At 39.1% G+C, this 144,179-nt stretch overlaps 1 protein-coding gene and 1 pseudogene across 1 annotated transcript; both read right to left on the bottom strand.

The window, feature by feature from the left end:
* Nucleotides 1-30,483: 30,483 nt before the first annotated feature.
* On the bottom strand, nucleotides 30,484-104,292 carry SLC22A15 (solute carrier family 22 member 15). Its single transcript, XM_069478925.1, has 12 exons — nucleotides 104,206-104,292; nucleotides 91,747-91,959; nucleotides 66,301-66,433; nucleotides 65,483-65,647; nucleotides 60,243-60,372; nucleotides 55,292-55,507; nucleotides 51,651-51,791; nucleotides 47,072-47,157; nucleotides 34,668-34,788; nucleotides 33,050-33,122; nucleotides 30,878-31,066; nucleotides 30,484-30,573 (listed from the first exon to the last, which is right to left on the bottom strand). The coding sequence occupies exons 1-12, from the start codon at nucleotides 104,290-104,292 to the stop codon at nucleotides 30,484-30,486; spliced, it is 1,644 nt and encodes a 547-aa protein (XP_069335026.1).
* Nucleotides 104,293-115,343: 11,051 nt separating this feature from the next.
* On the bottom strand, nucleotides 115,344-115,959 carry LOC138390094 (large ribosomal subunit protein eL29 pseudogene; annotated as a pseudogene).
* Between the last annotated feature and the right edge of the window lie 28,220 nt (nucleotides 115,960-144,179).

Raw genomic sequence — 144,179 nt, forward strand, 5'->3', positions numbered from 1 at the left:
GGGGAGATTACATAAAGCTCTGAATACAAGGCTAATGTAGGCAATAGAGAGCCTTTAATGGATTTTGGACAATAGACTGATATGTTAGTAATTGTTCTTTAAAGTGTTCACTTTGCAGCTATTTGTCTATGGAATTATCCATTCTACAACCTGTTAACCTTGAGGGCAGAGGTTGTGTCTGGTTCACTGTTGTCATGGGACTCAGGGCTGCTACTAGCCACATCAACCTCACTGTGCAAATAGAAAAAGGCAGTCCCTCTGGGTAAACCTAGCCCTGCAAGGCCAAGGCTTGGAAAGCCAACCACACATGTGTGAGGAACACCCTCCAGGAGGAAGTAACCTGCACAAGTGTCCATGGCTTGGTGGGCAGCACAGGCTAGGTTTCAGCCACACTCACCCCTCACTCAGGCATCCTGTGTAGTACACAACCTGCGTAACGTTAGGTGGAGGCCCTGGGGAAGCACAGATAGGGGGCTGGTTCAGAGGTGATCAGATTATGCACTGAACTAGGGTATGACGGTGGGATTGGAAAGGAGGGAAAAGGTCTAAGAGACACAATCTCCTGCCCTTTAACTGGAATGACTGCCATAAAGGATCCTGGGTACTGTCTACTGCAAGCATGGGTCTCTCTAACAAACCTCAGTTCAGTTAGTCAGTGATGCCTCTGCTAGAAAATTCTATTCCCAAAGTCTTGTCCCTAAGGCATTGGCTTCTCCACAGATTGTCCCTAGTTTCTTCCACTGCCAGCTAATGGTGTTTAAGCCTGAGAGCCAACGGTACTTATAAATAACTGTCCTCACGCTGTCATAGAAAGAAGCTGTGAAGGGTGCTGATTTTCTTTGGTAGTGGAAAGGAAATAGTGTGTGTGTTGGGGGGGGGGGGGAGATCTTAACTTTCTCATAGGCATCTGAGATACCCGAAGACCACTTATAGCAAGGTGAGGTTCATCTTAACTCTGAACTACTCAACGTCTACAGTCCCAGAAGCACTGGTTGCCCCATCTCTGTCTCTTTTATTGCCCTTCCTCCTCCACTGAACATCTCTTTGCTGGCTTCCTCCCGGCGTGGTCCTGAGTTTCATTTTCCCTTGCCTGCATACCCCACCTAGCGGTCCCACCCACTCCCATGACCAGGTGCCTCGGCTGCTATGACCACCCCCAGCCCACACCTCTCTTCCAAACATCACACCTGTAGCATCTTGACCATTTGGCATTTCCATTTAGATATCTCGAAGATTTCTCAAAATTAACATATCTAAAATCTAACTGATTAATTTTTTATTTTTATCATAAAAGTAATATATTCTCATAGTAACACATAAAACACTGAGACATAGAAAGAAAAGTTTAAAACTCTGCACCTCCACATACAATTTAGGTTTTGTTTGTGTTGTTTTATTTTACAGAAATGGGATAATACTATGTATACTTTCTTTGCATCTCACACCCTAAAAATATAGTGTGGAAATTCCCACCCCGCTGTGTTTATAGCTATAGGGTGAGTTCATTCTCTAAATAGCTCTATAATAGTCTGCAGTACGAGTGTGCCACAACTTACTCCACTTCTGATGGGCATTCTCTTCGAGTTTTCTGCCTGGAAACAGACAATGCTGCTATTCATCTATATATTTCAACCATCTAGAATAGCTTAAATAATGTAAGAATTATCTTTTCTTTACAGATTAGGTACAACTCAACTGCTAAAGCACTTGGGCCTGGTTCTTTTAAAATTAAAAATCTCTTAACTATTTTTGGACATCTTTAAGGCTGTTGATATGTTTAAATTTTCTATCTCTTCTAGGGTCCATGTTGGCAGTTTATATTTGACTCAAAAATCATCCCTCTCCTCTATGTTTTCAACTTTATTGCCATAGACTTTTATGCAATGTTCTTTTATGATTCTTTTCATCTCTTTCCTACCAAACTCTTGATCTTTCCCCTAAATCTGGTTTTCCTCCAGTTTTATGAAGATCGGGAAAAGGAACCACCATCATCCCCATTAAAGTCATCTTTGACTCCTTCTCATCCCTCACCTCCCATGTTCCATCTTCCATTCAATTCTGTCTGCCTCTAAACTAGCTCTTGGGTCCATCTATCCGTCCTCTTGACCACCACTGCCATTGCTTCTCGACATAGGTTTCATATCTTTTCTGAAATATTGCAATGCCTTCTAACTTCTCCCTCTACTGCCTCACTTGCCATTTCTATACTGGATCAGAGCAACCTTAAAATTTACATTGGATCATGTCACTCTCCTGCTGAAAACCTCTTAAATGGAATCGCATCTTTCCAAAGTCCTCTTTTATGCCTCTATGGCCCTGCACGACTTGATTCCTGCCTGCTTTTTAACTGTTATCTCCCACTACTATCTTCCTTCTACCCATGAAGTTTTAGCCCCAATGACTGTTTTTTTATTTCTCCAAAAGCACCAAGCTAGAATGGATGGTTTATTTAATAAATGGTGCTATAAAAACTGGCTCTCCATCTTGAAGAAATTTCAGTTAAAATCTCTGCCTCAACCATATTTTTAATGTAAACTAAATTTAAACATTTTTCATCTTGAAATAAATTGTCAGAGAATATATATATAATCTAGGGATGGGGAAGAACTTTTCAATCAAGAAATCCAGAAGCTACGTAAGGAAAGATAGGTATATCTGACAATATAAACATTAAAACTGATTATGTGAGGCCGGGCGCGGTGGCTCACGCCTGTAATCCTAGCACTCTGGGAGGCCGAGGTGGGCGGATCGTTTGAGCTCAGGAGTTCGAGACCAGCCTGAGCAAGAGCGAGACCCCATCTCTACTAAAAATAGAAAGAAATTATATGGACAGCTAAAAATATATATAAAAAAAATTAGCCGGGCATGGTGGTGCATGCCTGTAGTCTCAGCTACTCGGGAGGCTGAGACAGGAAGATCGCTTGAGCTCAGGAGTTTGAGGTTGCTGTGAGCTAGGCTGACGCCACGGCACTCACTCTAGCCTGGGCAACAGAGTGAGACTCTGTCTCAAAAAAAAAAAAAAAAAAAAAAAAAAAACCTGATTATGTGAACAGACGATACCATAAAAAATAAAAAGATAAATAATAGTTTGGGATAAAATATTTGCAAGGTAAATAAAGGATCACTATCTATCAAAAAGAACTCTTATAATGGAAAGGAAAAAATGAATATCACAATAAAAAATATAGGCAAAACATAATAAAAAAGGAGAATTTTTCTCTCTCATACACACATACGGGCATGCATACACACACACACACACACACCCCTCAAAATAACCAATAAAGTAGGAAAAATATTCACCATGTTTTCCCTTGTAATGTGGGAAAAACAAATTAGAGTAAAAAATTAAAGAAGTAATATCACTTCTGGCCTATCTGACGGGCAAATATTAAAAAGAGTGGAAAATCCTGCTATTGGCAAGAATGTAGGGGAAATGGTACCCCCGAAACATTGCTGGTATAAATGTGAATCATTGTTACCTTTTTGAAAAATAATCTGGCAATATCTGTTGAAATTTAAAATATAACGGCATATATTCTCATGGTAGTTATCTCAAGAAAAGGAAATTTTAGGTCATTTTTTTATACTTTCCTATGTAACAAAACCATGTTCTATAAGTACACATCACTTATAAAATCAGAAAAACTTTCTCATTACCTATTTTTGGACGCTAATTTTTCACATAAGGCTGTATTTTAGCACATGCGATGGTCTCTGCCAGAGCAGGGTTCCCCTCATCTTTTGCCTGGATAACTCTTCCTTAGCCTGAGGCCTCAGCCGACACGTCATCCCTCAGATTTCCTTTGGGTTGGAGCAGAACTTGTCCTCTCCATCACAGCCAATCCTATCACACTGTCTTCTGCTTTCAGAGCACTTGTCACAGTCTGAAATGATCTGCGTGGCTATAAGTCCCGTCCCCACCTCTCGAGTGGTGGCCACAGAGGTCAGGGACTGGGTCTGTGTGACTCACCAGTGAACTCCCAGTGCCTGGCCCAGTGCTGAGGACAAAGAGGTCTTAACAAAACCTTGGTAATTACTTGGATCATTTCTCTGTGTTTAATAACTTTTCACATGTTCTTACCTTGTGCTTCAATGAGACATATGCTCTCTGATACCTGGGACTGTGTCTTATACCGCTCAGTGGTCTCTTGAGTGCTTCAGATCCCTGGCTCACGAGACATGTTGATAACCCTTGGTTTCTCTAGTTTCCATTAGCTTTTCCCCTTACACCATGTCCCACCACTGCTATCACCTTCTCCTGCTACACCTGGAGAAAGCTAAACTGGGATAAAGGTCCTAGCACCCCCCACACCCAGGTTTCAGTTTTTTCGACTACGCTTTAGCCCTTGTGACTATACTTAGATGGTCATTAGTTCCCAAGTAAATGACGGCTCCTTTTTCGAGTGCTCACCCTCTCCTTCCCCCAATCATGAAGTTTACCGTCCCATCTTACTATGGACTGACTTATGTCCCCCAAATTCATGTGTTGAAGTTCTAACCTGCAGCACTTCAGAATGGGACTATATTTGGTGACAGAGCCTTTAAAGAGGTAATTAAGGTTAAATGAGGTCATAAGAGGAGTCCCTTAATCCAATAGGACTAGTGTCCCTGTAAGAAGAGGAAGAGACAACAGACACACGTGTGCACAGAGGAAAGACCACACAGCGAGAGGCTGCCATCTGCAAGCCAAGAAGGGAGGTCTCAGGAGAAACCAACCCTCATACCTTGCTCATGGATTTCTACCTGTAGAACCATCACAAAGTAAACTTCTGTTGTCTAAGCCATCCGGTCTATGGTTTTTGTTGTGGCAACCCAAGCAGACTAACACACCTCTGTTGAAGAACTCACTTGGGTTTCCCAGAGCTAGACAAAGACATCTTAGTGGCACTGCTCTCTGTCCCACTCCCTGCCACCAGCCAACCAACTTCCCCAAGCAAGGACAGCAACCTTTCAGCTGGTGTTTTCTGAAGGGGAAGCTTCTTGCTTTTTGGGGACATGTTTCTCTTACTCCTCCCACCTCCACTAGAAGTCGGGGACAGCTTTATTTTCCCTCTTTACCCAAGAGTTTTGATCCGAGGATCATAGGAAGCTGTTGCCTTCACCACCCCGATTCCCCCTTCATTGTGTTTCTTCAGGAGGCCCAGCAAGGGCTCTCCAGATAAGTCACCTGATGATCCGTCATGATAACATGGAGTTCCTGATTCACATATCCAAATCAGAGATCCACTGAAGTAAAAGCTCTTCTCTGAGCTTTTTCTCAGGACTTCGGGAAACTAAGAAAGCCCGCAAAGCCTACCTTGGGGATAATGCCCCATCCTTCCCCTGAGAAAGATAAAACCTCTCAGAGTCAATGTTGGAGGCCCCATCACCAAAAGGAACACTCAGACCCCACTTCTTGGTTTCACTACTCAGAAACCACAATATTTGTTCTTGAAACATGATTGAGGCAACCAAATGCCAAGGAAAACATGGCTTCTTATGATAAGTTTATGGGAGTTTATAATCTACAATCAATGTTGAGAAAATAAAATCTAGCCTTTTGGGCAGGAGCCCCTTCAATAAAAGTGATCAAGTCCAGCCTATTCAGACACAACAATGATTGGAAAGAATAGAGAAGAAATGAATGATGTTTGGTACCTAAACATCAGTTAGTTTTTATTATTAAACATTTCATAAAAATAACTGGTAGAACACAGTGCCGAATCACTGGTACTAATTGAAATAGCAGTTTTACATTATCATAAAAGCATTACAATTTTTCTTGCTACCGAGTCTCTGCTGCAGTACCTAAGGCTCCCTGGGGTCATGGGAAAATGGAGTAAAGACAGAGACAAGCCTGATTTGCAGACTGCAGGACGCTTTTACTGTCTTCACATTGCACTCCATTATCAAAAGGGGCAACATGACATTTCCAGCCCTATTCTAAGAAAAGCCATTAACAAAGGATATATAGATTACATTTCCTTCTTTCCATAATGCAATACCTATCACAGTCAGCTCCCAATTCATTCTCCCCTACCACCATGACAACCCTCATCAATCATAAACAGCCAGGACACTACCAACCAGAAGTAAAGAGTAATCCTTTATCCCCAACTTGTATGGCTTCATTGCAAATAATGACCTTGTTTCTTGGTGAATTCTTACCATATGACAACATTGAGTAGCCAATCATTAGCACTGGAGGATTCAAGAACTGCTGGGCTCTTGGTACCAAAGACTGCTTAGATTCCAGTTTCCTTTTTAATATCCAGTTAAGAGCAAGATTATGTACAACCTCAGCTCCCCACTTCAGTCTAACTAGGCCTCAGTCATTAAACAGAACTAAATGATCTAAGATAAAAAGCAATGTTGAATGTTGAATGGCACTGGGCTGCAAATTAATCATTCTAAGGCCATATCAGCAAGGAACTGAAAGAAATGGCAGACAGGTCAACCACATCTGCAACTCTTTGTGCCTTCGTTTGGGTGCACCGTATAGCTCACCATAACTCCATTTGATTAACTACTTCTAGAAATTTCCTCAACCAAATACCTTTTACAAATATTTCAGGTTAATTGAGATGATCCAGTTAAAGATATACCAAGCTGCGGCTGAAATTACTAGCTAATTATAGTAGCTTTTTTCCCCAAGCTGGGGACACAGTAATTATTCTTTATATAGTTTGTAACCCTGAATTGGATAAGAGCCAACTACTCCAAGAAAGAATCCTAGGTAAGGTAGAAAGAAGATTACATAAGTGACATATTTGTCTACCATTTGGGGGTTTACCAATAACTTGATTTTATTCTCTTAATAAGTATATTTTGCATTCTCTCCTTTAAAGCCTTAAGTCTCTCAGGATAGCTGTGTGCATTTAAGTTAAGCTGCAGAACACTGATAACACTTTTCTTTAAACTACCACCCTGAAGAGTTGAAAACTCATGAAACAAAAGGGGCCCATTTTAATGTTGCGAAAGACACAGACACAAAATTGCAGTACAGGGTGATAATAAGTACAACAGGGATAATAAGTACAAATAAAATCATGTTGCCATATTAACTAAAACTCTACTGAAGAAGAGACATATAGATTGAGTCTTGAAAGGTGGAAAGAATTCATGAGGAAGTTTAGGAAGGGAAAGGTGCTCCAGGAAGAGAAAATACGTTCAAAAGCATGGAGCGAGTGATACAGTAAGATGATAAAGACCTTCAAAAATTCTCTGATCCATAAAAGTAATGAGAAAATTGGCAAAAAATTGCCAGACTCAACTTTTCCAGAAGTCAGGATATTAACCAAAGACTTGCAAAATCTGAGAAGTATTTACTCAAGAAAAACAGTTGAATATTAGTAGTAAGAATGACCTCTGTGATGTTTACACTCGTCCCATATTTCACTCTCCAGTTCCACAGTAGCCTTGAAAATTAACAGCCCATACTCATGATGAAAACTAGCATCTTGGCAGTCACCAGAGGAAAAATAACAGAGCTGGAGTTCCTCTGAAGCCTCAAGCCCAGAGAATTATCATTATTTGACCTGGCTAGGGGTTTCTCTGGGAGATCTCATTTGCTGTCTGTATTTCATTGCTTCTGCAGTGCAAACAGCTGACTCATTTTTCCTCCAGTGCAAACAGCCTTTCCCCTGAGGACATTCATATAAACAGTTACAGATAATTGTTTAACTTCATGGCTACCTGGAGAGGTGAATAATAGTTAGAGAAAACCATACACTAACCAAAGAAAGAGTTAGATGTCCACAGGGGCTTCATAAAGCTCCTACATATTTTTGGGAATGTAGAAGACTATGCCTATATGTAGGGTTGTACACATGCCCAGAGCTGTACACATGCTCAGAAAAGACCCAAGAAGGCCCTAAGCTCTCATCTCTGCTGATTGAGATTCTGCACAAACGGAAAGTGAAGACTGAGGCAAAATTTTCAATTGTCTGGCGGTTTGTTGAAGGCATGTCCCCAAACATAACAGTCCTTGGCAAAGGCTGGGAAACTTATTGGTTCTTGGTGGTTAAGAAAATCTCTATCCAGTCATGAGCTGACCACTAAACTAAATGAACAAAGACTTCAGTGGCCACACACAACAAAGAACACATATTTTACAGAATTAGTTCAGAAAAGTCACTAAACAAATTACAACAATCATAACAAATAGCAACAACTACAAGGGAGAGAGGAATCTGATTTCCAGAGTTGCCACATTATATTATTTTAAATGTCCAGTTTTCAACAAAAAAATTATAAGACATGCAAAGAAACAAGAAAGGATAACCCATACACGGGGGGAAAAAATCAATAGAAATTGCCCCTGAGGAAGCCGAGACATTCAATTTATTAGACCAAAACTTTAAATCAGCTGTCTTAAATGTATTCAAAGAACTAAAGGAAACTATGTCTAAATAACAAAAGGGAAAATATGAGAACACTGTCTCACCAAATAGACATTATCAATAAAGAAATAAAATTTATGAAGAAGAACCAAATAGAAATTCTAGTGTTGAAATGTACAATAACTACAATAAAAAATTCACTAAGAAAATAAACACAGATCTGAACAGGAAGAAGAAAGAATCAGCAAACTTTATAACAGGTCAATTGAGATTATCCAGTCTGATAAATGGAAAGAAAAAAAGGATAAATAATTAACAGAGCTTCTGAGACCTGTGGGACACAACCAAGCATACTCTCTCAATGAGAGTCCCAGAATGAGAAGAGAGAGAAAAAAGGGGACAAAAGAATATTTGAAGAATTCCTAAATTTGATGAAAAACATGATCTACATATCCAAGAAGTTCAATGAACTCCAAGTAGGAGTTCAAAGAAATTCACACTTAGACACATCATAATTAAACTGTTAAAATACAAATAGAGAATCTTGAAAGCCTCAAGACAGGAGACTCATCACATACAAGGGATTTTCCATAAGGTTAACATGATTTCTCATCAGAAGCCATGGAGACAAGAGGCATTGGGATGACACATACAAAATGCTGAAAGAAAAACAAAGCAACCTGTTAACTAGAAATTCTATACTAAGCAATACTATCTTTCAAAAATGAAGAAACTAAAACATTCACAGGTAATCAAACACCAAGAAAATTTGTCACTAGAGCTCTCCTAGAAATACTAAAAGGAGTCCATCAAGCTAACATCAAAGAAGACTAGACAGTAGCTCAAATCCACATTTAAAAAAAGAGAGCATCAGTAAAGGTAACTATATGAGTAAATATAAAACAGAATATAAATGTATATTTTATTTCTATTTTTTTCCTCCTATTTGACTTAGACAACAGCTGTATAGAGCAATTATTATAAATCTATATTGATGGGCATATAAAGATGTAGTTTGTATGATAATGCCAGCATAAATGTGGAGTTAAAAAACATTTCTATATAGGAGCAAAGTTTTTGTATACTATTCAAGTTAAGTTGATATCAATCTGAATTGGATTGTTATGAGTTAGGATGTTAACTATAATCCCCAGGTCAATAAAATAAGTAAAAAATATACAGTAAAGGAAATGACAAAGACATTTAAATGGTGTAATAGGAAATATCTATTTAACACTAAAAAAGTCAGTTAATGGAAGAATAGAGGAACCAAAAAAAGAAATAAGACAGAAACCAAATAGCAAAATGGCAAATGTAAATCCTACCCTACTAATTACATTAAATGCAAATGGATTAAGCACTCCAATTAAGAGGCAGAGATTGACAGAACATATTTTTAAAACCATGAACCAACTCCATGCTGTTTACAAGAGACACACACTTTAGATTCAAACAAATAGGTTGAAAGTAATAGTATGGAAAAAGAAATAGTAACCAAAAGAGAGCTAAAATGGATATACTAAATCATGTAAAATATACTTTAAGATAAAAAATGTTACTATAGACAAAGATGGATATTTTAACATGATAAAAGTCAATTCATCAAGAAGTTATAACAATTATAAACATATATACATGTATGATAACAAAGAACCCATATACATGAAGCAAAAAGTGACAGAATTAAAGGGAGAAACAGAAAATTCAATAATAATAGTTGAAAACTCCAATATCCCACTTTCAATAATGGATAGAACCATTAGGCAGAAGGTCAATAAGGAAACTGAAGACTTGAACAACATTATAAACCACCTAGACTAACAAACATACATAGAACACTTTCCTAACTACAGCATTACATACTTTCTTCTCAAGTGCACATAGAACATTCTCTAGGAGAAACTATATGTCTGACTATATAACAAACCTTATATATTTAAAAGGATAGATATTATACAAATTATGCTTTGCAACGTTTAATAGAATGAAATTAGAAATATGTAACAGAAAGAAATTTGCAAAATTCATAAATATGTAAAAAGTAACACAATCTTAAATAATCAAAAATGAAATCACAAAAGAAATTACAAAATACTTTGAAATGAATGAAAATGAAAACACAACATATCAACACTTACGAGATACAGGTAAAGCAGTGTTTAGAGGAAAATGTATAGTGGTAAATGACTATATTAAAAACAATGACAGATATTAAAAACAATGACAGATATTAAATCAATAACTTTAAACTTCCATTTGCAAAAACTAGAAAAAGAAGATCAAACTAAATTTTAAAAAAGCAAAAGGAAGTAATAAAAATGAGTATTAAAATAAATAAAATAGAGAATAGAAAATTAATAAAGAAAACCAATGAAACCCAAAGTTGATTATTTGAAAAAGATCAACAAAATTGATAAACTTTTAGCTAGAATGACAAAGAAAAAAAGGAGAACATTCAAAATACTGAAATCAACAATGAAAGAGGGGGCATCACTACTGACCTTATAGAAATACAAAGCATTATTAGGGAATACTATGAACAATTGTGTGCCAAGAAATTAGATAATATAAATAGATTGGACTAACTTCTAGACAGATACAAACTGCCAAAACTGACTCAAGAAGAGATAAAAATTTGAATAGGCATTCAACAATTAAAGAGGTTAAAAATTAAAAAAAAAAACTTCCTATAAAGAAAAGCTCAGAATCAGATGGCTTCACAGGTGAATTCTACTAAATTATTAAAAAAAAAAATACTAATCATTCACAAGCTCCAAAAAATAAATAAATAAATAAATAAATAAATAAAAGAAGAAGAGGGAATATTCCCTAACTTATTTTATGAGACCTCTATTAACCTAATACCAAAACCAGACAAAGTCATCACAAGCAAAAATACTACAAACCAATATTCCTACGGATATGGATTCAGAAATCCTCAAAATACTATCAAACCAAATCTTGCAACATATAATACGAACTTACACCATGATCAAATGGGATTTATCCCAGGAATGTAAGCTTATTTTAACATATGAAAATCCATCAACGTAATATACCATATTAGTAGAATAAATGGTAAACCCATGTGATCATCTCACTAGATGCAGAAAAAGCATTTGACAAGATGCAACACCTTTTCATGATAAAAAATAATCAAAAAACTATGGATAGTTTGTTAGGCCATCTACGAAAAACCCACAGCTCATACATACCTGATGAAGAAAGACTGAAAGCTTTCTCTCTAAGATCAAGAAGACAAAGATGTTCACTCTCATCACTTTTATTCAACATAGTTCTGTAGGTTCTAGCCAGGATAATTAGTCAAGAAAGAGAAATAAAAGGCATCTATATCACAGGAAGCAATAACACTATCTCTATTTGGAGATGACATGATCTTGTATCTGGAAAATCATAAGGGATCCACACACACAAAAAACCTGTTAGTGCTAATGAATCAGTTCATCAAAGACAGTGGATACAAGATCAAGATCAATATACAAAAAATCAGTAAAGTCAGTTTTATTATTGTACACTAGCAAAACCAATTTGGAAATAAAATTAAGAAAATTCTATTTGTAGTATCATCAAAAAGAATAAAACAGGAATAAATTTACAAAAGAAGTGCAAGACTTGTACACTTAAAAACTATAAAACATCATTGACAGAAATTGAGACCTACATAAGTAGAAATACAGTCCATGTTCATGAAATGGAAGACTTACTTTTGTTAAGATGGCCATAATCCCCAAATTGATCTACAGATTTAGCACAATCTCTATAAAAATTCCTGCTCTCTTTTTTGGGGAAAAAATTGAAAATCTGATTCTGAAGTACAAAAGACAAAGACTACCCAAAGCAGTCTTGAAAACGAAGAACAAAGTTGAAGGATTCATGTATCTATGGCCAACTGATTTTCAACAAGATGTCAAGATAATTTAATGGGAAAAAAACAGTTCTTTTAAAAATTGTGCTTGGAATCTTAAGCAAAAAGAACAAATCTAGAAGCATCACATTACTAGACTTCAAACTATACTACAAGGCTATGGTAACCAAAAACAGTACGGGATTGGCTCAAAAATAGACATAGACCAATGGAATAGAACAGAGAACCCAGATATAAAACCATTCATATATAGCCAACTGATCTTTGACAAAGCAGACAACAATATACACTGGGGAAAATAAGCCCTATTCAATAAATGGTGTTGGGAAAATTGGATAGCCACATGCCAAAGAATGAAACAGGATCCATATCTCTCACCACTCACAGAAATTAATTCAAGATGGATAAAAGACTTAAATGTAAGGCATGTAATGATAAGAATTCTAGAAGAAAATGTAGAAAAAACTCTTCTAGATATTGGCCTAGGCAAAGAATTTATGACTAAAACCCCAGTGGCAATTACAACGTCAACAAAAATAAATGGGACTTGATTAAATTAAAAAGCTTCTGCACAGTAAAGGAAATAATCAACAGAGCAAATAGATAACCTACAGAATGGGAGAAAATATTTGCAAACTATACATCCGATAAAGGGCTAATAACCAGAATCTACAAAGAAAAAAAGCAAGAAAAAACCGAACAACCCCATTAAAAAGTGGACAAAAAACATAAACAGAAGCTTTTCAAAAGAAGATAGACAAATGGCCAATAAACACAGGAAAAAAATGCTCACTGTCACTAATCATCAGGGAAACGCAAATTAAAACCACAATGAGATATCACCTTACCCCATTTAGAATGGTATTTATCAAAAAGTCCAAAAACAATAGATGCTGGTGAGAATGCAGAGAGAAAGGAACGTTTATACACTGTTGGTGGGACTACAAATTAGTACACTCTCTATGGAAAACAGTGTGGAGATTCTCCAAAGAATTAAAAGTAGACCTAGGCTGGGTGCAGTGGCTCACGCCTGTAATCCTAGCACTCTGGGAGGCCGAGGCGGGAGGATTGCTCGAGGTCAGGAGTTTGAGACCAGCCTGAGCAAGAGCAAGACCCCATCTCTACTAAAAATAGAAAGAAATTAGCTGGACAACTAAAAATATATGGAAAAAAATTAGCCAGGCATGGTGGTGCATGCCTATAGTCTCAGCTACTAGGGAGGCTGAGTCAGGAGGATTGCTTGAGCCCAGGAGTTTGAGGTTGCTGTGAGCCAAGCTGACGCCATGGCACTCTAGCCTGGGCAAGAGTGAGACTCTGTCTCAAAAAAAAAAAAAAAAAGTAGACCTACCATTCAATCCAGCAATCTCACCACTGAGTATTTACCCAAAGGAAAAGAAGTCATTTTATCAAAAAGATACCTGTACTTGAATGTTTACTGCAGAACAATTTACAATTGCAAAGATGTGAAATCAATCCCAGGGCCCATCAATTCATGAGTGGATTAATAAAATGTGGGTATACCACGGAGTACTACTCAGCCATAAGGAAGGATGAATTAATGCCTTTTGCAACAATTTGGATGGAACTGGAGACCATTATCCTAAGTGAAGTACCTAAAGAATGGAAAAACAAACACCACTGTGCTCGCTATTAGATTAGAACTAACTGATGAGCACATATGTACACAGAGGGAAGTTTTAAAACTCAGTGGAAATCAAGCAGTGGAGAGGGGGAGCAGTGGACGGGTGAAAACCTACCTAATGGGTACAATGAACACTATTTGAAATTACTATATGATTCAGCAATTCCACTTCTGGTCATACACCCAAAAGAAATCAAAGCCGGTACTCAAACAGATATTTGTACACTCATGTTTATAGCAACATTATTCACAATAGCCAAAATGTGGAAGCAATTGTGTCTATGGACACAGGTGAATGAATAAACAAAATGTGATAAATACATACAATGGAATATTATGCAGCCTTAAAAAGGAAGGAAATTTTGACACATACTATGAGTGAAACTTGAAGATAATATACTAAGTGAAATAAACTAGTCACAAAAGGACAAATATAGTATGATTTCACTTGTATGAACTATTTAGAGTAGTCAAATTCAGTGTCAGAAAGCAGAATGGTGATTCCCAAGAGCTGTGGGGAGGGAGAATGGGGATTCAGTGTTTAATAAGTACAGAGTTTCAGTTTGGCAGCATGAAAAAGGTTCTGAAGATGGAGGGTGGTGATGGTTGTACAATAGTGTGATTGTATTTAATGCCACAGAACTGTGTACTTAAAAATGGTTAAAGTGATAAATTTTATGTTATGTATATTTTATCACAATAAAAAAATCCCACAATCCATACAGAAAAAGATAGAAAAGATATCATATAGCAAGAAAACATACAAGCCTGAAAATATAAGAGGACAGAAGCCCAAAATCCCAATCATGACAATAAAGGTCAGTGGGTTAAACTCCTCTATAGACTCTCAGATGGAACAAAATGATTTCAGTTTTCTGCTGTCCATAATAGAGATTATGAAGATGTATTAGTCAAGCAAGAATTTTTATGTACCATCACTAACATTAAGAATAACCACATAAAGCATAAATTACTAGAAGTACTATAAGAAGCTGGCAAGAACACAACAGTCATAGGAGGTTTTAACATATCCCTTTCAGTCCTTGACAGATCAAGTAGGCAAAAATTATTAAAATGGAGACATGGACAATCTTGTCAAGTGTTCACAAAAAAATGTGGAAAAATCATGGCAAAGAGAACCTTAAATATTCTAAGAAGAAATTGTATTTGCTATATCCTTTGACTAAAGAACAAAACAATACAAAAAATAATGATTATATGCAAAATAATTCCAACTACTTGACAATTTCAAAAAATAATTTAAAAACAACAATAGAGACATTCAAAGACATTTTGGCTGATCTAATCAAGCAAAAAAAGAAGAAAGCAATATACAAAACTGGAACCAAAAAGCTATAGTAACAGATATGGAGAGATAACTTTGCTAAACCTTATGCTAATCAATTTAAAATCAGAATAAAGTGGGTGATTTCCCAAAAGAAAATTAATTAGGAAAATTGACTTAAAAGAAGTAAGAATATTTAGATGGGAACCACTATGGAAGAAATTATAAAATTACTAAAGTATTGCCTCTCTGCTGGGCTCAGTTTACTGGTGATTCTTTTTTTTTTTTTTTTTTTTAAGAGACAGGGCATCATTCTATTGTCCAGGCTGGAATGCAGTGGCCCAATCAATCATAGCTCACTGTAACCTCAAACTCTTGGGCTCAACCAGTCCTCCCACCTCAGCCTCCTGAGTAGCTGGGACTGTAGGCACAGGCCATCACACTTGGCCAACTTTAAAAAAAATTCTTTTTGTAGAGACAAGGTCTCTCTATATTGCCCAGGTTGGTCTCAGAAGAGCCTCCCATCTTGGTCTCCCAAAGTGCTGGGATTACAGGCGTAAGCCACTACACTGGCCTGGTGATTTTAAATTTCCAGGGAATACACAGTTTCCATAAATTTTTTATAGAGCCCCAGGAGAAACAGTAAACACTCCTGAGCCCATACATCCAGACTTTACAGATGAAAACATGTCATTTTTGCTGTTTATCTTTTTTTTTTTTTAAAAAATATAATAGACAAAATGCTGTCCATAAAGTTGAAGTCTCCTTAGTAACTGCCCTGTTTCCTTCCACCCATTCCGGTTCTGCCTAAACAGTCATGATCATCCAAGAGCTCTGGATCCTTGAACCTGAAATAAAGGTGGCATTTTGAATTGGTGGGGACAAGATGAATGATGGAACAAGTAGTGGAAAGGAAAATGCTCAGCCATTCAGAAAAAAGTAGAGCCAGACCGCTGTAGCCTGCCAAACACCAAAATAAATTCCAAGTAAATTAAGAAGTTGAACATAAAAACAAATCATAAGAGGAACCAGAAGAAAAACGAGCTGAGCAGTTATTTGAACTTCTGTGTATGAGGAACATATGCTGAAGGTACTGAAAACTTTAACTAAATAAAAATTTCCAACTTCAAAATTAGAAAACACAATTTTACAATATAGAATGAGCAGGCAATCCAAAAAGGAAGAAATGCAAATGGTTAATAAACATAAAACTATTAAATCTCTAGTCACCAAAAACATGCAAATTAAACTCTAACAACATGATATCACTCTCTTTCACCCCTGCTTTCCCGTCCCCTGTCCCCCCATAATTTGATAATTTGGCAAAGATCGGAAAAAAAGTCACAATGTTTAGGAGCCTCTGGGGAATCTGGTCCTCATATGTTAAACAATGACTGTGTAAAGTGATATGAAGATTTTCATCAAAGCGTTAAGAATCATACCCATTGACTCAGTAAGTCTGCATTTAAAATCTATCTGAAGGAAACAAGGGAAGTATCCCAACTCTCTGTATGCCTCATTTATAGTGGGGAAAATTATATAAACTAAATAATAATTAGACATTGGCTAAATAAATTATAGCCACATAATGGAAGACTTGGCAGCCTTTAAAAATAAACAGAAAAAGAATAATTAATGTCAAAAAATGTTTGTGACATATTGATGAATGGAAAAAAAGCAGGTCCCAAAACATTACCCACACATGGAGAAAAGGTTAGGAGTAGTTATCTCCGGGTGGCAGGATTGCATTTAATTTTTCTTTTCCTTGTTAGCCTTTCATGTGTCATCCAATATTTTTTTTTTACAATCAACATACCATTATTTTTATAATCAGAAAAAAGAAGTAATATCAAACAGTAAAACTCAATATTCAGAGCAGAGGATGTCAAGATTGCTCAGGGAGAATATATAAAGTGAAAAGAAAAGCGGGTAAAGGATAGAACCCTTATGTGAACAACTAGATGTAACTGAGCCTGGTAATAATTTTTTGTCCTTAAAATAATGAGAGCTGTTCATCAAACTTAAGCGTGGTGTGTATAATGTGTAATTGAATTTGCGTTCTGTTCATTCACCTAAGGCTCCCGTGGGTTTCCATAGTTTAAACATAGATGACACTCTGGACAGATCACACTCTTTTCCTGAGCACACCTGCAGCCAGAAAGAATCCTCCAGGATCCTTCTCCAGAACACGGTGCAGCCAGCACTCCTGGTTTCCTCTTCTCAGTTCCCTTCTAGAGCTTTAGACTGAACACATACATGCACACACACACACACACACACACACACACACAGCCCCAGTTACCTATCGCCCACACTTACCCCTCCAACCTGATTCCAAAAAGGAACGAGCAGTCTGCTGTCCAGGCACAGATGAAGTAGTTTTCATACCATCCTTCCACTCCTCCCACAAAGAGGCTGCAGCCTCCTCCCCAATCCTGGGATTCTTCAGAAAAGTGGGAGGAGAATGTAGCTTACAGGCATTCCTCCATGCATGGGGAATGAAAGATTGTCAGGACAATAAAGAAGGGGAAGTAATCTTTAAAAAGTCCTATTTCCTCAGTTACATGATTATTTGGCAAATGAAATGGATCAAGTGAAAATGTTTTCTTGAAACATTTGTTATCTTTTTCTTTCTTTCTTTTTTTTTTTTTTTTGAGACGGAGTCTCACTCTGTTGCCCAGGGTAGAGTGTGTCAGCCTAGCTCACAGCAACCTCAAACTCCTGGGCTCAAGCAATCCTGCTGCCTCAGCCTCCCGAGTAGCCGGGACTACAGGCATGTGCCACCATGCTCGGCTAATTTTTTCTTTATATATTTTTAGTTGTCCAGCTAATTTCTTTCTATATTTTTTTAGTAGAGACAGGGTCTCGCTCTTGCTCAGGCTGGTTTCAAACTCCTGAGCTCAAACGATCCGCCTGCCTCGGCCTCCCAGAGTGCTAGGATTACAGGCGTGAGCCACCGCACCCAGCCAAAACATTTAGTTATCAATTTCATTTTTTGGAAAAAGTATAGAATCATGAGAGTTCACTTTTAAAAAAAAAAACCACTTTTAAATGTGTGCATTAAACCCTTGTTTTAAAATCTTGTACAGTTCCCAAGTGGTAAAATTTATTGAAGTCCTACTACATGGCAGTTGCAATTTTACATACATGTCAGTTATCATCACAAGGCTTATAATAAAGATGGTATTATTAATATTTCATGTTACAGATGAGGAAAATGAGAATGTCTCCCTGATTCTAAAACCATTATTTACATGATATTGAATATGAAGACTTCAGAGGGTACTTAAAATGTCTTTTGGGAATATTTGTACTACTTCAAAGCTAAAAATTATTAAGCATCAAATAAAGAAATGTAATGAGGAATGTGAAAGAAAAATGGTGGCAGTTGGAAAGGCCTGGTTGTTTGCTCTGGGCTTTGAAATGCGGCTGATCTGATGAGGGCCTACTGTGTGCCAAGAGGATAGGTTTATGTGTCCCTTTACTGACAGCAGCAAACTTCCTCTCCAGATAACAGGTTTTGGCCAGAGGCATAATTAAAACATAGGGTGAGGGATAGTTTAGAAGTGAAACTCTAGCAGAAATCTCAGTCTGAGGTCTCATTTCTCAAGAAATTCTTCCTGGAGAAGCAATCATCTGTTACTAGCTAGTTTCCCCAACTTGGATACCTGATGCTCTGATTCCACTGAGGCCTTTCACCCATTTAAGGTACTTCAAACCCCTCCTCCAATCCGTCCCTCTCCCTGCCCCTCATATCCCATGGAAAGGCTCACAGCTTGAGAAACTCAGCTCACTGATCCTTGTCAGCCCCAAGCCTGCTACAATGCCTGGCACACAGTAGGTCCACAGTGAACTTTTCTTGAATGTACTTGGTGGAATGGCAGGTTAATAGTTTTCCCAAAGCAAATGATGAGAGTGATCCCAAAGGCATCCTGGAGATGGAGAAGAGTTTTGTCATCTTCCCTGTGAGATCTTAATTTGATTCAGCCCATTAATGAGGAATCTGAATCTTGACAAGCTTCCCAATCAATTTATATTATTGACTGATGAATTAATTCCTCCACTGACTTAATTCTGAAGAAAAAAATCTTGATGTTTCTAAAAATCAAGGAGAATCCTTAACTAATTAGAATCCTTAAAATGGTCTGCCTCCAGAAGAAGACTAATCAAAATGTCTGAGCCTTGGCTTCGTAAGAATTCCACCAAAGTCTGTTCTTCTCAACTTCCCTTTCTTGTCCTGAAAACCAGGGAGGAGTAGGAGCCATTTCTAATAAGTCTTTGAAACAGAAATGGGCCCTCTTCTCTAGATGAACTTTTTCACAGGAGGCAGGGCAGAGGGGGTCATTAAGTGGGCCTTGACATGCAAGACCTCACACTGCCACTTACTAGCTGTGATCGTGAGGAAGTTATTTAATGTCTCTTAGTTTCATTGTTTTCATCAATTGAGTAGAGCTTATAAAACCAACTAATAGAGTTGTGAGAATCACATGACATAACCAAAGAATGTACTTAACATGGTGCCATGGAGCATGGCACTCAATGCATGGTAGTCATCATTGTCATCATCATCACCAGCATGAAACAGAGCCCAAGGGAAGATAAGCCCAAGGAAAAATAGTACCTGTTATCTCTTTTAATCCAGCATCTAGAATAGGATGTGACACACAGCAGTCACCAAAATATCTGATGAACATCTCTTGAATACTAAAAACTAATTGAAGAAATCTTTTGTGTACAGCTATCTAAGGATAAACTTGAAGCTATATGGGGTGGTTTGAAATGCTTAAAAGGAAATTGAAGATACACAAAGTCTAGGTTGTCACTCTATTTCTCATTTGGGTGTCACTTTATGACACCTTTGCTAACGAAACTTATTAGTGATGTTATTCCTCTGTTTAGCTCACTCTAACATTCCGTATAACCACAACACTAACTTTGCTCTATGATGAAATTTCTTTTCCAAAATTCTCTGCTGTTGCCCCAGGTCTTCAACTTTGTCATTCTTCTTATCAGCCAAATCCTTATCAAGCCTTTCCCTCTCCTGGTGGACTGGCCTGGGAAGATCATAAATTCTTTTACTGTGAAAGCATGTCTGCTATACATCTCTACTATAGTATCAGTAAACCAGTAACTACAAAATTCAACAGCTCAATGGCATCTGAATGCATTTTCTGGTCTTGAAGTCGTTTGGAACCTACTTACCAATTAATAAATGCCTTTTTCTGGGATGTAGCAGGATGGAGAAATAAATACAACCAGCCTGTCAAACTTTCCCCTTAGGCTTGTTGTTTTCAGGTATTTATTCATTCCCTGACAAAGCATTCCTCTGGCAAATCAAGGGCGACCTGCATTTTAGTGAACATATGAGAACCACCTTCCGAGTAAGCTAGCAAAGAGAAAAATCTAAACATTGATCAAACACCTGAAGATTTTTTTTTCTTCATGTGTTGATCCTCAAATACCTGGAACAAAACTGACATCATTTCTGAATTTTTATATGTTGTTTCCATTAGATGAATTATTTTAAGAGAACTGAATGCTACAACGACTATGCCAAAAATTCTTCCAGAGAATTCCTTCAGAGGGTAGACTGCCTCTTTATGGGGGCAGGGAGATATCTCAATTTTAAAACATCACCAAAGTCATTTATTCTATAGCTCAGTAGGCTGAACAGTACCTTGGTAATAGTCTGTAAGTATATGGACAAGATTGTTATTTAATTATCAATCCTTTGCTTAGTTCCATTTTCAAGGTAGATATCTTAAACCTTGTTAAAAGGGACCACTTCCCTCTTGAAGATATTCTAATCATTCAATAAATTAGAATCCATCACAAAGTTATAGTCTAACTATAACTTCACACAAAATGGTGAGATTAGGTAATGAGAAGGTTAAGGTGGAATGAGGGCCTTTTTAGTATCTATAAATTGCTTTCTCAGAGATAAATAATCCATAGATCTTTTCTCAAATTGATTTTAGGGAGTAATATCCCTTTTGAGTAAGTATATAGACCAGTTAAGCCAATGATTTGTCATTCTTCTGACAATGTGTCTGAGCATCCATTTGTTTAAAAATTTAAATAAATGTCTACCGTGTCCCAGATACTGTGCTAGTTCTTAAGGTTACTAAGATGAATAATGCAGTCCTTGTTTGCCTTCGAGCTCAATGTAACAATACAGCTCACATGCAGATTCCTGCATTCCTTCAAAAATATCTGAATGCTCACAACACACTGAGTTCAGTGCTATGGGCTGGAATGTAGTAGGAAAAAAGAAAGACATGTACCCTGTTTTCATAGAGCTTATGGCCTACTAGGGAACATATCATCATTTATTAAATAACACAATAAGACTTATGATGGAAAAGTATAGAATAATTTAAGAGAACATAACAATGGTCTATAAATAATAACAGAACTGATTTTAGTAAGACGCTTGCTGGAAACTGTTAAGATACAACAACAAACAAAACTCAAAACAAAGATTTATTAGGTTTCAATTCTTTTGTAAGCAGCTTATTCTTCCAAACGCTAAGCAACAATATGTCTTAGTGGGAGACTTCAGGCTTAGTCAATGGGTAGATAAGTCAAATGGGGCTGTTATCATGGTCTGGGTCTGGTTTCTCCAGGTTATGACTGAATTATTCCATAAAATTTACAATATACAGTGATGACTCGCCAGGTCCTGTCAACTGAGGATCCTTTAATGACACACACTTTGAGACACTTATGATAGACCGCATAATAGCCCCACAAAACTATCCACATTATCATCCCCAGACGCTGTGACTATTACCTTTTACTGAAAAAGAAGAATCCAGAAACCAGCCCTGCTGACATCTTTATTTTAGCCCCTTAAAATTCATTTTGTGGTCTGACCTCCAAAACTGTCATAGAATAAATTTGTCTTGTCCCAAGCCACTAAGTGTGTGGTAATTTGTTAAAGCAGCAATAGGGAACTAATATAACATTCTATTACTTATGTAAACTAAAATGGCCCTTGGGAATATTCTTTATGGAAAGTTGGTTTGACTGGCATTTCCTAACCACTAGTTTTTTTTGCTGCTATTCTTCCTGTAAAAGCAAAATACTCTTCATCCTCCTCTTCCTTGGTTATAGTACCCACATAGAGGGAATTATTATATAATGGAAAAATTACTTGTCATAAATAATTTAAGACTATCATTTGAAAGTAAACTGTCGCTCTGCCAATTTTCTTCCCTATATACTTCAGAATTAAGTTTTCCAATCTAACTATGCTGCATTAGAAGCAAGTATATTATAGATATAACAATACATTTTATTTATTTATTTTGAGACAAGAGTCTTGCTCTGTTGCCTGGGCTAGAGTGCTGTGGCATCAGCCTAGCTCACTGTAACCTTGAACTCCTGGGCTTCAGTGATACTCCTGCCTCAGCCTCCCGAGTAGCTGGGACGACAGGCATGCGCCACCATGCCCGGCTAATTTTTTTCTACTTATTCTTAGCTGTCCAGATCATTTCTTTCTATTTTTAGTAGAGACAGGGTCTTGCTCTTGCTCAGGCTGATCTTGAACTCCTGACCTTGAGCGATCCTCCCACCTTGGCCTCCCAGAGTGCTAGGATTACAGGCGTGAGCCACTGCACCCAGCCAACAATACATTTTAGATCACTGTTTCACTATTTTGTATTATCAAGGAAATGGAGGGGTTGGGGGAATGTGAGGCTTTAAAGTATTTGCTGATCATAGTCAATCTTTGTTTTCCTCAACGGATCATCAGTGTTGTGAGATGTAGTCCCTGACGTGGCCCTCAGGTTGTTGGCATTTCTTCAGTACCCACTGAAAGAATCGGAGAGGGTAAGGGGGGTTGCTTGGCAAATCACACTCAAGTTGCAGATGGTGAAAAACATGTTCTAGTCCTTCTTCTTTTACATTCACATACATATAACTTGATCCTGCCACGCAATTAAATGAATGCATGCCACCTGCGATAGCAAATAGGGAAGAAAATATCCTCTATATATGGTGAAATGCATCTATAAGAAAGTGGCTCTAGGAAGTAAATGAATCTGTTACATTATCACCACCAAGAACAGATTACCTTGAACGATTCTAAAACCCTCTATAACCCTAGTCGTGTGTCATGACAGATATTCACCAACTTTTAAGTGTCTCCCAGTGGTAATTATCTTTTGTTTCCTTCTCCGGATCCACTCCTCATGCTGTGCCGTTGCTCAGGAGGCCGACCTTAACAGACTCTATCAGTGGGCTTCCTTTCGCAAAATGCCTTCTCTTTCATGGCTTCTAGAAGCTCTGCCTACATATTAGTAAATCATTCATTTATTAAACACTCCTCCAAGTTGTGTGTGCTTTCACACTCATACACAATCATTTTATTCAATTTCTTGAAGTTATATTTTGAAGCAAAGTAATTCTATCAGAATTAATTCTGTTCAAAATCAATTGATCAGGGTCTGGATTGAAGTTGTTTTAATACTAATTTGGCTAAATCTGCCCTTGACATTTTTCAGTAAATATATATTTTTTTCTAAGCTTTATAACACAGAGCCCTAGAATCTTTGCTGAGAAGTTGTTTGAATGATTCCACAGATACAAAGCTCTCTTTCAAGAAAAATATAGACCTACATGTGGGCACATTTGTAGACTTTCTCCATAGGGAAGAGGGATAACTTTTCATCTGGTGGAAATAAGAGTGAAACTTCTGTATTTTTGCAACTGAATAATAGTCTTGGCTATAAAGTATGGCATAAAAAGCATCTGAATTTCTAATTAGCAAGTACTCCAATAGGTCACTCTAGAATTTAACCATGAAATGACTTTGGGCCGGGCGCGGTGGCTCACGCCTGTAATCCTAGCACTCTGGGAGGCCGAGGTGGGCGGATCGTTTGAGCTCAGGAGTTCGAGACCAGCCTGAGCAAGAGCGAGACCCCATCTCTACTACAAATAGAAAGAATTTATATGGACAGCTAAAAATATATAGAAAAAATTAGCCGGGCATGGTGGCACATGCCTGTAGTCCCAGCTACTCGGGAGGCTGAGACAGGAGGATTGCTTGAGCCCAGGAGTTTGAGGTTGCTGTGAGCTAGGCTGACGCCACGGCACTCACTCTAGCCTGGGCAACAGAGCGAGACTCTGTCTCAAAAAAAAAAAAAAAAAAAAAAAAAAAAAAAAAGAAATGACTTTGATCCAGCAAAAATTTGCCAACATTTTGCTCAACATTATTAGATCCACTTCAATATACAGAACTCCTGTTTTTATTCCATCCTATGCATATAAAATTACATAGATAAATTTCCCTACTGAAGGTATTTAACTTCATTATTTTGCTTCAACTAATAAAGCTGCAATGAACATCTTAGTACACATCTCTTGCATACATGTGCACCAGGCAAGTAGTAAGGCAAATATTAATACCAAGGCTAGTTTCACTTTTTCCAACTACATGCTTTGATCCACTCATGAATTGTGAAATCATTTTAGTGTCTTCATCAGTATTCTTTTTTTTTTAAAGTGAAAAAGAACAGAAAATATAATGCAGTGCAGATATTGAGGATCGGTATTGTTTTACGAGACCATTTCAGTTATGTGTGCGTGTGTGTATAGATGTGTATATTGTGTGTCACAGTGTAAAACATTTTTTTATAGGATATAGCAAAAATTTCTAAAAACACTGTCACGTGATACATGCATAGAATTTCTGAATCATACAATATACCCATTTTCAACCTCACTTCTAATGACAATCCAAGTGATGAATAAACTGAAGCTTCTATCAGGATGTCAGTAAATTCTTTTTTCTTCAGTTTCCATATTTGATATTCTGACTTTTTCCCCAATCTAATGCACCTTAAGTGATATCTTAATGTTTTAATTTCCACTTCCCTGGATCTTCCAGTGAGGTTGAACATCTTCTGATCTGTGAATTGCCTAATCATATTTTTGTAAACTTTACTATTACATTTCTTTCTGGTATTTGCAGCAATTCTTTACATATTCCGGGTATCAATCCTCATCGTTTACAGAAGTTGCAAATATTTTTTCCTAATCTATTGCTTTTCTTTTAATTTTGTGGTGTGTGCATACAGAAAGAAGTTTTAAATTTAGACAAAGCCAAATATGTTAACCTTTTTAAAAATAATTTGTGATTTTCAATTTTTGTCTGAGAAATCTATCTATACCCCAAAGTCATGAGAATATTCTCTTATATCACTTTTTAATAGTTTTAAAGTTTTGCTTTTTTTTTTTCACTTAGTTCATCAACCTAGTGGGAATTTATTTTTCTTATGGTGAGAAAAAAAAGACCTAATTTTATTTTCTTTGATATAAAATCCCAATCATTCCTATATCAATAATTGAATAGTATACTCTTTTCCCACTGATGTGTCATCATCTTTAACAAACGCCATATTGTTATACATGCTTGACTTTTTCTAGGATCTCTACTACGTTCTATTGATCTACTTGTCTTCTGTTGACCAATATTACAGCTTCATAAGTTTTCATATTTAGGGAGTCAAGTCCCTTCTCTTTGCTCTTCTTTTTCATAATTGTCTTGAGTATTTTTAAATCTTTGCTTTTCCGTATGAATACTAGACTTATTATTCCAGGTTCTATGTAAAAAGAAATCCTTTTTAATCCGTATTCCCTCTGAATGATATCTCTGGCTAACACTGCCTTAGAGAAGAAACCAAATGGCCCTATCACTGTGAATCTGAGCAGAAAAAAGCAGACCCATCAGAAGTGGCCTCCAACTCATGTCCACCTTCCAAATTCCATCTGTCTCTGATCAACTGAACTCAATTGCACCTAGAAGCCTAGCTTCAAGGGAGTTCAGGAAATGTATGTTTCAGCTTTAAAGCTTCTGTAGTACAAGAAGATAGAGTAGAACAGTGAATTTCAAACTATAGGTTGCAACCTATTAGTGAGTCATTAAATTGATTTAGTGGGTCACAAATGGCATTTTAAAAATTGAAAAAGAACAGAATATAAATTATCGGTGTGCCTATCAATAGGTATTATTTCATGAAAGTTATAGACATACACATATATAGTATGTCTATTTATATATGTTTTATAAATACTTTATAACTATGTATATATTTTTAAGGGAGAGGACAGAGAATGAATATATAAAAAACATTTCTTGCTGTGGGCTATGATCAAAAATGTCTGAAGGCCAAAGTACCAGGAAGGTAAACAGATGCTGTGTGCCAATTCACCATATCTGATAGCCTTTATTTTGTTAAAGATGATTCCTTTTATTCCTAGTCTGCTAATAGCTTTTATTTTGAAAATGTATTGAATTTTGTCAAATAATCTTCATGTATCTACTGAGGTAATAATCATAAGGTCTTTCTCCTGTGATGTACTACTTTGATAGATTTTCCACAAGACATCATTTTTGCATTTTTCTCTTTCAAAAGTATTTTTATAGTTATCTTTTGTACCCGTGACTCCTAACTTTGCTACAACCTCTGTTCCACATATTACCCATAATCTCTAGCAGGTTCTGTATTTGCCCAATTTGCCAAAGATGCTACCATATATTTTGAGATACTCTGTGACCATGAAAGAAAAGACCTATGCTTTGTAATCTTTTATTAAATTCACAAGAAGCTAAGATACCTGCATTTTATTAAAACAAATTCTAATCCTTTATAGATACGCTGCCAATTTAAGAACCAATGATCAAGAATTTATATGAAGGAGTAATTCCTAATGGAAAGCTGTATTTTAATTCTGATATAGTAGTGACAATTATTTCAATATGTATTTGTTAAGAATAAATATCATCTACTGAAAATATCTTCATCAGTTTGACTGCCATAAAAATAGCCATTTAAATTGCAGTCACTTAAGTAATGCCCCAGAAACTTTTGTTTTGTTCATTTTTTGTATTTTATATGCTCATTTTAAAATACTAAAGAATATCTGCATTGCTTGAAAGTAACTGAATGACCAGTATTGGCTTTTCAATGAGGTGGTAGTTTTAATTCATAAAATCAGAAGACTGCAACATGATTTCTTTCAACTTATCTGTGTGGTGTAAAGGTGCTAGACAAGCTGTTAACCAGACCATTAACCCTGTAAACTATGGATTTCTTATGTGTCTTACATTTTTCTTACTGTATTTAGGAGAAAAGAAATTTAATTTTGAATACAATAGAAAAAAAAACAGGATACTTTTTACAATCGTCTGTACAAATAAAATATGCATTACCTATGAATTAAAAGTTTTCCAATATAATCAATGCAAATATATACATGTGCACATTCTCTATAAACAACATTCTTCTGCAATTATCCAAAGGGAAAAAATCTGCCTTGATAAAGGCGTTATAAATAAAAAACAGTAATTATTAAAGTTTGCTAAAGAACCATCTAGAAAGAAAATTTAGTGACACATCTGACATTAGCAGCTGATGGCCAGCCCAGCCTTATTAAGCAACACATACTCAAACTGTAGGATCTCTCCCTCCTTTCTTCCAATCCATAGCTGAGAAAGGAGGAGACCCAGGGACAGAACTAATTGAATCCTCATCTATTTAACCAGAGGCAGAGGGAGCCCCGGTGCCAATAGAGCTGGACTCCCAACTGGTCTTCAGATGGAACAAAGCCATAACACAGGCTGTCTCTAGATGTTGGGTCCATGGGTGATACACTTTTAAATTTCTAGTTTCCAAATTTTCCATAATGGGGTATGTCACTCTTACAATACAAAGAAAGCTCCAATCAATCAAAAATTATATGTACATTAGTTTACTGCTTTATTTTAAATGCCCAACCATTTAAGAAGAACTCCCAAGTGTCTAAGTTCTTCTTCTTTTCCTATCCTCGGTCTCCATTTTCCAGAGAAAGAAAAACAGGACTCCACAATTTGGGGATCTGGGTCAGATTTGCCTGAGGTTTGCAAAAATGATACTGGGAGGAATTCCACAGTCTCCCTGAAACAGTAATATTTATTAGGTCCTTACTGTGTCTAAGTCAATGTGCTGGGCATGGCAGGGAGAAATAAACAGTAGTAGCGATAGGCCCTGTTCATGAAGAGCTCAATACATAATAAAGGGCATAAAGGACATAAAAATACTTTAATAAAAACAAAGGTATAGACTGATGTAGTACAAACTGAGAAGTCAATGTGGAAGAGAACAGGACAGTATTTAGAGCCAACTGGGGGTGGTGACTCCAAGATTTCCAGAAGCAGACATAGTGACATCTTCTCCCTACCTCTAAGACAATTTTTCTTTCTTTTTTTTTTTTTTTTGAGACAGAGTCTCGCTTTGTTGCCCGGGCTAGAGTGAGCATCAGCCTAGCTCACAGCAACCTCAAACTCCTGGGCTTAAGCAATCCTACTGCCTCAGCCTCCCGAGTAGCTGGGACGACAGGCATGCGCCACCATGCCCGGCTAATTTTTTCTGTATGTATTTTTTAGTTGGCCAGATAATTTCTTTCTATTTTTAGTAGAGACAGGGTCTGGCTCTTGCTCAGGCTGGTCTCGAACTCCTGACCTTGAGCGATCTACCTGCCTCGGCCTCCCAGAGTGCTAGGATTATAGGCATGAGCCACCGCACCCGACCCAATTTTTCTTTTTCTCCAAGAAATTAGCAGAAATGGAAATTCTGAAAACACAGACATTTTCCAAGTTGGAAAAGTGACCTAAAGCAATGTTGCCTAAGCTTGTCGCCTCCAGGTTTATACTCCTATTTGAGATGGTATTCAAGTTTCACAGCAAAACATATTTTCAGCACATGATTTTAGGAAACTAAGTTATGATTTTGATTCATTTTAAAGTTGGTAGCCCTTAATGAAAAACCAATATTTCCTATGAAATCACTGAGCCTTCCACTCTGACTAAACAGGTACAGGCTAATCTAGGACAAGAAGAGTTTAGGTTCTTAAATTTTGCCCAAGTCCCTTATTGCACAACACTGGAAGCAAAAAAAAATTGTGAAAGATAGATTTCTTTTCTCCCTTATTAAAAACTGCACCTTTTTTTCTTTACATCCACAGGTTCAACATGTCACTTTTTTTGTTGTTGTTGATTTGTTTTGAGACAGGATCTTGCTCTGTCACATCCAGGCTGGAGTGCAATGGCACGAACACAACTCACTGCAACCTCCGACTCCCAGGCTCAAGTGATCCTCCAGCCTCAGCCTCCCAAAGTGCTAGCGTTACAGTCATGAGCCACTGGGCCTGGCCACACATCACTTTTTAACTTCTCTCTATTTAAAGCTTTATTATGTCCTGTGCACGATCTTGAAGTACTAGAATCTCAGATGGAGAGTGTTCTGGAGGTGGATATACAGGGGAACTGAAGAAATCATACAATTAAGTATCAAAGGGAGCTAACAGGGAGCCACAGCTACACCTCTGCCTCTACGTTAATTGCTTTGGTACATCTGGTTTTTATTAATGAATTATCTGTTGGACTAAAGGTATAAGGAGCCCAAGTCAACCAATAGGCTGGGAACCAAGCTGAGGACGCTAATCAGCTGAGATAAAGCTGGAGGGCCTCGGGACACACAAATGACCTTGGGCACAAAGTTGAAATGCTGACGTCAATCTACGTCAGAAGGTTCCTGATAAGGAGCAACTGATGGGGCAAATGTCAAACATGGTACAAAGATTAAATCTTTTTTTTTTTTCTTTCTTTTGAGACAGGGTCTCACTCTGTCACTCAGGCTGGAGTGCAGTGGCCCGATGATAACTCGCTACAGCCTTGAACTCGTGGGCTCAAGTGATCCTCTAGCCTCAGCCTCTGAAGTAGCTGGGACCACAGGCGTGCACAACCGCACTCATCTAATTTTTAAATTTTTTTGTAGAGAAGAGGTCTTGCTACATTGCCCAGACTGATCTTGAACCCTGGGCCTCAAGTGATCCTCCCACCTCAGCATCCCAAAGTGCTCGGACTGCAGGCGTGAGCCACCACGCCCAGCTAAAGATTAAATCTTAAGGATCATTTATCTTATCTCACTAAAATGGTGAGAAATTTTACATTTCTGCCTTTAGGTAATGATGAAGGAAAAGCAACAGTGATCAAACCTCTAGAAACAAACCAGCCTACCACTCTGGAATGTGGATTTGAGTGACTCGGCCAGAGGTCATGATTCTGAGCTGCACTTGAATTTTGGACAAATTAGCTATTCTCTCAATGCAGTGATGTTGTCTCTCATGAAATCTCTTCTCCAACTTCCCTTGGTGCCTGAAAAAAATCAGTCCACGCTATTCATCTATGTATGTTCAAACCAAGCCTGTCTTTCTACAACCCTCTTAAGATTCAGTGGAAGAACCTGCCTTAGCTAGAGGCATAAAAGACAATCTTTGCTTCCAAGGAGGAATCTGGGGCTCTTCACTTGATCATCTGAGTCTCTTCATCTGCATCGTAAAATTCTTCCTCTTCTTCACTCTCGCTCCCTAAAGTGCTTTCCTTGTCCGCACACTGAAACAGGAAAGGAGAAAAGGGCAGTGGAATGATGTCATGACACTTCTAAAGTGAAAATTACTGTCTAGCTATTCAACTGGCAAATGTATTTTTATGACACCTCTTCCTCCAAGAAATGGCCCCTAAAGTGTTCTAAGAAAGCGAATGAATCATCGATCATGTCTCTTTCTCTGAAATCATCTGCTGTTAGATTCCACCTTTGTCTTCCCGTTTTATTCAGGTCTATGTGCTGAACAGTCTTTTTTTTTCAACAACTGTCATCATCCGAGTGGTATAATGATGAAGAAAAATAACCGCGTACCTGTGGAGGATCCAAGGTCTGTAGAGATAAGGCTTCCTCCCCCAGCCTGCGATATGAATACACCTGAAGGTCAGAGAACGTCTCCAGCAACGGACTGTGAAGGGTTTCTGGCAATAACAAACTCAGGAGGCCTGAGGTCAGGCCGGTGGCCCCGAAGACAACGAAGGGCAAAGACCACTGCACGTATTTCTGTGGGGGCAGGGAGTGGAACGAAAACACACACAAACTGAGGCTAGTTTCCTCAGCAGGTGACACCAGCAGTCTCATGACCCAGGGTCATGTTTACCATCCAGTTCAGGCCTCCCGCTAGACTACACCCCAAACCACCTTTCCTCATAGATAATTACCCTGGAACCTTAGGATGACTCCTCAAGCATGTAGAGGAGAGTAATAAAAGCCAGCCCTGGTCTGTGGGTCAGAAGCACCAGGGGGGACGAGGCCGTGCTGACCTGAGCCAGACAGGCTGAGTGGCCGGAGCCGACAGGAGTCTGGTGTTCAGCTTCCACTCCAGCAGAGCAGCTTAGGACACCAAGATCCCCACATGCTCTTCCCATAAGAGACACCCCAAAATATTTGCTGATGATGAACTTTAAAGTTCTCAACCCAGGAACTGGCCAAACCATCCCATATACCTTAACACCCCGTAACTGAGAGGTCCAGGGATGAAAGATACAAAAGTTTGCTTGGGGGGGGGAACCCTACCACATACCCATGGTTTCTAAACGACATAAACTTAACATGGTAACGGGCTGGTGACACAGGTAATTGTTTTAACAATCCAAAAGATTTTATCAGAAAAACTGAAATATTTCAATACAAACAGGTTCAAAGATAACACAGTAGACCACTGTTTGCAGGATGCTGCTTTGGGGCCTTTCAGAACTGATCGATATTCTAGATTTCCTGCACAGGAGGTGGTAAGCTTTATGATCTTCTGGTTTGGGTTTCCAAATTCAATGGGTGGATCCACTACTAATTAGGATTTCCTCTCAATTTTTCCTGATTTTTCAAAGTGAAGAGATAATGGAGAAGTAGGAGGGAAAGGGCGAGGGGCAGTAGGGAGAGGAGGAAGGAGAATCATCTCTAGCCCCGCACATGCAAACACACGTCCAGCACCATGGGTGTGTTGTTGAAGCAAGGGGAACACACACTTTCCCCCTTCTGAACTTAGCAGCAATCAACAGAAACACAGTGCTGGGTATTTTAATGCTCTAGGATAGCCATCCAAAGTTGGATCGCTTTAACTATAAACACCTACATTTTGCAGAATGAAACATGGAGTTAACATGACTCCTTCATAAGAAGGGTCTTGGGACCTAAAGTTAAGGACAAGACGTGGAGAGATACTCAGAACAAGAAAATGTATTGCAACTCAGAAAATGAAAAGGCTACAATAGCACTTCTGAGACATCTCTTACTAAAAAGTGGTGAGTTAAGTTTTCTAAGCAATGAATGAACAGTTGTCTACAGAACAGGTCCACAAGCCCCATACCAGATCTAGTCACCTTTCAACAGTCTTGGCTGGAAAAGTCACAAATCAGACCAAGGAGAAATTTGCATAGAGTCCCCCTGGGTTTTTCAGAGTATTTTAAGGCTGGAAGGATTTAGTATTATCCCCCTTTGTTTTGACCATGAAACTTAGAAACTGCCAAAAACATATTAACAGACACACTGCTAGGCATATTTTGCCTTTAAATTTCTTTTCCAAGTGATGTGTGCCTTTGGGGAACGTATTTAACCTCTTTCGGTAGCATTTCTCGTTTTTCACACGGGGTAACAACAATGCCTAACCCTTATGGTTATTGTGAGGATTATATGCAATGATATACATAAAGTGCTTAACATAGAGCCCAGCACACAGCAGAGGCTTAATAAATATTTACTAATTGGCTAACTTATTAATGGAGACAGCAACAAGGCATGCTGGCATTAGCTGACGCTCCAGTGAATCCAGATGAACAACAAAGACCAAGATCAGACCCATCAAGGACAAAATGCATCCTTGGTAAGAGCACATCTGCCCTGATGGAATAGTATCTAAAAAGTACACGGTTCACATCTGTGTCACCTGATCTTAAATGACATCTGTTCATTATCTCTTTCTACTCAAAAGCTCAAACATTTCCAAAGCAGAGAATCGAGAAAAACATTAAGTAGGAGGTACAAACCAACCAGTGAAGGGATGAAGGGCGCAATGATCCCACCAACTCGGGAGAACATGGAACAAGTTCCAAGCCCAACATTCCTGAAAGGCACAAGTAAAAAAAGAAAGAAAGAAAGAAAGAAAAATCGGTAAGTTCTAAAGGGGCATTGACAGACCCTGGGAGTAGGGTAGTGGGCCTAGAATAGTATATCATAAAGTAAAAGCACAGGATCCTCTAGCAGTGCTGCATACTAGAACTTTCTGTGATGCTGGAAATATTCTGTAATTACATGGTCCAAGATGGAAGCCACTAGACATATGCAACTACTAGTCCTTGCAATGTGGCCAGTAAGAATGAAGAACTGAAATTTTAATTTATTTAATTCTAATTAATTACAATTTAAATTTAAATAGCCACATGAGGCTAGTAACTACCATATTGCAGCAGTGTAGCTATAGAGGATGATGCAGAAATGAGCATTTGAATATTTTTTATCAAATGTTCTCATACATATTTGTGTCTTGGGTTTCCTATCAGTGAATATAGCCATAGAGAGCCAGGGTTTATGTCTGAAAAGTCTGCCCATTTATTTAAAGTCAACTTATTAACTATTAAAGGGTCAGACATATAAAAAGGAATTGACTAAGCATATAGTGTCAGAAAACCAAGAATGATCACCTTCATGGGGAATGTAGGCTCAAAGAGGTGGGAGGTGGAGAGAGAGAACGGTAACGGTTTTAGGTAGGGTGACTGTAAATAACTCTGTTATCCCAGCTGAACTTGTTAATAACACCCACATTTGCTCTCAAAAGTGTCCCAGTTTGGACAAAATCATGATCCTAGTTTTACAGCAGTAGTCAGAGAAGTGCTTAGGAGGATCAATTAGGAAATGACCAGCCAACTACAGACAATCTGATCTCTTACTGGGGAAAGGGAATTTAAATTAACAGGCAAAGATCCATGAGCCTTCTTGCATGGATAAGGGAAGGAAAAGGATCTACTTGGGATGATCCTCAAACAGACTGGACAAGGACTGGCTGGGGGCATACTGGCCCAGTCCACATGGGAAGTTCTGCAAAACTTAAGCTGCAGCCCCATCCTTCAAATTTGGACTTGTTTTTTGTTTTCAGACTTATTTTATGAGGGCAAATTTAGGGTTGGAATTCATTCTTTTCAATGTAAGCATGAACTACTCATTAAAAATCAGCTTTAACAAGTAATATTTAAATTTAATATTTGTTTATTACTATATGAAAAATTATCTTTCAAAAATGTATATATTTTGTGCTAAAAGGCAGGCTCTGTGAGAACAGGGACCTTGTTCCCTTGTCTGTTATGTACCAGACTCAGGATGGGTGACTGAATAAATAAAACCCACCAAAATAATAACAGCATCTGAGCTGTTTGGGTGACGAGATATGTCCAATATAGAGGACTTCCCTTACAATTTACAGGAGCTACAAAAGCTACACTTCCTCAGCCAAGCAGGCAAAGAGCAGCCTGAAAAGGCAGGCTCTGAGTTTACAAATGCTTGCTGGACTGCTGTCGGCCCTCCTTCGACTCCCGATGAAATGAGTCCCACACCTTGCTTAGCACAAGCACGGACAACAAAACTCAGAACATGTGAAGAATGCGTCTACACGTACCTGATGACCGTAGGGTAAAGCTCAGAGGTGTAGATATAAACAATGTTAAAGGCGGCGCTGATCGTCAGCTTCCCCAGCAAGGACAAGGAATGGCTGTTCACCACGGCAAACACACCTGTGTCTGAGGAGGACAAGGGCAACCCCTGAGAGGCCTGCAGTTGAAACAGTTCCTTTAAACGACACATGTCATTACGAAGGAGCGAGAGGCATTTACGTGGATCTCAGACAGCAAAAAAGTAGTAAAATGGAATAGGCATTCAGAAGGTTTGGTAATCACACATAAACACACACGCAATTATGTGCTCAATGTTTGAGAGCTACCCATGAAAACGTACACTTAATGGTGACATTAAGTGTAATGAAACTTGCACTTACTCCTGAATGACAGGACGCTGAAAACTTCTATACTGTGGTAAAGTAAGTTTCATGGAAATTGTAAGTTTTTTTTTTTTTTTTTTTCAAGCTGAAGTTTTATTTAAAATGTAAAAGAAATGGTTCTTGGCCGGGCGTGGTGGCTCACGCCTGTAATCCTAGCACTCTGGGAGGCCGAGGTGGGCGGATTGTTTGAGCTCAGGAGTTCGAGACCAGCCTGAGCAAGAGCGAGACCCCATCTCTACTAAAAAAAAAAAAAATAGAAAGAAATTATATGAACAGCTAAAAATATATATAGAAAAAATTAGCCGGGCATGGTGGTGCATGCCTGTAGTCCCAGCTACTCGGGAGGCTGAGACAGGAGGATCCCTTGAGCTCAGGAGTTTGAGGTTGCTGTGAGCTAGACTGACGCCACGGCACTCACTCTAGCCTGGGCAACAGAGTGAGACTCTGTCTCAAAAAAAAAAAAAAAAGAAATGGTTCTTGAAAATGCTGGTGAATAAAGCAAAAGGATACAGTGCTCTTTTCCTACAAGTTAGGCAGCCTATCCAAGTACAGGGTAATATATAGTACTTAATGCTGGTAGAATTTCACAGTAGTTTAGTGTTACAAGATTATCTGTGCCTAGATTATGAAGAGATTCTCAGTGTGTGATACTTAGTTCTGGGTTTACACCTTTACTGGGCATGAACAAGAGCTCCTGCTCCTTGGCCATATCAAGGTGTTTCTTTACTCTCCTTCCCAGTCTTACTCAAATAAGCAATGATGTAAAACAGTGGTCAGCACAACACGCCCTGATTTTCAGTGTGCATTCCTTGATGTGCCATTGAGAAGAAAAGGAACAATCCCATTAAATTACTACTATTTTAATAGAAGATAAAAGACATTAATGTTCTTTAAAGAATTAAGAGCTTAAATATGGAACTATTTTTAATCCTTCCTCCTCCCCGACTTCCCACTTGAAAATTAGTAATCAATAATGATATTTGAGTTTCTTAATTTAATGCTTTCTCATAAAATGCAAAAATATATTTCATGCCAGCTTATTTCCGTATCAAAATGCTAACAATTATCCTGTGGTTCTTGCCTTTATTAACATTATGTTCTCCAGGATTCTACAATTTAATTGGTTTTTTTTTTGTAGACATGTCTAGGCTCTCTCTTTCAAAATAACAATCCATTCTTATGAAGAAAAAAAACATTCTCATTGATTCTGTTGTACTTCCCCCTTCGCTTTCAGACATCGCCAATGAGGGACCACCTCTTCATTTCCTCAAATGCTCCTGCCTGTAGCTCACTGCAGTCTGTCTTCCAATACCATCCTCTCTTGAAACTCCTACTCTTGAAGGTCAACAGCGATGTCCCAATCACCAGATGTAATTGCGTCTCATTCTCCTTGGCATTTCTGCCAAAGAGAACACTCTTGTCCCATTCTGAGGATTGCATGGCTCATATAAACCACCCTGCCCTTAAATAGCTCAAATGAAATAGCCTCTCCTTCTCGTGACTTCCACTGCCCCTTATTTTTCAATCTATTCAACGGCATGCCTCAGATACTTAGCTGTAGTTGCTTACTCTTCCGTCTTGCCTGCCCAAAATCTATTTTGTTACCTCAGGCTAGGGTTGGCATTGTCTTTGTGTCTGTGTTCCCCACAGTACCTCCTGTAGTACTGTACACACTGGCGTTCACTAAATATTTGTTGAACTAATAAGCAGAAGGACTATAGTAAGAATTAATTCAGTGAAGAGAATCTGTGTTCATACTCTCTCAACTTCTAAAGAGGCGGGCATGTAACATGCCCATTCCAGAAAGTAAGTTTTGTCTTCCCTATGTGACTGAAATAAATCTTCAACTTCATTAAAGATGGTGGCCTGAACAGAAAAGCTCAGGCACTGGCAAACTTGACTTTCTGGGGCTGCTGCCAGGCTATTTGGAAGAAGACATTACCTCTTTCAAGCACTGAATATATATTTTTAAGCCACAGGTGCTTCTGGAAAAAGAATCATGCCTTTCAGCATTTACCCCAAGATATGTTTCTGGAATTTTGAAATCTAACAACGTCTTCCTTTAAAACAAAAATGAGGGCAAATTAAATTCATCAATGATTTTCCAGAAAACGGAGTCAGGAAAAGGTACTAGTGGCATTGAAACAAACAGAAATATACACATCTGCTTGACTGCGAATGATCTTTGGGGCTATTTTCAACCTCTACAGAATGGTATCTTTCAGAACTGTGTGAAGGCATTTGACAACATCTTTAACAACAGGTTAAAGGATTGTCATCTTGAAATATGAATTCAAATGGCATGACACAGCGAATTTATCATCTAAGCTCCACAAGGGCCAAAGCCAGATGAAGTCTCCCACGTAAGGCTCAAGACAGCTCCAGCCGCGGCAGATTTGGGGAGCCTGGCTCCAGCCCCACACCCACAGAGTGCTTGCCTCAGTCCAACACCCCGGCTGATGCTTGAAGCTTCTCTCCTCTGTTCCTGCCAAAGGGGCCTGCAGTTGCCACTTGAACCAGGGGGAATTCACCTTTTCCTCAAGACAGCCCATGTCAATTTCAAACAGCTTTGCTTATTAGAAAATTATTTCTTATCCTTTTCTTGGGACTCCTGACTGTGGAGTTGCTGGCTTGTTGGTCACCCTAGTTCATGCTCAGGAGGGCTTTGCAGCCTCCGGACTAGTTCCATGGATTCATGATCTTGGTTCTTCATCTGAAAATCAGATATTGTTGGCTGTCACCAATCAATATTTAAAGTGATTGTTTAGAAAAAAGAGTGTTATAAAAGAGAAAAGGAAAACTGTATTTTTTTATAAAATGAATTCTTAAAACACTGTATCCTTCAAAGCACTGAACTCACGGAGGCCATAAATTTATTTCAATGATGCAATTACTAAGGACATCATTTTCAGAGCTACTTTTCTCAGAGCTCATTTGGAGTCACCAGAAAAAAATGTTTGTTATACTCACATTTCAGTGACCCAAAACAACAAAAATTCAACTCAGTCATCTACTTCACTCACCATGTGATTGTCAGCAAATTTTTGATTGTCGTATGTTACAAATCTTTAAGATAGCTACAGGTCTTCTACTATGATACGATGTATAGGTTGGGCAAAGAATCACAATTTGTTTTGCTTTCCTTTTTTTTTTTTTTTAAGAAAAATACCACAAAGGTTTTTTTTTTGAAATTTTTTTTTATTTCAGCATATTACAGGAGTAGAAATGTTTAGGTTGCGTACATTGCTTTTGCCCCACCCGAGTGCACAAAGTTTTGTCACTATAGTTTCACCTTCTCTAGGATTTCACAAGAATGAAATAAATATATTTTATAGGATTTTGTGTCTGTTTTTTTTTTCACTTAATATTTTTGAAACTTATCCACATTGTGTATATCAGTAGGATATAGTTCATTTCTTTTTTCTGTTGAGTATTTTATTCCATTGTATTGATATACCACAATTTGTTTATCCATTCATCACTTGATGGGCATTTGGGTTCCCTCCAGTTTGGGGCTATTATGATAAAGCAACTATGAACATTTGCATCAAAGTCTTTGTGTAGATCTATGTTTCCATTTCTCTTGGGTAAAGTTGGGTCATGTAGTATATATGTTTCACCTTACAATAAACTGCTAGTGTTTTCCAGAGTGTCTGCACGACTTTGTATTTCTACCAGCAGTGTATAAAAGTGACAGTTACTCTTTATTGATGCCAATTGGAACAGAAGTAAAACTGCCTTTATTCACCAGACTACAAGATTGTCTCCATAGAAAATAATGGAATATACAACAAAATCAACTGAATTAATAGATAAGCTTAGCAGAGTCGTGTGATGTACAATTTTATTTCTACATAAATTAGTAATAACAATTGAAAAAGAAATAAAGCAATGCCATTTGTAATAAAATAAAAAATATGAAAGATGTAGGTGTAAATTTTACAACATAAGTACAAGACCGATAAAAAACTATGAAACATTGATGAAAGAAATTGAAGAAGACTAAATAAATGAATTGGTAATGGTAATAATAATAAATAAAGAGATTGCCAGGCCATGGATCAGAAGATATTATTTAAGCCCAATTTGGTATGCTCAGTCTTCGTGATTTTTGCCATTCTAATTGGTGTGTAGTGGTATCTCATTGTGGTTTTAATTTCTATTTCCCTAATGTCCAATGATGTTGACATCTTTTCCCATGCTTATTTGCTATTTTTGTATCTTTTTGGAGGAGTTTCTGTTCATATCTTTTGCCCATTCTTTTCTTATTATTGATTATGAGTCCTTTCTCTATTATGGAAACAAGTCTTTTATCAGATATATGTTCTGCCATTATTTTCTCCCAGTCTGTGCCTTGCTTTTTGTATCTTTTTTAAATGTCTTTTAAAAAGCAAAAGTTTTTAATTTTGATGAAGTCTAGGTTACAAATACTTTTTTCTTTTTGTGCTTTTTGTGTCCTAGTTAAGAAATCTTTGCTTAACCCAAAGTCATGAAGATTTTCTCTTATGTTCTCTTCTGGAAGTTGTGTAGTTTTAGTGTTTACATTTAGTTCTAACATCCATTTCAAGTTTATTACTGCATATGATGTGACACGCAGGTTGAAGTTACTTTTTTTGCATACGGATATCCAATTATTCTAGCACCATTTGTTGAAAAGATTACCTTTTCCTCATTGAATTAACATGTCATCTTTGTCAAAAATCAACTGATCATGTGTGCTTTTCTGTATGTATACTATGATTGAGTAAAACATTTTAAAAAGGTGAATAAAATCTCAACCACCCCTCAAAAAAATTCAGTTGAGCCATATATGTGGCTCTATTTCATATTCAATTCTGTTTTATTATCTATATATATCTATATATATATATCCATTCACACTGTCAATATCACACTGTCTTGATTAATGCAACTTTTTAGTAAGTCTTAAAATCAGGTAGGTTAAGTCCTTCAACTTTGTTTTCGTGATAAAAATTATTCTGGATATTCTAGATCCTTTGCACTTCCACAAAAACTTGTCAATTTCAACAAAAGAAGCCTGCTGGAAATTTTATTGATAGTGTGCTGAATAAAGATAGATCAATTTAGGGAGAACTGATGTCTTAAACCAGTGGTGCCCAACCTTTTTGGCACCAGGGACCAGTTTCATGGAAGACAATTTTTCCACCAATGGGAGGGGGTAGGGAGGAGGAGGGAGTACAGCAGAGCTTTGTGGCCCAGTTCCTAATAGGTCATGGACTAGTAGGTTGGGGACCGCAGTCTTAAACAATATCTTCCATCCATGAGCATGGTAATCTCTTTATTTATTTATTATTATTACTATTACTAATTTATTTATTTAGTCTTAATTTCTCTCATCAATGTTTTATAGGTTTTTAGAGGTCTTGTACATATTTTGTAAAATCTATCCCTAAATCTTTCACATTTTTTATTTTTACAAATATTGCTTTATTTAAATTTCAACTTTGTTGCTAATTTAGGTAGAAATAAAATTGTACATCACATGACTCTACTAAGCTCATTTATTAATTCTAATAGTTTTTTAAAAATATATATTCCTTAGGATTTTCATGTAGTCTGGTGACTAAAGATAGTGTTATACATTCCTTAGGAGACGATCATGTAGTCTAGTGGATGAAGACAGTTTAACTTCTGTTCCAATTTGGATCCCTTTACTTTCTTTTTATTGCTTTACTGCAGTCACTAATATTTTCAGTACAGTGATCTACAGAAGTGTTGAGAATGGACGTCCTTGCCTTTTTTCTGATCTTAGGAAATAAGTATTCAGTCTCTTGCCAGTAAATATGATGTTAACTGCAGGTTTTCCCTTGATATCATTTATCAGGCTAAGAAAATTTCCTTCTGCTTCTAGCTGCTGACAGTTTTTTATAATGAATGAGTGTTGAATTCTGACAAGCGCTTTTTCTACTTATATTGAAATGATCATATGATTTTTTTTAGATTTTTTAATATGGTGAATAACACTAATTGGCTTTTGAATATAAAACTAACCTTGCATTTGTGAGATAAACCTTGCTTAGTCATCATGTACTAACGTTTTTATGCAGTGCTGGATTCAATTTGCTGGTATTTTGTTAAGGATTTTTGCATTTATATTAATGAGGGATATTAGTCTATAGTTTTCTTTTCTTGTAACATCTTTGCTTTGTTTGTTTTAGGTATCAGGGTAATTGCTGTCCTCATAGACCATGTTGGGAGAGCGTTCTCTCCTATTTTCTGGAAAAGAGTGTAGAATTGGTATTATTTCTTACCTAAGCATTTCATAAAATTTACCAGTGAAGGCATCTGGGCCTGGAATTCTCTTTGTAGGAATGCTGTTAACTACAAATCCAATATCTTTGATAGATACAGAGCAATTCAGGTTATCTATTTGTTTTTGAGTAAGCTTTGGCAGTTTGTATCTTTCAAGGAATTTATCCATTTTGCCTAAGTTGAATTTATTGGCACAAAAATGTTCATAATATTCTCTTATTAACTAACACTTAGAGGTTCTATAGTGATACCCCTATTTCATTCCTGATATTGACAATTTGTGTCTTCTCTCTTTTCCCCTTATTAGTTTGGTTGTAGGTTTAATGATTTTATTGGTCTTAAACAACAAGCTTTTAATTTCATTGATTTTTCTATACTGTTTTTCTATTTTCATTCCACTGATTTTTTGCTCTTATATTTATTAATTCCTTCCTTCTAGTTGCTTTGTGTTTAATTTGGTATTCTTTTTTTATTAATAATTTACCTTCTACTTTCTTAAGATGGAAGCTTAGATCATTAATTTAAAAACATTCTTTTTTCTGATATTTTAAAAAATTATATAAATTTCCCTCTAAGAACTGACTTATCAGCTTCTCATAATTGATTTATCTGCACGCCATTTTGATATGGCATGCTTTAATTATTATTCAATTAAAAATATTTTCTAATTTCCTCTTTGATTTTTTTCTTTGATCCATGTATTTTTAGGAGAGTGTTGTTTAATATCAAAATATTTGAGGATTTTCCAGGTATATTTCTGTTATTGTTTTCTAGTCTAATTCCATTCTGGTCAAATAACTCATTTTTGTAAGTTTTAAATCCTTTTAAATTTATTGAAATTTGTTCTGTGGCCCAGAATATGGTCTCTCCTGGCAAATGTTCTGTGTGTACTTCAAACAGAATGCATATTCTGCTATTTTAGGGTAGAATGTTCCACAAATCAATTAGGTCATGTTGGTTGTTCAAGTCTCTATATTTTTTGTCTACTTTTTCTATCAATCATTGAGACAGGGGTACTGAAGTATCCAGCTATAATTTTGGATTCGTCTATTTCTCCTTTCAGTTCTATACATTTTTGTTTCATATACTTTGAATTTATTAGAGGCATACATATGTAGGGCTAGTCTATCCTCTTGTAGAACTGACAACTTTCTTATTATGTGTTTATAGTTTCCATCAAATTTGGAAAGCATCTGACCGTCATTTCTGCAGGTACTGTTTCTTTATCTCTTCCTTCTGAGACTACAATTACACATTTGTTAGGCTGCTTAATATTGTCCCACAACTCACTGATGTTTTGTTAGTTTTTTATTTAATCTTTTTTTTTCCTGTTTCATTCTGGATGGTTTCTTTTGTTACATCTTTAAATTCACTGATCTTTTCTTTTGTAGTAGTCTGTTGTTAATCTCATCTACTGTATTTTTTTTCATATATTGCATGTTTCATCTCTAGATGTTCCAACTACATCTTTTTTATGGCTTTGATTTCTCTAATCATGATCATGCTTTCTTCTGCCTTCTTAAACATATGAAGTATATTTATAATAGCTATTTTAATGTCCTTATCTCCTAATTCTACCATCTGTGCCATTTCTGATTTTGTTTCTATTGATTTTTCTCCTATTTCTGGGGAGTATTTTCCTGCTTTTTTGCACGCCTGGTGATTCTGATTGGAGGCCACAAGCTATGAATGTTACTAATAGGTGCTGGATTTTATTGTATTCCTTTAAATCTTGTTGGTCTTTGCTCTGTGATGCAGTTAAGTTACTCAAAATCACTTGATCCTTCTGAGTTTTGTTCTTAAGCACATTTAGGGCAAATAGAGAACAGCCTTTAGTCTAGTGCTACTTTGACCCAGGCGGTCTCTACCCAGTGCTCTGTGACTGGCTGAAGAGAACATAAACCATTCATAGCCCTGGGATCCAAGGATTATTCTACCTGTACCTTTCCGCCAGGTGGTCTCCCCCAGCCTCAGGAGTTTCTTCAAATGCACACGCAGATCACTGAGCAGTCAAAGACTTTGAGGTTCCTTCTGCAGAACTCTGGAGTTCTTCCTCTGTGTATCTCACTACTTGCCAGTGATTTGCCTAGCAACTTCCAGCCATCTTGGCTTCCTCAAACTTCAATTTCTGTTTCCTCAATTCAGTAAGGCGGCCAGGATTTGTTGGGCTCCCCCTCCCTGTGCTGAGGCCTGGAAACTCTGAGCTGGGACACTCTTCAGGTTCACTTTGTTTACTTTCCTTCTCTCAGCGATCACCATCTATCTCGTGCAGTCTGTCATCCAATGTCTGAAGATCAACATTTCTTATATGTATTTTGTCTGGTTTTACAGTTGTTTAAAGCAGGAGGATGGCTGGCCTCCATTACTATCATGGCCTGAAGTTAAAGTTCCTATAGCATTTTGTTGTCAATTCTCATACGGTATGATCTTTTGTTGTTATTTATGAATCACTAATTTTCCACAATAGATTGTAAGCTCTTTGAGGCCACAAATGAGGTCTTGTTTATGAAAAGTATCTTATGTATCACAGACACTAGAGAAGTCAAATAAATAAGGAATGGGCAGACCAAGGTTGGGAAAAGAAATCAGATGTAAAGGTTCCACTAGAGCTGAGTCCAAGGACACTCCCTTCAACTGTGAAACTTGTTTATCTAGTCACATGCCAGGACTTCCTAGTGGTCAGATTCTCTGGCGGGACCATACTGCCATGAACCTCACCAATAAGAGGCCTGTGCTACTCTGACAACCCAGGTTCTTAAACCCATCAGGCCTGCCCACTGAAGAGTTAAGAACTGGCCCTAACCACACAGTCTTAACCCTCCAAGGCTACAGCTTCACTATTTGCAGTGAATACTTTGGTTCTAAAACTTTAAGAGGAGAAAACAGCATTCCCAAAAGAGCACTGATTTTAGAGTTGGAAAGACTTGAAATCTGAATCCTGGATGTGCTACTTACTTACTGTGTAACCTTGGACAAGTTGCTTAACCAATCTGAGCTTTCATTTCCTTACAAAATGGGGATAACATATAATACCTTCTGCATATGAAAAGAATAAGGCACACAGTCAACAATTACTAGATGGTAGCCAGTACTGTAGGCTTAATTATGACCCTCCAAGCTAGAATAGAGTTCAGATAAAATGTCGGGTGACTAATCTGGGAAAAAAAATTAGTGGCCACCTGCTAACATTATTCCCAGAGGAGAATATCCCAGAGAAGGCCAAGCAGTGTGCAAATATGTAATGGGTGGGACACTTTTTTTTGAGGGATGCCAAACAATCTATTTTCTAGCTTACTGGCTGTCTCTGCTAGAGATATATCATCCCAGTATCCACAAATGCTTTAGACACAGCAAACCACAAACAAACAAACAAACAAACATGCTAAAAAAAGTTGGTGGGTAGAGGGGTACTTGAGTTGGCAGAAAGGAGAGAATGAAAGCATGCTTGGTAGCAAAAGTGAGGGCGAATGATGAGCATAAAAAGCAGTGAGAAAATGAGTGATCTCCAAACTAACATAAGATGCTAATATACTGTAGAATTTTTCAAACTTCTAGGTCTTTTTCTTAAGGTATACTTTAGCTGAAAGCTTTGAAAAACTTGAGATTTAAAAGAAAGCCATCAAACTATTTAAAGAGTAAATATGAAAGGTTTAAAGAACAAATATTTTTTATGTCAAAGAAGAGAAGATTCAGGAATAGCTAGAAGACTCAGCAAGTATAAAAAGGATTATACCAAAAAAAAAAAAAGGGTGACCATATGTTCTCCATCTCTAGTGATGAATTAAATGAAAGGAAATGGACTCAACTGTAGTGGGGAAGGGTCACTCTAACAGTAATGGTAAGTTAAAACAGAAATAATTTTTTAAAATTTAAAAACAGACATATTCAATATAGAAATAATTTCCCTGGAAATCTTTAAAAATAGACTAGATGTCTACTTTTTCTAAGTATAATAGAGGTATCGTATTCCTGAGGTACATTCATGGTGTGTGGAAGGCTCTCTGCTATGCTGTTTCTTACTCAGCGTCCACCAAGGGGCACAATTAACAAAGGGTTCAAGCTGCTCTTTTAAAACAGACTGGAACCAAGCAGAGTGGTGCTTGCTGGCCTAGAGGGGAGACCATTCAGCTGCTTTCACTGTGGATATTTGTTTTGTTATTTAGAAGAGATAATTTCAAGAAAGGGCCACATGCAGAGTCTGAGGGTGTGGGTTACCTGTGCGTGCAAATAAGTGGGAGGGAGAAAAGACATTAATTGACCTGGCTTGCAGAGGTGTGATAGGTTGTAAGTGTGTTTACAGTAATAATGAAAAGGGTTTCTCTATGAGGTGATGAAAAGAACACTGGACTGCAGTAGGCAGAACACAACTGAATTCCCAAGGTGCTTATGGAAAACAAAATCTGCTGGACATAAAACTATTATAGAATGATTTGAAGCCCATCATTGTCTTGCCCCAGACAGACAGAACTGGTTGCTTGGTTCTACAAGCCCACGGCAGTGCAAAAGCTGAGGAGTTTCTCCCCTACCTGGCACTAGCAGGGGCATCGATTTGCTTAGAGAATGAGAAATGGGCAAACTTACGGAATTCTCTAGTTTCCACAATTCTGTGAAAATCATTGTAAGGCTGTTCTAAATATTGGGTAAAATCTCTAGTGAACGAACTGCACTCTTGACCCATGACAGAACTTCAGGAGGCAACCAATAGCAGAGTAGGTATACTGGAGGGTTACAAAACAAGGAGAACAAACGGCCTTGGGGTCTTTAACAGGACACTGGCACAACTGAACCTCAGGGAGAAGCAATCGACCAAAGGAGCATTTAATACATGATATGCTCTGATGGAAAATAAATTTTTCATGCATTTCCAGTAGTTAGCAAAACTTTATGTCAAACCATCTCATAATAATTCCCACCTGGAGTACAAGCTCTATACTACAGCCCTATCAAAATCCAAAAGTGCCTCAAACAGGGCTTTTGTTACACCTTATATCCCAGTGGCAGAGAGTTGTTATGTCCCACTCCTCCCTGTTGAAAATCACTGCCAGCACCACAGTTCCCAAGGCAATTTCTGGCATGCCTCAGGTGTGCTAGTGCAAAGATTGAAAACCAGCAGTATCTACAGAATGCCTACATAGGGGCAGTAATCAGGTTAGATGAGTATGCCAAAGGAACTTTCCTGATGCTATGTTTTATATATTTTTAGCTTTGCTACAAATATATAAAAATATCAAAGTTTCCTAAAGATGTTTTATTCACACTTTCTATAAGACTGAGAGAATACGCAGTGTCACCAACACTGAATAACATTCTTGTTGTTTTTGTTATTATTAGGGTACCTTAAGAGTACCGATGGCAATATGGAGGGATACCAAAGCCACCTTTGAGAACTCCAATCTTGTAGTTAGCTGAAATGAGGAGTGCAGTTTTCAGCCTTGGAGTTTCTTTCTGTGCAGAACTAACTGGTCCTCATTACCATCAAATAAACAGCCCTTACATGACCAGTACTGCATCCTAACCACCCCAGATGGTAGCTTAATAGCCTGAAAGAATTAATAGTGCCCCTCTAAGCACATTATTCACCCAGAGAAGAGTTGAAGCAATGGAAAGAATCTGGCCCATTATACCACACACAATTGCTAAATAACATGCAATCACAGAAATCAAGCGTGGCATATGGTCATCTCCCTACTACATTGAGATTCATTGTAATAAAAGTGCTATTCAAAATCCTTATAGAAATTCAGAAGGCATACCTTTCTTTTCTGGAAGAAACATTACAATAAGACAAGCCAGTCCTCCTAGGCACAGAAATGCTGCTAATGTCCTCTTCCGGCCAAACCTAAACAACAGAGAGAAATTACATACTTCCCTTAACAAATCTTATAAACTCACCTGCTGCTTCTTCCCAACCTTCCTTTTTAAATGTCCTCAGTTTCATTATATATGTTCATCTTTTCTTAAAGTGTGGGTGGCAAATGTGACTGATAGGAAACTGACTAGAACATAAAATATAAATAACCATCATAAAACAAAGGAAAACATGTTAGATGGCAGGATTAAGTGATGTGTGCAGAAAAAGAACATAGAATCGCTCTATTTCCATGAGTGTTGACTATGTTTCAGACACTGTTTAAAATGTTTTCCATCTACTATCTTATTTAATCCTAATAATAAACGCGTAGGCATGTGCTGTGATATTCTCCATCTTCTAGAGAATGAGACTAAAACAAGGAGAATGGAGATTTCCAGCTCACTTTATTTTCTAGTTACCTGAATCTTATGGAGATAATAGTTTTAAATATTTCTTTTTTTAAAAAAAGTCTTTTAAAAATGCAAACAGAAAAAAATTTGTTAGTGCATCAGAATTAAGTGAAATGTACTATATACTTTATTGAGAGAAGTAATTTTCAAATAAGAGCCCTAGACTTGGAAGACAGGTAATTAACATTAATAAGTCTCCCTTTTCTAGGGGACTGCAACATACTAGGTACTCTGCTAGGAACCTCATTACTTGTAATTTTGATAACAATTTTGGAGAGGAATTTTAAAATCCCTAGATTGAGAATGAGCAGGAGTAGAGGCTTAGTGAAGGAACTTGTCAAAGTCATACAACTAACACGTGCTAAGACTAGATCTGAATTCAGGTCTGCCTGCTCCCAAAGGCAGCGTTCCTTCCTTCTGCTTTAGATTTTAATCTTGACTCTGGGTGGTAGGAAAGGTCTTAAGTCTTCCTTACCAGGTCATTTTGCTTAATTTAACAGTCAGTATCGAATGCCTTCTAAGGGACCTGTACCATGCTAGGCAGGCACTAGGGATGCAAAGACACATAGGATACCCCACGGACAGCTTCCTTGTAACACTTGTACGTGGTTCCCAGAGATATGCATAGGAAGCTATAGCAGCACAAAGGAGGGGCATCTGGCACAACTGGGGATGTGGGGGAAAGATTTCTGAACATGATGTCAGACCCAGTTCTGAGACCATGAAGCGAGTAAACTGCAGCCTCCAACAGAGGGGCAGCAAAGCAACTGAGAACAATCCCTGGGAGAAAAGTCTTCAATTTAATAGAATCGAAACCTGCCCTTCAAAATGCTCTGGGCTAAAACATCCTGACAACGGCATTAAGCACAATGCTAAAGGAAGCCTGTTTTTGGTCAGAACAATGGTTTCTGGAGAGTGAGAAATGATATAATCCAATTGATTCCTAGCTCACATAAAACAGAATTTTTAATTGCCCTGGTCAGGGGCTAAGTAACAGAAGCAATCTCAAAAAACTGAGGAAAAGGGTGCTCTATAAAATAACTTTTAAAATGTATTTCAAAACTGCCCACTGACAATGAGTAGCAAAAGCAGGATATAGTTTTCTCCCTCAACAAGGTAAGTGGGTCTTAGAAGATAAGAAAAGTCTTTTTTATAAAATGACCCTCTTTTCCTTTGGGTAGATACTCAGTAGTGGGATTGCTGGATCAAATAAGTCCACATTTATTTCTTTGAGGAATCTCCACACTGTTTTCCATAAAGGCTGTACTAATTTGCAGTCCCACCAACAGTGAATAAGTGTTCCTTTCTCTCTGCACTCATGCCAGCATCTACTGTTTTTTTACTTTTTATTTTTATTTTATTTATTTTTGAGACAGAGTCTCGCTCTGTTGCCCAGGCTAGAGTGAGTGCCGTGGCGTCAGCCTAGCTCACAGCAACCTCAGACTCCTGGGCTTAAGCAATCCTACTGCCTCAGCCTCCCCAGTAGCTGGGACTACAGGCATGCGCCACCATGCCCGGCTAATTTTTTCTATATATATATTTTAGTTGACCAGATAATTTCTTTCTATTTTTAGTAGAGACGGGGTCTCGCTCTTGCTCAGGCTGGTCTCGAACTCCTGAGCTCAAACAATCCACTCGCCTCGGCCTCCCAGAGTGCTAGGATTACAGGCGTGAGCCACCGTGCTCGACCGTGTTTTTTTACTTTTTAATAACAGCCATGCTGACAGAGGTAAGGTGGTATCTCATTGTAGTTTTAATTTGCATTTTCTGATGATTAGTGATGTTCAACATTTTTTCATGTTTCTTGGCCATTTGTCTATCTCCTTTAGAAAAACTCCTGTTCATGTCTTTTGCTCACTTTTTGATGATGTTGTTTGGTTTTTTTTTTCCTTGCTGATTTGTTTGATTTCTTTGTAGTTTCTGGATATCAGTCTACCGTCTAATGTATAGTTTGCGAATATTTTCTCTATTTCTGTAGGTTGTCTATTTACTTTGTTGATTATTTCCTTTGTTGTGTAGAGCTTTTTAATTTAATTAAATCCCATTTATTTATTTTTGTTGTTGCTATATTTGCCTTTGGGGTCTTAGTCATAAATTCTTTGCCTAGGCCGATATCAGAAGAGTTTTTCCTATGTTTTCTTCTAGAATTTTTAAGGTTTCATGCCTTACATTTAAGTCTTTTATCCATTTTGAATTAATTTTTGTATATGGTGAGAGATAGGGGTCCTGTTTCATTCGTCTGCATGCATGTGGCTATCCAATTTTCCCAGCACCATTTACTGAATAAGGCTGCCTTTCCCCAGTGTATGTTATTATCTGCTTTGTCAAAGATCATTTGTTTCTAAGTACATGCTTTTATTTCTGGGTTCTCTATTCTGTCCCATTGGCCTATGTCTATACTTTTATATCAGTACCATGCTGTTTTGGTTACCATAGCCGTGTAGTATAATTTGAAATTAGGTAATGTGATGCCTCCAGATTTGGGCTGTTTTTTGGTTCCAAATGAAGTGTAGAATTATGTTTTCTAGATGTGTGAAATATGACGTTGGTATTTTGATGGGGATTGCATTGAATCTGTAAATCACTTTGGGCAGTATGGACATTTTAATGATGTTGATTCTACCAGTCTATGAGCATAGGATGTTTTTACATTTGTTTGTGTCATCCATGATTTCTTTCATCAGTATTTTGTAGTTCTCCTTGTAGAAATCTTTCACCTCCTTATTTAAGTATATTCTTAGGTATTTTGTTTTCTTTGTAAGTATGCAAATGGTATTGAGTCCTTGATTTGACTCTTAGCTTGACTATTATTAGGATGTAGAAATGCTACTGATTTGTGTACATTGGTTTTGTAACCTGAGACTTTGCTGAATTTAATTATCAATTCTAGGAGTCTTTCGGGGTTTTCTAGATATAAGATTATATCACCAGTGAACAGGGATTGTTTGGCTTCTTCTTTCCCAATTTGGATAACCTTTATTTCTTTCTCTTGCCTGACTGCTCTGGCTAGGACTTCCAGTATTATGTTGAACAGAAGTGGTGACAGTGGGCACCCTTGTCTTGTTCCAGTTCTCAGGTGGAATGCTTTCAATTTTTCCCCATTGTGTATGATGTTTGCTGTGGGTTTGTCATATATGGCTTTTCTAATCTTGAACTACAAAAAGGATACCTGCACTCGAATGTTTATTGCAGCACAATTCATAATTGCAAAGATGTGGAATCAACCTAAGTGTACATCAATGCATGTGTGGATAAAGAAAATGTGGTGTGTGTGTACACACACACACACCCACACACACCATGGAGTATTACTCAGCCATTAAAAGGAATGAAATGTCGTTTGCAGCAACTTGTATGGAACTGGAGACCACTATCCTAAGTATCTCAGGAATGGAAAAGCAAACACCTCACATATTCTCTAATAACTGGGAGCTAAACAGTGGGCACACAGGGGCACAAAGAGATGTAAAGGACATTGGAAATGAAGAAGGAGGGAAGATGGAAGGGGGGTAAGGAGTAAAAACTTACCTATCAGATACAATGAACTCTATTCTGGTGATGGGCACACTAAATGCCCTGACTTAAGCATTATACCAGGTATTCAACAAAAAAATTTGTACTCCTTTAATATTTTGAAATTAAAAAAATTAAAAGTCTTTCTGGTTCCTTCATTTCTTTGCCTTCTTGCAAGAACTTCTCAATATTATTAATTGGGTTTATGGAGTTTTATCCACGTACAGCTAATAATCTCATCTGCTGGGATTAACAAATTACACACAGACTATTTAAAAACCCTCTAATGGTAATATTCAATACCATTTTGGATTTCAGTATTCACTATTGGATTGAAACCTATATAAAACCTATATAAAACTCATAATTATGAAACTCAAGAAATCACTAAAAAATGAATTCTTCTAATAACTATATTTGGCTCTAATCAACATGGAGTAACCAGCAGATACTGCATACAGAGAAAGACAATAATATTTAGGTATTCATGTATTCAAGAGTGCGTACATGCACGTGGGCACATTCTCCATGCTGTGCATCCTGTTTATTCATACTCACCATTTGTGGTTAATCAGGTAGATGCAGAGAGGGTAAGATGGAATCTCTATGAGGCCAGACAGGGCCAGGTTGGCATAAATACTTCCACCTAGATCACCTGCACTCAGAGTCAGGCCATAATATACCAAGCTACACACAAACCTGCAATTGGGGGTAGAAGAACCGGGAAGTAAAAGACAGAAACAGAAAAAGCACATAAGAATTTTCCAGAGAAGATTCAAACATTGGTTCAATATAATGCAATCTGCTGCAAACAATAAGGTGGACTCTCCCACTAATCTTTCTATCTTAATCTAAATTCCTATACTGGGAAAAAAAAATAATGGTGGCTTGGAAATGATTTATGTCTGTATGTTACACAAAGCAAACGGATGGCCAGCCACTGAAAGAGGAAAGACATTGTTTGTGCTTTCAGCAGGCACTTTTGCATTTAATAGAAGACAATGACCCTATTCTTTATTTAATTTGACAATTATGGAACATTTGCCATAGGCAGTTGTTGTGATATTATCAAAATGATTCTAGAGAAGAACTCCCATGGAGAAAGCCAACAGAGGCTGGCACTGAGAACATGGGCTGAGAAGTGACTGCATCTTCAGAGGGTCACCTGCAGGCCAGATATGACTGGCACCCCAACCCCTGATAATCCAGTCCCCTCCCTGCCCAGGTCTTGACCTCATCCTGAATCCAGCAGGTGCACACACTACAGAACCCAGAACCCAGAATAAGAGAAAAAAGACAAGTCATTAATGTATTTATGCACACCGTTCCTGAAACAAACACTTAGGGAGTGCCCCTTGGGTGGCAGGCTTTGTGGGAGGCATGGAGCCTATCTCCTGCAGTCTGAGAACTAAAAGCAGAGCAGCTTGAGCCCTCCAAAGTGCCAGCCTGAAGCTCCAAATCAGAGCCTCCTCAAAGTGAAGGCGGTAATAGAATCTTTTGTGCCTAGGAAACTGCATTATTAAAAACAAATGAGAACAGAACAAACAAAAACAAAACCCTGAAACTGGGCTTTATTAGTATATGAATACGTTTGGTAAACCATAAATTTCTATACAAGCATTAAAACACCTGAGTTTTAATTTCATCGGTTTTTATGCTTTTGCAATTCAGTTTGACCAGTATATATTAAGGGGAAGTTCTCATTTATTTCCCTTTAGTTTTCCTTAGAATCAGTCTGATGAGCTGTGGCTATGATGAAATCAAGCAGAAATGGGAAAGCTTTATTTCCATCTCTTCCAAAACACAGAAGTGGGCCAAGTACCCCAGGCTATTCAGAATGGGCTATGGTAATGCAAGGAGAGAGGGATGGGGAGAAGGAAAAAGGATCCCTGGAGCTGGACTGCTCAGCAGTTCATCTCTCCCTAGCAAATGAGCCAGAAGCAGCACCTACTTCCTATTACTTCTTAGTGGAATGGAGCCGTCACTCACATACTAAGGATGACAAGCAGGCTTGCAGCCAGGACATGACGTATAAGGATGCAAGGTAACACTGAGTTATCTGTTTTCTCTATCCCCTAGGCACCTTGCATGTAAGCAGAAGGCTAAACAAATTTAAATCCATGCAGTTTTCCAAAATATTTAAAAAATCCTTTCCACCTGTAGTAGAGACCCTCCTCTTACTATAATGCCATTTCCCAATGGGTTGTCTGCACTTAAAATGGAAATTCCAGCAAAGTAATTCCAGCCATGAAAACAGATACACACCTATTAAATCAAGTTGTGATGCATCAAATCAGGGCAAGAATAAACAAAGCCAGTTCAGGACAATGGAAGTATTTAGTTACCAGGGGTGGTGAGAGGGAATGGGAGAGCGTGAGCCTAGTCATCCCCAAGGCTGGGCCTCTGCTGTGCAAGTTGCCTTCATGGCAGAGTTGGTCACTGGGATCCATAATTACAACTATCAAAATCATTTCAGTCTTCTTTATGTGCATAATATTTAATAGTATATTTAGGGCATCAAAGAACTATCTAAAAAGGCACCATTGTGGGAAATAACCAAAAGAACAGATGTTAAACACAGAGGTATAATTTTAATCTCCAGTTAAGGCTTTCTTCAATGACAGATCCACAGAAAAGACCTTAGAATTTTATAGCATCTTCAAAAATAATAGCAATATGTGGAATGACATTGTCTCTATTTTCATGTGTTTTAACCATCTGAGCCTGGGGGAGGAGGTTTATTTGACTGTACAAGAAATAAACAGAGACAGCCTCACTGGCCCTAAGTCTAGTTTTTTGTTTTATCCACCGAATGCCAGAACCCAGAAGTTAATACATATGGAAAAAATAAAAATCTTAAAAATAAAAAGTGAATAATCTCCAACAAGTAGGTGCTTCCTCCAAGGCATAGGGTTTGACTGGCTGTCCATGTGACATATAAATGGAGAGTTTTATGAGCCCTAAGTACCTGAATATATTAATATTTTGCAAATATTTGCTTTTGAATAGGCAGAACCTCAAATTAGTAGCTCCTATGCTGTGTTGTTGGGTTTGGCTTTCAAAGGTTCTCTTAATCTCCATGCCTCCAAGCCTCAACATTTATTATGCATGTGTGATATTCCCAGCACTGTGCTGGTTCCGTGGGGAAAGGAAGAAGTTGGTGTGACATGGCCCCTGACCATAAAGGCAGCGGCCAGTGCTTGGGTAGGAAAAGAGAATCACAACATAGGAAAATATCTTTGCAGCTTCTTATTCTCATTCTATTCTTTTTTAGCTTTATATATAAGATCACGTTCCCATAAAATCACTTTCCTTTATCTCCACATGAAAATACAGAGTTCCATGCAGCCTTCATGGAAAACACATATAAGCTACAGCATAACAGTCTAGTCCTTTAGCCAGGAGAGATGATGATCATGCCTGATACTGAACTAAGTAACATTTTGGACACTTTAAGCATAATAGACAATATTAAAAATATGTGAAAGCCACAAATTGTATGTGCCCATCCATTTCTCCCCTTTCTACAATTTCATTTTTTAAATGGAACCATCTTGAACCCCTGAATGCAACTTACATGTATGCTGAGAGCATTTTGAGAGGCAGGTAGGAATAAGCTAAACAACTAGCAAGTCAGGTTGTGAGGAGCGCTCATCAGCTCCATCAGTGATTTGCACACAGGGCTCTGGGTTCATCACTTCAGACTCCTGGGGGCCCATCTCTACGAGGGATAATATTTAGCACACCTCAGTGCAACACAGAGCATTGCCAATTAGAATGTGCTAACAAACTGCTTGATGCCAAAACCAAAGGTAGGTATTTTTAAAGTCCTATTTAGAAATCTTCTGTTTCTGGTATGCTTGTTTGCTTTCTTTCCTTTTGGGGAGGTTGGAGGGGGTAAGGAGCTTAAATATTTACATTAAATACCTCAAGAGCAAAGATGTGTTTCTGATGTCTACTTACTCAAGTCCGGAGAACCTGCCCATCGGACGCCAACACCTGCTGGAGAGACGGTGCTGCGCCGGCAGAGGCGCGCGCAACACCAGGTGCTAAGGGACGGGGGCCCTGTTTTTGAGAAAACCACCTCTTGCTGACAAGAGAGGTAAACTTTTCCGTAATTGTGAAGAAGGAATCGATAAGCAAGAGACCTTTAGCAACCTGAGTTGAAGATCAACAAAGCACCCCTGTGACGTAATTACCAGATGAACATTAGGATCAGGGTGTGTCCTAAGAGGATCCGGTAACGGAAGAGATCCAGGAAACTTCCAGTCTCCTTACAGCTCCGGTTCGCCGGATGTGTTAGTGAGAACGTGCACTTGAGCTTGTGGTTCCTCTTGGCAATGAGGTACAGTGCCTCTTCGGCCTCACTCAGTCGACCCTGGGAGTATAACCAACGAGGTGATTCAGGAATGAATCTGAAAGAGATGTCATTAAAGGCTATATATTCATATAGGTACACATGCACACAGAGGAGAAAAATCACCCACTCAGTACGTGGATTCCCTCACCACAAAGGGATTCCCTGTTAGCCTTAAAGCTCGACTCTCACAATGACGTACCAGAGAGCGAGCTCACTACCTTCAGCAGCACGCCAGTGTTAATTGGTGGCCTATTTTATCACTGGAAACCAAGGATGCGCTTTCAAAATGGTGGTTAAAAAAAGGTAAACAGTATGCATTTATTTTAAATAAATTTTAACATGAGAATGGCAGGTAAAGTCTATAGTACTGAATAATGCCCTCCAGATCCCCAAGTGCGGCCCCTCAACTGAATCCAAACTTCACAGAACAAATCCCTTTATTAAAAGGATTTTATGTGAAATCTGGATTCAGTCAAAAGGCCACATGTGGTCCCGAGGCCGCAGGTTCCCCATGGCTCTCTAAATCCTAGCCAAGTGTTGTTAGAATAATACTGTAGAGACATTGGGTTTTTTAAGTTCTGAAAAAGTCTCACAAAGAGGATAGAAATCTTTATTATCTCATCTGAAAAAAACAGATTTAAAGAAAGTGAAGTGTTTTTAACATAGTGATATGCTATTTAGGAGGTAGAGATTATTTTAAGACTATACATAAAAATGAAACAGTTTATCACAGCTACTTTTGAGCATTTACTGCTCCAAAATACTCAAATCACCTGACACATTAGCTTTAATATGTCCTGAGGGTATTTCCTGATCCTCCAAGACCTTAAAGAATAAAAGTTAATTTCTGGTTAACTTCTAGTTACAAACCTACAGTTATTTTCCACTGATATCTTCAAACAGCTTCAAGACTTACATATTATATCTTTTTGCCTCTTCACCATTCTGCATACACTTTTAGAGGATTTTTCAAAGACAAAACCCAGGCAGGAACGTGGAAGCCTTGTTTACTAAACACAACATCAAGTACTTTTTGATCTAATTTGACATTATCTGCCTAGAGTGAAATTTGGATGAATAATACTGGCTATTTAAGGCGCTTTATATTAATAGAATTCACTGTGCCTTTCAGTAAGGATAGTGAATAGCAACAAACACTACAGGATTTGGAACCTTACTGGACAGCCGGTCCATTATTAACCATTTATTGAGCATTTTAATTTTGTACAGAGCAATGTCATAAGTGCCATGAGGAAAGATGCTGGAAACAAAAAGGCAGGAATTTTCCCAGGAGCTTTGCTACTAGGGAAGAGAATATTCATTCATGAGCAACATCTGATTGTCACCAAAAGTAGGAACAAAGGCTAGCTACAACATCCTGAAAAATCTCTTTATTTAATTCGTCATTGCCATTTGATTATTATTACCAACATGCAAGCAAATAATCAGGTAAAACACTGTTCTGTTGGAAGTTAAGTCTGCAGATCATCAGTTGGATCAATTGGTTCCATCCCTGGGACCTTATATGAGCTACTATGCAAAACTACCTGATTACATCTAAATAAAAGAAGACTACTGTGATGATATATAGAGAAAGCATATGATAATAAAAATTAAAACTGAGCAAGATTGAGAGGAGTAAAACAGAACCTACAGGAAATATACCAAAATATTAAGTCATTTTCTTTGGGTAATGTAAGTCATCTTCCCCTACTGTTAAGCCTCTCTCTGTTTTCAGAATTGTTTAAAAGCAATAAAAATTATTTTTTAAACTTTATAAATCATTTTTAAAGATGACATTTGAGAGATATTCAGGCTTTGCAAATTTGGTTCTGAGTTTATAAAACTTCTAGGGAAAGGGATTGTTTGTTTGTTTATTTATTTTTGAGAAGGAGTCTTGCTCTGTTGCCTGGGCTAGAGTGCTGTGGCATCAGCCTAGCTCACAGCAACCTCAAACTCCTGGGATCAAGCAACTCTCCTGCCTCAGCCTCCCCAGTAGCTGGGACTATAGGCACTTGCCACAATACCTGGCTAATTTTTTGTTTCTATTTTTAGTTGGCCAGCTAATTTTTTCTATTTTTAGTAAAGACGGGGGTCTCACTGTTGCTCAGGCTGGTCTCTAACTCCTGACCTCAAGCCCTCCCAGAGTGCTAGGATTATAGGCGTGAGCCACTATGCCGGCTGAAAGAGTTATTTTGATCATGCAAACTTAGAGACTTCTATTTCTCCTCATTTTGGGAGGCCAATTTATACAAAGGGTCACCTAGTTGCCAGTGGACAGATTGGGTATATGAGTTCCAACACTTGCAGATTATAAATACAAAACAGCATCACACATTTGTAAAAGAAGGAGCAGGAAGCTCCGAGTATGCTGCACTCTGCACAGCCGCAGAGCTACCTGTGTCTTGGTCACCTTTGGAAGCTAAAATGCCAATCTAACAATGTTACCCCTGGTCAGAAATGTTCTGTGAATATCCTTAAAGATGACAAACCTTTATAAATTAAGGGGGCACTCATTTAAAAAAAAAAAAAACTACTCAAATTCAAGTATTATAAAAATAAGGAATTTTTAAGCTAGGTAAAAATGTTTCTGGTAAACAAACAAGGTCTATAATATGACTTCTTATGTTGTTGGTGGCTAATTCTGAAGGTAATTCTTAATGTTTCTGTGCCAACATTTGTCCAATGGCTACAAAGACTCCACTGTGCAGAAGGCCCTGGCTTGGTGCCGGGGGAAACACAGTCGTGGAGCAAAGAGCCTGCTGTTGTCAGACAGCTCCCAGCTTAGGAGAGAGATGGCTTCGGCATGAGCAGAAACTTGAGGGCCACTCAGAGGGTACAGGTAAGTACTAGGGAATTCAGAAAAGAAAGAGAATGACTTGTAGCTGGGGGTATGATCAGGAAAAGCTTGAGTGGATGGCATTTGAGCAAATTGGGGTGGCAGAATGTTAACTAAGTAAGAGGAGATGGGGAGAAGAGTGTTGGAAGAGCAGGTGCAGCCCTGAGCAGAGGCATGGAGGAGAAAAGCAAATGTGTGCACCGGCAACAAGGGGCTCGGCGTGCCTGAACACAGGTACGGGGACGGGAGGGGAGGAAATGAGGAAAGACGAGCTGGGGGCAGACCGTGGGAAGCCCGGCACTCCAGGCTTACTGGAGTAAGCATATATTTAAATCTTACGTGTTCTGTCTCTCCTTTCTATGTTTCGCAAACTGCATTCACGTCCCAGTGAGTGGACATCCCGACGTGGCACTAAGCAGTAACTAACTCAGACTACACATCCGGAAAAAGAAAAGCAGAACGACTTGGATAATCCACTAACGTGGAGCTTCTACTGCAGGAGAGATGAGAGCCAGACTGGATGGAGAAGGAGAAGATTTACTAAATATTTTAAAGGAAAATACATTTATTCTTCAATATTTACATGAATACTTACTAATTCAAGTACTCTACTGGGTACTCGTTTATTATTTTCAAAAATTTACAATAAACAAGGTAATAAAATACTGTTACTTTTCCTTCCTAATAAAATTACTTCACTTGAATTCACGTAACTAAGTACATTTAATAAATTTTGTTTTTATAATATAGGCTATTTTTACTGTATTCATTTTTGCATTTAACAATTCTCTTTCTTTCAAAAATAGCATGAAAACAAATTTCAGTTCAGTCCCCATCAAATCTCAATATAGGCCAGGTGCAGTGGCTCACATCTATAATCCTAACACTTTGGGAGGCCAAGGCGGGAGGATTGCTTGAGGCCAGGAATTCGAGACCAATCTGAGCAAGAGGGAGACCCCATCTCTACAAAAAATTAAAAAATTAGCTGTGTGTGCTGGCACACGCCTATGGTCTCAGCTACTTGGGAGGCTGAGGCAGGAGGATCGCTGGAGCCCAGGAGTTTGAGGTTGCTATGAGCCAGGATGACACCACTGCACTTTAGCTGAGCAACAGAGTGAGACTTTGTCGCAAAAGAGAAAAAAAAAAAATCTCAATATAGTACCTGAATAAAGAGCTATCTGAATTAAAATGCTACTGTACTTCTCCCTCACTTTATGGCACAGAAGAAAGTGGGTACCATTGGCTGTAAATTTTGTTTATGCCAAAGATTTTGATGATTGAAATTAGATATCTAACACCTCAAGGAAGAAAAACTTTTCATACACCACATTAAAACTTCTGGTGAAATGGGCCTAAGTTGGTGGCTTGCCTTGCAGCATTTGGGGGTGTTTTAGAGCACCACAGTGTGACACCTTGGGCAATCATTTATAGAACTCTGCCCTGACCAGGGAATCATCCTTTGCTGCCTCGGGTTCCTGCAAGGGACGTCTCCCGTTTCTGAGCCTGGCTCCAGACTCCACATTTAGAGGCCCTGAGGTGATACTCACCTGCAGGATGAACACCTGTCACTACACATTCCGTATGAATACATATGCACTGCAGCATCACACCTCAGCCTCACGCCCAGCACATGATCTTATCCAGCCTGAAGACCTTTAAGCTTCAGGTGTCAGGTTGAAAAAGAAATTGGTTCCCTATGCCAACAATCTGAAGGGTCAAATGCAGTCTATTGAGGGGTTACTTCAAACAAGGGATACCTGCACTCTGAATTAATTAAGCGTGTCTCTTCCCAGGAGCTGCTAAGAATTGGTGCACTTGCAGAATTTAGTTCTTCACCAAAGTCAATGCAGGCGAGCTCCTGAAAGGGAATAATGCTGCTCATTGACCAGCACCCTCTTAAAACATTCCTTCAGGTTATTAAATTAAAACTCTAAGAGGAAAAAGTACTTACAAAGATAAGAGAAACACCACTGTTCCCTCCAGGTTAACCAGAACAGCTAGGGTCCTCCAGGAGCGAATGAAGTATCCTAACAGGGCATACTGGGCGATGCCAACTGCAAAGAAGAGGCCACCAATTGATCCTAATTCAGGGAAAAGAGAACTGTCACTGGAGAAAGCACCATCTGCAGCACCATTTCCAACCCCAAGTCACAGAGAAAATTCTTTCCCTGTGAGATGTCAGCGCTACCCTGGCAAGTATAAAAGGCAGACCAGAAAAGAAAAAAATTTACCCAAATGTTGAGCATCAGATGATAAAACTCTAACAGAGGCCAGAAAATTAGTGGAAATGGAGGAAGGACAGATGAAAAATACTAACCATATGGGGACAAAATGAATTATGAGAGTTTGTCCAAATGCTTTCTACACTGACTGCTGTACTGACATCTGTCTCAACCTGTGGCTGAGGCTTGGAAATAGTTTTGCCATATGGGTGATATGGTTTTTAGGTCATGAGGTTATTGCAATACTGGCTGTGGCTGAGGCTTGGAAATAGTTTTGCCATATGGGTGACATGGTTTTTAGGTCATGAGGTTATTGCAATACTGGGATTTAATCTTTATCACTGAAGCTGTCCTTGAAATTCTTATCTTAAATGACAACACACTCCCCCAACTCTCCCTGTTGCTCTTCCCTACTTACTTTATCACTGTCAGATATGTGATTTTTTGTAATTTTTTGTAATTTTGTAATTATTTGCTTCTTCTCTCTCTCTCCCAAGTAGAATATAAGCTCCCTGAAGAGGGCAGACACGGGGGCTCACACCTGTAATCCCAGCACTCTGGGAGTCCAAGGCAGGAGGATCGCTTGTGCCCAGGAGTTTGAGACCAGCCTGGGCCCTGTCTCTGAGCAGAGGAAGCTTCTCAGAGAGGATGGGAAACAGACATGACAAGCATCTGACTTCCTGGTTCTGGGCATCTCCAAGGCCTGGCTCATCATGGTTTGGTTATGTTAACCAAATAATTTTCCTTTAAGTATGAGCTCATTAGAGTTGAGTCTCTGTTATAATCAGTAAGACTTAACATCAACTGGATACGATGGACAAGAGGAAATGATTCAAAGGCATCTGGTTTGGTGATCTTAAATACTGTAATGACATAGGTTGAGGTCCCTGAAGATACAGATTTTAGACAGAAAGAAATTATTTTTATTTGAGGGGCCAATGGATATTCTTATCTAATGTTCACCAGGAAGCTGCACATATGTGTCTGGAACTGACAACACGGAAAACGCATAGAGATGTAAATGTTGAGGCTCTAGGTTATTTGGTTAAAAAAATTAACAAACAATGAACATTTCAAATCACTACTTTTGCACATTGTAATTCTGGAGCACCACAGATGGTTTTCTAACTATTTACATGCCTTTATGTATTTATGCCTATTTTTTAGATTTATTTTTGCTTATTTTTAATTCATTTCAAGTCTGCTATACCTGTTCAGTTTATACTAGAAAAAGCTAAAATTAGCAGGTTAGAAAATAGTATATAGTTATGACCTCATCTTTGTAAATGGCACCAAGGAGCCATCCAGTTTTCAAACACAAGCTACGAAGTTTCCTTGAGTCCTCTTCCTCCCCATCTCTGCAAGTCCTTTATCAAGTCTCATTCTCGCCAAAATCCAGCTCGAATGAACTCTTTCCTCCTTCTCCACTGTTCCCGTTTTGTCTAAGCCACCACTGGTTTCTCGTGGCCAACTACAACAGCTTACCAAAGGATCTCTCAGTTTCTACTTTCTCTTCTATCATCCATTCTTCATACACTTACCAGAGTCATCACTCTGTATATATGAGATCCTATTGCTCTCCTTTTTAATGCGCCCCACTGGCTTCCCACTGTACTTCAAATAAAAGACAAATCCTTCATTTGGCCTACCATGGGCTCTATACCATCTGGTTCCTTCCAACCTCTCAGTGCACTCTTCCCCTAACTCTCTACAGTGGAGCCACAGGTATCCTTTCAATTCTCAGAGAAGCTCCTTCCTGCCTCAGGGCCTTAGTCCTTGCCATTCCATCTGGGTGGAATGTTCTCCCAGAATTTCACATGCCTAGATCTTCCTTATCATTCGTGTCTTAGATCAAACACCTACATCGAGGTTTTCTCTAACTATCCTATTTAATGTAACTACCACCTACAAGTACTGTCTAGCCCATTATCCTGTTTAATTTTCCTCACTGTACTTATAAGTTTCTGAATTCACCTATTTGTTCTGCCTCTCCTATTTAAAACATAAACTCCACGAGAGCCAGGACCTCTCACCACCCATTCCTGTCTTGTCCAGTCTTTTACCCAAAGTGCCTAAAAAAGCAGTGTCTGGTGCAAGGCAGGGTCTGTTCAATAAATGAATGTTATGCAATAGATATGCAAAGGAAGAGCTCTGGAAGCATATTCAACAATGTTAACCACAGTTGTCTCTGGGGGCCTAGGACTATATATATATGTTAGACTTGTATACATTTCTTGGGTTTTTTGACAATGATCACCAATTCTTTCTGTTATACAAAGACATTGATATAAGAAAACAAATAATAAATATAGCAATATAAAACTTTTCATGGATTTAGTATTTTTATTTTTTAATTCTCAATAATTTTCAGGGAATTAGCCCCATTCTTCTTGTTAAACTTCTTGGAAACTGGTAAAATTGGATGCTTACAGTCTGTACTTATGCTTTTTATACATATTTTATACATACTGCAAATATTTTGTAATCAAGCATAATTTTTCAAACTAATTTTTTTTTTAATAAAAAAAAATTCCACCATGCCCAGCTAATTTTTCTATATATATTTTTAGCTGTCCATATAATTTTTTTCTATTTTTAGTAGAGACGGGGTCTCGCTCCTGCTCAGGCTGGTCTTGAACTCCTGAGCTCAAACGATCCGCCCGCCTCGGCCTCCCAGAGTGCTAGGATTACAGGCGTGAGCCACCGCGCCCGGCCTAAACTAATTTTTTATTGCTAAATAATTAGGCTATTTTCAATAAATCTATTGCTGAACATTTAGTTTTTTTCCCAACTTCTTGCAATTCATGAGAATACTTGAAGCCATAGAGAAAAACCAGCTTGACAAGGACAAAACCATAGGGAAGACCTCAGTTCACGAGAGAGGGAAGGAAGCTCCTCAAGAAAGAGGAGCTATCAGAGCCTTACTTTTGTCCTGGGTGCCGGTCACTGTACCGGCTTTTAGGGAACTCTCACATTCTCTTTGAATTTCACATTGAATTTGGCAACTATCTGGGGTCCACTATTACAGGTTTTCTCCTGACTTCCTTTTTTCTTTGCAACAGAAAATTTAACAGCCTCATTTTAACCCAGGCTCAATGACAAGAATAGGAGGTTAAAGTACTTTAATGGAAACTTTTCACTGGTTTTAGGCAACTGGCAAGGGAACAAGAGACTAGGAGGTCTTTCTTTTTGCCCAACATGCAACAGGACAGGGATAATCCTTACATAATCTCACAGTGTGGAGGTAGTATACTTTTTTTTTGTAAAAAAGCATCCTCATGCAACAACTAAAGTCAAATGTTAATATTTTAATGGAGAAATGTGAGAGGTTCATGAAAAACATGTATTAATGATGATTTACATGGCACAATTTTGGCCCTCAGGAAAACTAAAATCAAAGGAGAGAGTGCCTTAATGCTTTCCCTGGATACAGGGAGGAGGCGTGATCACCAACATTACTAATGTCTTGGAAAGTGCCAGAAAGTTGGGTCCCACTATTTAGAAAAATGACCTTAAAGTCTCAATGCAAATTGAAGACTCAGAGGAAGTCTTCTCACTGGTCTTAGCTTAGAAGCCGGGCTAGAGAGAAAAAGTATTAATAGCTTGTTTCAAAAGGCTTCGGACGCTGCTATACACAAGGTGAACGATAAAGCACTGCTTTGTGAGAGACCAGCAGGAAGACTGTCCGACTAGGATGAAGCTGGTATCTCTTGCTCCCTAAACTAGTTCTAACTGGTCCAACACTGTGCATCCTTCAGTTCGACAACAGCTTAGTGGACACACAAACAAAGCAGGAGTCTATTTTATTTTGCCTTTGTCTTCCAGCTCTATGTAGGAGCTCACACAACTTCAAAAACAACAACATTTAGAAATAACAGGTTGACCAGGCCAGCACTCACGTGAGGTAACACACTGAAGTTCCACGAGAGTCCTCAGGGAACAGTGGGAATGATGTGAGCTTGGGCGTCAGCCAGGCCCAGGCTGCAGTCCTGGCCCTGTCAGTTATGAGCTACGTGAAAACGGGCATGTCACCTCACCCTTCAGAGGCTCAATGTTGTCATCCGTAAAATGAAGGTAGAAATTCTTAACTTGTAAGCTCTGGGGATATTACAGCTATATGTCAAATGCCTAGCATGGTACCTGGCACTTAACAGATACTCAGCAAGTGAGAGCTGGCACTATGCATCAGTTCTAAAGAAAGACAGTGGTATTCTCTCACATATATCCTCACTCAGACACATTTTTATCAGTCACATGGTCAACCTGTTTCTCATATTGACATAAGAACATCAGTGGTACTCAATCATTTTCAAATGAATGAAAATAAAACAAACAAAAACGTTATTGCAAACAAAGTGGAGTCTTAGACACAGTTACTCTCTCAAGACAATACTTTAAGTCAAATAAACTTTTAAAATCATTTATTTTACTATATATGTAGTTCTTGAGAAGATAATGGGATGGTTAAAAACAATACAGAATACAGCCTCAATTTTGGAAATTAAGCATGAGTAAAGAAATGCTGCAATAGTACTATCTGCTGACTTGAGGAGAATGGTTACAACAAGAAAGGGCCAAGAAACAAGGATTTAATAAAATATGGTAAAAGACTCCAAGAAAGGAGTTTCTAGTATTTCCTATCTCTGCACTGTTTTTCAGTTTAAGCTGTAAGAAGTGGTTAAATGCCCTTCTGAAGAAACTGACCTCTCCATTATAACCTGTAAGCAATCCATGAGGTGGGTGGCAAGCTCACATCTGTGAGGCAGGCTCCAGGGAAGACTTTTTACAGAGGAACATGAATAAAATAACTCGTTCAAGGTCATACAGAACAATCTCAAGAAAGGCAATCTAACAGTTGGATAGAGCTCCTCAAGTCCAAATGTATTTCAGACTCTAGAGTTAAACTGGTTCCTTACAGGACTTTTTGGAGCCTCTGACCAGGTCCAAATCTGTGTGATTTAAGCAGTACCTGCGAGTGCCCAGTAGGCGGTGCCCACGCATTCATTCAGCAAGACAAAGGCCACCAGTGACATCCCTCCATTCATCACGCCCACCAGGAATCGAGTTATTGCAAAAAACTCATACGACGGGGAAAATCCATTTGCAATAGCAAATAAGATGTCAAGAGCAAAACCTGGAAAGAAAGAACAATATTCAATAATCCAGAGGCAAAATAGCATTTGATGAAAGTAATAAATTATATTCATTAGTTTATAAAACAAACCTTTGTAAACTTAAATTTTCTGAGCTATGTTTTTTTTTTTTAACAGTTTCTCTTAAAAACTATAAAGAAAACTGAGGTTTATTTTCTTTGTTACACGATTTCTGTCAATCACACCCAGTTTTCAATTATTCACAATAATGCTGGAAATTGAAAAATCCTTGCTCCTACTCAGCTTGTCAAGCGCACTATGCTGAGTCCCGTAGAGCTCATTTGAAATGAATCAACACAGAGAGATATAAAGAAATGGATCTAGTAAACTGTCTCAATCCTTTGCTGCTCTCCTTAAAAACATGGCATAAATTAGAATTTGGGGGTTGCAGAAAGCACCATCACTGATGAAAAGTTTACAACACAAATGTTTGGCCTTAAGTAGATGAGCTTGTCACTAAAAATGCTTGGCCAACATAAACTCTGGCTGCAGTCTGGCCTCTTGCTGGTGTAATAAAAATCAGTTCTGTGCCAGTTCCCTGAGAACCTTAAGGAAATAGTCCCCTTATTGTCTCCCTTAAAATCTTAGGGAAATAAGTCCTCTTATTCAGTTCATGAACACTCTAATAGATTACCTGTGAGATAGACTTTTTTCCTTCCGAAGCGATCTGAAAGCTGACCAAAAGAGATAACTCCAACAAACACACCACTGAAGAAAAAAGAGCTTGCTGCACTGACTTTGTAAGATCTGTTGGCAATTAAAAACCACTAGAGGAAGAAAAAACAAAAGAGGAACATTTAGGTCACAGAAAAGATGAATGGACTGAGCTAGCTATTAAAAAACCAAATGTACAACAAAAGCTTGTACACTGGAACTTCCATACTGCATGGCCCACTATTAACCAGAATTCGGTGGAATATCCATCTCAGACAACATCCGATGACTAGAGATCATTATTGTTATAATATGTTCCCATAGTACTCTACACATATCTTAGTACGGAATTGAACACAGTATATAATAGCTAATTATTTATGCATCTGTTGACTTTGTCCCTTGTCCTAAAGCCCTGTGTTTCTTGAGAGAAGGAGTCTTGTCCCATTAATTTCCATTTCTCTGATGCCTAACACACTACATGGCACATATGAAGCAATAAATGACAAACCTTTTGTCCAATAGTTAAGTGGGTTTAAAATCCCTTGAATACTTTCCTCAAAAAATTAAACACAGAATTACCATGTGATCTAGCAATTCCACTTCTGGCTATATATCCAAAAGAGCTGAAAGGAGGAGCACGAAGAGATATTTGTATACCCATATTTATAGAAGCATTACTTGCAATAGCAAAGGTAGAAGCAACCCAAGTCTCCAGATGGCTGAGTGGATAAACAAAATGTGGTAAATACATACAACAGAATATTATTCACCTTTAAAAGGGAATGAGGGGAATAGGGAGAGATGTGTTAAAGGATACAAAATTACAGCTAGATAGGAGGAATAAGTTCTAGTGTTCTCTACCACTGCAGGATGACTATAGTTAACAATAATATTAATATGTTATGTAGTTTCAAATAGCTAAAAGGAGGATACTGAATGTTCCCAACAGAAAGAAATGATAAATGTTTGAGATGACGGATATGTGCGTTACCCAGATCTGATCACTACACATTATATGTCTCAAAACATCACTATGTACCCCATAAATATGTGTAATTATATTTCAATTAAAAAAAATTAAAAAATAAAAAGGAATGACATTCTGATTCATGACACAAAATAAACTTTGAAGATATTATGCTATGTGAAGTAAGCCAGACACAAAAGGACAAATACTGCATGATTCCACCTATAAGAGTACCTGGAATAGTCAATTTCATAGAGACAGAAAATAGAATAGTGGTTACCAGTGACTAGGGGAAGGGGAGAAGAAGGAGTTATTGTTTAATGGGACAGAGTTTAGGTTTAGACTGAAAAAGTCCTGGAGGGGAACAGTGGTGATAGTTGCAGAACAATGTGAATGTATGTAATGTAACTGAACTATACACTTAAATATGATTAAAATGGTAAATTTTACATCATGTAAACTTACTACAATAAGAAAAAAATTCCTTACTATTATCACCTACTTTGGGACAACTTAGGAATTTAAAAAGAAAGCTGTCAACCTCAGCTTAAAACCCCATTATCTCAAATCTGACCTAATGATATGCTAAAGATGATATTAATATTTGGTTATAAGGATAAGAGTGAACCTATGTCACAGAGGTAACCTCAGAGCACCAAAGGGGCACTCATCTTTCCTCTTCCCAGACCCCTTCCCTAGAGGCAGCGATGACAGGTTCATGAAGAGCTTCTCCTCATGGAGAACCTGCACGAAGGAGCCCTCATGCTCGCCCTTCTCCACCTTTCAGACCACTCCTTTCCTGTGCTTTGACAACCAGCCTTAAGGGGTCAAAGCACATCTAACACCTCTCCTTCCCTTGTATTTCTTGTAAGACGGGATCCATAAAGATCTCAACAACACAGCTTCTGGACATCTCCAGCCTCCCCCAACCAGAAAAAAAAAGACTCAGGAATTGGGAAATAGATAAGAATAATGTCACCTCACTAATTCTGTGCTTTACTTCTGAATTCTCTGGTCTTCATGTGTAATTTTTAACAAGGTTAATTAACTGGTTTTCCTTATCCTTCTTGGATTTAATATTTCAATAGTAAACAGAGTTATTGCTTTTAGAAAAAAAAAAAAAAATCAGGAAATTACTGCTCTTGGTGGCAATCATGATTCCAGTAAGAGAGAGTGATGGAAGCAATATGACACAAAACTGAATGACATTCCAGACATTTTTTTCATTCAGGTATTCAAAAAACATTTAATTAGTTCCTACTAGAGGTTAAGAACTACTCTAAACCATTGGATACAGAGGTGAATGAGCTAGACATCGTCCCTGCCCCCATGAAGCGTAAGTTCCAGCGGGGTAAGACAGACAGTAAATAAGCAGACCCATAGAGAGAGACTGGGAGGGGCGACTTCACATAAGGTGCTCAGGGAAGGCTTTTCAGGGGAGTTGACATTTGTGACCTGGATGATGAGATGCAGCCAACCATGAAAAGCTGTTTGGGAACATGAGAATAAGTGCAAGGATCCCAAGGTGAAGACATACCAGTGTGTTTCTAGTGGGGGCAATCTGAAATGAGGCCAGGGAGGTGGGCAGGAACCAGATCACACAGGGTCCATGGTAAGGAGCTAGCATTTTATTCTAGCACAACAAGAGGACACTGAATTCCTAGATTTACATTTCTAAAGATCTCTCTGGCCATTCTATGAGAATGCATTACAACAAGAAAGAGTGGGAGCCAGGAGGTTACTACCATAGGTTAGGAGATAATGGTGGCTGGGAGGTTACTACAATAGGTTAGGAGATAATGGTGGCTGGGAGGTTACTACAATAGGTTAGGAGATAATGGTGGCTTGGACGAGGGTGGAAACAGTGATGCTGGAGAGAACTGCACGGACGGACGTGGGATGTACTCTGAAGGCAGAACTAACAGGACTTGCTGATGGAAGGGATGCAGGGAAAGGAAGAGTCACCTAAGTCTTTTGTGTTAGCCATTCAATGGGTGATTGCAACATTTACTGACATAGAGAAGTGGCGGGAATTCAAGAGTTCTGTTTGGACAAGTTCAGACAGCATGCCTATAAAACATCCAAGTGGAGATGCCATGCAGGCATTTGGAAGGCTCAGGACTGGGGCCTAGGACATTTCTATATTCAGAGGCTGAATAGAAGAAGGGAACCACTACAGTAAACCCACAAGTAGAACTCAGAGACAGCAAGAAAATAGGGGAGAGAGTGGTGTCACAGAAGCCACAAGAGGCAATTTGCTTAGGAAGGAAGGAGTAGTCACATATATTGAATGCTGCATTAGAGGGCAAGATGAGGACAAGACATGACAGTTACATCTGCCAACAGAAGGGACACTTACAGATGCAGATTTCAGTAGAGTGAGAATGGAAGCCAGACTGGAACAACTGGAAGAGGTTGAGGAACTGCAGACAGCAGATGTGCATAAAACAGTGTCAAGCAGTTTTGCTATAAAGAAACCAAGAAATGGGACAGTATTTGGACAGGTATGTGGGGTCAAGGATTATTTGTGTGTTTTCTAAAAATGGCATATATTGGAGCATGTGCATATGTTGATGAGAGTGAGCCAGTAGAGAACATGTACCTGCAGGAGAAAAGTACTTAACGGAGCAAGAAGGGATGCGCTTGAGTGCACAAAGTACAGAGGTTGGCCTTCCTCCCTGTAAAAGGAAAGAAGATAGGAATATGCAGTGAAGGAACTCCCGATGATGCCTGATTGCTCCACTTTTTTTTTTTGCACTTAAATACCAAGTGCGATCTCCAGTGGAAGTGGAGGGAGGGTAAGGAGGATGATAAACACATGATTTTCTAAGGAGCAGGACACGGCACATTCAAGGGAAAATGCTGCCTGACTGCCAGCCCATGCTGAATGCTCACTTGAGCTTTGCAGTTATTAACTTTATGAGGAGGAGGTACAGAGTTAAGCTTACACAGAGCTGGGTATTTTCCAGGAGCTCTGTGGCAGGAGAAAGGTATCAGGGAGTTGAGGGTATTTTCAAAGGAGTGATTATTATAATCACGGAATTTATGCTGGTTAAGAAGGAAGACATAAGGGACATAGAGATAGTGAAGAAATGTCGCTATCATGAAAATCCCCTATATCTTTAACTTCTTCTCGACACTTCCCATTCTTGCCATAATTGAACCTTAGTTGTCCCCTAAGGAAACTACTTGAACTGGGTCCCTCTCAACTGGAGGCTGTTTTTCCTTTTATACCCATGGACCTGAGAGCCTGGGATCAGAGTAGATAAGAAAACTTCAAAATCTCCAGTTCATCTGAAGATCGTATTATCAGACTGTGTAACTTACTACCTTTCTGTGGCAGAGATTTTACCTTGTTTTGAAATATCCCTTCTTTCCTTCTTTCACAGTAATGGGATGTTTAGCTGGGCATATGGCTACTCAGAAGGAAGACTAAACGTCCCGATTTCCCTTGCAGTTTGGTATGGCCACATTATCAAGTTCTGAGCAAAGGGATATAAGCAGAAGTATCATGTGGCAGCTTCCAGGAACCCGTCTTCTAAGACAGCTGATTTGCCTTTTGCCCCATCCTCCTTTCCACTGTCCTGCTGCTTAGAATGTCCATGTGGAAGCTGGAGCTCTATCTGGGGCTGCAATGAGGAGAGCCACACGTGAGGGATCACAAAGTCTCAAACTGGAAGGAGCTTGGGTCCCTGAGAACACCAGGGGAGGACGGAGGCATCGGTATATCTTTTAAGCTCACCAGATAATTCTCATATGTAATCAGGTTGAGAACCTCTGTCCCGGACCTTATCATCCTTAATAATTACATCACCTCTAAAATCTTTGTTTTGAGCATCCTTCTTACTCTCAGATTACCACCCCCTAGTTTTCCATCTCTCTTCCTCTAGTGCCCCTACTTTAAACACTCTTTCCACTCTTCAAGACCTCCAATTACCAAACTCCGCAGTAAGCATGACCTACATCATCAAAAAAGATTAAATCACTTTAAGAAGCTCTGATTTACAGATCTGTGAAGGAATGGGTAAAACACATTTTAAAGTTTCATATAAACAAGATTAAAAGAGCTCTGGCTCTTTTAGGGGAAATTTTGTTTTGTGAAAAATTAATTTATTTTGGATACATGGATAGTTCCATGGTAGAATTTTCAAGTCATGAGGAATACCTGTGGTGACATTTTTCCTGGTCTAAAAGTAAATTAATTAATATTAGATGTCAGGTTGTCCTAGAAAAGATGGAACTGTGTCTGTCACAGGGATATCGCTTTTCTTACAATGGCCAATAAACAAGGCCTAATTATACTTATTCTTAATATCTTTAAATTCAAACACTTGCTTTTATGTTTTTGGTGTTTGTTTTTGTGTTTTCATGCTTTTAAAATCTGGCAAGCAACATTAGTCTTGATTATTCCATACCTCAGTATTTGCTAGTCTGTTTATATTTCCAAGATATTTAGGCTCATGTGGATCTATTTTATGCTTAATCAATAAGAAATGGCTAATTTGACAACTCCATAATCAACTATTCTTTTGCTACATTTGCAGAACTTCTCAAATCCATCAAAAAGGCTACAATAGAAACTGTGATCCTTCCAACAAGTGGATAGCTGTTGATTTAGGTGTTAGTTTTAGTAAAAGCAGCCCAAGGTATGTTTTGACCAGCAAATTCTAAATTCTGATTCTTAGGTTGCCAGTTCCAAGTGTCAAAGTAATTGCTAGTAATTTTTCTTCATGTCAGTGCTGGTTGGGCTACTGCATCTGCCTGTTTCTCCTGGAACACATTCAGGAACTGACAGAAAAATGAAAGGCAGATTTTTAAAAAGCAAATTAGAGAATGTGGAGCTGGAACCCAGGAGAGCTCCTGACAGATCTAGGTGAGTGGGGGACGGCTGACGCAGGGATGCCAAGTCTCGGATTCAGGACAATGTGTTGACAACCAATGTTTCATATCCCTCATCCCCCGACATGTGAGATTTTGGGTTAAATGTTTTGTTTTCAATTTTAAAAACTTAAAAAATATCATTTAAATATTTATCATATACATACTATGTGATCTAAGAAGTTTTGTTTTGTCAAAGCTTAGGCAAGATACATTAGGACAGTGATTCCCTACAGTGTTTGAGAAAAAGCATTGGTATAACCTATTTTTAAGGTTTCAGAAGGAGGTCACCCACCAGACTAGACTCAGTTGCCAGCTCATTTTCTTGCTCCTTTGGTAAATACTTATTATGAGAGTAAAACCCAAACCAGGATATCACCAGGACATTGGAAACTGAACCATAATAAACCTAAATATGATAAGTATGACATCCTCAAGAAATATGCTTATTATCAAGAAATGTGATTATGAGGCTTTAGATTTTAAAAATCACAAATTTATTATGTGTCATTCCAGCCCTTATTGGCTAGAGATTATTAAAGCGATGACTTTTCTATTATTTTTTTTTTGAAAATGACAGGCCAAATTCTAAAGCTACAGAATGAATGTTCTTTTTATATTGATTCATTTCAAACTGAAAAATCACTTACAAATTGAAAAAGGAGGAAATCTACTTTTATTTTCCCACACAATAACAGAAAAGGAAGAATATAAAGACAAAATATTTTCAGTCTCTCAGGTTGACTTACCCAAATCTACTTTTGTTTTATAACCAACATCTGCATTTTTGTTCATAAGTGCTAAATTGAGTTCACAAGTTTGGCATTTATTATACTCTATTTTCAAAAAGGATTTGAGGGGTCTAGCACTAAAAGCACTCGCACAATCATTCACTCATCCAAAGAAAGCAGACCTGAGAGGAAATCAGGCACAATTGGGGACAGAACCAATAGCAGGTGCCTCTAACATAAAAGATAAAAGGAACATAAATACAAACCAATACAGGTGCAAGCACAGAGCCAGGGGCTACACAGAGCCTTTTAGCTCTTAAAGAGGAAAAAAGGTAAGCGAGTGGAAGTGAAGAGAGCTGAGACAGAGTTACTCTTGGCTGGGTACTAAGGAAGCATTTGGTAGCGTTTTTTAACATGTATATTCTTACTACTTAGAGGCTGAGAATAAATGGCGTGTCCCAATAAGGGACAAGGTGTTGGTATATGTCAAGAGAAGCCACTCTAACTGTTACACGGAGCATGGAATGGAGGTAACAAGCATGGAGGTAGGGAGACTCTTCAAAGGCCATTGCAAAGATCCAGGCCAGCACTGGACAGGGTAGGCGCATCAAGAAGAGAATGGATTCCAGGGGGACATAGACACTTGGAGTTCAGAGGCAAGATCTCGGCTGAGTCATCCATGAACAGGTATTACCTGAAGCCATCAGGATGAATTAGGCCAACCACGGATTGAGTGAAGCTTGAAGATAAATTTTAAAGGAAGAAAATGTGCCTTTCATATCTCTCTTGAAATAATCAAATCTTAAGCTTTATGGAAACCTTAAGCTTTATGGAAATGTTACAAATCAAATCAATCATTTTTCTGACATAGCAGAAATGTGACAATCCAAAAAAATAAGCTATTGCTTTAAAATGGACTGCACGCTTATATAATCCTAAAAAATTAATATCTGAGGAATGAAAAAATATATAACAAAGATATGTCAGATAGGAAGGCTGCTGTACCTTATAACCATTTAATTAATAACCAATGAACTTTCACATAATACCCTTCCCTCCAGCAGCCAGCCTTTGGCACATAAGTTACAAAATACTGATTAGAGACTTTCTATTTTTTAACCCTCAGCATGTGTTCCACTCAGAAAGCTATGGAAAAAGAAATCAACTGAGTATTAGAATGAATACTAGAAACAAAGGGTCCTTGTGAATTAGAGTAACAGAAGCAGGTGTTGCTAGAGAGGAAGAATGGGGAGAAAAGGAAGGTAACGTATCAAGCATCAAGTGAAGGTTACTGGCTTATGTGCTGGGAGAAAGCTAGGGGTGAGGGAGAAGAGAATCCCCATGCTCTTCGACTTACCATGGGGTTATGTCCTGATAAACCCATGCGAGCTGAAAATGCTGTATGTTAAAAATGCATTTAATGTATCTAACCTACTGAACATCATAGCTTATGCCTACCTGAAACATTAGCCTAACAGTTGGGCCAAATCATCTAACACAAAGCCTACTTTAAATATAGCGTTGACTATCTCATGTAACTTACCAAACACAGTAACCTGTAGAGCAGGGCTCCCCAACCTTTTTGGCAATAGGGACAGGTTTCACTGGGGCTGGGGGTGTCCTGCAGAGGTGACGCGAACAATGGGGAGCGGCTGTAAATACAGGTGAAGCTTTGAAGCTTTGCTTACTTGCCCACCGCTCACCTCCTCACCTCCTGCTGTGTGGCCCTGGTTCCTAAGTTTCATGAGAGACAATTTTTCCACGGACAGGGGGATGGGGCAGAGCGCTGCCCAGTTCCTAAGAGGCCACGGACTGGTACCGTTTGGGGACCGCAGCTGCAGAGGACAGTACGGCTGACTGGGAGCTGGGGCAGCAGCATCACAAGGGAGGATCATACCATACCGCATATCGCCAGCCCGGGAAAAGACCAAAATTCAAAGTTTGAAGTACCAGTTCTACTGACTACATATCACTTTCATCATAAAGTTGACAAATTGTGTAAGTCAAACCATCGTTAAGTCAGGGACCATCTGCAATGTGTTTTAAATCAACTTCCAAAGTGGTTGTTTATTTTCACATTTGCCTGATCTTTTGTCTCAAGGTTTATCTCATTCCACGGTGCATGTTTAAATACAAATACCTAATAAAATTTCTATTTTTCAATTGACTTTGTACTATTTATTAATACTCACTGTCTGTCTAACATCCTGGTGTACCCACAGGACACTTACAAAGAAACCATCTCCAGATCTCTTTCTTTTCCTTCCTCCACCAAATAGCACTGTGCTGCCTTCCCCTTCCCTACTGTACTAGAACACAGAGATTACGAGGAGTTTCTTAAATTGATCATGAATATGAGGAAGACCAAAGAGCAAGAGGGACCTCTGTCACACTAACTCCAAGAACTGAGAATACTCTGAGGCTCTGCTCCGAGCAACTTCTTATTGGCTCTGTCCCTGTCATGAATTTGTCTGTCTCTGCTTCAGTTTTCTCCTGTGACCTGAACAGCCCACTGTACTCTTTTCTTATTCTTCTAATTTACGGTGACATTTCGTGGAATAATAATTGATAAATATGCTATAATCATGAAAGGGGCAGTGCATGGTCAGTAAAAAATGGTTTACACTGAGCTTTTACAAACATTGGGTCATTTCCCTCCCCCAGGCAGGGTGAGCCCTTTCTTGCCCTCCTCGCTTTGGCTACGGGCAGGTAGCTGACTCTGCATTTCCCACACATGAATAATGTAGGACCACCATCTTGCAGAAGTCCACGTAGGGGCATGGCTGCCCAAAGGAAAACAGATATTTCATTCCACTTTTGCCATAAAGCCTGACACCTGATGGGAATGACTATTCTTCGTACATGCTATGCCCTCTTCTCCCCACTCCCCATCCCAACCCCACCTCATGCCCCGGTGCACTCTTATTCATCCTCCACCACGCACTTTAAGTCTTGCCTGATTCACCCTAGTGGAACTTACCACTCTCTCCTTTCTGTCACGTCCCACTATTTTTGCTTGTAACATGATGCATGGTGAATTATGTGTTCACTTGTCTCTCCCCCACAATGCTGCGAGCTTAAGGGCATACCTGTATCCCACATGCTAACCTTACAGTGTCTGTGAGCACTAACTAAATATTTGCTGGATTATTTATGTAAGAAGGGTGGATGCCATAGGCTTACAGGCCTCACATATCATAGCTCCACGTTACTACTTCAAGCATCAAGTTGTGAGTTTACGGGCACGCAGGGAACTACCTACCTGGCCGTCATTTCCTTGGAGCCACCTAGTGGTGTTCTCATGAAAGGGAGTGTGAGAGAGATTTGGAATTTGAGGGGGTTTCCTTCCTCCTATAGCCAATCTGACATCTAGAATACTTTGGTTTTATCTTTGGCCCCTGAAAACACTTTAAGTGGTCCACAAACATTCCTACTGAGAGATGCATATCTGATCATACAGGGATAAGAAATGTGCACGGATGATAATGCAGTACCTCCATGAACCCGCAAGCCAGACAGGGGCTGCGGCAGGTTGGAGAGTGGCACCTAGCCCCTCCCCAGGCTGCTGTGTCTCTTCTAAAAGGTAGGCTTGTTCCAGGGACCAGCATAGTTCACCAGTGGGGACAGACAAGGTGGCTGTTCAGAGCCTAGACCACTGATCAAAAAGAAAAGGAAGACCAAGGGCAGCTTCCCCTGGCTGTGCAGGCCGCCCAACCAAAACAGGCAAACAAGACTGGACACATGGCTATTGATCGACCTCCCCTGTCACTCGAGGTCGTGTTTTGATGAAAACCAAGTCATATTACAACTGCCATAGCCCTACTCAGACTCCCAGCTTGTCAGTATTTCAAGGCTGCAGGGCTGGAACCAATAGCAGCTCCCTGACACCCCTGCAGTGCGTCCTTGAGGCTCTACACAACCAGAGAGCTGGTTACTGGTCTGCTGTGAAAAATTCTGAAAGGATCTGATAAAAATTCCAACCGGACTTCAGCCTTCCCCTGGCCTGTATTTAAAATAAGTATATTTACAGCTTTGTATAGAAAAATCTCACTTCAGGAGAAAACCAAGTAATCAGAGACCTCCTGTGATCAGGGAGTACGTGGACAGGGTATTTCAGGAACAGTTTCATGGTGATTAACTAACTTGCTTCATTTCAATGTAGTTGTCACTCTGAATTACCACTTAATGGGTGAAGTGTGCAGGCTATAACAATCAGTAGTACAGGCGTTAGGAAGCAAGACATTAAAAAAAAAAATTAGACCCTAAAGCAATTAATTGCAGTGAATTTTTCAAATAGTTTTAATACTCTGTCTTTTGACCCTAGGGTATGGCTTGGGGGAAATATATTAATCTCAAGATAATAGTCAGTCAATTTTAGCTCTTCAATATCCACAATGATATTAAAGATTCCAACCTTACACTTTTTGGTTGCAAACATTAATTAAGCATGATAATTGTGTGTCTCTGTGATATTTGGTGCTTTCTGAATGAGTCAGAGCTCAGGGAATAATTTGAATACAGCAGACAGCAATTTGCTACATAAATTCACCCCAATGGCGATTAGCTCATTTTAGAATAGTCAGAGAGGATTTTTGCATTAAACACCAAGTTAATCACATCTACCTAACCTTTTGTTCACCCTTCCCAAAAACCCTTTGTAAAAAACTTCTGCAAGGCCTGACCCAAGCACAAGAAGGTGCAGGTGGAAATTTTAAAATGTGTATTTTTAACATATTATCCTTCAGCTATAGAGTTCTGTAGACTTTATCTTGATATTTATTTTCAGGAGTTTCATATGACAGCTCACACGACTTCGTACTTGTTTTTTAACTTTGATTTCAGACCAAATAATTTCTATAAGAACCCAATATTATCGATATGCCACAGATTGTATATTAAGGATATTCACCAATTTAGTGACAAGTTCTGGTGCCAGTTTTAATATTCCCACTTTGGAGATTTAGAGGAGCAACTGAAAAACTAGAGAGGTAACTGAAATTGAATTAATGCTAAGAAATTAAATGGAGGGCTTGGTTTGAAGCTGCACGTTACTGTAATAAAGATTCACTCAACTCAGTGCAGAGACTAGCAGCTCCTAAAGGCTAAAGAGTGGCTAAAGAGTGGCTGGTGCCACCATCCTGCCTGGTGCTGCGTCCTGGGCTGCTCCTTTGTCACCATCCTCATTATTCTCTGATCTGCAGCTGTTTCTCCATTGACTCTTGTTACTTTGGTGGCAGCAGCAGGAAACTTGCAAGCCACCTATACCACCTACTCCAAAACACCCCAGGCCTTGGTGCACCACCCAAGGCAGAAGTAGAGCACGTGAACTCACATGTGGAGATGAGGGCACACAGGGTGGGCACTTCACTTGTACCTCCAAATAAAATAAAAGGACTTTGGGAAAAACAAGAGATTCTGCATTAAAAATGTGAACCAGAGGAGGCCCTTGTTATGTCTCCCTGAATCTACTCAGAGAGGGCAGACTAGGTGACAGCGTTGCCACCGGGGCAGGTGACTGCTGGGCTCTGAACTGCTAAGGAGCATGACACTTGTTATCAATGGTTTTATTTCATTTTCCTTTGCTATTTTTTGTTATATCAGGCAACATGTATGTTTATTTGGGCTTGACCATTAACAAAGCTTAAATGACTCGTTACTACTTTCACAGTACTGGAATGGGCCTGAGGTGGGGCCGGGGTGTACCACTAGCCAGCCTCCTCATGAGTCTGATACAAACGCCCGTGTCACATCACCTTGGAGAAGGCAGGCGCTGGCACCACTTGCAGAGGACCTGCTTCCCTGCCTCCCTTCCTTCTTCTGTCCCCTGCCACAGTGGGAAGACCCCAGGAATCAGTGGCCAGGCCATTACTACCATGGGACACAGAATGAGTCACCCAGCCACTCTGCACACAGGTGTGCTCACCTTTTTGAAACACAAGCCAATAATATTGTTCTCTCTTCTCCCCTAGAATTCACTTTCTCAAAGGTGCTCTCAAGTAGACGACGGAGAGCATTTTACTTAGCTTTCAGCCCAGGGTGCTGGGAAAGAAAAGAAACTTTTTATCTATGGAATGTGAGTCTCCCTTAAATTATGAAGCTCAGGGAGGCACTGGAATGAACCAGCAGTCATGGCACAGCCCACCTTGAGCTAGGTAATCATCTCCCGAAGCTGCCTGCTGTGTGGACTCCAGACTGACTGACACCACTAGGAGCTATAAACTAACCTAATAAGGCCACGCACTGGAAACCATAACTCTTAGCCTATAGCTCCGCAATGTATAGCCAATCACTAATCAATTCACTTCTGCAAACCATGAGAATTTCTGACAAACAACTTTGTATCCATCTACTCCTTGTTCCCTTTTGCTTTTAAAAGCCTGCTTGCAACAAAGGCCGAACAGAGCACTTCTTAAGGTAACTTGGAAGTGTTTCCTGGGCAGCTGTCCTCACCCTGGCTCAAGTAAACTCTTTAAAATTATATTCTGTGCCTCAGTTTCTTCCTTGAGGTTGACATTTCCTGCAACATACACCGTCTTCCCACGGTCACTGTGCTAACCTGCGCTCTCACCAATCCACAGAGGCACACTTCCGTGGGCTCTTCCCGTCCCTTCACTGCCAGTGAGCCACCTGGCCCAGGCAGAGTCGATCTTCATCCTGTTCTCAAGGAAATTCCTCTGGGGGCTGCCACAAAAGACTGGCGGTGGCAGAGGTTCTGGGGCCCTGGACCCTCCTCTTCTGCAACAGCAGCAAAGCAACCAGCTCTTTTAAATACTGACATTCCAATTAGCATACTGTTTAAAACTAAAGGCTTCTATTCTTTTTAAAAATAAAAGTTTGAAAATCATTGGAGTAGTGGAAAGAAGATGGGATCATCAAATCCTAGACCAGTAGCTTATTAAGTATACGATTAAGAGGAAATTCTTTAAATTCTCTACAGCCCAGTTGCTTCATTTATAGAGTAGGGTTGTCAGCAGGATTAAATAAGCAGCACCTATGGGAGGCCTCTGACAGAGAGCCTCTCACCCCAGAGTGCACTGAAAAATAGTCACGGTTAGCTGCTTCTTCACTCTCTCCTCTACCTACTAGACCTTGTATAAACTCATCTTCTCACCCACAAACCTCGTGCCAAGTCAGACCGTGGAATGGTCTTGTCAGATCCGAGGATCCCATGAGGGTTGTGGAGTTCTGTTCTGCTGTGCAGACCAGCAACACCATCTATACTCCTCCATCAAAGAGTAAGCAGGCCACGGCCACCCTTGCAAAACATCACAAACCCACTCAGGCCAAAGTAGCTGGTTTAGCATCTGGGATGCTCCAAAGATAATCCATCCCCAATCATGACCCCAGAGTTCCCAACGAGCATCCCCTGGAGGTCCCACAGAGCAGCAGTGTGTGGATTTCCTCCAGCTGTGCAGCAGGGCAGCCCCGCCCCCACCTGCAGTTCTGGATACATCTGGGAGCACCTGCTGGGGACTGACAACCACTATCTGCACAGGTAATTTGTACCTTAACGTACACCTCTGAGTATGGGCAATTATCTGACAACGTGATATGGTGAGGAATATAACATGTACCTCTATACCATGGGAAGAAAGTACCAAGTATTTAAAAATCTGTAATTACATATTTACAATCGAGATGGATAACAACATATACATCCAAGTCTGTGTGTCTCAGTGGATACACAGGGGTGGGAATGAGAAAGAGGGCAGATGAGCAACACAGGAAGAGGGAGGGTGGGGAAGAGTGGGGGAGAGACAGAAACAGAAAGACACATGGAGACAGAGACAGGTGTCATCAAAAGAGACACAAGAGAAAGGCAAGACAGAGACAGCCAGTGAGGTAGACACAGAAAGACTGAGAAAAACAAACGAGGAGGTAAATACAGAGAGACTGAGATGGAGAGACATGGGGACAGACAGAAACAGACACAAAGACAAAAAGACTGAGACAGAAATAGGAGAGGAGGTGGGGAGGAGAGAAGGGAGGGAGGGAGAGAGGGAGGAGACGCAGAGGCACAGACTGACAAAGACAGATGGCGAGAGACAGCAACTCACAGGTGCACCCCAGCGGGCTAAGCTACAGGTAACAAGAAGAAAAACATGCAGCCACTATCACATGTAGTAAGGTGAAGGCCATCCTAGTCCTTTATCCTTTTTTTCCCCCAGAGCTGTCTTAAAGATCTTCAGTACTTGCTAGGGAAGTGGTTTAATTCCATTTCTCCTGCACTTACCAACTCTTTATTTTGGGAGTGGTAGCTCTCTGGGTTCCCTTTGGCTAATTCTCCCCTCCTGCCTTCAGCCTCCAGGCAAGCACTGTTTACGATGACCCTCCTAGGTGTCAGCACAGGAGATACAGTGGGACCAGGGTGCCTAGTCCCTGCTGCCCTAGAGGGTAGGGTCTTTCAGCTCTCCCTCCTTCTATCAAGCCTTCTCTAGCATAAGGAGCATAAGGCAAGTAGTAGTTGCTCAATGAACACTTGTTAATAATAGTATCATACTTGTAATACCTAAAAGGGCTCTTATAGATTTCATTAGCATTAATTTCATTCAATTTGTAAAATTTGTTCAGTGCCTGCTGTGCTGAACCATAGTATTACCATGTTACCTAATTTACTTCAGAGTATTAAGCACCTACAGTGGGATATTCTGCATAAATGTTACTTAGGTCAAGCTTTCACCCTGGTACCATGAGCACTTTAATCAAGATTGCATTGTCCAGTGGTGGTCAGCTGGCCTTCGATTCAGAAAGCCCGTTCTCCAGAGGGAGCTACTACAAGGGATTCTATACTCATTGTCTCTGTCAACAATGAGTGCTTTGCTTATTCTTGATTAAAATAGTGGCCTGTTGACTAGCAATGGTGAATATCAAAAAGGCATTCAAGATATGTGGATTAGCTCAATATATAAGAGATACTCCCCACCCTTATAGGAATTTGTGAGACAATCCAGTGTGTTTGCTACTCTCCTTCAGGGTTATGCCCTAGGCCAAAACCCCTCCTTGGTCCTGAGCCAATATAAACTCTGGAAGCATCTGTCTGCCTGATGCTGGCTAAAGAGTGGGGCTGGGAGTAGGCGTGGTGGTAGCTGTATGCTGTCTACAGAAAATTGTCGTTTTCCTTTGTGACCTATCATGGAAGCAGTGTTTGAATCACCTAGGAGACTAAAGAACTAGGACTTCTCAAGTCTGCAAGATAATGTATTGTATACTTCTTTGGTTATAAGAATTTAGTTAATAAATGTTTATATTCTATGTGCGGCAGAATTTGATCTAAGATTCACTTTCATTACAATGTGGTAATAGGTTTGTTGGAGAGCAGACCTATAGCTCTCACCCATTTCAAAGTGCAAGGGGTTATTTAACAGAATCAGAGCTTCTTGGAAAAAAATGACTAATTCCATGGTTGAGGCAGGGAGCTACAAGATGAACCTGGAATATCTTGTTATGCTCAAAATTTCTGAAGTGCTTAAAAAAATGACAGGCACGTCAAAAAGACACAGGAAGATTTACACTTCCACGAAGACTAAGTAGGCATACTTTCCCTATTTCTCCTACTAAGTACTACTAAAAACCCTGGATACTATATATGAAACAAGCATAAGACAATTCCAAAAGGCAAGGAGAGGACCTGCTAGAGACCCTGGGACTCAAGGCATGATATAGTGGTGAATTCCCTGGTTTCTCACTGCCCCACATATCTGAGACTGAAGGCTGAAAAAGCCAGTGAGTCAGAAATGCCAACAGGAACAGACAAAAGGAGCCCCAACCAAGCTCTGTGCTCTCTAGCCAAAGCCCAGAAAAGGAGCAGCCTAGAAAGACAGAAAACTCTTAGCTAACGACTGCTTTGCTCCAGCCAACCAAATTGTATCTCCAAACCCATCCACACAGGCAAAGGTCAAGTGGGAAAGCCAGGCTTCCACCCTGGCCGGGCAGCAGTGAAGTGCCCTAATCCTGCTGGGGAGGTGTCAGGGAAGGCTGAGTAGGGAGCCAGCATTTTCATTCCTGCCAAGCAGCAGTGAGGACCTGCCCCCACCAGCGTCAGTGGAGACCACACAGGTACACTGGATTGCCACCACCAGCTGGTAGTAATGAAGAAGCCTCCCCGTTTCCTATGCCAGAGAGTGTCACAGAAAGCCAGGTAACACAGAGGGTTTAAACAGGACCCAGAATCTCTTAACATAATAGCTCAAATCTCTAGGTTTGAAATGAAAATAATTTGCCATACCAATAATCAGGAAAATCTCAAACTATATGGATTAAAAAAAAAAAAAACCAATAACTGAGATTATAGCAATGTTAGAATGGGCTGGGCACAGTTGTTCATGCCTGAAATCCTAGCACTTTGGGAGACCGAGGCAGGAGGATCACTTGAAGCCTGGAGTTCGAGACCAGACTGAGCAACATAGCAAGACCTTGTCTCTACAAAAAGTCAGAAAAATTAGCCAGGCGTGGTAGTGAGCGCCTGTAGTTCCAGCTACTCAGGAGGCTGAGGTGGTAGGATTGCTAGAGCCCAGGAGTTTGAGGTTGCAGTGAGCTATGATGATGCCACTGTACTTTAGCCCAGGCAACAATGAGAACCCTGTCTCAAAAAAAAAGGCTAGGAGTTCAAGAGATGTTAGAGTTATGGAATAAAGATTTTAAAGCCACAATCATAAAAATGCTTCAATGGGCACTCATAAACATGCTTGAAACAAGTGACAAGACAAAAAGACTCAACAAAGGTAGAGAAAGTCTTGGTTAAAAAATATATTAAAAAAGAAATTTTAGAACTGAAAAATTCAATGAATGGGCTCAACAGCAGAATGGAAGAAACAAAGGAAAGAACAATGAACTTGAAGATAGAACAATAGGAAATACCTAATCTGAAAACAGAGAAAAAAATAGACTAAAAAAAAAGAACAAAGCTTCAAAGACCCGTGGGACTACAACAAAAGTGCTATCATTTTTGTCACTGGAATTCTGGAAGGAAAGGAGAAAGAGGGCAGGCTAAAAAAATGTACTTAAATAATAGCTGGAAATTTCCCAACGTGTTAAGAGACATCCTATTTGAGATCTACTTCTTGGACCTACTGAGGTCCGAGAAGCTCAGTATATCCCAAACAGGATGAATCCAGAGAAATCCACACCAAGAAACATCATACTCTAACTTCTAAAAACTAAAGACTAAAAAACAAAAAAAAATCTTAAAAGCAGCAAGAGAGAAATGACATCCTACCTATAGAAAAAAAAAATTCAAGTAACAGATGATTTTTCATCAGAAAACAGAGGTCAGAAGGAAGTGGCACAGCATTTTTAAATACTGAAAGAAAAACAGTGTCAACCAAGAATCTTATAACCAGTGAAAATCAGAAATGACAGAGAAACTAAGACATTCTCAGATGAAGGAACACTAAGAGTACTTGTTGCCAGCAGAACTACCCTAAAACAATGGCTAATGGAAGCTCTCTAAAAATAAAGAAAAAACTTAACCAAAGAGATTTTGGAACGTCAGGAAGAAAGAAAGAACACTGAAAAATGTGGACAAATATAACAGACTTTCCTTCTTCTTTTGAGTTTTCTAAATTACATTTGATGGTTGAAGCAAATATTGTGACATTGTATAATGTGGTTCTTACTATAAAGGTATGTAGAAAAATACTTAAGACAATTATACCATAAGCAGGGAAGGGTAAACGGATGTAAAGTGAGGTTGAATTTCCATAACTCACTTGAACTGTTATCTTTTACAACATCAGTAGAATGTGATAAGTTATGTATATATAATATAATGCCAAGACCATTACTAAAAAAGCTATCCAAAGAGACATACTAAAAAATGCCATAAATAAATCAAAATGAAATTCTAAAAAATATTCATGTACCTACAGAAAGACAAGAAAAATAAAAGAGAAAAACAAAAAACAGAGAGAATAAGAAAAAAAAATGAATGATGTAAGCCCTAACATACAAATAGTTACATTACATGTCAGTTATTTAAACCCACCAAATAAAGACAGAGATTGGTAGAGTAAATTAAAAAACCTGACTAGACTATGTGCTGCCTATAGGAAACTAACTTCACATATAATGATATAGGTAAGTTGAAAGGAGGAGGAGGAAAAAATATACATCATGCTAACACTAATCAAAGAAGTGGCTGTGTTAATATCAGATAAAGTACACTTTAAAAGAAAGAAAATTATCAGGGTAGAGAGGGACACTACATAATGATTAAAAGTCAATTCACCAAGAAGACATAGCAATCATAAATATATACATACCAAACAACAGAGTCGTAAAATATATGAAGCAAAAACAGAAAAGCGAAAGGACTGATATACAAATCCATAATTATAGTTAAAGGCATAAACACTCCTCTCTCAAAAACCTATAGAACAACTAGACAGAAAACAGCATGGATTCAGAACTCAACAACATCACCTACAAACAGGATCTAAACAATATTTATAAAACAAGTGCCCATGGCAAGAGAGACCACATCCCGGGCCATAAAGAAACCTCAGTAAATTTAAAAGAATTGAAGTCATACAGAGTATGTTCTCTGATCACAATGGACTCAAACTGGAAATCGGTAACAGAAAGCAAACAGGAAAATCTCCAAACACTAGGAAACTAAACAACACACTTCTAATAATCCACAGGTCAAAGAGAAAGTCTCAAGGAAAAAATAATACATTGAGCTAAATAAAAATGGAAATAAAACATATCAAAATGTTTAGGGCATAGCTAAAGCAGTGCTGAAAGGGAAATTATGGCACTAAATGTTTATATTTTCAAAAAGGAAGATCCTCATCAATAACCTAAGCTACCACCTCTAGAATGGAAGGTAGAAAAGAGGGAAGGAAGGTAGGGAGGGAGGGAGGGAGGAAGGAAACAAACCCAAAGCAAGAAGAATGAAGGAAATAGTAAAGAAAAGAACAGAAATCAATAAAATTGAAAATAGAAAAACAACTGAGAAGAATCAGTGAAACAAAATGTTGATTCTTTAAAAAGATCAATAATATTAGCAAATCTCTATCACGACCAAGAAGTAAGAGAATAAGAGAGAAGACACAAATGACCAATATCAGGTAATAAAAGAGGGGTATCATTTCAGACCCTGAAGATGTCAAAAGGATAAGGTAACACCGTAAAGAACTCTACACACATAAATTTAACAACTTAGATAAAATGGATCGATTCCTTGAAAAGTATAAACTACCTCAACTCACCAATACAAAATAGATCAGTTGAACAGTCTTATAACTATTAAGAAAACTAAATTTATAATTTAAAAACTTCCCAAAAGGAAATATACAGGCCCAGATGATTTCACTGGAGAATTCAACCAAAAGTTTAAAGAATTAACACCAACTCTACACAATCTCTTCCAGAAAATAGAAGAGGAAGGAACACTTCCCAGTTTATTTTATATATAGTATTACCCTGATACCCAAATCAGACAAAGATAGTACCAAAAAAGAAAACTACAGACCAATATTCCTCACAAAAATAGAAGTAAAAATCCTTAACAAAATGTTAGTAAATAGAATTCAACAATATATAAAAAGAATTACACACTACCTGGAGATGCAAGCCTGGTTCCATATCTGAAAAATCAATTAACGTAATCTACCATATTACAAGGTAAAGAAGAAAAATTACACAACCATTGCAATTGATGCAGAAAAAGTATTTGGCAAACTTCAATACACATTCACGACGAAACCTCTCAAAAATATTGGAATGTGGGGATGCTTCCTTAATCTGATAAGGAGCATTTATAAAAACCTAGAGCTGGCCGGGTGCAGTGGCTCACCCCTGTAATCCTAGCACTCTGGGAGGCCGAGGCGGGAGGATTGCTCGAGGTCAGGAGTTCGAGACTAGCCTGAGCGAGACCCCGTCTCTACTAAAAATAGAAAGAAATGATTTGGACAGCTAAAAAATATATATATAGAAAAAATTAGCCGGGCATCGTGGCACATGCTTATAGTCCCAGCTACTCGGGAGGCTGAGGCAGAAGGATCGCTTGAGCCCAGGAGTTTGAGGTTGCTGTGAGCTAGGCAGACGCCACGGCACTCTAGGCCGGGCAACAGAGTGAGACTCTGTCTCAAAAAAAAAAAAAAAAAACCTAGAGCTAACATTATACTTAATGTTGAAAGACTGAATGCTTCCCTTCTAAGATCAGGAACAAGGTAAGAATGTCCGTTCTTACCATCTCATTCAACACTGTGCTGGAAGTTCTAGCCAGAGCAATAGGGAAACAAAAGGCATATGGACTGGAAATGGAAAAAAATAAAACTTTCTCTATTTTTGACACGACTGTCTAAAAAAATCCCAAAGAATCTTCAAAAAGCCCCTTGAATTAGTAAGTGACAACTTAGCTGAAATGGACCAAAAAGCCTCTAGAATTAATTTGACAATTTAGATAAAATGGACCAATTCCTTGAAAAGCACAAATTACCAGAACTCACCCAACATGAAACAGAGTATTTGAATAGCCCCAAGAATATTTTTAAAACAAACTAAATTCCTAATTTTAAAACCCCCAAAAAAGAAAGGATACAAGATTAAGATTAAGGTCAAAGGATACAAGATCAACATATAAAAATCAGTTGTATTTCTCTATACTAGCAATGATGATGTAGATACCAAAATTTATTAATAAAATACAATACCATTTACAATAGCTTAAAAAAAAGAGAGAGAGAAATACTTATGTGTCAATCCAACAAAACATGTTCAGAACTTGTATACTAAAGACTATGAAATGTTGATGAAAGAAACCAAAGAAGTTTAAAATAACGCAATGTTCATGTACTGGCAGACTCAACATAATGGAGATGTCAATTCTCTGCAAATTGATACATAGGTTTAACATAACTCCTATTGAAATCCCAGAAAGATTTTTTGGTAGATATAGACAAAATTATTCTAAAACTTATATGGAAAGGCAAAGGAAATGAAATAGGTAAAACACTTTTGAAAAAGAAGAAAGCAGCAGGAATCAGTCTACCCCACTCCAAGCCTTCTTCCGTAACTACAGTAATATAACTAAACCTAGATGAATCTGCAGATAATTATGCCGAGTGAAAAAAGCAAATCCCAAAAGGCTTCTATAGTGCTGTTTCCATTTTTACAACATCTTTAAAATGACAAAATTATAGATAAGAGAACAGATTAGTGGTTACCAGGGACTAGGAAAAGAGTGAGGGATGGGAGAGAAGTGGGTGTGGCTGTAAAAGGCCAACATGAGGGATCTTTGCAGTGATGGAAATGTTCTGTGTCTTAGCCATGTCACTGTCAATACCTTAGCTGTGACATTATACCATGGTTTTGGAAGATGCTACCACTGGGAGAAACTGGGTAAAGGATACATAGAATTTCTCTGTATTCTTTCTTGCAACTGCATGTAAATCCAAAATTATTTCAAAACAAAAATTTTAATCAAAGAAAAAGGACTCAAGAGCTACCTTGAATAGGTTCCCACTGGTAAATTAGTGGTAATTTGTGTACTAAAATAATTAAGAGCTGTAATAAATTATAAACCATTGAAAAGAATAGGAATCCATGCGTACATCCCTATGATAGGTACATAGGCAGACAGATAGATAGATAATAGGCAGGTAGATAGATAAAAAGATAGACAGAGAAGGGAGAAGAAAGGGGTCTTGGTTGCAGTAGAAAGCAGGATGCAGGCTGGTAAACGTGGAGGAAGTGCTGGAGTTAAGAAATAGTCATTTTGCAGACATCACAGTCTAGATTGGTTCACCCAAGAGTCATCAATGGATGCTAAATTAGAAGAAAGGATGGTTCTGATAAGGAACAGCAAATTTACATAACCTGAGAGTGATTGTCCGCAGTTTTCTTATTCCTTGAAATGGAAAAATAGTAACTATACAGGGAAGAAATCAGACAATACATGGAATGGATAAACAAAATTAACATTGCCAAAAAGGGGCAGATGGATATTGTGTGTCTCCAGACGTAATACTCTGAGAAGGACAACATTACTCGTGTACTATTCTGACTTGGGATGCATAATCAACCTGAAGGAAGGCATCAGACAGACCCCAAAGGGGGAACATTCTTAACTTGAAAAAGGCAGGAGTTATGGATTCTTTAAAAATATCAATGTTACAAAATAAAAAAAAAGGCTAAAGGTCAAAGGATACTAAAGAGCCATGACAACTGAAGGTATTATGTGATTCTGAACCATATTTAATACATGAGAAGAAAAAACAATGCTATCAAGGATGTTACTGGGTCAAGTGACAAAACTGGGTATAGATGGCATACCTCAATTGGGTATAGTTTAAATAAAACTACAGTATCAATGTTGAATGTCTTGAAGTTGATCACTGTACTGTGGTTTATAAGACAATGTCCTATTTTTTAGAAAATATGCACTGAAATACTTGGCATAAAAGAACACTAGAGCATATACTGTTCAAGTGTCTTGGGAAAAAAAAAGAAAACAGTGCCAATAAGGCAAACTATTAACAATAGATGAAAATAAAGGAAATAAGGGGATTGGATTCTTTGTACTATTCTTGAAATTTCTTTCAGTTTGAAATTATTCACAAATAAAAAATGTTTTAAGCCAGGTGCGGTGGCTCACGCCTGTAATCCTAGCACTCTGGGAGGCCGAGGCAGGTGGATCGCTCAAGGTCAGGAGTTCGAGACCAGCCTGAGCAAGAGCGAGACCCCGTCTCTACTAAAAATAGAAAGAAATTATCTGGACAACTAAAAATATATATATAGAAAAAATTAGCCAGGCATGGTGGCACGTGCCTGTAGTCCTAGCTACTTGGGAGGCTGAGGCAGAAGGATTGCTTGAACCCAGGAGTCTGAGGTTGCTGTGAGCAACGCTGATGCTATGGCACTCTAGCCCGGGCAACAAAGTGAGACTCTGTCTCAAAAAAAAAAAAAAAAATGTTTTAAAAATTCTTCAGCTACTGTTATCTATCAAAAAGAACCTAAGAGGTGTGAATACCAATTTGGATTGGCTAGGTTCCTAAAAGGCATAACAATTAAGAGCACAGGCTTCTGAGGTCAAATTTAGGTTCAAATCCCAGCTCTGCCCTTATTAGCTAACATGACCTCAAGGATCTCAATTTTTCATCTGTAAAATGTAAAAAATAATTCCCACCTCACAGAATTATTTTGAGAATTAAATGAGTTAAGGGCTGATTCATATATCACAATGCCCGTCACACAGTAATCACTGAACAAAAGCTACTTGTCATTTTCCTAGGTTAGTAGTGGTGGTGGTGGTTGCTATAGGCCATGGAGATACAAAGATGATCAAAACATGGTTTCTGACCTCAAAGGACTTTTTAAAAATAGAGGTGAACCACAAACAATAGTCTGTAATATAAGTACAAACGAAACGAAATGTTGCTGGAGCAGAAACAAAAGCGTATTTACTTCTGGGGAGCGGGCTGGGAAGACTCCCAGGGAAGGAGACACTGGGAGTGAGCCTCAGAGCGCAGGTTAGGGTTTCTCCAGGTAGAGGCTGGGTGAGTGGTGAGGGCACTCCTGACAGATACCAGTGGAGGCGGAGAGCTCAGGGCGGGTGTGGGAAACAGTAAATACTCCTGAGAGGAGGGAGGGCAGGGGGAAGTGCAGGGTAGGGCTGGAAAAGTACACCTGGACTAAGCTGTGAAGTGTGAAAGGTCTTGAACATCACTTGTAGGGTCTCTGCTGTGTTCTGTGTGGAATCACTGGAGGTTTCTGAGTGAGGGGTGACAACACTGGATTGTTGTCAGAAATGCTGCTTTGGTAATTGCTCGAAAAGTTGATCTAGTAATTATCTCTTCCCATGGGGGACTCCTAAGGAAAGGCCAACCAATTATCACTCTCAGCCTGTCTCCTCTGTTTTTAGTATGCCCCACCCAAAGGGTGATAATCCAAATATTCAACGACAGGTAAGGCTAGCTGGGCCACGGTGCAGACAGAAAGACACACACACAGACGTGGGTGGTTTCCAGGCCTGGATTGGGGATGAGAGCAGGACATCTGGCAGGCACTCTGCTGTCCCCACTGGAGTGTGGTCAAAGGGATTTGAGGGGAAGCTGACTAGCTTAGCAATCAGAACTGAGAGCTGGCAAGGGTCTGAGAGGCCCCTGCTGTACCAGGAATTTACCCTATTAACTGGATCACAGGGTCCAAGGGCATCACCAGGGTGGTGACAGATTACGCAGAGCAGGTAAAGGAGACAGGAGTACTTCAACATTTTAATAACCAGGCCCAGTGCTTTCCAGCTGGGCATGAGCTCTGCCCCTCCTGTCTAGGGTTTCTCTTCGGCAGGTTGTATACCCTCGGATTCCCTAACTCTGGCTGGCTCAGAAGGACCAGGACCTTCTCTTCGGCCAGCAAAGCCCCCTTGAAAATAAGGCTTCCTGCCCACACTAGGTGGGTACTGTCTGTATATAATACTGTACAGTCAAGGTGCCCCACGTGGCCTGCATACAGGCCTGGAATAAAAATAAACTATGGAGAGTACAGATGGTCATTACATTTTTCACTCTTTACTTGTTAATTTTTACATATGTAATAAAAAGAGATGAACCTATTAATTCATTTTTCTAAAGAACACACAATAAAAGTACGGCTCTTTTGGAGTTTACCTTATTTCATCTCAGTAGTTTAGTAAGATTCAGGCTTCTCCCATGTGTAGCAAGAAGCATAAAGAATGTGTTTTCATAGGATATTCTCCTTTAATACATTAAAACCTTTAAGTCTTAAATTTACTAGAAAATTATTTGAAGGTGTGGCTGAAATTTCAATCAATACGACAAAAAAAGACTGGTTCCACATGAACAAAGAGCAACATCATGCACTGATCAGAATGGCCTGACGTTACCTCGGAGGCGATGGAGGTGAAGCTGCTGCTGAAATGCACGTGCTTATGGATCTCGCTGCCGTTGGCTGTCAGGAGCCAGTCCCCAAAGGCCTGGTCTTCACCAGCTGACTGGTTGCCATGGCTCTGATTCGGCAGGAGCTCTGCCAGGTCCCAGTGGTACGACGGCGTGGCCCCGACCAGAGCGATGAGGATGGCCTCCGTGGCCACGTACAGCTGAAAGAGCAAACACACATAACCAAACACTGCAGACCTTTGCCATCTACACTGAAAACTCACATAGTAGGCCTGCAAACCTTGAAAGGTCAGTTTCTTGCTTTTGTGTTTTTATGAGCTACAGAAATGAGCCACATCAGAAACAAAGGAGAAAAACATGAAAAAGCAGCTTCATGATCTACTATGAACAAAGCCATCAGCAATCCCACTTGTAAAGCAAACTACCTTTTTATAGCCTTTTCCTTCTTTGAGACATGTCTGATCTCTGTGTTTATATGATTCGCGGGGGCGGAGGTATGGGAGGTGCACGTTATTGGCTCTGATTTAAAGACTAAAATTCCAGCTATTTCCTTTTCAACACTGTATCTTCAGCTCAGATAAGCATTATCCAGGGAGCTAGGACTAGACTGACCTCGGATTCATAATCTAAACAAGAGACTTTTTGTAGCGTAGTTAAGTATCTCAGAAAACAATACCTATAATATTGTTTTATTAAAGCAGGTAAGCATAAAATGTACTTGAGTAGGTACTATTTTAAAATCTGATATACAACTCATAAGATTTAAAGAAATTCAAAATCCCAGGTATAGATATTCATTTCATAACCTTTAGCTACATTTAAACTTGATTTAATATAATCATAGTTGTCCTCCCCCTTCAAAAGAAATTTCACCTTTTCAACTTTTTTTTTTTTTTCTTTTTGAGACAGTTGTCCGGGCTAGAGTGAGTGCCGTGGCGTCAGTCTAGCTCACAGCAACCTCAAACTTCTGGGCTTAAGCGATCCTACTGCCTCGGCCTCCCGAGTAGCTGGGACTACAGGCATGTGCCACCATGCCCGGCTAATTTTTTGTATATATATATTTTAGTTGTCCATATAATTTCTTTCTATTTTTAGTAGAGACGGGGGTCTCACTCTTGCTCAGGCTGGTCTCGAACTCCTGACCTCGAGCGATCCACCCGCCTCGGCCTCCCAGAGTGCTAGGATTACAGGTGTGAGCCACCGCGCCCAGCCAAATTTCACCTTTTCATTCAAGAAATATTCATTGAACACATGTGCCATTTGTCCCTGACTGTTCTGGGCTTTACAGCTACTCACACTTAGGTTTATACGCTGTCAAGTCCCACGCAGTCTTGTTATGCTATAGGTTTCCATTTAGATTAGCTATCACTGTTGGATGATTATTTCAACTTTAACATTTATTAAGCAAACACATAATTAGTCTGCTCCTGAGTGAGATAATCTTACTTAAGAAACTATCCCTATTAACTTATTACCCTGATGTCTTAAAATACCTTTAAGCAAAATAAACGTTTAAAAAATACAAAGTTTGTGATTTCTCGACAGCACGTAATAACAGGCCCACTGGATGGATGAGCTGACTGAGGCACAAAAGGGTGGAGAGACTTGCCAACAGTTTCAGCTGCACTGGGCAAAACCTCCCAGCTGGGGGGCTCCTTCACACCATTTTGTAGGGCTGTATGTGGCTGTTCAGTGGATGAGCCAAAGAGCCAAAGGCAGAGTCATTTAACACCAGTAGGTGATGAGATCACTGTCAAGGAGAGAAAAAAAAAAGTCTCACATGGTGTGTGCCATCACAGAAAGCTAATGTAAAACCCAAGATGGGATTTTTCCACTCGGGTAAGGCCGAGAGGCTATTGGTGGTCCCAATGTATTTTGAGTCAATTGACGGTGGGCCTTTCTGGAGAGGTGTAAAGCTACCTTAGGTCAGTAGGTATGGATGATTTATTATAAAATGCAAAGGAAAACATGTTCTTAGACTTATATGCTTCCTGGCCCCTATCTGCACACTATTATGGAAGTTTTAGGACAGGAGGCAATCAGCATATAAAAATAAAACCCTGAATAATTACAGGAACAGATCAATTACACATTGCAGCAGCTATAATCACAAAGCCACTTTCACCCATTTAGTAACTGCTCCTCCTGATTATAATCTGCTGAAATTTAATTAACGGGTATAAAGAAACAAAAAACACAGGGCAAGGAAACTCAGAACTCAAAACACAGTTCTAAGAGACACAGAGTCCTCCAGCAGGCCAAGCAACTAGTCACATTTTCTCTCTAAATGTGCTCTTTTCTACCTTTGTTCATACCATCACTTCATCTGGAAGGCATTTTCTCTGCTGTGGATGTTTGAGCTTTTCCCACCCTCCAAGAGGCAGCTCAGATATCACCTCCTCCTTGAAGCCTTCCTTGCAGGCTTGTCTTCCTCACCAGCCCCTCCAGAAGTCCTTTCCTGCTTTTTTCTGCTCAGCCCCAAAGCTTCACCTAGGTTTTCCTAAAACATGTATCATTTTCTTCACTGCCTTATATTTATGTATTTGCTTATTTTTCCTATTGGAATATACTCTCCTTGAGGGCAGGATCTGTATGTGATTCACCTTTGGACTTCTAAAGCAAATAACCCAGGGCCTACACACTCAACAAGTGAATGATTAAGTGACTAGTATGGAACATTAATAATAATAGCACGTGCTTCTACAATGCTAACTATGTACCAGGCATGATTCAAAGTTCCTATTGGATATATATTAACATATCATATTTTTATCTGGATTGTTCTATGATAAACATTCTAGGTTAAAAAAAAAAAAAAGGAGATATTCCAAAGCAGGTTCTAATCTGAGGCATGTTTCATTATGAAGGCCACCATTCTTGGTAGAAACTACAATTTGGAGAAAACAGTACAAAAACAAAGTGGTGTTTGTTCATCTACACCCTTATTCAAATGTAGGGAACAGTGAAACCTACTTAATCAGTATTATCTGTATTTACCAGTTTCATTCCTAGCAATCTGCAGGCAAAATAAGTACTTTCCACCTTTCTCAATTTCTCCATTCTCCTTCCACCCTTCACAATGTTTCCCTCGCCCACGCTGTGCACACGCTCACACACACACATACATCCAAGGCCCTCAACAAAACACACAGGGCCACAGCTTTATGTCACCAGAAGAGTCAGAAACCAGAAACTCGTCTACGCAGTACCAGCCTCAATAAAAGGGTGTCAGCCTTTTTGCCTCCTTTGACACCCATGGTCATGCACGGTTTTGCTAACCACAAGGGAGACAAAGTAGGCAAGCAGTAACGATACTGTTTGATAAATGCTATGAATGGGGCACCGTGAGAGATTAGGTCAGAGAAGTGATGCTTAAACTCTACATACAGATCGATGTCGGGTCCTTTAAGCCACATACATGGGTCAAACCATCAGAGGAAGTCAAAGATGGTTTAGCACTTAACTAGCCAGAGGGACAAACCATACACACAGAATGTAGGGTGGTTTTCCTTGGTTTGCCATCTTTGGCTGTGACAATCTCACATGGCTCACATCCTGCTCCTTCCCCCCAGAAATAAAAATATTCTCTCATTCTTCTCTCCACTATTGCTCTACAACTCCCATGCACACATTCACCCACATGTTTTTGTCTAATGAAATCACACCCATCAGCAGATGGGCCTTAAAGCCACAATGAGAAACCACCATCCATTCTCCTTCAAAGTGGGACTAACAACATCTCAAATAAATCATTATCTTCTCTGGCTCTACCTCCAGGGAAGGAGAACAAGTGCCACAGATGGTTGGATTATTTTCCCCCTTTCAATGTAATTATAATTAGAAAAATGACTAACATGCACTAAGGGACTGAAATGTTAAAAGTTTCAAAAAGTGAAGGTTTTAAAAGTAATTTTATATTAATACCATTATAAGCTTTTATAATACTTCTCAGGAAACCAAAAAGTCTCCTATAAATTATCTCATCACAATATCTTGTGCTGTGACGTCATGGTTAGGTTTATTTTTTAAGTAGGAAAAATAAGATACAGAGTGATTAAGTGAATTGTTCAAAGTTACATATAACACTAATAGCTAAACCAGGACGAGAATGGGAACTATTTAACTTTGGGGCCAAATCTTTTTTCAAGGGAAATAAAGGGGGAAAAATCAAAGGTAATTTTATTGTCATGGCCTGTCTTATTGACCAATCTCAGCTGCTTAACTGCAAGCACCCTCATCTTTTCATCCAACTGGTTGCAGTAGACATCTGCTGTAATTGAATGACCAGGTTTTATGAAACTGCAGTGGATAATACCAGCGCTGGACCACCAAACAGACACCATTAGCTTTTTCTGATGAGTATTTGGTTTTGTACTGTGTTTCAGCACTTCATCTTTATCCAACCATTGTGCCGAATTCTTGTGATTGTCAAACAGAATCCATTTTTCATCACACATAACAATACGGTGTAGAAATGGCTCACCTTTATGTCATGACAGCAAAGAAAGGCAAGCTTCGAGACAATTTCTCTTCTGACAGTCATTTAATTCATGCAGTACCCATCTATCCAGCTTCTTTACCTTGCCGATTCGTTTCAAATGGTCCAATACTGCAATACTGTTGGAATAATAATGTCAACCTTGCTGCTAATTCATACGTAGGTTGAGACGGTCGCTTCCACTACAGCTTTCAGCTCATCATTACCCACCTTGGTCTCAGGTCGCCCACATGGCTCATTTTCAAATTAAAATTACCAGAACAGAACTTCTCAAACCATTGACATACTGTACGTTCATTAGCCACATCCTTCCCAAACACTTTGTTGATATTTTGAGCTGTCTGAGCATTAGTTCCACGATGGAACACTTATTTGAAAATAACACGATTTTTTTTACTTATCTATGGTTTCACAAAAATTGCTCTAAAAAAATTTGAAAGATAATCATAAGCCAAACCACGCATTTGAAAGAATGAGGATGCACCTTCACAATAAAAATAAAACAAGAAGTGTCAAAGTAAAATGTCAGAGATATCAATTGCCAAACTTAGTACTTACGGAAATCGGACATTTCATGCTTAATAACCTAATAGAATTTTCCTTTCTCGACTGCCTGCCCTGTAGACTTCAAGCCCCAACATCACACACAAACACAACAGCCTTACAAGGACTGCTGCATCAGCTCCCACATAGTATATGTGGTCAAATCTCCATAATGAATTATTCATCAATTTTATATATAAAATATATATAATTATACACATACACATATATACATCTCCATCCTAGGGGATCTTCTTTCCTGCTTCTCTGGTTAAACTACAACTGACACAACCTTAAACAAATATGGCAAAGTATCTGCATTTATTAAATCTAGAAGTAGGTACATATGTGCTTGTGGTATTATTCTCTGTACTTTTTCATTTGAAATGTTTTATAATCTAAAATGAAGTTTTAAAAGAAAATGAATAATAAATACAATAAAGCAGAATAATGTTATTAAGTTCTAACTAAGGTTTTCTGCCAGTCTGAACCTCCCTTAATTAATTCCAGTTCATTTCCTTTGTTAAAACAGAAATATGTGCAAATATTTTGAGAAGTGCTAGCACCAAAGAGACTTTCTCCTTAGATAAACAGGACTAAAAAAGACTCAAAAAAGAAATAACCCTTTCACTTTATGAGTTAATGCTATTTAACACCACTTATACATAGTAAGTACCTAAGGCTACTGTGCAGGCTATTCTTTGGGATGTCAGAGAATGCAGAAAGAGATAGGATTAGAAGCAATTGATGGATTAACACAGAATCAAGAACAAAGGTGAGAAGATATCCCTGGAAAGAGGGTTGGAGTCTGTCTTCCTCTTGAACGTGTCCCCTCACAGAGAAGGTATTTCTCTGGGGAAACCTAATGATAATAGAGGATAAAAATAAATTCTGAAGTAAAAGTAAAGAATACTTGGGAAACTTACACCAAGTAACCTCTATTTTATTCATGAAGTTGGGACAAAGAGCATGTGGGGAGAAGGAGAGCAATGGAAGCAGGAGGAGTTTGGGCTTGTGAAGAGTGGTAAACAATCAATTGGCAAGGCCAGAACAAAAGAACGACCCAATACCATGGGCTGTGGAGGTTTCTGATGTCAAAAAAGCAGCAGCAAACATATGTAACACATGAGAACTGAATAAGCAAATTATGGTATGGCCGCATATGGAAATACTATACTACAGCCATTAAAAAATACATAGTTCCCCTTGAGCACAGCAAGGCATTCACAACACTGCTGAGAGACAAAATCGGGTTAAAACACATGTTTCTGCAAAAAAGATAAATGTACATATTTATACCATAGACTCTGGAAGGCTATACACGAAAACACGAGCATGTCTTACTTCTGGGTGGTAGAAGCACTGATGATGTTTTTCTTTTCCATATTTTCTCTGTTTTCTACAATCACCATATTGTAGAGTACTATATGATTTCTTGAGTACTATATGATTCCCATGAATGCAGTCATAAGTTTGTTTGAGCATTTGGTCAAAGAATTCAGAGAGGAGAGTCCCGAGCTGTGCGCATCTTTGGGTTTGATGGCTTCTTTCTCCTAAGGCAGCCTCTAACTGTGGTGATGAACCAAGCTAGTATTCTTAAAACCTCAAAGTCAACATTGACACAATGCCAATTGATTGCAGGGCACTGGGCAACTTTAAGAAATCCTAAACTTGCAAAACAAATTGAACTTTCATGATCTAGCCATTTCCAAACACACAATAAAGAGTGAGGAGTCATTAGCCTAATTCACTCAGCCATCTTGCTGCAGAGTGGCACAGCACTCAAGCCTAGTGCTCTTTGTGCCATATTCACATTGCCTGTCTCCGTGACTTTAATGACTTTATTTATGCTGTCTTGAAAGGGAATACCTTCTCTGTCAGGGTACAAGTTAAACCAGTGTGGGTTGGCCTTGCCAGCATGCCTCTGGAGATGCGGGTACTGCAGAGATGTCAGCTAGTTGCTTTCCAAGGCACATCCCAATTCTTAAGATGTTCCAGGCCCAAAGGAGTTCTCTAAACCACCTGGATGGAGGCCTCCTGTATCTCCACTATCTCCCTAGATGGAAATGTCTGATAGATTTGCAACTTCATCTGCTTTACACCAGGGGGCAGTATCTGTCAATAGACAAGTTTTCCTGAAGGGTCACATGTGGCTTTGGTCTCTTTGATGGGTGGTGGGTGCCTCACCCACCCAAACTGGTAGAAGGAACACCAGGTAAATGTTCCCCAGATCATCATAAACCCGCAGGAGATCGAAGCTCCACAGAACCAAAATTTGAGCATACGAGCAGTATAAAACTTGTTCAAACTAGCAGAGAATCCTGGTAGATGGTCACATGTTTTAGAGTCATGATAGACAAACTCTTACGAATGCCACAGATTCCCATCATGGCTGAACCCCTGGTGGTGGTGAAAACACCCAGGGACATGAGAGCTGGCCGTAATGACTGTAACACAATAAACTCTTCACTAATGTTTATGGTGTGAACTTCATCATTTGCTTGTGGTAGGGATTAGAAGAACCAGCTATCACCTCAACCGTACCTCATCAAAAAGTAGTCTTCCTATGAATTTCCTGTGAAGAAAGGGACATGGTGACAAGTGCAAGCAGGTAGGGGAGGCAAGTTGTGGTAGCATTCTATACAAAGTTTAATAAGCGCCCCGAATAAAACTCTACCCAACCCTCCTGCATTAAATGACTGCAATTCGCAGCCATAATTAATTTAAGGATTAATAAAAAAGAATGAGCCATAATTCTGATAGAGCAAAGAGTAGTATTCTCTCCTAGATATGCATACCTTCTTTCCTTTACCATTTTTTCACTTAAAAAAAATTTAACATGAAAAAGCAAAACAAATAAGATTCATGAACTCGCCATCATAATTACCAAATGATAACATCTTATTATACTTGCTCCAGATTTTTAAAATACAATATTACAGATACAGACAAAATCTCCTTTGTACTCCTCCCCAAGCCCACTCCTTTCTTTTCGTCCCAAGCAACCAATCTCATGAATCGAGTGTAGATCTTTGTACTCATGTTTATACGTCTACACTGTGTCATACATTCGTAAGCCAAATACAGTATTGTTTTTTGTGTTTTTAAAATTTGTATTAAGAATATGTCACATTGTCTGTATCGCTCTTATTTTTTCATCTAACATTGTTTTAGAAATTCATCCATATAATTATATATAGATCTAGTTCATTCATTTTAGCCATTGTGGTCTATCAAATTTATATCACATTTTATTCAGTCCCTTTTTGAAAGTCATCAAAGTGGTCTCCAATTTTTGTTATTATAAACAGTGCTGATATAAACATCCTATATATATCTTCTGATGTACAAGTCCAAGAGATAATGTATGGTATGCACCTAGGAGTTCAACGTTGGGTTTTAATTTTACTAGATGGTGCCAAATTGTTCTTTAAATGGGGTAGTTTCTATTTCTCCTCATTTTCATCACACTTGTACTGTTAGACTGCTTAATGTTTGCTAAGTGTGAAATGGTATTTCATAGTCATTTTAATATGCCCGTTCCAGATGACCACTGAAGTTAAACATCTTTTTATGTGTTGACTATTATAGTTTCCTCTTCTGCAAAATTTCTATTCAATCATTCCACTTTCTAAAATGCAATGAAAGCATATTTTTTGCATGAATAATATTAATGCACTGGTAGTTCTAGGGTCTGAAAAATAAGGTTGGGGTTATTAAGAGTTTACATAAAAATAATACAATCTAGAACACCAGAATAGTGTACCTTAAGATGAGCTTCACAGCACAGCATCACAATTTTGCTGGTGAAACTCATGCTTGTTACAGGTTACATGTTCCTGGTAGTTAATAGATGTTTTAATTCTTTTTTTTTTTGAGACAGAGTCTCACTCTGTTGCCCAGGCTAGAGTGCCATGGCCTGAGCCTTGCTCACAGCAACCTCAAAATCCTGGGCTAAAGCGATCCTCCTGTCTCAGCCTCCTGAATCGCTGGGACTACAGGCATGCACCACCATGCCCGGCTAATTTTTTCTATTTTTAGTTGCTTGGCTAATTTCTTTCTATTTTTAGTAGAGATGGGGTCTCACTCTTGCTGAGGCTGGTTTCAAACTCCTAACCTCAAGCAATCCTCCCGCCTCAGCTTCCCAGAGTGCTAGGATTTGGATGTTTTAATTCTGTGCAAATTATACTACAACCTACAATCCATAATCCTCAGAAAAGTGGAGGATCTGGAGCTTCTGGCTTAGAACAAAGAAGTAGGGTCCGTTTTTGGTTTGAGGCATTAAGAAACAGCAAATTGTATTCCAGCCTTCCTCCTCCAGACAGCCTAGAAAACAATCTCTCTCTCTCTCTCTCTCTCACACACACACACACACACACACACAAAATAGTGATGATGGTGTAAACTTAGAACAATCACCAGAATAGAGAAACAGTGATAAACTAAATAGAATTATTCATATTTAAATGCCACAAATAGCTTTGACCCTAGGGAGGGCAAGCATATTTTGACAGTAAGAATTTTTCTAACTATAAAATTGTAAATCTCATTGTTTATTCATAAGTCGATCATTTTTACATAAGGCAGTATTTTCCTCTAACTTTTTGTTTATGTATAATGTTAAAACCACATATATGCTATTATCAACCACATATAACCAAATACCTATTATCAGGGTATTTGCATGTTATCATACTGAAGAGGTATCTACAAAATCTGCATCTATTCTTTATTTACCTCAAAGGTAACCACTACCGAGATGCCAAAGGTAGTGTTTGCAAGGCACATGAGGGTAGTAAGTCTCCTAGGCAAAGGAAATTGGATGGTGAAGTAACTTTTAATGATCAACATGATGGTATCAATAATTCAAGACAACAGTTAACCTAAAGACCTTAGGGTTGGCTTTTTGGTATGTGGTTTTGTCCTTAGTTTGAATTTAGATGTATTTGAAGTAAAGGGAGGTTAACACCATTTTTAAAATATAATAATAATCCCAGAAGAAGGTATATGTAAAAAGATACATAAAGTTTCCATCTCCATCCCTCTAGTTTTGTGTCCCTCAGCTGGAGTTAGTCACCATCAAACTGCAGATGGGAAAAAGGTTTCTGCTGAAGTAGTGGCTCCCTCTCTCTGGCAGTGTTGCCGTGCAGTTGGTCTGTATCTTCCTTGGACAATGGCAAGAAAAGTTCTTTGATTTTAAAAGCAGATACACATTAACCTCCTTCCACTTAACTCTGTGAAAAGGGCTTCTTATTTTTGCCTCTGTTGGGAGAAGCACCCCTCCCCCCAAGAATGATGAAAACATCATGCTACAACTGTGTAATGGGACTCCCCAGTACTCCACTCCACAGGCCAGCTCCCCTAGCCCAAAACATCTCCAACAACAGACTCGGTAGCAAGGTCTTTGGGGAGCTCCACTTTCATACCCAAGACATCTCCAGGTGGCTCTACAACCATTGGATCATGTAGCTCAACGGGGCAATGGAGTCCTCATAAACATGTTGTAGCTGTGAAGGATTCACTTTTGCCTGGACTGGGGCACCTCCTCCATTGGTATAGGCACAGCTACAGGGCACCTCCCCAGCCCACACCTACATGATAAACAATCAGTCACTCATTCCCAACTCTCCAAAGCCTGGTCCCTGTATAGCAAATACTGACCATACGTCAGCCAAGGTTTAGTGAACAGTCAAGGTCATGGGCTTGCAACTCTTTTGGTTCCAAACTCTACCCACTTGGGTCAACTATAAACAAAAGTAAGTGAGGGATCTCAACAATTCCCAAACTCAGAACACTGGCCTTTTTAAGTACCACATTCCATGCAAGACAAACTCACTCTAAGTTGCTGGATCCCTGGCTAGGCAGGTAAGAAGATGATAACACAACAAGTGGAGGGTAGGAGTAGGGAGGTAGGGAGCTGAGATTGCTCAGAGAGGGAGTATGGCCCTGGAATTCATGGTTAGAACAGAAAAAGAATTTTCTCAAAGAAACTGTTATAAATAAAGATCAGGCCTCATGGTTGCAATTCTAGTTTCTCTGTATTAAACACTATTTTGTGACTCAGCATGAACATTTTTTCTCCCTAGGGAAAGTGCTTTTGAAGCTAAAACATCTGATGTAAAAGCATGAGCCAAAAAAACAGGAAAAAAAAAATAGAGCTGAAATAACAAACTGAAAAGCACCTCAGAATATCGCATATTTGTGAACTGAGGACTGTTCCTGTTCTGCTAGAGAAAGAACTGACTCCAGATATCAGTCCGCTGTTTCAACCATTTTTTCTGGCTGGTGATGAAATGAATCAAACTTTCAAACATTTAATCAGTAAGTCAACCGCTATTTTCCACCATCTTCCTGTTGAGTCATTGCCTTATGCAAAGTTTAAGCAACATGTGAGCTGGTGGTTATACTTAGGACCACCCAGTACTTCCCGCAGAATAACTATCATCACAAGTTAACTCTAAGTTCCTTGTTTAACCGTCTGCCTGCCCCACCCACCCCACTAGAAGCGAGCTTCATGAGGGCAGGGACTTTGATTTGTCCACTGCAGCCCGTGTTCAGCACTTCCTAGGCACTCATGCAAATGTATTGACTAAAAGAATGAGTAAAATGGCTGGTGAATGAAGTGCCTTTACAATATTGAGAAACAACTGATGTCAAATGAGCCATTTAAGTTGGCGGCGGAGGACTAACTCTTGCCTAGAAAAGTTGATCTGTAGAGACCGTTAACATATGGAACCCACATTTTTAGGCTGAGGTGTTCGAATAGGTTCTGAGAATTCTGTACAATGAAGAAGTGATTCCATTTGATAACCACACATTGTAGACAGAACTATTCAGCTTACAAAAATCTCAACCCAAGGCTTGCTGCAGGTCTTAGTGACCCAACAGAACTTAAACCACAGAGAAATCCTAAAAGGCCCCGAATAGTAAGTCCCTCAAATCCAGGAAAAGCTGGCAAGTAGATACTCAGAGCTGGAGGAGGCGGTCCTAGATCGACCTTTATGTCTGCAGGGTATCAGGGCTGTCTCCGTGTCCTAGATTCCGAGGTGATAGTGCCACAGGTTTGGGTAACAATTCCCTTTCAAATTTGCAGCGTATTTCAGGTAACAACAGCTTATTACAGGTAATGCAATTTTGCATCCTTATTAACCAGCACGCCGGCTGCAGCACCTCTGCCCATACTCGCTCCCTCCACCACTCAAGGTGGCGGGGTGGGGGGACCCGGCAGAACCAGAGAAGCTCTGAGGCCCGCCGGCGACCTTGGCGCTGCCGGGGCCCAGGCCACCGCGCGGCGTCTCGGCCGGCGCTCGCCACACCTCGGGTGTTTGCAGAGCCTCGGCCTCGGCCCGGCGGTCCGGGAGGCCCTGAGGAGGGAAGTGGGGCCGCCGGGGCGGCGAGGACTCACCTGCAGCAGCACGGCCAGCAGGAAGCACAAGTACATCTGGTAGATGCCCATCTCCCCCACGGCCTGGAACGCCTCCTCCACCTCCATGGCGGGCCGCGCGCAGGAGCCCGCCCCTCGCCCCTCGCCCAGCCGCCCGTTCTGCCGCCCGCCCCGGCGCGGCCCTTCAGCCCGGCGAGGCGCGCGAGCCCCTGGGCACCCGGCACCGGCTCGGCCCCGCCGGGGCGGGGATGGGAGCGCGGGCGGCGGGGCCGGGGCGGGGCGTCTGCGCGGGCGGCCGGGCGAGGGGCGCGGGGTGGATCCCCGGCGGGGTGCGGGCGCGCAGTCGCGGCGGCCCGGGGCAGGGGGCGAGGGGCGAGGAGGGCGTTGGAGAGCCCGAGCAGGGCGCCCCTTTATTAAAAAAAAAAAAGAAAGAGAAAAAAACGCCGTTGTTTTTATAGGGCGGGGCGGTGAGAGGGATTGCAGTCGACGCCGCTTAAAGCGAGAGGAAAGAGGAAGTGCGCTGGGGCACGCGGCGCCCTCTCTGATGGGGAAACTGGGACGCAGTCCGTGCGAGCCATGGCCCCAGCTGCAGTGGGCGCGCGACAACTGTCGGTGGCCTGGTCGCGTCTCAGCCTTGTTTGTCCTTTCGCACAAACCGGTTTCATGCAGGGGCGCGGGGAGTTCTAGAGCCTTCAAAGAAAAGTGCTGTGCAGCATTTCTTTCCAGTCCTACTCTGTGCTAGCGGTGGGTTAAGTACACTGACAGATAAGCAAATTATCGCAAAACTGTGAGGAACATTTGCTTTTAGAAGTATGCATGAGGTACAAAGGAAATGCGATAAGGCAGGAGGTGTTCGCTGCCCAGGTAGTTGAAGGATAAATGGCAATTTGCCAGGCTGGAAAGTGGAGAAAGACGTGGCAGGCTCAGGAACGCTTGGCGCCTGCTTTAGTCCCCTCATGCCTCCATTTCCTAAGTTTGTTTGTTTGTTTTTTTAAATTTGTTTTTTTTAACAGCTGTGTTGTATTCCATTGTCCAGGCCATAATTCTGGATGCAATATTGAATAGAAACGGTGACCAGCTATTATCCTTGTCTTGCCAGAATCCTTGTTATGCTTTTAAAATTCTCCGTCAATTGTGATGCCTTTTGTGGTTTAGTGGTAACTACCCTTTACAGGTTACCTACTTTCTTAATTTAGCAATTAAATGAATGCTCAAGGTAGTAGAATGTATCAGTGGATTGGAAACTAAACTCTCACAGATTTTTATTTTTGCTCTTTTAACGAAACATCTTTTGTATAGGTACTAGTTAAGGAAATTTTCTTTTTTGGCTGTTTCCTAACAATTCTCATTGTTAATAACTGTTGAAGTTTGACAAATGCTTTTTGCATTTATTGACATGATCTTAATGTTTTTCTTCTTGAATCTGATAATCTGGTGCGTTCTGGTAATAGGTTTTTTGATATTGAACTTAACTGGAATAAATCCTACTTGGTCTTGACATTATTATTTTACTGCGAAATTTAATTTGCTGATGTTTTGTCTAGGAACTTAACATCTATGATTAGTAAGATAGGCCTATAATTTTTTTCCTACTGCCCATGTCTCCATTTGGCAGTAAGATTATAGTGCTTCATAGCAGGAGTGTTTGGTAAACTGTCCTTTAACCATCTGGACTTAGCTTGTTTTTCAGGGGGAATCTCTTTATTACAGATGTATAGACATAAATATATATGTAAATCTATATATGTACATGTTTGTATGGCTTTGCATTTCTTCTTGAACCACTTGTAGGTGTGTTTTCCTGGAAATGTTTCTATTTTATCTAGTTCTTCTATTCTTTTTAGAATTAACTTGTTCATATTGTTCTCTTAGGGCTTTTAAAAATCAGGTTCTAGCTGTGTTTATGTCCCATGTTTCATTCTTAGTGTTGTTCATCATTATTGTTCCAGTCAGTCTTGCCAGAGGTTTGTCTACTTATTATTTTTTAAAGAACCCATTTTGTTTTGTGATTTTTTTCTGTATTTCTTTGTCTTCTATTTCATGAATTATATGAATTTTCCTTTCTTTTACTTACTTTTGTTACTCTGTAATTCTTTTACTAGTTAAATAACTTGAAAGTTTAGCTTATTTGCTTTCAGTATTCCTTTTTTAAGAACAATTATATTTAAGACTTATATTTCTCCCTAGGTACTACTTCTCTGTCCCACAAGTTTTGTCATGTGGTATCTTTGTTGTCTTTAGTTTTAAATATTTCATGGCATTGTAATTTCCTCCTTAACCAATGAGCTATTTTTAGTGTAGTTTTTTTTAGTTTTCAATTAAAGTTTGTTGCTGTTTTTTAACCATCTTTTTGTTGGTTATTAATTTAAATGCTTTGTGGATGGAGATTATAGTAAATCTTGGAAATTTGTTTGAATTTTTTGTGACCTAGTATGTGGTCATTTTAATAAAATGTCCCATGTATATTGAAAATAGCATACTTTCCACTTGTTGGGTGCAAGGTTATCTATATATCTATTAGGTTAACCTTATTAATTTTATTCAAGTAGTTGATATTATTGCTGAATTTTTCTCTGCTGAATATATCAGTTTTTAATTAATGTATTAAAATCTTCCAAATTATTATCATTTTTTGTTTTTTTTTTTTGAGACAGAGTCTCACTCTGTTGCCCGGGCTAGAGTGAGTGCCGTGGCATCAGCCTAGCTCACAGCAACCTCAAACTCCTGGGCTCAAGCGATCCTATTGCCTCAGCCTCCTGAGTAGCTGGGACTACAGGCATGCACCACCATGCCCAGCTAATTTTTTCTATATATATATTTTATTTGGCCAGATCATTTCTTTCTATTTTTAGTAGAGACGGGGTCTCGCTCTTGCTCAGGCTGGTCTCGAACTCCTGACCTCGAGCGATCCACCCACCTCGGCCTCCCAGAGTGCTAGGATTACAGGCGTGAGCCACCGCACCCGGCCTATTATCATTTTTGAGTTTATCAAGTTCTCTTTTTATCTCTGTATGTCCATAAAATTAAGTAATTCTTTTTATCATGATGAAATAACATTTTAAAATGATTTTTATCTCAATTTTTGTTTTATCTATATCAATATTGCTGCGTCACATTTTCTGTTATTTGTATTTTCCTTGTAATATGTATATTCTTACGTCATCTTTTTTTTCATCCTTTCAGTTTCTTTCTATTTTAGGCATGTCTTAGTCTTTTAGACCCCTATAGCAAAACACCTTAGACTAGGTAATTTATAAACAATAGAAATTTATTGCTCACAGTTCTGGAGGCTGGGGAGTCCAAGAGCAAGGCACCAGTAGACTAGCTGTCTGATGAGAGCTTGTTCTCTGCTTCAAAGATGGCACCTTCTTGCTGCATCCTTACATGGCTGCAGGAGACAAGGGAGCTCTCTGGAGCCTGTTATGAGGGCACTAATCCCATTCATGAAGGTGGAGCCCTCATGACTTAATCACCTCTCAAAGGCCACACCTCTTAATACCATCACATTTGATAATAGGTTCTAACATATGAACTTGGGGGGAGCACTGCCATTGTTTCATTGTGTCCTCTCCAAAATTCCAGTGTCCTCAATGCAATAGTATTGGGAGGTGTGTAGCCAACTCCAACCTGTGAGAGCTGAGGTGAGGGCTGTGCCTAGCAATGCCATGGGCAGGGTTGCCCTGTTGGGTTTTGGACTTACTTAGGACCTGTTACCCCTTTCTTCCTGCCTGTTGCTCCCTTTTAGAATGAGAATGTCTATCCTATGCCTGTCCACCACTGGAGTTTGAAAGCACATAACTTGTTTGATTTCACAGGTTCACAGCTAGAGAACAGTTTGCCTCAGGATGAATTGTGCCTTGAGTCTCCCCCTATATCTGATTTAGATGATATCTAGGTGACACTCTGGACTTTAGACTTTAAAGTTGATGCTGGAATGACTTAAGAGTTTGGGGGTATTGAGATGAAATGAATGTATTTTGTATATGAGAAGGCAAAGAATTTGGGGAGGGCTAAGGGGCAGAATGCTATGGTTTGAATGTGTCCCCTCCAAAATTTATATGTCCTCAGTGTAATATTGGGAGGTGTAGACTTTGGGATGTGATTGAGTCATGAGGGCCAAGCCCTTATAGGGTGCCCTTATAAAATGGCATGACAATGGAGTTCTTTGCCCCTTTGCCCTTCCTCCTTCTGCCTTGTGTGGACATAGTGTTCCTCTCCTCTGAACGAGGCAGCCCTCACCAGACAGCAAACCTGCCAGTGACTTGATCTTAGACTTCCTAGCCTCCAGAACTGTGAGAAATAAATTTCTTTTCTTTATAAATTACCAAATCTGTGGTATTCTGTTACAACAGCACAAACAGATTAAGACAGACACCAGCATTCAGACCATAGCGGCATGTTTATGAAAGGAGGACAGTTTTTCCATCCAATTTGGTAGTCTCTGTTTTTTAATAGGTGAGTTAAATCCATTGTATCTATTATGAGTGTTATATCAGAAATTATTTCTACCAGCTTATTTTGTGTTTTCTATTTACCATCTTCTTTCTCTTTCCTTTCTGTTGGATTTTTAAAGCTATCTTTATACTGCCTCTCTCTCTTGCTATTTGGAGATTATTATTAATAATGTACAAATTACGTTATTATTTTGGTAGCTACTCCTCCATTTTTAACATCCATATAACTTTATACTTTCTACAGTATTTATAATTATTTTAATATATCTATCTTCTTTTCAAACCATATAAGAACCTACACAAAATTCCAAGAGTACTTTATCTGAGAAAACCTAGAAGGATATAAAGATGTTATGTTCTGGAAAACTTTGTTAATTGACTCAAGAAGTGACTATCATGGTACCAAAAACACTGATGTAGAAGACTCATGTGAAGTTTTTTGATTTAAGAAAAATTATCCTAAACTTAGAAATAATAAGAAAGCAAGAAGAGGATGGTACGTTCTTTCGATTTAGTAATGAAGCCTTAACAGGTCTGTCCAGGATTATTTAATTCTGTAGGAGAATTTACCTTTGTTTGACTTTGATATTTACCATTAATAAAAGCCCAGACACTGTGAAGTCACATGTCAACTTGTAGATGTGTGTGTGTGTGTGTGTGTGTGTATGGTAGAGATGTAAATAATTATGTTCAGTAGGAGAGAGAATCTATGACTTCATTGCCCTATGGTACACTAACTGGTTTTGTATCTAATGTAGCAATCTTATTCTAGCATTCTTTTTTTCTATTAATAATGATTTCTTCAAATGCTCTTAGAACCAGCTTGCCATCCTCCTTGTTCCCTCATCAATTACTGATGGAATAAAATCTTTGACATGGGTTGATTCTATACTAGTAAGAGAATCATGTTTCTAACTTTTGAGAATTTTTCTTTGAAATTATGCTGTGTTAGAGTAAAAAAAATTATAAATTAATATTTTATATCTTATATAGTTAAAATAAGAAATTAAGTATTAATTAGACATTGGATTATTTCATCTTACTCTCCAAAAGCATATATTTTAAGTGGGCCAAAACCTCTTCTGTATATTCAGTGTTTAATTTACCTTAAATGAGGACACATATGCCAGAAGCAATTGATTACTGTGAGAACAGAGTGCAACCTGGGGAGTATCTGAAATGAGGTCTCATGGGTTGATAGAGGCCAGGTATGCAGTGCTAAAGAGAGCTTTTTCCTACAGGTGATGGGGAACCACTAAAGTATTTTGAGTTGGAGTGCTGTGATTTTTAAAAGATATTTGGCAGCAGTGGAAAATGCATATAAAGCAAGTTGAGAGACTATTTTAATGGCCCAGGCAGGACCCAATGAGGGCTTAAACCAGAACAATAACAGGAATGGAGAAGGGGAGTCAAGTTTAAGGTAAAATCTGTAAAAACTGACAGATTTAATTTTCCAGGCCCCAAAAAAGGAGAAATCATGAAATCATGAATGACTCCCATGTTTAGTCATTGTAACCAGACTGGGAGAGTGGAGGTGCTGTTAACTGAGATAGGGAACACAGAAAGTGGGGTAGGTTTGTGGGGGCAGCTTGAGAGTCCTATACCAGAAATAGTGGGGCTGGCAGACATTGCTCTTTTAAATGGTCATTGCCCCTTTAAGATTCTGCCCTTCCCCCTTAACCCACCCAGGCCCCTGCTGGATTTAGTTGCCCTAATTTACAGTCAGCGCCAGAGCTTGTGAGCATGCGCTCAAGGAAGAGCTGGCCTAATTAAAGCTCTCCAGAGGTTCAAGGTATTGCATCTGTGGCTCTTAGCAAAGAGTTCCATTTTGAGAGCATATTTTCCCCATCTAGCCATTTTTTCCTCATTTTTCTTTTTAAGTCTTTTCTACCATAATTTTATAGTACCTATATCTTTCTTTTATAGCTCAAAAATAATGCACATTTCGGTTTTTTTTAATGATAAAAAAATTAAAATAATGTTTAGAATTTGGTGTCTATCAAATATATACTCTTTGGTCCACGAGAGAAGAAAAGATTAACTTTACTTGGTAAATTGCAAATATAATCAATCATTATCATTTTTTTTTTTAATTACAAAACCTGTGCACCTTACCACTGTGTCATGTCTTTTGTTTCATTAGCAATTTGGTATCCCAGATGGCTACTGAAATCTGGTGTGTGAGATGATAGACCTCATGTATGTTACATATTGTTTCAGATCCTTGGAAAAGCAGTGTTCTATACCAGCCTAAATGTACCCAGAGGTACTGCCTTTTTAAAAAATCTGAAGAACATTTCTCCCTCTGCATAAACCTTCATTCGTGCTGAGATAATAATTTATTTAGTTTGTCACAGCAACATACCTTAATAAAGATAGCCAAATACAAATACCTCTGTCAATATTAAATTGATATAAACACAGCGAATATCATGGGAAGAAACAGATCACAAGGGAGCCAGGAGATTTTGTAGGTAGATGTCTGGGAGGACAGAGCAAAAGACAAAGGGAAGAGAAGCAAAAAGAAAGTGGAATTAGCAGTGAAATAGACAAGTCTCTGTCATCTGGTCTTCCAAACCAACACAACTATCATTCCAAAAACATTGTCAAGTGGGTGAAAAACATATTAAAACCGATCTAAATTTAATATGGAGAAATTGGCCATTTCCATGTCTTAAACCTTAGCAATAAAACAAAAGAGTATGAATAGGGTTAGGTCTAAAATTGAGGAAGTAAAGGTAGAGAGATATGAAATATGAGGAAAATTAGCCATTAATTATGTTTGGATTTAGATATAGAGTGTTTTGCTTGCTAAGAGTCCAATTTTACATGTTGTCCAAGAGGCACTGAGTTTAGATAATAGAGCATTCATTTAATTCAACAAATTCATTCCTGAGTGCTCATCTTTAATGAAAACATCAGCGTTGTTACTGTTTTTGTTGTTGCTGCTATTTCTTACATGGGAGAGTTATATAACTAGGGAATGCAAACTGACATGATGAATTTGCTATATTCATGGGGTCAATAAATTGAGGTTATGATTCAGTAAGATAGATGAAAATTTGCCCTATACAGGAATAAATACCTCACAGTTTAAAATATTAAAATATGGATGCTTACTGGACCTTCCTGAACCACGTGAGTTGGTTGAGTATTGCACAAGGACGCTGATGATAACCAATCTATCAAGAGCCTCAACCCCAACTGGGCTTTATAAATTAAAACCAGAAATTTACATTGCTTTTGGAAACCAAAGTAGATTTCTGAGAATTAAGTTTGATACATACACTTGCTCTTCTCAGGTTCAGAAAGGAGGAGTCACTAATCCTAAACTATTCTGAAAATCATTAGTATTAGAATTCATTCAACAAATGGCTGCTGAGCATTGCTCTGTGCTGGGCACTAGTGATAAGAATACAGTGTTAAACCAGGCAAAGTCTCTCCCTGTGACACTGTGAAGACTTTTTCCTCTTGGCAGCAGTACTGGATGGGATGGGTGGGGTGAAAGCAAGGAGAAGGAGGAGGGTGTTGTAGATTATGAAAATTCCACATTTGCTCTATTATCTCGTTCTGAAATCAATCCCAAATCAAGACATTGCAATATGAACCAAGTAGATTATAAAGGAGGGTGGTATCCATCAAGTCTTCTTTGGTCTAATCGCTCTTGTTCCTATGTTTATCTGTCGTAAGAATGTAGCCAAATCTTATCTCCCTATAGTGAAAATCACTTAGTAGAAAGTTACATTAATGCACAAATTCACAAAGAGAATTTGCATGATTTTCAGAACCAAATTAATCCTTAATTTACTGGCATACAGCTATTTGAGCCAAAAGATCATATTGCATTTTTAAACAATATAAACTCATCTTCTTTATCAGTCTTCATTTGCATAAGAAGAGTGTTTTATTCTCAGCCAAACAGAGCAAATCAAATCCTGTAAATTATCTGTTCCAGCACAAGACTGAATATTCTATTCTCAGTTTCATTTTCCACTCCTACTGTTAATCCACCATGGCCAAGATTCTTCCTTCACCTTTTTTAGTCCCTTAACCTTTTGCAAATATAATGAAAGTTATAGGATTTCTCAGAAAAATGAGGGTATAGGAGAGGATGCACTCATACACACATTCACATACACGCACACACACACACATACACACACACACATTTTAAGTGCCATTTTCCAAAAATCACTGAGTCCAACCCCATAGTATAAAATGACAAATTAAGGCCATGGGAGGTTAAGTAATATCCTAAAGGGACACACTGAAAGTCACACATTTAGTCAGCAGAGTACATAGAACCACGTTTTCAAAAGTTTGTGCTTTTTTCCCCCATCACCTGAGATCACTCTCTGATATATAGGTCCCCATCTCTGAACCACTTTTTCTTATCTGGAAATATCAGTATAAAACAACATTATTTTCATAACACATTTGCACTCTGATTCCTTTGTAAACAGAGTAGATGTGTCCCCAGATCCGCAGTGATTTTAGGGTTGGGACTTTAGCTGAATGGGGCCTTCCCTCCCAACTCCAAAGGCAGCAACTCCTGTTAGGCATATATGGTAACTCAGAAACATGACTGCTGTCACAATCGTGCAGAAAGAGTCTCATCTGTTGTGTTTGAAACCAGAGAATGGAATAGTTTTGTAGCTTTTCTTTTTGGGTTATTCCTTACTCAACAGCCATCCTGCTTTTGACCTGAAAAACTGGGCCACAGAAATGCTGCACCATCAGGCATATTTCTTATTGGGCTGTGAAAGTCTAGCATATGGCTAATTACAATTTACACCTCCTTAAGTGCTCTAACAATCCACTAAAGGCTGCTTTGTCTCTTTGGTTTACTGTTTGTAGCACTTTTTGCGGGCAAAGCAGTAAACAATTCCTTTGGAGGTACTTTTTAATTTCAAATGATGATGGAAGATGATGATCTTCTGTCTGGGTTGTTAATGATGTATTCTCAGCCTGGTCTGTTAAATGACTGTGTTCCTAATGATGTGTCATTTGCTGTTTACAGTGTCCTGGTGACCAGCTTTCTTTTTCCTCTCCCTATCCCTCTCATGGTGGAGACATGCCCACTGAGAATAAAATAAAGACATTTGAAGTGAGTCTTTTTGTTTTTATGTTTTTATTTTTATCATCGTCCTTTCAACTGTGTGCATTTGTGAGGCAAAATGTTCTCTGTTGCAAGAACACGAGTGTCTCTTAAAACAACACGGAATGGAAAGATACTGCCTCAAAGTTAATGTAGTTTTTAATTTGTTGGGTATTAAAATGAAAGCTGATAACTAGACATCACTTAAGCAGAGAGGTTTTCTATTTAATGAAGTGGCTTGCACAGGGAGTAGGTGTTCTGATAGAGATGGTCTATTGACGTTGGATGTAGAGGGACAGGATGGATTTAGTCCCCAAGCTCTCTGCTGGCACTGTCAACAGGTGACCAGCTGGCACCAGATATGAGCATGACAGCTTGGTGCACTCAACTGAGACCCACGTTTCTATTTTCTTTCATCCAGGGAGTAGCTAAAAACATGATCTCTAATTCCCTTACTGGCATGGGGCAATGCAGAAATAAATGAGTTTTCAGTTAATGATTCTAAATAAAAATATGTCCAATAATTTAAAATTTTAAAGTTTAAGCCCAGTAGTAATGTTTTAGGAACTAAAATGACCTATGGACTAAAGTAATGTGGGCCCCATGAGTTCTCCACCATATGAACACGCTTAGAAAAGCTGATAATAGGGGAGATTTCAGATTTGAAAATTCAGCTTTGAGATCAATGTTAATGGGATGAACATCTTTAGGGAAAATCTGTACCTCTTTGATGAGGACACATAGCTAGGAGAGAAGATTCAGCCCTTCTCCTTGAACCCTAAATTGCTTGATTTGACCTAAACCCAACTGAGCTGTGATAAAGACTCTCAAAAATATTTCAAGTGAGCTCTTGAACTTTAGTACTTTCCTTTTTGTTTTGTTTTTTTGAGACAGAGTCTCACTCTGTTGCCCAGGCTAGAGTGAGTGCCGTGGCGTCAGCCTAGCTCATAGCAACCTCAAATTCCTGGGCTCAAGCAATCCTTCTGCCTCAGCCTCCCGAGTAGCTGGGATTATAGGCATGCGCCACCATGCCCGGCTAATTTTTTCTATATATATTTTTAGTTGTCCAGATAATTTCTTTCTATTTTTAGTAGAGACGGGGTCTCGCTCTTGCTCAGGCTGGTCTCGAACTCCTGACCTCGAGCGATCCTCCTGCCTCGGCCTCCCACTGCGCCCAGCCTAATACTTTCCTTTTAATTAATATTTCTCTTTTAATTTGAAGGGTACCTTAAAAAGTGCCCTTAAAGCTCCCAAGGAATGGTTAAAAAGAGGAAAATACAAGATAATATGAACAGCAGTTATGAGAACCTGTCCCAGTGAGACTGAGGACTGTTGGACCTCAGGGTCAGGTGGGCTACTCACTCAGGTAGACCAAGGTATCCTGGAGAACACATATCCTGGTGCATTCCTTGAGCCCTAGCCAGCTGCCCTGTGCTCAAAGACCGGGAAGTCTTATACTTTCTACAAACAGTGTCAATTCAGGGCAGAAGTGCATCTGGAGTTCTATCACAATCATACCTACCTCCCTACTTCCCTGGCACTTGTCAAGGTCACTTCAAACTTTTTTTTTTTTTTGCCTCAGGTTTATTCGTACAAATAGTACAGGGGGACCCCAGCCCCATGCAGACAGCAGCCCAGGGGTCACACCAGTCCTTCTGTCCTCATGTTGGCAGACAGAGGGCTCTACTCTGGAGCCTTTGCGGGGGCCTGGGCACCTTTGGGAGCCTGAGCTGGAGCTGGAACTGAAGCTGGTGCTGCAGCTGAAGCCACGTATTGGACCTTGGACTGGGCCTTAGACTGGGTCTTAGACTGGGCCTTGGTTTGATTCTTGGCCTTTGGCCGGCAGAGCCTGAGACCCTTGGCAATGCACACACGAGCACGCTTCCCAAGCTTAGGGTGGGCAATATAGGCAAGTTGACTGAGCTTGTGGCTCATGCCCTTTGGGATCTTAGCCTTAACCTCCTTGGGCTTTACGAGGGCCTTGATAGCTTCAGCATGTGCACTCATGGCCTTCGTGTTGTTGGCCTGCATCTTCTTCAGGCCCTTATTGTTGTGCTTCTTGGCAAAGCACATGTTCCTTAGGAACTTGGGGTCCACCCCCTTAAGAGATTCATATCTTTGTGATCGGGGTTTCTTGATGCCATTTCTGTGCCACTTTCGGGACTGGTTGTGTGTGGTGTGGTTCTTGGACTTGGCCATGTCTACACCATAACCCATGGCTGTTGAAGAGCCTGGGACCGGAAGAGACCAAACTTTCTTTAGGATTGTATATGATATGTTCTCAAGACAATTTTAAAATATGCCCATACAGAGAACCAAAAATCCAAAGTTACATGAAACAAAAAACTTTATAAAAAAGAGGCTGTAGGGCTAATTATAGCATGGGCAGGTAGGGATGGAGGCTACTGAAAAAGAACTTTGATATGATTGCTTACAGTATTTTCCTTTTTTTTAATATCTTTCATTTGTCATCTTATTCATTTTCTTTTAAGTACATGGATATATTTATAATAACTGATTTGAAGTCCTTGTCCGCTAATCTACCAATTCTATCATCTCTTTGTTTCTGGATTTGTTTTTATTGACTAATTTTTTTCCTGATTATAGGTTCCAATTTTCTGCTGCTTCTTATATATAGTAATTTTTTTATTGAATACTAGAAATTGTAAATTTTTTAGTGAGCATTGGATTTTGTTGTCTTAGATAAAAGAGTGGTAGACTCTGTTCTAGCAAGTAGTTAATTTACTTACACATTAGTTTGAGTTGAACCTTGTTCATATGCGTTGCTGGAGTGAATTTAGAGTAACCTTTACTATAGGGCTAATTCAGTCCTCCAACAAAGGCGTAAGTAACTCTTCCAAAGACTCTATGGATGGCTCAGGTGTTCACTGTAGACTTTTCGTACCAATTTGGCTTTTGCCTCTTTCATGCCATGGAACTGCTTTTCCTAAGATCACCAGAGACTTATAAATCCAAAGAATATTTTCTGATTTTCATCTTACTTGACCTCTTGGTGATGACATTTAACATTGTTAACTACTCCCATCCTCATGAAACACTCTCTTCTTGTGACTTCTGGTTCATGACATTCTTCTTGTTTTCCTCTTAACTTCATCACTACCTTGCAGGTTCTCTTCCTTCTATCCAGTCTTTAAATATTACTCAGAGTTTTGCCTCAAGCTCTTCTCTCATTTTGCTCTACACTCTCTCTTTCTCTGGGGGAATCTCACAATGTCCTATGGCTTCCATTACCACCTATTTTACACTGAAAAAAACCCTGTATGTGTGTGTGTGTGTGTGTGTGTGCCCAATCCCAGCCCTCTCTTCCAAGCTTCAGCTGCCCCCCTATACCAGCTACTTCCTTAACATCTCTTTTTGGATATTTCAAACACATGTTCAAAAGTGGCCTCATGATTCCAGCGTTCCTCTTCCAACGTTCCTGTCTCATTAAAAGGCATCATCCTGTTCTTCATGCAAAGAAAAGCCTGGGAATCATTCCTGAAGCCTCACTTCTGACATATGTGAATCGTCAAATATAATTATTTTTTTCTCCTAAAAAAATCTCTTGAATCTGTTTTCAAGATCCAACAAAAAACTGGTCCTGCATACCATGGTTCTGCATGGTCCTAGGGCAGAAGAAACATATTAGGCATGCTGATGTTGTCAGCCTCAGATATTGTCCACAGCCAGATTGTTTTGGAAGAAGCAGGACATTTTCTATGCACCGAGGGAGTAGTTTAGATGTAGTGTAGGGACCAGTGGGCCTGTGGAGATATCAAGATGGAACAAAAAGGGTGCAGCAGAAACCTGGATGAATCTCTGACCATAGGTTTGATGCAACCAAGGATATATATCAATGGATTCCAGAGTAGACACAAGATTGAGCAGATCGTATTATCCACCACACCTTGTACAAGATCTCAGCAGATTTCCCTCCTCAAATTTGGATGCAATACCAAGAAAGGAATGGAGAGACTTGAAATTGACTGACATCAAATTTTCAACTTCCAGAAGAATGGAGGCTTGAAACTGAAATTGACTTCATTTATATAAAGATAATATTCCACTTCTTGCAAAGGAATAAAAATCATACCCAATATACGAACAATGCCATTGATAAAGACATTATATTTAACCTAAATTGTGAATAAACATAGATGCAAAGATCAAGTGGGTTCTTCAGTTAGGAATCTCCATTGCCATCGTCCTCTTCCAAGCCACCTATCATCTCTTGCCTGGACGTCAGCAATCATCTCCTAAATGTTCTCTCAAGTTCACTCTTCTTTACTTCCAATCCCCTTCTCCACACCAAAACATTTTTTTTTTTTGAAATGCAAACTTGGTCCTTTGACTCCTCTGCTTGTAGCCTACTAGCAACTTCTTTTTATTCTTAGAGTCCAAATGCATTTACCAGGGCTTCCAAGCCTCTGAACTATGTAGCCGCTTATCCTGCCAGTCCTCTTTCCTCTATTTTCACGTTCACTCTCTACACCCCAGGTACAGTGCCCTGGGCTTGATGCAGCTCCTCTAGCGTGCCAACTCCATAGGACTCCCTCTGCCTGGAACACCCTCTTCACTCCCCCATAATACCCACACCCACCTGTTGACCAACCTGGCATCCTTCAGTTCTCTGCTTAAGTGCTAGTTCTGCCCTGAAGCCTTCTTCCTTTGCTCAGGTCAGGCCGGGGAATCCTGTGACCCACTCTCATTGCTCCCTGTCATTTCACCTCACAGCACTTTACCACACCTGTGCTCCATGAGAACAGAGCTGGGGTTGTGGATCCTCCACACCCAGGACGCGGGCAGCACCCCAAACAGGGCTGTCTGGCAGAAAGAGGGCATGGAATAAATGTTGAATGAGTGAAAGGAGTCCAGAAATCTAATTCCCACCAAGGTGTTAACTGACAATGGTTTAAAGTGCTTCCTGGAGGATAGAGGATATCCAGATAAAATTTCCAAATTTAAAGGAGTACATCTCTACTGGTAAAACTTCAATTATGGACATATTTCTTAGCTAGAGGCTATCTAGCTCCTGACATTTCAGGCTGTGCACTAGAAGAAAAGGGAACAGAGATGTTCCTTGAAGCCCCAGGTCTTCTGTCCCCTGCCTGCCTCTCACTTCATCTTGTGCCACTGCCCCTCCCTTCTCACTGTGCTCCGCCCAGACAAGGTTTGCTTCAGTTCCCTGAACACACTAAGCTCATTCCCCATCTGTCCCTCTATGTGGGATGGTCCCTTCACCCCTACCTTGCCCTTTACAAGGTGAGTGCCTTTACCGCACAAACGCCACTTCCTAAGAGCGGCCAGCTGTTATTCCCTGTCGTTGCACTCTCTTTGTCTCCATCACAGCATTAACCACACTTGGTAATTTCGTGCATTTATTTACTTGCTTTAGTCTATTTCCTTTACTAATCTGATAATAAAGGCAAGGACCATCTCTACCTTGTTCACTGCTATCTTGCTCAGGATCTAGCATAGTGCCTAGGGCATAGTTGGTACTCAATGAGTATTTGTTGAATAAATGAACTTAATATTTACAATACACCAGAGCTGATAGTTATATTTATTAACTACCATATCATACATAGCCAAAAGGGAAATTGAAATGTTTTTGTCAACATTATGGAGGTTTGGCAAGTCAGACATAAAAGTAAATCTGAAGTTGCATCCAGATAGATTCCTTAGCTAAGGATGGAGGGTGCTGGGAGGAGGAAAGAAAGGAAGGGCAAGTCCAGAGAATGGGGTAAAAGATAAGGAATGTGAGAGAGCAAATGCCTTTTTGAACATTTAACCTCTGGATCTGTGTTCTCCCAAGAACTCTGTCTTACAAATTTCTTTTTCCTATGCTTTAAGCCTCTGAAAATTAATGTGAAGGAAAAACACATTTGACTTCTAGGTCAATTTTTCCAAGTAAGTCATTGGGGTCCTATATTAGTTTCCTATTTCTGCTGTAAAAAATTGTCACAAAGGTAGTGGCTGAAAACAGAATTTACTGTTCTTACAGTTCTAGTAGTCAAAAGTCTGAAATGAGTCTTAGGGGGCAAAAATCGAGGTGTTTGCAGGGCTAGTTTCTTCTGGAGGCTCCAGGGGAGAATCCTTCCCTGACTCTTCCAGCTTCTGGTAGTTGCTGGCTTTGCTTGGCTTTTATTACTTCACCCCACTGTCTGTTTCTGTAGTCACATTGCCTTCTTCTCTGAGTGTGCCTTCTCCTCTTCTGCAGTCAGATCTCCCTCTGCTTCCCTCTTACAGGGAGACGTCTGATTTCATTTAGGGCCCACCTGGATAATCCAGGATCATCCCCTGTCACATCAGGGATAATCTCTCTGTATCAGGATCCTTGGTTTAACACATCTGCAAAGCCCCTTTGCAGCTATATATTCACAGGTTCCAGGGATTAGGATGTGGATAACTTTGAGGACCATTACTCAGTTCATTGCAGATTTGAATTTCTATCTTATTACCTCTTCAAACAGGTGCTTTATTTTTGCAATTGGCTTTGTTTGTTTGTTTTTTTATAATTCTAACAGATTCCTTAGAGTTTTTTTTTCCTTCAGAGCTTTAGCAATTTTCAATGCTAATCAAACGTCAGCTGTAGGTAGAATGCCTCTTATTTCTTCTAGACCCTAAACTTGACTTTTAACAAGAGATAGAAAACGTATTATAGGCCGGGCGCGGTGGCTCACGCCAGTAATCCTAGCACTCTGGGAGGCCGAGGCGGGTGGATCGCTCAAGGTCAGGAGTTCGAGACCAGCCTGAGCAAGAGCAAGACCCCCGTCTCTACTAAAAATAGAAAGAAATTATCTGGCCAACTAAAATATATAGAGAAAAAAAAAAAATTAGCCGGGCATGGTGGTGCATGCCTGTAGTCCCAGCTACTCGGGAGGCTGAGATGGTAGGATTGCTTAAGCCCAGGAGTTTGAGGTTGCTGTGAGCTAGGCTGACGCCACGACACTCACTCTAGCCAGGGCGACAAAGCGACACTCTGTCTCAAAAAAAAGGAAAACGTATTATAAACCAACAAAACTTTAGCTTTGTTTCATGTCAGGCATCTATCTTTTTTGAAAGGGGTCTACAGTGAAACTAAACTTAAATAAGTCTTTATCTGATTAAAAATTTATTTTAGAGATGTCAGAGTATAAAACGTCCAGAGACTTCCGTTTGGCAAAGTGCTGAGCAACACCTTTTGATATGTTTCTGATCTTATCAGATATTGTCCCACTTACCTGGATGAAGTAGAAATTCGCTGCAGGGAGTTTTATGTTTTTCTTCCTCAACTCCACAGAACTGGAGCTTGAAAAGCAATTTGAATGGTGTGTGCCCTTTAGGTTGATGTTTAATAACCCTGAAAACCTGCCAAACTACATAACCCCAGGTTAAAGTCAAGTTATACTTAAGGAAAGCGCTGTTAATGGCCACTCCCTGAAGGTACGTAAGTGTCTGGCCTGAATTGGAAGCCTGAGTCCAGGGGCTGGAGCTGCTCTTTGAAGGAGATCTTACTCTGTGGCCATGCAGATAGGAAGCTATTTCTGGAAAGAACCCCACCCTTCTCAGCTCAGTTGCAATGGTCATGTATTAGTTACTTTCAGCCCAGTGCTGTCCAATAGAAATATAATGTGAACATTATATTTAAATGTCCTTGAAATTTTTCTAGTAGCCATGTTTTAAAAGGCAAAAAGAAGCAAGTGAAATGAATTTTAATAATATGGTTTATTTAATCCAATATATCCAAAATACTATCATTTCAACATGAATCAAAAAATAAATATTGAGAAATTTTACAATCTCTTAATTTTTCACACTTAATTCTGGTATGTATTTTATACCTTTACTGTATCTCAGTTTGGACCAGCCACCTTTCCTGTGCTTAGTAGCCGCTTGTAGATTGCGGCTATGATATTGGACAATGCTGTTACAGCCTTTTTGGGTGATTGATAAAACTTTACTTGGTCAATAGTGACTTCTGCCAGCACAGATAAACTCTTTTACTCCTTTATATACTTTCTGGTTTTGTTGTTATTTTGCTTATTAGATTTTTCTTTAGCTGTTTTTATTTTCTTTACTGGGAAACAGGAACTTTTTCTTGAGGGGTGGAAGTTGGAGCATAACCCATGTACTAAATATGAGATAAAATAATTTGTATCCCCTGGTTAGCTTCATAGATGCTCTATGAGCCTTTCAAAACTATATCCTCCAAGTCCCAGAATGTGACCTTAGCCTGAAAGACAGCACAGGGGTAAGCGTGGTAGAACCATACTTTGAGTGCTCTAGCAGAGCCCAAATGCCTCCTTGGATAGCAGCAACACCCTCATGCCATAAGATCGGGGATAGCTTTTAGAACAGACTTATTTTCTTATATGTAGGATTCCTCAGTCTCTGCTTGAAGAAATAGTCCTGAATTAGGATTCTGAAAACCTGGCTTTATTAGCTAGCTAGCTCCTTTATTAGGAGACCTTGGGTGATTTGTTTTCTAACACTAAGCTGTCAACTCATTTTCCAAATAAAACTTTATAGAGAATCCCAATGCTTTAAACAGATCCAAAGGGAGCTAATCTGATAAGCTAGTAAGGACAGGGAGTTACAGGGGGTGGACCAGAGGTCCATTGCCTCTCCCTTCCTTTGACATCTGAGGCACAATTTGAACACCTGGACAGACGGTCTCCACTATAGCTTTCAGCATTAAACATTCTAATTCTCTGTCATTCTCCTTTGTACTCTATCAGCCAAGGCTCCCAATCAACTCAAGCTCTAGACTAAGAACAACGTAGATGGGAGATCATTCCCAAGGAGATTTGAGGCTGGCTTAGGATTTGCATAGGTTCCATGCACATTTTCTTTGGAGCACCAGTACCCTGGCCCATTAGCATATCAAACACATAATTTTCTTTAATTATTTTAGAGATAATTTTTTTCAGGTCTTAAACATTTGTGAAAGTCCTTTAAATAAAGTCATAGCTGTAAGTACTGTGCTGTTATTACCTGATGGTCACTAATAGCCCTGAGGAAGGTATCTCAGTGTAATGTCTCCAAGGCCCAATTCTATTGATTTCCAGAGACGAAACATGATGGCGCAAAATGGACTAATGTACAAAAGCTTCCATTTCCTTCCTGCAACTCTTCTTTAACTCCAAGTAATTTCTATCTTGCAGCTAGAATGTAAAAGGCCTAGTCTAGGATATCAAAACCATGAGTGAATGAGTGAAGGGAAATGTGAGCTATGTAAAAACTGCAGTAGAACCAAAGCTCAGTAAATATTAAAATATTTAATCTGAACCTGGGTATTTCAGGATGAGTGGCTGTTGACGTAATAAATAATGTCTGACTTTGATACTTCTGAGAGAAAAAAATATACTTAATTGTAGGACAAATAATATAATCTTTAGATGATTAACTTTTGTCTTATTTTCTAATATGACTGCTTGATAATAATATTATAGTAGACTTAGGCAATATTTCACTTTGTGGCTCTATCAGAGAATAAAGTATTCTACTGAAACAAAAAACAAAATAACCCTTTTAATAAAACCATGTAGATCCTCCACTTATTTAAGCCCTGTGGTAAATTTCTTGACATTTTCACTGAAGGCCAATTCCCTCAAAGCATTCACAGCTTAGAGATCACCATTGAGGCATGAGAGACAGGGCTTCCTATTCCTGATGAGATGGTAAACTTTACTCCTGCCCCTAATCTTAGTCCTAAGGAAGCCAAAGAAGTGAAAGAGATTAATAAACTGGACAAACTATCAAAACAAACAAACAAAAAGAAAAAATCAAGACAGAAAAAAAAAATAAGCAAAGATCTTAATGATTCAGGGAAACAGCCAGAACAATGAAAACACAGTGTGTAATTTTTGACTCTTTATTATGGTTTCCATCTCTCTGTTGAAATTCCTCAATGCTTCTTGTTTTCCTTTTCCATGAGATCCTTTAACACACTTCTCATAGTTATTCAGAGTCCTTGTCGGGTAGTTCGAACATCTGGGCCATCTCTGAATCAGGTCTTTGATTGCTTTATGTCTTAACAGTGTTTTTTCCCCTTGATTTTTTTGTGTCTTATAATTTTTGATTGAATGCTAGATACTGTATGTAGAAGAACGGTTGAGACTGAAAAAAATAACATTTGTGTCCAGAGATAGGTATGTGTCTTTTTCTGACAGGGTATTGAAATGGAGAGTTAAGCCGTTCTAGTCAGGAGTTGAGCTGAGTTTGGCACCTTCAGTGCTTGAGGTCCAAGCTCCTCACTACAGGACCCAGCTTACTCTAGTTTAACCTCTTCTGTCTAAAATAAACATCTTATTGCATTGTAGTTAGGATAATTACATTAACATACATGAGGCACTGAGAAGACTGCCTGGAAAACTGCAATAAGTTGGGCTTTCTGTTCAATAAAGAAAATCTAAACAAAGGTAATAAAAAGGTGATAAATTGAGGGGTGATACATCCAATATCCAACACTAGCAAGTGCTACATATATAAAATACACAACTTAAAATAAAACAACTTTAAAACAACAACTACAACAAAAAGACAGGAAATCCAAAAGGAAAATGGGCAAAATACATCCCATATATAGGCAATTCTTAGAAGAGGATATCAGAATAGCTAGCAAGTATGTGAAAGCATGCTTAATCTCACTCTCAACAGAACTGAAAAGTAAGATACCATTTTTTACCAATCAGATTGGCAAAAATTTAAAAGTCTGATAATACTGAGTGTTGACAAGAGCTTGGGAAACAAGAGCTGCCAGCACATGTGTAAATGTATGAGCAGGTAGCCAGCCTTTGGTGAAATTGGGCAAGATACCCATTACTGGGTGTATGCCTCTGGTAAACTCTTGCATGGGACTCCAAGAAACATTGCCCAGGATATATTAGGCACTGAATAAAAGTATGTTAAACCAGCATTGTTCATGGCGAGTGGGCTTGAGACAACCTAATCATCCATGATTAGAGGAAGAGGAAGATAAACACATGTGAGGGATACGTTTAACCATAGCTAGCATCAACTTACTGCCGTGTCCAGGCAGTCTTCTCAGTGCTTTGTGTATGTTAACACAATTAGTCTCACAACAATGCTATTATAGAAGGTATTTATTTTAGACAGAAGAGATTAAGTTAGATTAAGCTGGCTCCTGTTGTAAGTGAGGAGCTGGGACCTCAGGCAGCCTTTTTCTCTCCTAGTCTTATTGAGGTTCATTTTCAAATTACCAGAGAATCCAGTGATTCCCTCCTCCAAGTCCCTTTCCCCTGGGGTGCAGGCTACCAGGTGCACCCTACCAAGATCTTTCAGAGATACTCTTCGTGCCCAATAGGCTTTGAACCACGTGAATGTCATTGCACTGGGCTATGCTCTAGTGAGTTCTTCAGAGGTGACTTAGGTCTGTAGAGCTCTTTTTCCCTACACTAAAAGACCCCAAACTAGTAAACTTCAGAGTAGTCTTATCTTATTTTTATAAAATTTTGTATTTTCTCCTTTTTTATGCAAGTATTGTCTCTTTTAGCCCAGTTTCTTTTATCACTTGTCAGTGTTTCCCCCTTGCAGGCTTCTTGAGCTGCCCACCACCTTGGCTGGGCATGACTGGGTAATCCGATGACCCAGCCTGGTAGCACTGTGCCTAAGTGCACGCTCAGCAGCCCAGTCCCACAGATCTGTCTCTTGCCTCAACAGTATTTGGGTGGAATAGACTCTTGGGACTTTCTGGAAAGAAAAATGAAAAAGAAAAAAGAATTGTGCCTAAAGAGGAAGTCATTAAGTCCCAAGCCAAACTCCGAAGGACTCTCTGTGTATGAGCTTGGAGGAAACTAATTTCAAATTTAAATTCAAAAGTCTATTGAGTCATTAAGTGCACACACTCTAAGTGCTCTTGCCTAGGGCACGTGTCTTAATCAAAGTTTGGTTTTTTGGGTTTTTTTTCTTTTATTTTTTTTTTGTATATTGATGAATGAGATCTTCCCTATTAAATATATAATTGGATCATGGTTCCTGAAGGTGATTAAAATTTGTGTGTGTGTTTTATGATTTAAATATCATTTATGTATGTTTTTTAAAGTTTGATGCTTTAAAGATTTGGAGAGGATATGTAAGTTACCAAGATGGTTGGTTTTTCTGTTTTATATACTAATAATCAGGGCATAAGTTAAATAAATAAAATATGTGTGCATGTATTTAAAAACATGTTATCTTACTTTATCCTCAGGACATCTTTGTGAGACAAGTACAAGTGTCCCCATTTTGCAGACACGGAAGCTCAGGAAGAGTAAGGGCCTTGCTGAAGGTGAACAGTTCAAAGGTTGCAGCGCTGGGATTCAGCCCAGGTCTCCTGGCATAACTACTCAAAGACTGAGAGTCTTTCATTCTTTTTTGCTTTTACTGATTTCCATGCTCTAATTGCCAGTTAATTAACCTGTACATAAATGGTATATTTCTGTATTTAATTTTCTTTTTTCTAAAAGCAAGCTATAATTTAAAACACTCTCCTACTTTAGAATATTCAGGGGCCTAGTAGAGATTAATTAGAAAATGAAAATTTCTAATTGAAAATGAAAATTTCTAATTTCTAAATTGCAAGGAAAAAAAAAAATCACTGTAACAAGAAGTACTATTCAGTTCTTTTCAAGGGAAGTGCTATTCCACCAGCCTGGCTGGTCTTTTGTGGAGGAATCTCCTTTCGATGGAACAGGTTTGCTTATTGATTTAGCAGACACTTACTATGGTACACTATGTACTAGGCCAGGAGCTATCCTGGACTCTTTACAAATAGTAACTCACTCAGTACTACAGGTAGGGACCAAATATATCATCCACATTTAACAGATGTGGAAACTGAGGTTCAGAGAGATGAATCTACGTATAAGTGGCAAAGGCAAGATTTGAACCCTGGAGGTTTGTCTCTAGAGTCCGAGGGCATAAGCATTGCACAACAGTTCATTGTGGGTTTTTTTTTTGTTGTTGTTCTGTTTAAATGGAGATGAAGTTCTCACTGTGTTGCTCAGGCTGTTCTCAAACTCCTGGCCTCAAGTGATCCTCCTGCCTCAGCCTCCCAAAGTGCCAGCATTACAAATGTGGGCAACTGTGGCCAGCACAGTTCATTCTTTACTGCCCTGTGATCTGTGCTATGCTGGGAAAGGTAAAACAATAGCAGATAGGAGGAGATAAAAACAGGGAGGAGCCCAGGAGACCCTTCTCTGCAGGTTGGTGGAAGGAGCTTTGAAAGCCAAAGAGCTAAGATGAAACTATCCTCAGAGCCTCCGTTATAAGGAATCATTATCATTGGGTCACAAAGGGAGAGAGGACCTTCCTCCCTTTGTCACATTGCTAGCCAATGCTGTTTTGGTCTCAAGCACATTCAGGTGGAGGAGGAATGTGTTATTCTTTTAGCTAACCTACAGCAAAATGACTGCTCACTCTGGCCGCCCCCCATTCCCTGCTCAAACCATCTGACTGGCATTTAAGAGGTAAGGTCCAGGTATGTTTAGAATACCTTAGACTTAAGTCATAAGGAAGTGCACTAATATTTTTAGTTTGTAGTCATAAAAAAAAGTTATAGAAAAAGCAAAAAGGATTACATTTTGCTTCTGCTTTCAGAGTTTATAGAATGAAAAATAGTTCTCAATTCCGTCTTTATCCACAGAGGGGAGCAGAGGGGTTATAAAAGCCCAAGTCTTAGCACAAAATAATTAAGTTTTATGTTTTAATAATTTTTAGTTTTTATGTTTGGATTATTTTAAGTTTCAATAATTTTAATTTTTTATGTTTGGATTATTTAAACTTCTTGCTTTTTATTTCACTTTTTTCTTAGCCTCTAGCCTTTGGATTAGTGAGGTCACAGGAGGAAAAATGGGGGAAAACTTAAAAGATGAAAGACACATTAGTTCACAAGTTTCCTTTTTTAAAGGTTGATGAGAGAGTTTCAAACAGGATGGTGTGGTTGTAAGAAACAGTGATCCACCACCGTTTCCTGGGAAATTAAGAAAATCCAGGAAGTTCCAGGGCCAGGTCTCTCTCTTAGCATCTCTGCTTCCTTCCTCTCCCTCTCCTTCCTCTTTCCCCTCCCTCTCTCTGTTTCTCTCTGCCCATCTCTTCTACTCTCTTCTCTCCACCAATAGGCTTCTCCATCCTCTACTTTATTTTTTCCTCTTAACATTAGCTTTCATGTGATTTTTTGAATCAGTTTGACATCAGAGTATCCTTTTCCCTTCAGCTCCACCACTAACTCCATCTGTTTCTCAGTTTCCCAATTCCTAATTTGGAAAAGAGCTATCTGAGTGGCCCATCTTTCCGAGACAGGCTGCACAAGCCACAGGCCAGTCTATAAATTGATGGCCTTCAGACAAGTTATCCCTCGCTCAATTGTGGCAATTAGTATGAGACATGTCTGCCTCAGCTGCAGGGATGGGACGGAGGTGGGAAATTTCTCTTAGGGGGGCATGTGGGTGGGCCGGCATGATAAACACGTCCAGCACAAGGCAGATGCAGCTCAGTTAAAATGAGTACACTGCCTGGAACCGCGCTTTAAAGGTAACCTCAGTGTTTGTGCCACTGACCTTACTCTACATTAAAAAGTGATCAATGTTTTTATGGTCCTTCCAGAACAAAGCCCTTTGGATAGGATCCAAGATAGATGCCTTTGATATCAACTTCAACTACGGCTGAGCTGTATTACGGTGACTTAGTGGGGTACAATCTATTGCTTTAATTTCTGATAGCATAAGTGAATGAAAATAATGCCCTGGTACACTGGAAAGATCCCAGGCCTTTACAATTAGATAGTACTGGGTCATTTGGTGTTTACACCCCGTGTAACTCATCTTCACACCAGCTTCCCCATCTATAAAACATAGATAACACGCTGAAAATTAAATCCCTATTAAAGTACTTTTCTTAGTACCTGGCTCATATTAAATACTCAATAAATAGTATTTGTGAACAGCTATACCTCTTTCCCAGGATATGTTTCAATACTTGTGTGGCCTGAATTTTACCAACAGGAGGACATTAAAATAAACTCAGTGGAGACTTGGTAAGGATGATCTACATTCTAGTGAAGTTATATTTGTTCTCTGGCCATCTTTTAAAACCCATTTAAAACACCAAAGAAAACAACAACAACAAAAAGAAAGAAAACCTCATTTTCAATGAATCAATTAAACAGCCATGTATCACTTCTCGGCCTTTTGACTAAGATCAAGTGTGAATAGCCATGCTATCCATTAGACTTCTTAGCTCCAAACAACAGAAATTGATTCTTGCTGATATAAGCAGAAAAAAGAGATACCGGTAGCTCACTGACTCACTGGGAAGGCTTGGAGAATCAGGGTCAGAAGATGAGCAGGAGCAAATGGAGGAGAGGAAGTGAGGGCCACAACCAAACTCACACCAGTGGAACCACCTGGTGAGAAAACTGCCGCTGCACAGCTGGGTGGTGGACGTCCTGGCCGGCGCCACCACCAATAGCACCAATAGCACCACCACCAGCACTGGGTGCTTGCTGCCGCCACAAGGAACTGCTGGCCTGGAAACTGCTGGAGCTGGCCACAGAAAGAGATTCTTTGCTGTGCGTGGTCCTCTGCCTCCTTTCCTCACACCAGCTCTGTGGCAGCCATCTTGGCACCATGAGGGGAGACATTGCCAACCAGGTGCGGGTGGAGCAGGCTGGAAAGAGTCTGGTTCTTGGATGACATCTTTGAGCCTCTGAATCCCCCCATGGACTACCTTCCTCCAGACGTCCCATGATTTAGGTTGTTAGGAATTAGGTCACTTTTAAATGTATTGCTGTAGTCGTTGCTTAAAGCCAAATGCACCCTAACTGATACATTCACTTTAAGTAGTTGGGCTCATGTGCCCTGACCTATACCAGTGCTCTGCTTTTTGCCTATTCACCACTGTCATGAGGAGCCTAACAGGCCCCAAGGGCTCTGAACCTCCACTGAAAGCCCTCATCATGGTGGCCCCATGGTGCATCTAGCACACCCCAGCTTGTGGCCACCCGGCCTCTGATTACTCTTCTATCTATTATGTGTCTTAAGGAAGAAAGAAAGAGAGAGAAAATGAGCTATGAAGTATGGGTTTATGCCTCACCTATGCTGTAGAAACCTGAATTTCTCCCTTGACATGCTGATTACAGGTTCTTACGGCATCACATTGACTGAGGGGCCCTGGTTATGGCCCCATGATTTAAATACCAACTTCTCCTTGGATGTGGTCCTCTGAGTCATAGAAAATAATACAATTTTCATTCACTTAGGAAGTTATTTTACATTCAAAGATAATTAATTTTTTAAAAATTAAAATGACCAATATTTATATACAAATTTATTTAGCATGTATAATTTATGTAGTATTCTATAATTATATGTATACCCAAGTAGAATAAGCTTTAAAGATATCTAAGGACTTAGGTGTAGGTACTATCTCAGTCTGTTTGGACTACTATAACAAAATACCACAGACTCAGTGGCTTAAAAAACAGAATTTATTTCTCACAGTTCTGGAGACTGGGAAGTACAAGATCAAGGTGCCCATTCAATTCCTGGTAAGGGCTCTCTACCTGGCTTATAGACGCCTACCTTCTTGCTACGTCCTCACATGGCTTTTCCTTGGTTTGTGTATATAGAGCATGAGAGAGAGCAAACCCTCTTGGGCTTCTTCTTATAATGACACTAATTCTGTTGGACTAGGGCCCCACCCTCATAACCTTATCTAATCCTAATTACCTCCCAAAGGCCCCATCTCCAAATACCACCACACTGGGGACTAGGGTTTCAACATCTGAATTTGGGGGGGACACAAACATTCAGTCTACAACAGGTAGTATTTTCAACAATACTTACAAATATCAAATTTCCTCTTTCCTCAAACTTGGGGGTAAAAGGCATCCATTCATTTGTTCATTAGCTGGTTATTTTAATTGTTTTTGAACATCTACTGTGTGCCAGACCTGTGCTCTTTCAGGGATTGACAGCATCAAGACTCACTGAACTTCTGAAACCCAGATTAAACATCCCCTTATCACATTTCTTACTGGCTCTCATTATCACCTATCTTTTTTCATGCTTGGTTATTGAATAAATTTCCCAAAGGATTTAAAAATTTTTTTTCTTAGATCTCCACCTTTCCTTTTAATGTGGCTCAGCAAACGGAAAACGACAACTGCTATGTGCACTCCATGCTTCCCAGTGTGACTTCTCAGCAACTCTGCTTTTGCAATTAGTGTTTACCTCCTCAAAGGAAAGAGCCTCTCTGCCCACAGGTACTATATTTGGCTGTTAAGTGTTTAATAATTAATTGCTTAGATTAATAATTTTTTTCTTATTAATTCTAGCAGGCATCTAGTTCAGATTTTAAAATGGCCATACATTTTTTCCAGAAAGACGATGAATTTTAAACTCATGTCTACATAACATTAACAATTGTGTTTAAAATAGAAATATAAGGTGGCTTTCCATAATCACTGCCATCCTGATGGAAACAGGATCAGAAACTCTATGGCTCTGGGAAGAAAATAAAAAAGGTGGTTATGGCCCTCAGCCATCAGTTTGAGACAAAGAAGAATGTATGCCCATACCATACATTTCTCACATACACGTGACCACTTCATTCATTCCCTCTATTCGTGCTCATTAGTCTCTGTATCAGTGGTTCTCAGTCATGGTTGTCATGGCACACTCATGGGCAGAATCAGCTGTTGAGGGAGTGCCGTAAGTACTTATGTTACTTGTATGGATTTTAACAATGCAAACAATTTACTTTTCCCCTAAATTAAAGTCAGTTCTCATAGTGCACATCTACTTGGTTGAAGCTATGTCACATCAAGAGCCTTAGTAGCAAGGCAGTTTGATAATTATAGGCTTTAGCTTTTTCAGCCTCTGCAGAACAGGAAGTCATATTAGAAGGAGGTTGCAACAAATGTCAAGTAGGTCAATATCCATTTTTAGAATTGTAAAGCCAATATTTTGAGGGTTAAATAATTTACCCAAGATCGTACAGTAGTTAATAAAAGAGGAGAGATTTAAATTAAGGTCCCCTGGCTCTAATGCTGACTATGCTTATATCCTAAAGAGTTTGTTGGTATCTCTGGTGTAACTTTTCTTACATCAGGTTGGTGGTTTACTCACTCATCTGCCTCGATTAGGAATGCCCTTAAGGTAGAGACATGTTGTAGTGGATTATAACACTCAGGGTCTCCCCAGTACAGTATTCACGCCCTTGTGTAATCTCCTCCCACATTTGTTCTAGGCTTGGTCAGATAATTTGCTTTGGCCAATGAGATGTCAGCAAACTTGACGTCAGTTCAGTAAGCGTTTCCACATTGGAACATCTCTATCACCGTGTAACGAAGTCCAGGGAGCTGACTTGAGGACGAAAGACATGGAGAGAAAGGACTAGACCCCCAGCTGTCTCAACTGGGCCCAACGCTCTGAGACCCCCAGCCGAATGCACCACCATGAGTGAGCCCAGGTGAAATAGCAGAAGAACTGTCCAGTCAACTCACAGAATCATAAAAAATAGTAAATTACTGCTTTTAGTCTCTAAATTTTGGGGCTTTTTATTATGCAGTAGTAGATAATTAAAATACATATCTTATTATTTATCGGTGTGTTAGGATAAATGTTAATCTATAATATTTTTAATGTATTTGTTTACTCATTCATTTATTCAGTGATTATTTAATTGGAACCTACTACCTCACAGGCCCTGTGATAGGCAGTGGGGGATATAATAAGGGACCAGACAGACCCTACATCCAAGGTCCATACCCCTTATGGAGAAGCATCCACTAAGGAGTGTGAAGAAATGAAGATACGATTATGACATTATGAGATACGGGCTATCAGAAGGCTAAATACGGGTGCTCTGGAGGAACAGTGGCACCTAACTCAATTTGAGGAGAAGGGGTCATAGGAAAATGCCTGATGCAGATACTCAGTGCATATGTATTTTCAGTTGTTGTAGATGAAAGAGAAATTCAGCAGTTTGGTCAATGTCACTCAATTATTGGGACTAATATAATTTCTCCTGAATCCCATTTGAGGAATCTGTCCTTAAAGGTTGTTTCTTTTCATTGGCATTTTTGTTTTTTTGTTTGTTTAGTTGATTTTGTTTTGCCAGTGGTAGAAATTCATTCTCACCCATACGAGCTAGGGTCTTGTGGTCCGAACAGCTAGGCTTTCTGCAGGCCTGATTTTTCAAAACAAATTAGCCTATTTTCTGGCTCAATAAATCTTTCCTAAAAATTAAAAAGTAATATAATTATTAAATAATTAAAAAGTAGTTAAGTGTAAATATAAAAAATTATACTGGAAAGATGCATTCATTTATACAGCAAGACTTAAAGAAAACAAATGTTGAGATACAAATTGGTACCTTTCCTACTTTAATTGTTACCAGTCACTGAGTCATCCAACTATTTTCTTCCCATCAAAACGTGAAGGAACCCACAGATACAGTCATGTACCACATAACAATGCCTCAGTCATGGATGGGCTGCATATATGACGTGGTCTTGTAAGATTAGAATACTGTATTTTTACTGTACTTTTTCTATATTTAGGTTGTTTAGATACACAAATACCATAATGTTACAACTGCCTATAGTATTCAGTACAGTAACATGCTATACAGATTTGTAGCCTAGGAGCAATAGGTCATACCATATATAGCATAGGTGTAAACTATAGTTTTGTGTAAGTATTATACATTCTATGATGTTCACACAATGATGACATTTCCTAACGATGTATTTCTCAGAATGTATCCTCATCATTAAGCAACACATAACTACTGGGACAAAAGTAATAATAATTTGGACCAATGAAATGGCTACTTAGAGATGGTTCTAGGACCTCCCAGGAGTCCTAAGTGTCATAGATAGAAAAATTAATACATTAAGAAAAGTACAGACATAATCACTAACCCTTATTTTAGTTAAAATACACGCTTGTACGTAGAAACAAGGCCAGCGGTCTAGAAGAAAGTCCTCAAACAGGCAGTGCAGTTTTAATTAGTTGAGTATGGAGACTAATTAATATGCAAATGAGGAGCTTACCAATATTAATCATCTGTTTTACTAGGCCGCTTTTACTAAAGAGTTTCTAACGAGTTTGCAAATTAAGTTTCTTTGACATTAAAAATCAGCTAAACGCCTGTCTGAGAATAATCTCTTCTAACTGGAGGGTGGGAAGGGGGATTTTTTTTTTTTGGATGAAAAACAGCAATGTTTAAAACCAATTCCCATGTTGGCAAGCACCGTGCAAGAGTTTTGTATCAACCCTTTCCAGGCTCTAATTGAAACCATTTCAGCAAGAGAGACACCAGAAAACAGTTGGAACAGAGACAAATATGAGTTATGGCGATTTAAAGATATATGACTTAGAAAGTTATATCAGTAAACTTATTTAAGTTGGTGACTGGCATTGTTAAAACACAAAGGAGGTTGCAAACATTTTTTAAAACTTCCTTTTATGTTATGTCTGTAACATACCTGTGTTATTCTCTTTTCTTGGAAATGTTGAAGATTGGGTTGGATCCTGATTTATTAGGGATGATTTGAAGTATGGGGATAGATTACAAGGTTTTTCTGTGGTCACTTTAGTTTTAGGATTCATTTTCATTAAAGTTTGTGGAAGTGTTTGGGCTTGAGTTCAACTGTGTTCATTATTTTCCATGTCAATTAACTCCATTATCATGCCATTCAGCTCTCGACACAAGACTATACAACACAAATCAATACAATACTTTTGGGTTCCCTATATCCAGGAAGAATGTCAGCAAGGAAATTCTGTAGAGGAGACTAACAGATTAGATGCACATCTTCTCTGAACCTTTGCTACACTAATTGAAATACACAGTTGCCCTTAAAAATGTTTTCTCTCTCATCATGTTCCTATGGAGATTCAAAGGAAACTTTGAAATGATATCCTTTTCAATCAGCTCACAATCCATGTTCTCAAATTTTGCACCTCTTTCCCCCTCCCCCTTTTTCTTTCTTTTTTTTTTTTTTGAGACAGAGTCTCACTCTGTTGCCCGGGCTAGAGTGAGTGCCGTGGAGTCAGTCTAGCTCACAGCAACCTCAAACTTCTGGGCTTAAGCGATCCTACTGCCTCAGCCTCCCGAGTAGCTGGGACTACAGGCATGTGCCACCATGCCCGGCTAATTTTTTGTATATATATATTTTAGTTGTCCATATAATTTCTTTCTATTTTTAGTAGAGACGGGGTCTCGCTCTTGCTCAGGCTGGTCTCGAACTCCTGACCTCGAGCGATCCACCCGCCTCGGCCTCCCAGAGTGCTAGGATTACAGGCGTGAGCCACCGTGCCCGGCCTACTCCCCCTTTTTCTATAGCTATCAGCTGGACACTACCATAATTCAGGCTAATTTGTTAACTGGGATCTCCTTTTCATTCATTAATGTATTTAATAAATATTTGATGGTAAGATTGAATCAAAGTTCTGAGCACCTCCAACTATATCAGGTATTTGTGGGGTGCAAATATATAATTAGCAGTTTCAAGGGACTTACAGTCTATCAAGGAAATAGAACATGTACCAAATAAGCCCACTTTGAAGACTATGTGATAAAGGCAATGAGAGCTGTGTACCTCATGTGCTTGCTGCAGATGACTTTGAGCATTCTTGTAAAATGGCCTGCCTTAATATAGCAGAGATAGTCCTAGTGAGATACATTGGAGAACAGGATGTGATTGGTAATTTTTTACTTTTTAATTTTTAGAAGTTTAAAATGGCGAATGCGACAAACGTATTAGAGAATATTTCCACCTTTTCCATCTTAGGGAGAGAACTTTCTTTAGTCTGTGGACATGTTAACTTGCTGGCTGTCCATGATGATGAGCCAATGGCATTCACTTAAAATGTTCAGTCTGGGAGCTCTGGACTGTATTTTTCAGTCTCTGTTATATAATTCTTGCTTGTCTGAAGCCTTATTTCTTTTGGTCCATGCCTATGCTAAATGTTCTGGCTGGTGGAAAACATCACCAGGTTCAAATTCATTGAAATTCATGGCAAAAAGAAAGTCCTTAATCAAAGGCCCAAGATAGATTTTGCAAAGAAATAACGGCCAGAAAATTAATCCAAAATGCGCTTCGGTTTGGGCGTCTGTACAAGCATGTCTTGGCGGCAGGTCTGGACGCGAGGTTCTGGGAGTTGCAGGAGTGGAAAATGGAAATGGCTCATCCGCACCTGCCCGTTCTCCAGAGAGTTGGCTTATCCTCTCCCACGACACGCAGGGCCAGTTCACACTCTGAGAGAGAGGCCTGCAGGCCGCCCCTCCTCGATGCCCAGGCCCCTGCAGGCTGGCGCCACACATCACTGTAGCGTTTCACAGATAACTATATGATTGCATATAGGATGCATTTCTGTGGCTTTGTGAATTTCAATCATTTGCTGTAGGACGGTGCTGTCCAATAGAACATTCTGCAGTGACAAAAATGTCTATAAATCTACACTGTCCAATACAGTAGCCTTAACCACATGTGGTTATTGAAGACTTAAAATATGGAATTAGATGTTTAATTTTATTTAATTTTAGTTACATAATTTTCATTTAAATAGCCACATATGTCTAACAGTTACCATAATGGTTAGTATAGTGTTAGAAAATAACTTCATTCATTTGGATTTCCATAAATGAGAATGAATAAATGATCACCCTATGGTATTGCCACAACTATGACTTGGGAACATGAACCAATTCTCTTAATTTTGACATAAATAGAGTGAATGAATAGTCAACCCTTCTGCTATTGATGAAAAAGTAAGGCTTTAACCTCAATTGCCTAGATTGAGTATGTAACTAACCAACTGCTCACTTTGATATTTTTCCATTTATTATGCGTCTTTGTGTGCCACTCCTAGCCACAGATAAGTAAGATTGAAATTTACTCGTCTTCCATCTTGGGAGCAACATAAAGGTATAATAGGGCCTTCTAATCAGGATAAAAAATGATAAAAATATGAATAAAGTAAATGCAAATAATAATATTAATAATTTCTAGCTAATTAATTCAAAAGGGCTGTTTTGGATAAGACTTCTGAACAGCTTGGTGGCATGTCTACACTGGAGCTAAATTTGTCATTATTTGAAAATTCTGGACTCAAGTACTGTAAATGATGTATTTTAATGAGAAATAAAGACAATCATCTCGAGTGTATGGTAACATATATGAGACTAAGCACAACTAATACAAAACAGCATATAATCCAGAAATTTTTATTTTAGGTTTTGTGATATCTCGAAATTTAGTATAGTCCAAGTCTGGGTGGATATGTTCCCAATGTCTGCAACAGAAATAAAATCAGCCAGTGACTCAATCTGTCTGATTCCCACGACTGGACCGTGAGCTTTCCCGAGATGCCGAGTGCGCACTTCTGAGTCCTCTTCCACTTACCAGTCTATGTTGATCAGCCCAGACACATACAAACGACTAGAATCTTGTCACTTTTAAATCTGCCACCATTGGGTTGATGCCACATCCATGAATATGATCGATTCAGACAAAACTGAAAAATATGGCTTTTTAGGTAACAAGGGGGTTCAGCCAAATTCTAGGGATGGTCTTGTGAGCACCTGCTCCTCTGGTTGCATTAACACGGCTCTTACCGAAAAATAGACCTGCTTGTTTATACAGCCTGTCTTGCCTCATCGAAGTCTGGAGAGACTCAAATGAGATCCCAAGGGAGTTAGACTACTGTGGGAGAAAGAGCAGTCAGATGGTCAAAAATACCTGAATTCTAATCCTGGGACTGAATGTCTTTCAGTTTTAGCTTTCTTATCTGCAGAAGAGAGTAGGAATGTATGCTCTATATATCTCACAGAGTTCCTGCAAGGATTACACGAGACGCTCTACGTGAACACATTTTTTAGTTCTGATTCCGTTATAGGCAAACAGATTTCCAGTCACTGTTTTCTCGATGAAATTCATTTACTTTTATCTAATCCCTTAGTCACCGGTTGCGTATATATACAAAATGATCAGCTTGGATTAGCGGTATGGTCTATGAAGGTGAAATTGAGTGAAACAAGAAGAACCATAAAAGGCCTCAAATCCGTGGCCTTGACTTCATTAAGCAGGCGCAATATTCATCTATGTGATCCATCTTCAGTCAAATGCAGCCTCCTGACCTTTTGCCAGCTTAGCCCTGCTGTCAGCAGCTGGGGGCCCCGCGAAAGGGCTGGGGAGGCAGCCCCAGGTTGCCCACATTGCAGATTATCTCAGGCATATTCAAGAGGCACTGTAAAATAAGCCCCAGCCTTATAATTTTATTTCCAAAAGCAAAAAATCTCCCAGATAATGAGCATTTTGCTCTCCTAAGAACTGTAGCATTGATTAGGTTCAAACTGTTAACAGACATCCTTATGGTTAATGAAGCAGCGTTGAAAATGCCTCTTGATTCTTTGGAAACTTAAATCATACAAAAGCAAGAAAAGAACTGGAGGCAGGATGGATTAAACCCTTAGTTAATACACTCAAGATAATGGACACAAAGTGTTTGTTCTTTGAAAAGTTAATATTTATTGAGAGTTATCTCTGCAGTGGGCAAGCAATAAAGTTTGATGATTATTGTTAAAGCACTCTTAGGGTAACGTGTTTTTCTGTGAATCTTGAGTGGGGGACTGAAGCTTCTACCATTTTAATTCCTTTGTTAATGTCTTTATGAATGCAATTAACACTTCATTCACGCTTCTTTGTTTCTGGATCCCATTAGGATGTGGTTTATGCCAGTTTCTCTCTCCCAGGAGACAGCCCGCATCACACAACATTTCACTCAGCTGTGTGGCTGAGCACTGACAAACTCAATTTGCAAAAGGCAAGAGTGAGTTGACACCATGCTGTGGCAGTTGTCCTGATGGAAGGAAACGACTCATTTCATTCCAAGGTAGAACCCACCTTCTCTGAAAAGCATGCTTGTGCACGAGTGTATTGAAGACACGGAGGTAAGGAAAGCCTCTTGGCTGACACAAAGCAAAATCCCTGCAGTGGAAGAAATGCTGAGAACCGAATTTGGTTTCTGGTCTTAAAAAGGAAAACCAGTTATTGCCTTGTAGGCACAACAGGCTGCTATTATCTTCACCAAGTTTAGTGAGGGCTAACTAATTACAAAATAAGGGAAGAGCCCAGAAGTAGAGGACACAGTCTCTCCCATCTGGAGCTTACAATTTAAATGAGAGGCAAGAGATATACATAATACATAAGCTAGGGTATGAGGCAGACGGACTAAGTCCTGAATGAGAAGCATAGACCAAAAGTGCATTGGGAGTTCAGAGCTCTGTGTTATGGAGAGTTTGGGGAAAGCTTTTCTGGGGAGGTGGACTTAAATAAAAACAGTTCCCTGGCCATTCGATGATCCATATTATCAGGAGAGAGTAAGAGAGAGTAGGAGGAATTGCAGAGAGAGGAGAGGCAGGCATTAGCATAGATGCATAGGTGTGAAGTGAATAAGAGGGTCCGTGTTCATGATAAATTATTTTCCTTTTATATTAAAGTCTCTCCTCCAATTGATGGCATCATTTCTATTTCAAATATCAGTGTGCTATTTGCTTAACAGCCAAAGGCACTGCAGATGAATATATCTGAATCTTACTAAGATACTGTACAGAAGGAGATGAGGTAGGTCTGAAAGGAAATCAGAGACAAAGGAAGGAAGGAAGGAAGGAAGGGAGGAAGGGAGGGAGGGAGGGAGGGAGACACTGCCCATGGCTTGGCATTACATTTTTCTTTAAATCAAAAAAATTGCTTATAGATAAGCCTTGTACCTATGCCGTAATCTTAAGTTTGGTTTTCTCTGATGAAGACAAAAAAAGAGCAGAATTCCTCAGAAGTGTTACAAAGCATAACATATTAGCAGGAAAGGGAGTAAAGCAGCTTATAGCCCAAGTCATCTGTGCCTGATATTCAAGGTGTGTAAGTCAAGGACTGTATTCCCTTTGCAGTTTTAACATTATTTAATGGTATAATGATGATTGGTGGTTTTCTTATCTCCCGCGTTGCCCCCAAATCTAGCTTTCTTTTCATTAGTTATATATCCTTAGTACCAAGCTCTTCCTCATGTCTCTTTCAACCAGACCTGGGCTGTCAGCGCCATCATATTGTATTATAATAAGGCCCCAGTATATCTCTGCCTGATTGGCCAGCCCCTAGGCATGAAAGCGTTACAGACCACAGTCGTGCCCAGGCACCTTTTGCATTAAGAAGAGTCGTTTTGTTTACATTTTATCCTATATGGCTGCTCTTCATAGAAAAAAATGTCTTTCTGCTTTACAAATAATTCTCAGTCAAAATCCAACTAACATTAACATTACCATTGATCCTAATCAAAGGTTAAAGTGTTGGTAATTTTATGAGGGTTATTTTTTTCCCTAAAGCAAATAGTCGTCAATTGTTAGTTTTAGAACTACATTGTGATTTATTAGAAGAATAACAACTCATTAGAATTACTAAATTCCCAAGCATTCAAAAGAGAAAGAAAGAAGGTGATAGTCTGTATGGGGTTGGAGGGAGTATGGTTCTGAGGTTAAAAAAAAACAACGAAAAAAACCCTTTACTTATGTCCTTGTGTATTTTTTTTTTTTAAATAGAAAAAAGCCACTCTGCATTCCCTGTCCCCAAGCCACTAGGTAGCTATGTAAAACATAAACAGGGTCTGTGTTTTGCTGCATTTGAGAAAGATGTAAATGTGTAAATATGATGGAAGAGGTTTTATTTCCTTTCCCCCTCTCAGGAATGGTCTGACAGCCCCAGGCTTGAGAATGTGTCTCTCCCAAGTACTCTGTCACCCTGGTAACCATGGAGACCATGACGATCGATTAGATGCCATCTGATCTCAACCTCATAAAAAAAAAGGCAGCAGATGGCAACCAGGCCACTAGACCTGTCTCAAGAGAGGCGAAGAGGAAGAGAGAGAAAGGGAAGGAAGGAGGGAGAAAGGAGAGGAGGTGGGGTGAGTTGGTGCAGGGAGAATAGAGTACAGAAGCAGCTCTGGAAATGAAAATTTTAAAAAAGAGTTCAAATAGAAACAGAAAACAAGGAAAGTGGAAGTAAGGGAAAGAGGAGATGCAATGGAAAAAATGAAACTAAAACCCAACGGTGCCTCTATAGTGAGTTGCAGGAAGAAAATTCAATAAAGAAAGCAATTCAGCTATCTCCTACTTGTCCTAACCTGTCTCAAATGGTTATATAGAGTGGTGCGGAACCCGGCCCCCAGTGCTTCTCTGAGGGACACTCACAAAGCTGTCCTTGTGGCCCTCAGAATCAGTTGGAATTTGACGTATCTGAAAAAGAATTCTAAAACCTGGTTCTCAAAGTGATACTGGTCAGATGAGAGTGTCCCTGATCAAATGAGACTTTCAGAGGACTAAATGGATGAATACCTGAGTTATTTGTCAACTCATCCTCAGCAGTGTTCTAGTTACTCCTTAAAGAAAGAAGTGATAACTAGGCCAGTAGATATCCAAGGTGAAAATAAGACAGGAGCAATTAAGTCAGTGCTGGTAACCTAGGAGTCTTAGCCAGTGTCCCAGAGCAATGTAATGGCTAATATTTATAAAGTGTTTATAATGTGTCAGACACTGTGCTAAGCACTGCATATAGAATATAGCATATTTAATCCAGGTAACAGGTATAATAGATGCAATTATTATACCCATTTTACAGACATGACCTGAATCTTAGAGAAGTTGATTACCTTCATTAAGGGCACGCCTAGAATACAATATATGTATGTTACAGCTTATTTGTGTAGGGAATTGGCTTGGTTGCTGTTGTTCATTTTTCCTTTTTAAATTTTCAGATTTTTGCAGATTACAAAAATAGGACATGTCCAATGTAGAAAACTATTTAAGACAAGAGAAAAAAAAAAGAAAAACTACCTGCAATCCCATTAGCCAAAGACAAGCATGATAATATATGAATTATATAGTGTACAACATTTCCTATGGATACATATGTGTATGTATGTATATAGATATATATAGACACGTATTTTAACCTAATATAGTGTTAAATCTTAGATACCATTTGGTTAACTTACCTTTTTTGAACCTTATATTATGAACAACTTTCCATACTTTTGACTGTTCTTCTATTTCATCTTATTTAATGTCTATACATTATTCTACTGTTTGAATGTATCGTAATTTATTTATTTATCCTTACTATGGAATTTTATTTCCAGATTTTTGCTACTATAAATAATACTGTGGTGATCATTGTTGTATATGAACCTTTTTTATATTTCTCTGACTTTTTCTTTAGGATGAAAATATAATTGCTAAATCGAAGGGTATGCACTCTTAAACTTTTAAATTGGGGTATAGCATGTATACAATAAAGTGAATAAACGTTAACTATGCAGCTAGTTGAATGTGTATACAACTGTATAACCACCATCCAGGTAAATGTATTAAACATATGCAACACCCTGCTCCCTCAGGCCCCTTCCCCGTCAACATCTACTCTATGTTCTTAAAATTCTTATAAACAGAATCATAGAGGGTGTATTATTTTGTTTCTGGCCTTCTTCAATCATCATAACGTCTACGAGATTCTTGCATGCTGTGGTGATTAGCAATAGTTCATTCTTTTTATTGCTGCATAGTATCCTATTTTTTTAATATACTACAATTTATGAATTCATTTTATTTTGATAGACATTTAGGCTGTTATGAATAAAGTTGCTGTGGATAGCATTGTGCATGTCTTAAGGAGAACATGTTTACACGTTTTAAATGTAAACTAGGAGTGGAATTACTAGGTCAAAGTAGGCATATATGTTTAGCTTTAAATGCAGATTGGACATTTTTAAAGTTTTTTTTTTTTTTTTGGATAGGGGGTCTACTTTTAAATTGACCTTCAAAACATCTGTACCAGTTTGAACTCCAACTATCCAATGTTATGAGAATATTCCTTTTCTTCCCTCCTTCCCAACAGTAGGTGGGCATTCTCATCACTCTTCATCTTTGCCAGTCTGAGAGATGAAATGCTGTCTGATTGTTTACATTGTGTTTGATGACCAAGGATGTTCAATTATTCATATTATGTTACCAGACATTCTTATTTCTCTCATAAATTGCCCATACACATCATTGCCCTATTTGGTAAGGCAAAAAGGTACAACATAATTCCTATAGTCTGTATAGATTCATTGGCATTGTTAAGAAAATACACTGGTATTTATGACCAGAAAAATTCACATTCTTTCCATAAGTTGACATCCTGCTCTATATATTTCAGAAGGAAGCTAACATTTATAGCACACCTATTACTGAGCACATTCACTCTTTAAAATAGCCCTATTCATTTTATTCTTATAGCTTCATTTAATTTTGGAAGTAGCATTTAGTTTTTGCAAAACTTCTAAGAGGCACTTAGTCTCTACCTATTTTTACAAGTTTGAATAGGATTAGTGCCCTTATAAAAGCTGCCCCCAAAAGCTCTCTCACCCCTTCCACCACGTGAGGACACAGCGAGAAGGTGCCATCTATGAACAAGAAAATGCGTCCTCACCAGACACTGAATCTGCCAGGCACCTTGATCTTGGATTTCCCAGCCCCCAGAACTGTGAGAAATACATTTCTAATTGCTTGGAAGTCACCCAGTTGATGGTATTTTGTAATAGCAGCCCAAACAGACTAAGATAGGCAGTGATTCTCATTTTTTTCCTGTACTTTACAAACCCTAAGCAGGCTTCTGAATTCCAAAAGCCTATTTTTAGCTCCATCCATCCTCAAGACCATTCCACTATCAAAATACAAAGGAGTATCAAGATATCTGAGCTATTGAGAAAAGGTTGAGAATATGAAACAATCCATTTTAGTTCATTTCATTAGTTTTAGAAATTTCTCTTTTATTTGTGTTTTAGTGCGTGTGGTGTGTTTTAAAATCTGAGTAATGGTTTAATAAATCCAGAGCTGGAATGAATAGAAGCAGAAGTGAATCCAGGATCTTTTCCTCTTAATAAAGTAGTGCTTTTGGGATCTGAAGCTCGGATAAGTGTAGAGACTTTTTAAAAGAAAAAGTATACAAGATTATTTACACAAAATTAAGTTTGTTTATTTAAAATGAGCAAATAAACTGTTATAAATTATACATTTTAGAAATATTTAAATGTCACAAGAAAAATATTTAAATGCCACAAGCATCACAAAATCCGCCCCCCAAAAATACCCCACAATATTTTTGTTACTTAACTTCCCTGATAGTCCTGAATAATTATTCCTTCATTTTGTTGGCTCTATACTCTTGGATCACCTCTTCATATGACCGAGATTTTGTAGTATTTTCTATTGAGAGTGTATATATAAAGATAAATCAGTCTTTCCTGTAGCATGGTTGACCAAATTTGTTTTTTATTAATAACTTAGGCCGGGCGCAGTGGCTCACACCTGTAATCCTAGCACTCTGGGAGGCCGAGGCGGGAAAATGGTTTGAGCTCAGG

This window comes from Eulemur rufifrons, chromosome 8, assembly GCF_041146395.1.
Source record: "Eulemur rufifrons isolate Redbay chromosome 8, OSU_ERuf_1, whole genome shotgun sequence".
In the NCBI taxonomy this organism is placed as follows: domain Eukaryota; kingdom Metazoa; phylum Chordata; class Mammalia; order Primates; family Lemuridae; genus Eulemur; species Eulemur rufifrons.

Excerpts from the sequence above, each read along its gene's own strand:
- SLC22A15 (XM_069478925.1), bottom strand. The coding sequence starts at position 104,292 with ATGGAGGTGGAGGAGGCGTTCCAGGCCGTGGGGGAGATGGGCATCTAC. Across the intron at positions 47,158-51,650 it reads TACCTGATTAACCACAAATG|GTTTGGCCGGAAGAGGACAT; the intron begins GTGAGTATGAAT and ends TCTGTTGTTTAG. Across the intron at positions 30,574-30,877 it reads AGACCTTGGATCCTCCACAG|TGTGCGGACAAGGAAAGCAC; the intron begins GTACGCGGTTAT and ends TTCCTGTTTCAG.